Here is a 126,315-nt window from a genome sequence, read left to right as displayed (position 1 = left end):
ATGGACTCCATATTTATAGCATTTAAAAATCATACATTTTTATATAGTTTTTTTTAAAGAACAAGGTGGAGGGTTTTTTTGTAATATTATAACTATTAATAATTATGCTTATTGATCTTTTTAGAACAGACTTTCAATATGTATATCCTATTATAAAAATGCACGTTTAAGAGTATAAGAATAAAATCATTATAGGGTTTTTATAGTGTATATATTTTTCAGTTTTCTGCATCAGTTACACAATTACTGTTAGAAATCAACAATGTGCAACAAGGAAAAACATATTTACTTTTATTTAGAATAGTACAACTGCAGATAGGTTATACATGCTATGAATAATTGATCACCTCTTTTTTAACACGAGTGTTTTTATTATACTGAATCTGAATAAAGCTGCTTGCTGGGATATGCTAGTAAAAACTCGCTCCATGTACTGTAGTGGGAGATTTCTTCTCTCGTTCCTATTCTCTATCCATTCTTGTGGGATAGGATGTGCTGGTGTTGAGTTGAATAAGCACCATGCGCTGACGTCATTTTCGAGTCCACTTTCTTTTATCAACTGGGAGTCAAAGAAAATGGCCGCGCCATAAATAGCCGGGCTATCCTGACACAGTGAGGTAACTATTTGTTCACCTTGGAGGCAAGTTGTGCCTGGAGTCAGCAATGGGTGACTGATCACCAACTGTGACTTTCCTCCCACTTCACTGAGAGTCGAGAATACAACTTCTGTATTCTTGAATATCTTCGTGTTTGCGAGAAAATTTGATATTGTGACGAGGAACATAACATTGAATCCCGTCTGTGGAGGATAAGCTGGAAAGTCTACCTCAGTGATGTTGTTATAAAAGGCAAATCATTAAAAATGCTTCAGACAGTATCTAACAAACTAAGTTCCTAAAAATTTTGAATAAATTTACTATTGAAACGATGAATGATATAGATACTAAAGATTTTAGATTATGTTTTGAACGTATGTATGAAAATAGAGCAACATTATGGGCATAATATTACCGAAAAGGACTGGGAATATATTGCAATATGTATTTAGAGTCAATGCATAAAACAATAAATACCACTATTTAAATGGATGTAAACTTAGGAGATTGGATATTAGTATTGTGAGATTCACACAGGATAAAAAGGTGAGAAGAATGATAAGGCTAAATTAAATATAAGAATAAAAAAAGTAATTAAGACACATCAACAATATTTAACCTAACTTAAAAATTACCTTAATAGAAAAAGGTAACTGGAATGTAGATAATCAACAGACACTGGGCATATCTTATACTGTAAAAAAAAATAATAATGAATTATGTTGTGTAATAGTTTGTAATGCATGTAAAATATGCATTCATACAGTTGAATCCACTTGTTTAGATTAAACTATTAAATTAATTAATTGTAAGCACATTCATAATATTGCATTTAATCAAGAAAATTATATAACAGAGATTATATCAAGAACAAATATTATTAATAAAATATTTACAAGTGATACAAAAGAAATATAAATACACGAAGTCTCTTAAAAACAAAAATTAAAATCATAATTTTATTACATTTTTAAAACAAAAACCATGAGTACAATAAATAAAATTAATTTGATTAAAGATGAAAAACATCTTAAAGAAGCTATAAAAAAGATAGATGCTCTTAATGCATTTAAAGATGCAATATCAAAGTAATCCACACAAAATAAGTTTATTGAAATATATCCACTTAGTTTACCCAATAAAAAAATCTGTAAACAAAATAACTTCCTCAAGAAAATCTAAGCGACAAAAACCAAAAAATGACTTGTTAAATAAACTTTCTTCGCTTAAAACGCGAGTTACAGTAAATTATTTTAAATAAAAATTTAAAATTTTTCACGAAAATTATGAAGAACACTCATATTGTTAGGAACAGTAATTTACGTCATTGTAATTTACTTTATCTAATAACTTTTTTCTCCAATAACAATTTTTTTTCGTATTGTATTATTTTTATTTGACAAATTTTTATTTTTAAATGTGAATTATTCAAGTTTTATAATATTTATTTCAATATTATAGCTATACGAAATAACTTTACTCAACCAAAAATTAAAAACAAAATGGATAAATTAAATATATAAGCGAGTATACTAACTACTAAGTATGATTAACTAAGTTCCTGTTCGTAGTTCGTATTTCTTTCATTTTCTGTACTCTTGACTCTTTAATTCTGAAATCGGAGACACGAGTTAAAAAAAGTGCGTATTTGGTTATCATGCTATCGCACACTGCACGTGCACCAAAATATTAATGATAATAACTCGCGCGTACGCAGTATCACCACGGTTCAATATTGATTTTAGACGCTATTTCACATGCGTAAGTGACTACTAATGATGGGAAATTTCGTTCTTTTTTGTGGATCGTTCTTTTCGCTCCAAGTCTACAAATTCCAAATGACTCGTTCCACCGATCATTTCGGTACTTTTTATCATTACTTATCGTGTACCGGCATCGGACCTAAAATGACTTTATACTCCTCTAGATAGCGCTACCTTCGCTGTCTCAACAATGGCTTTGTCGGCCTGGATAGTAGTTGTGTATGCGAGCGGTCGACATCTGTGAAATAAAGATGCATTACCGCAAACTATGCGATTAAACTTGCTTTTATTAGTTATTAGAATTTTATTCTATGATTATACACAAATTGTACAAAATACAAACGTAGGACAATTGGTCGGTAGGAATATTGCATCTAAAAAATTCGAGTAGAAATAATCGTTCAGATTCGCTCCTCTTTGGACTTGAACGAATAGCGCGTAATCGGTGCACGATACGAATTACGAATATGGAGCTATTTGATTTTGGATATATTGTTCCTAGAAGGAACGAGTCATGAATTAAGATATACACCATAATCAATGGAACTAGTAGGTGCAATCGTTCCGATTCTTTCCCCTCTGGACTCGTTTCAAAAGAATAATTCGTTCATGAACTACCCATCACTAGTGACTATTGGTCTTAGATAGCTGATATAAAGCAGTAGGGATGGGAATTCCAACTCATTCTGCTGATCTGAATCTTTCAACTCAGTTCAGTATATTGAGTTGAATCAAAGAGTCTACTCCCAACTCTTTGTTTGAATCAGATTACCACTACTCTAATCAACTCTTCAAGTCTCGATTCTTGATTTGACTCACAAGTTCACAGTCCATATTCATGAATAACTTATCGCATATGAAACTAATTATGACTAAAAGCGTTTGGATTCACAAACCGTTATCAAGGGAGTAGAGAGTCGTGTATCTACAGGGTAGTACAGTTGTGAGTTGTGAGTTTAACTGAGTTATTGAGTCGCCAACTCTTGTAACACTGATTCGACTCAGCCAGTTCATTTTTAAGAATCGACTAATTCATGAACTACACATCCCTATAAAGCATTGGTTTCGATCTTCTCGCCTAAAATTTAGATTTTTATAACTTTTGGATGCTATGATAACATCGATTTCTGCTGACTATTCGTGCAACTAGTTTCCTACAAAGCTATAAAAATGTAAAATGTAAAAATGTGTACTCATACATGTACATTTCGTATGACATTTTATTTTGGTAACATGTAAGTACGGCTACGTATGGTAAGTCGCAAATAGCTTTGAAATCGTACTTTGCCATAGCAGAATATTGAATCCTTTGCCCGTGTCTCAGCTGCTGATCTTCCAAGACACGTGGATTTTGAAGAAACTCTGGTGATATTTAATTTTCAGCTCAGTTCGGTTTCAATACCGGTGATATCCGATTGAGCACGGTCGTTATGGGCCGTAGGCCGTTTTTACTGACTTGGGCCAATATTTGGCTTGATTTTGGGACGAATCTATAGGTTGAAATTCACTAAAAAAATAAACACTTTGGGTTTACTCAATGTTGATGTATTTATTTATTATTAAATACAGAAATATTATAAAAAAAAATAAATAAAAATATTTTAAACGGTAAAACATCTATATGTTGCTTACCATATCTGTATTATATACCTAATTTTAATGGATATTGCATAACGAAAGCAATGGGATTATGCTAAATTACAATCACAGAACAAAAATAAATCCATACAATGGTTCTCCAGAGTTTTCAACTCAATATCTGAGGGAGAGGACTAATGATTTTATTTAAACTAAATAATATAATGTTATTTTATAAAATATAAATATACATCTACTTTGTATGAGTAAAAAATATATAATGTATTTTGAAATTATCCTATTTATTCACAAAATAAAAATACAAGAAAAATTAATTACAATAATATTTCAATAACAATAATATTAAAAATGTAATATGATGAGATCGTGAACGAACAATCCCTGGATTATACAAAATATTTACAAAAAAAAATAATACATTTAGATCCCTAACAGTCTTGTCGTTGTGCTTATTAACCACCGAATAAGTCTAGTAGATTATTGTAAGATTGTTCGATAGATTCGTTTTGCATATCTCGACAAGACAACGAGATAACATCAAAAAGAGAGAACAATAAAAATTATAATAATAATAATAATAATAATTATAATAATAATAATAATGAAAATGATAATAATAATAATAATAATAATAATAATAATAATAATAATAATAAAATAATAATAATAATAATAATAAAAATAATAAAGATTGGTAGATACCATGACAATCATGGTATACAAATAATTGGTGGGGAGAAAATGGTATTCGATGACAATAATAGTAGTAAAAATAAAAATGTACATGAAAGCGATAAAAATATATAAATGCATATATTTATATATATATAGGTATATAAATAAAATCTGTAATTTTAAAATTTACGTATGTACACTAAGAGAAAGAAAGAGATTGGGTTTTGTACACAAAACATTCAAAAAATTAAAACAACAATAATATAATAATCATAGGCTAATGTGCTGGTGGTAATGCAAATGACGGTGGTCAGGCTAAAATTGTTAACAATGGCACCGTTGTTGCGAGTGAAAGAAAATAAAAATAAAATAAAACCGTGAAAAACGGTGTTTCATTTGGATTACGTTTGGAAGGCAACAGAGTCAAACGCATAACCGGCGGGCGGCGGCACAGCCGCTTTTTGTTATTATTATTATTACTATTATTATTATTATTCTAAATGTAGACGGCGTCAGACACTTTGTTCGGGTGTCCGTTATTGTTATTGTTGTTGTTGTTGTTGGGTGGTGACGATATGCCCTCGGACCAGTCGGAATTGGAGTTGGGCGACGACGAGGACCAGTGCCACGGCGAGTCGGGCGATGGCGTCGGGAAACTCTCCGGTGCCGCGTCCGACGGTGGCGTCAGATACTGCTGCGCGTGCTGCGACTGCGGCTGCTGTAGCGATTGCGGAGTTTGTTGGGCGCTGCCGTAGAAGTGGTGGAACTGACTGAACGGGTCGACGGCCTGCATGGTGGCGTGCCGGAGGGCCTGCATATGCGTGGGCGACGTGGGCAGTGACGGTCGCGTCTTGCCCGGCGACGGTGACATGACCACGCTGTGCGGCGGCGACGGTTCCTGGAACGACGGCTGCATGCTCAACAGCTGCTGATGGATGGCCCGGTAGTCGGATTGCTGCTGCTGCTGCTGTTGCTGATGCTGCTGCTGCTGTTGCTGATGTTGCTGCTGTTGGTGGTGCATGGCCGCCCCGTAGTTTGCCATCGGCCTTTGGGAACCGGCGGGCAATTGCGACAGACATTCCTCGTAGGCGGGTGGTTGCTGCGGAAGACCGGCGCCGCCGTACAGTCTGGACACATCCAACGCCATCAGATCCATGTTGCTGGCACCGCCGGCGCACGTCACGTCCAACCCGAACGGTTTCTTGTTGCTCGGCGCGGCTGCGGTGGACGACATGGCCGCGGACGGCGGCAGAGGAGGCGGCGGTTTCTTCACGCTGTTCTTCCGCTTCAGCGACACGTTCGAGTCGATGGAGTCGGCCGGGCTGGTTGGGTTCGACGGTTTTGGCCTCTTTTTACCCTTTATCGAGCCGCCGCTGCCGCCGCCGCCGTTCAACTTCAGACCGGGTATGTTGATGTTGGAGTGGGCGGACATAATGTTGTGCGGCGAGTCTGTGAACAAACACATCCCAAGGTCAATGTCCGCCGCCGCCGCCGTCGACTGCGTGTTCTTGGGCAGAGGTACCAACGGTCGGGCCACCCGACTTCTCTGCGACTTACTCATGAAGTTGTTGTTGACCGCCACCATGGCCTGCGCATTGGGGTGCGCCACGTGCGAGTCCAGCAGTCTCACGATATCGTGGTGCAACCGCTCACTGGCCACGTCTCGCGGTAACCGTTCCATGTGATCGGCGATCTCTCGGTTGGCGAAATTGTCCAACAGCGCTTTGCACGCTTCAAAACTGCCTTCTCTCGCGGCCAAGAACAACGGCGTTTCGTCCTGAGAACACGAATAATAAAGAACCGTTTAGATATAATCGACACGACCTGTGCACGCTTGATGCGATGGCGGCCACGCTATAGGCTTGGCTAACGTTTAGTGAAAATAAATTTGATATTTCGTTTACCTTGTCATCCTGGGCGTCTTTGTTGGCGTTATTGGCCAGCAATATGTTTACCGCGTCAACATTGTTTACCGATGCAGCCCAGTGTAACGCCGTCTTTCCGCTGTTATCGGGTATGTTGATATCAGCGTCAGCATGAATTAGATCCTCCACCATTCCTTCGATGGCCAGCCTAGCCGCTAGAATCAACGGTGTCGTCCCGTCGTGCATTCTTGCGTTTAGATTTGTTGATCGGTTTCTCAGTAAGATCTACAAGTATACAAATAAAATTAGCTCTCAATTAATCGGACAGTAAAAATATTAATCGATATTAATCAATGGAATCGAATTTCCAACTGGAATTAATTCGTTCCTCGTTATAAAACAAAAAAACACATACTTGGAATGCACCCATAGCATCAGCAGCTACCGCGGCATGTAGTGGCGTACGACCAGTGTTGTCTTGGAAATTAACATCAGCACCCATATCTAACAGACGTTTAGCTGCATCTGCTCTAGCGTATCTCGCAGCCAAATGCAACGAAGTTTCTCCAGTTTTTTCGAGTGTAGCGTTCAATTCAGCACCTTGTGAGACTAATTCTGATATCATATTGGTTGTTGCATCTTGTCCTTCTTCTTCTTCGTTATCAATACTCGTATCCAAACCAGCACCACCTGCGACTGTTACGTCCATCAGTCTAGTTAATCCACCAGGAAGTCTTTCATTCACTTCGGTTTCCTATAAATAAAATATAAGAATAAATACTTTGAATAAAATATAAGAAAAAAAATTTATTTGAGACTAACCCTTGATGGCGGTGTATACATAACAGTAGCTTTATTGTCATTAGAGTTGAGGTTACAATGACTCCAAACGTCATCGTACGGATTATCTAAAGGCTGTGATGATATCGGAGCTGGTCTATGTCTTTTTGCGGGTGGCATATCACCTTCGGCATCCTCATCTGACCAAGCGCCAGCACCTCTTCCTATTGTCATCACACCACTGCTCATATCCACACAGCTTAACGTCATATTATTCTGTTTCATCGTACGAAGTTCCTGGCCATCAGGCACTCGTCTTTGAGTACTGGTTCTACTGTTATTACTGCCAGTGCGTAAGAATCCTTCTGGGAACCATGTTATACCGGCAGCCTTTTTCCGATGGGTTGATATCAATACTCCAAGACTAAGACCAACCACTAATATCAAAAACATTCCAGTCAATACCAACGCTGTACTGCTTCTTGGTTGTTCTGTAGGTATTTGACTCCCGGGACCAACACCTTCAGCTCTGTAGATAGGGAATGAAGTAGAAAGAGCGTGACTAGCAGCAGAAGCAGCCAAAAATCCAGCAGCCTAAAATTATGGATACACAAAATAAATAAATATATTCGGTAAAAAAAAAAAATCGATGTCTTACCCCTGTTGCACTGGAAAAACATTCAACATCTCTAGTTATCTCACATTTTCTATTATCAATTTCTAAATAAATCACAACAGCTCCCGGTGGATTTTCAGCAGGGAATATCATTTGTTTGTTAGATAAATCATCTAATTTTACTCGTACAGTAGCTCGCAGCTCTCGGCCAACCTAATAATATTTTACATCATATAGTACAATATTTAATTAATTAAGATCAATATACATACATCTCGCAAAAATGAAGTTAAGTTAGATAATAGTTGATGATAGTCCATCCTAAGAATTATACGAATAGCACCTTCAGCCAATTTAGGTGGTTCTCTTTCACAATCCATACCGTCCCAATTACATTCAGCATTATTGCATCCATAATCACAGTATCCATTTGCATAATGACTTTGACAATATGCGTCATAAATTGGACTAAAATTAATTAAAATTATGAATAAAAATTTATAATTTACAAAATCTAGATAAAAACAAAACTATATTATACATACTTGCAAGGTAAAAGAGTTCTTTCACAATCTCTTCCATCATATAGACATTCAGGTGTATTACATTCCATGTCGCAACGTCCATCAGCGAAAACTTGCCAACAGTTTTTGGTTGCTGTACAATTTCTCCAAGGATTTAATCCGAGTGAACAATCACCTCCATCAAAGTCACATGCAGCTGTATTACATTCTTGGTGACACCTGTTGTCTTGGGATTTGGCAGCACATCCGTTTGTTACACAAGTAGCCAGCTCTCTTTCCCAGTCATAATCTTTTTTTGGCATGCCTTTAGATAAGAATTTTCCAAGACCGCCTTTGAATTTGGAATCATAAATGTTACAGTTCTTTCCGGACCAATATTGTGGACAGAAACATGCGTAATCTCCAAGTTTATTTTGACACGGACCATCGTGTTCACACGGATTACTTTCACATTCGTTGTAACTATCAATTTCACAATGAATACCTGCCGTACCTGGTGGACATTCACATTGATATCCACCATGTTCCAATGAATGACATAAACCGTCGCCTTGGCAAGGACTCGAGTCACAATCTACGCCGAAAAACTCGCAATTTCTACCAGAGTATTCTTTTGGACACACGCAAGTATGGCCACCTTCCACTTGAGAGCATACACCGCCGTTCTGGCACGGGCTGCTTTCGCAGAAGTTAACCTTTGTTTCACAATGTCTGCCCATATAACCAGCACGACAATTACAATGGAAATTGTTAACTAACTGTACACAGTCCAAAGTTCCATATGGATCGCATGGATTAGATAAACATTCATTAATGTCGCCTTCACACCTGTGTCCAACGAAACCAGCCGGACAACGACAGTCAAAACCTCCAACCCGATCAATACAAGTACCATTATTATGGCAAGCATCTGCTGAGCAGTCATCGATGTTAATATCGCAAATAATACCAAGTGTGCCAGGTGGGCACGAGCAACTAAAGCTATTGACTAAATCACGGCAAGTTCCACCGTTTTGGCAAGGATTGGGGTGACAATCGTCAACGTTCAATTCGCAGTTTTGTCCTTGGAAGCCACGCGGGCACTGACATGAGTATCCCGCAACTAAATCTCTGCATGTAGCTCCGTTTTGACAAGGCGCCGAATCGCATTCATTAATTTCTTTTGTGCAGTAGCTTCCAGAATAACCGTCAGCACAATGGCACCTATGACTGTTACCAATATCTTCACAAACACCACCATTATGGCATAGAGCGTCGCGTCGAACTCCTTTACGAAGAGCTGCATCATTACAAGACACCATTTCTACGTCACATACTTTGCCTGTCCAACCGGGTTGGCACAAACATTGGTACAAGTTTTGCATTTGTTTGCACGTCGCTCCGTTTTCACAGGGTTGTGGTATACCTCCACCACCATTACACCAGTCTACCAGCAATTCGCAGTTCTTACCAGTGTAGCCGTATGCACAGTGACATGTATAGTATTTGCCGTGATCGAGACAAGTACCACTGTTCTCGCAAGGTGACGAATCACATTCGTTTATTCTAGTCTGACAATTTAATCCGGTATACCTAGATCAACGATTAAAATGTTATTTATTTAAGTAGTAGAAAGCATTAAAATAAAATTGAGTTTACTTACCCAGCCGGGCATATGCAAGTGTAGTTGTTAATACCATCCACACAAGTAGCACCATTCATACAGGATGAATCAGTGCAGTCTTGATCATTAGTTTGACAGTGCATGCCAGAAAATCCAATAGGACACGTGCAAGTATACGAATTCACGTATTGTTTGCAAGTAGCTCCGTTTAAACAAGGTTGCGATACACACTCATCGACATCCACTTCACAGTGACGACCAGAAAAACCATCTGAACACATACAAGTATAATCACCGATGCCATCAAGGCATGTGGCTCCATTTTGGCAAGGTGCTAGAATTAAAAAATAACCCGTGGTCATGAGAAGAGAAAAAACATCATAAAAAAATGTGACAATGATGTACTTACAAGAAGCGCATTCGTCAGTATTAATTACACAATCACGGCCCTGGAATCCAGGAGCGCATGCGCATTTATAAGACCCATCGGTATTCTGACAAGTGGCACCGTTTCGACAAGGCGCAGTCAGTGCACACTCGTCCACGTCTTCGTTGCATAACCGACCTTTCCAACCGATCGAGCATTCACACGCAAAGTCTAAAAAGTTGCTAGACGGCGAACACTTTGCCCCGTTACGGCACCTGTTTGGCGTGCAAGGATCCAATCGGCTTTGGCATTCAGAACCAGTGAACGGGAGTTGACAGACACATTTGTAAGCGTTCACCAAGTCAATACAAGATCCTCCATTTTTGCATGGATTTATGGCACAATCATCAATGTTAACGTTACAGTTGTGTCCAGAATATCCGGGCTTGCATTGGCAAGTATAACCATTAACGCGGTCCGTACACACACCACCGTGTTGACACGGGTTCGAACTGCACTCGTCTATATCGATCTCACAACGTTTGCCGGTGTAACCCGGCCTGCAGTGACAAATGAATTGATTTAGGCCGTCTTCGCAGCGCAAAGCGTTCAAAGAGCAAGGGTTGCTGGCGCATTCATCGATATCGGACAAACAACGGGGTCCATAATAACCACGTGGGCATTCACACCGCCAACCGGCAACCAGATCCACACAGCTTCCGCCATTGGCGCAAGGGCTACTAGCACATTCGTCTACGTTCATCTCGCAGTGCAAGCCAGTGAACCCGGCAAGGCAATCGCACGAATACCTGTAAGAAACAGGAAAAATTAACGCCGTTGAAATGGAAACAAAATAATCGTAAATGAAAAATAAATATAAACGTTCGGCCGTACTTGTTGATTCCGTCGATACACTTTGCTCCGTTTCGACAAGGGTTGGACACACATTCATTAATGTTTATCTCGCAGTTCGAACCGGACGTGCCGGCTCGACAGCGGCACTGATATCCATTAATCAAATCCTCGCACGTCCCGCCGTGCTGGCAGGGTGCAGAAGCACACTCATCTAACTGGTCTTCACACAACAGTCCTGTGTAGCCAGGATGGCAGGAACAAGTGAACGAGTTCTGGCCGTCAATGCATTCGCCGTGCTTACACGGATTCGACAAGCAGTCGTTGATGTTGTGCTCGCAATTGAAACCCGTAAAGCCCGGGGAACACTCGCACTGGTAACCGGCGATCGAGTCGTGACATATGCCGCCATGATGGCACGGACTGCTCACGCAGTCATCAATGTTGGTCTGACACCGAGGTCCCGAGAACCCTGCCGGGCACGAGCATTTATATCCATTGATCATGTCCGTGCACACGCCGCCGTTCTCGCACGGGTCCGCTTCGCATTCGTCTACGTCGATTTCACATTGCGTACCCGCAAACCCTAAGAGTAAAAAGGGATAAAAACGTTGTTATTATTATTATTATTATTATTATTATTATTATTATTATTATTTATACCGCATATCGTGAATATTTATCATGGGAACGCGATAAAAAAATAAATAAATAAATGAATAATAGCAAACGACGTGTGTTCTAGATTACAGATGCAGGTCACATATCATCATCGTATCGTATATAGAGAGCGCGCGTAAAACAGGTGTGCGAACGATTGCATGTGTGTGGGAAATGAATAATTCCAAGGAATCGACAGGATCCAGTTCCACGTTTGGTAATTAAAGGTTGACAATCTGGTTTTTAATCGCGCAGGAAAAAAATTAATTATCCGACAACAAAATCGTCGCTCAACTACCAGACCATCCGTCTCCGAGTTTGGTAGGCAAGGACTATTTGTGTTTCATGCACGTTCGTGGATCACAATTCAATTGAGATTAAAACAATACCAAATCAAATGACCAGCAAAATTATTACAACGTTCCTTTACGATATACTACACATATTATTCAATCGACCACGTGAAAGAAATAACTGATCCGTCTATACTCGACATGGTTACTATATTTACTAGATGCCCAATGACTATTTTTAATAATACGGTACTCATAAAAAAAAAAAATGTTCACACGCAAAATAATCACTCATGTAATATGAAGTTTTTATGGGGTTTTAACGAGGAATGATTAAATATTGTTTAACATGATTTTGGACTAATGCCAAAGTCTAAAATAACATTCAAAAATATTTAATTTTGAACCGCATAAAAATACATAATTCAATAAATTTTACTTTAGAAATTATAAACTTTATCCCATGGCGAATATTGTGTTACATACTAAGGTCGATTAAAACATATTGAACGGATCAAAATGTTGATAAACTATTATATATTTACTGTTTTATATTTATTTTGGTTTAGCATATTACATGATTTATAACTGCCAATTAAAATTACTCGTAAATTATAAAAAAAACTCCCGCCAAAGTGCTGTCGCTGAAATACTTCAACTCAAACATTATCCATGTACAATAATATCAGTATCATTTATATGAGCAGGAACTATTTTTAATTGCTTATAATTATTTATTACTGGTTAAATTGTTTATATTTATATTTTATTCGCTTTTTCTTAATGTGCCATACTAACACAGATGTATAATTTTCAATAATGAAAAAAAAAAATTTATTTTGTTAATTTATACGGAAATGAAGAATTCAAACGAAACTTGCCGATTGATTATTTAGTTATGTAAACGTTATAATGTATCAAGCTAATAAAATATTTGATATTAAAATAATTGGAAATTTATATACAATCGTAACTAGTTAAATTTTTAAATATCAAAGAATATATTATATTTATGATATTTTAATTTATGATTTGTTTAGTTGAGGCAGGGGCGTATTAAGATTTTTTTTTTTTTGAAGGCTGGGAAATTTCCTCAAAATAAAATTTCGTAATTCAACCAATTAAAAACAAAAACTAGAATTATAGTAAATAATTTTAATTTTTTTTTTTTTGTATAATCAGAAATATTTTTTACAAAATTAATGAAATAACTAATAAGTACACTAAATAACAAGAAAAATTTGAAACTAATAATTCATAAAACAATGATATTATGAGCTTCTACAATTTTCATTTTACGAGGAAACAGCAAACTTAAATTTATTTCTCTAAAGTTTCGGGAGTCCTCTTAGCCTCCCCGTTAATATACTCCTGGTCGTAAGCCTTTACTATAATCATATACACATTAAGTTACGTGAATGTTTTTATTTGAAAATTGCGTAAACCCTATTGCTGTTAATTTAAAATAACTTTGAAACCATGTGTTATAAAAATTAATGTCTTAGTTTTTTTCCTTTTCCGCCATGCTTACGCTACGGTAAAAAAAAAAAATGAGTTAAAGAGGAAACTGTCTTTGCTACCGAACCAAATGTGATGCCATCTGTTCGTTTAATGGGTTCAATTTGAAAAAACTGGGTTATATATTATTTATTTATTTATTTTTTTTTAATGGCTACGTAAGTGTTAAAAAAATGTATATGGGTGTAATCCTTCCATGCACAGTTTTAGCTAAACACAAGACAATATGTGGGAACTAACTATCCCCCAGTTCTGCTATTTGTTTCGTCAGCATCTATTAGTCAAATTTACGAAGTACGAATTACGAACTGGGACAATAACAAGAAATAGTTTCTTTCCCACAATAACACAATCACAACAACACATCGTAGCCATCACAATAATAATTCGTATTGTTCCACAACACGGTTCGTTCGCGTTATTTGTTGACGGTAAACAATACGGTCGATGTTTACGTCTCGTTCGGTCCGAGTTGTAAACAATGTTCGCACTGGTGGTGCGGTACAGACGACGAACGATCGGTACGCAAGGATCTCGCACGGATGGGTTGCGCAGCCCACGGGAGCGGTACGCGAGCAAACATTTTACATCGCGCGCAAGCCGATCATAACCGGTGACCGGTGACCATCGTTACAACCGTAGCGAAACGCAACGCGGAATAATACGAGGCGGGGGCGGCGGCGACGCGGCGCGTTGGCGAATAACTCGAGTGAACCGATGTAACGCGTCTTATCCTCGGCGGGACGTGTACGTATTACACACGTAACACGTTGTCGCGTGCACTATCGGTGCAACAGTAATAGCGTGTACAACGGCAAAACCGAGTTGTGCACACGCACGATCGTGCCCGGGCGCACCGGAAAACATTTGTCGTACACCTCTAGCCGGTGCGCCGAGCGCCGCTATCGTCCGCAGAGTCCCGCGGCGCGGCAAACGCTCTCGCGCGCTTTCCTTTTATTTTCTTTCGCCGGTGTCTCGTGGGGTACGCGCGCGAGGACACGACCAACGGGTCGGGTGGTGTAAATAACGCGTGTTCCGTGCTGCCGCGGACGGGGCGCGTTAAAATTTATGAACAGTTATACGCCGACCACTCGGAACAATAAATTTACGCACGGAACGTGTACACGCACGCACGTGCATTCATCCCGATACGCGCACATATGAAAATGTTCGATAATGTGCGCGCGCGTTCCGTACGGTGTTGGTGCGCGCACGTCGCAGCGCAGTCGGACCTGGGCACGACCCGCGCGCGTACCGGTTCGCCACCACCGTCCGGTACTTCCCGTCAATCACACGGGCGCGCGCGCGTGCGTTGTAAAAGGTAACGCGCAACCGTTGTCGTCCTCGTGTCTGTCGATTTATCCGCCCGTTGATTTGTAGAACTTACTTATTGACTAACTGGAAACAGGAATACGCCGTACGTGCCGAGCAACGGACGACGGAGACGGGAAAGGAAAAATAAATAAATAAATGATAATAATAAAAATCGTTTGGAATCCGGTTGGATCGGTAATAGGTAATGGGTAATTTTTTTATTTTTATTTTCTCGCATCGTTTTCCATCCAGTCGTATTCTTTCCGTCGCCGTCACCGCCGTCATTACAACCCTTTTAGGAATTGTATCCACTCGGGCCGTGTTCGTCCCGGGACCGGACCAGTTTACTTTCCGCCGCGGCTTATGACGACCACCGCATACCGAGAAGACTTTGTACGCACGCACACGCACACTTGTGCGCCGGACAACACGGCTAATCGTTAGCGCCGCGCGTATCGTGAAAACTCAATAATCATATTCCGTTCGCGGTGCACACATGCACGTCACTCACCGTTCTCATCGGATAACCAGCTATCTCGGTGGCCCGCACGGGAGAGTGGTTGGGAAGGATCAAACGTCGACAAAAAATACGGTCTCGTACGCGGACAACGGACGTCGGCGCGATGTACAACAAATGGTTCATGATTTACCGTAAAGTTTCAGGAACGTTGTAATTAGAGAAATTGAAAACGTCAAATCGGTACAAAACGGCTCATGATGATGATTATTATTATACTCCTCGGCGAAATGACGAGCAAAATATTTTATACACGAAAACAATGCTATCGTCTCACGAGAGAAACATAAATCCTTTTTATATAATGTTATACAGCAATTGAAATACGAACACCTCGCGCGCCATTAGGCGGATTACACAAGTCTGCGTCCAAACTCGTTTTAACGTTGCGCTCGAAACAAATGTGAAGAAGCTCCGATCCCCGAATACTTGTTTATGTGATGTTAACGATCAAATATTTACGGCCCGACTAACTGCGCGCGGGCTACAGCGACAAACCGTATAATTTAACGAACGTATTTTTATTTTTATTTTTAATTTTTATTATTTTTTCATTTCGTTACTTTTGTGAAAACGGAAACCAATCGGACGAGTCACGTCGGTCCGATGGCACCTTCTTTATATTATATTATACTTTATTTAATCAAACGACTATAAAAAAATAAAAATAAACTCCATGTCAACGATTCCAAACTTTCTACACATGTACATTATTATTATTTTTATGATCAAGAGGTGTTCCATAGTTACATTACTATACAAGAGATCCAAGAGAATTTCGTGTTCGTAAAAATTTGCTAACGGTTTCCGGTCGGGTCAATCGGGTCCGTTTAATAATTATTGTACGCGTACGCGTACGCGGTGCAATAACATTCAATAAACAGTAACGAGCGCGTTCGTTAGTTGCGGGCGCGCGCGCTCGCTTGTTCGCGTACAACAATTCCACGGCGTGGGCGTGATGGTTTTGTAGACGACAACAACAAAGCGATAATAGATTAGGGTCAACGCGAAACATGGGGTATATATGCTGAGCATTCGGGAAAAACGAAGAGTAGAGAAGGTATATAAAAAAAAAAAATGATAATAATAATAATAAAATAACTACGTAGCAATATAAATACGTAACGAACGGTGATGGTTTTCCCGGAACAATGGTGCATTGTGTATGTACTCTCGCGGTGCAGAGATAAATATTTGTATGCGGTACATTCCGGGCGGCGAGCGTGTGGTTTTATTCTTTTTTTATTTTTTATTTTTATTTTCGTTGTCCGATTTCGCAAGGTGCTTTCGTCGTCATCATCTAGTTACGCACCATCGACTAGTGCACAGCAACGACAACAAAGCTGCTCTTCCGTACGGGGTCCCTCCGGGGGACGGTAAAAGAGAGTACAGGACGATATTATCCAGTTAATTAGGTGCACCCGGTTTTACGCCAATAAAGGAGCAGAACTTTACTACCCATTAGCGATTGCAATCTTCACAAGGCGAAGACGACGACTGCGTATAGTAGAAAACCGCATGTACGAGACTCGTCTGCCTCGAGGAGCCGACCTCTTATCAGCGTGCCGCGCCGCCTTTTCGATTTAAAACGCGCTTACACACAATGTACAATGGACCGTAAATCTTAAACGAATACACTCACCGTATGACAACGGCCGGTGTGCGGCTTATTTATTTAATACGCCCGTTTTTCGAATTAATAATAATAATAATAATAATAATAATAATAATAGTATCGATTGTCCTCGTCACGTACACCACTAAATATGTTTGGCAAATACTCGTATCTCGTGTACTGCGCAAATTCGCATTATAACCACCACTTAGCTATATATATATTACACGTGTTGAAAAAAAAAATGGGAATATATGCGGGAGAAAAATACGACCGCGCGATATAATCGATGTACCTATATTTCTTCAGTCGGGACAGAGGAGGAGTGCGCTTTAAAAATTATAAAACGGCCACAGTGGGGCGAACGACCGTTCGGATGTGTTTATCGGGTCGGTCGGATCTGCCGAGCATGTACCTATACATACACGAGATCACGCGAGATGTAAAAGATAAATAGAGAGAGAAATAGAGAGAGAGAGAGAGAGAGAGAGAGAGAGAGAGAACGCCGACGACGGAGCTTTTGTGTGCGTACCGGTTGTTCTGTTTGCCGTAGCCGTCGCCGACAAACGCGCGCCAACCGAGCACACGGGGATGTCGGCACGACCCGTGTGACGGACGTGTACAGAGCTATTCGACCGAAACGGAGAATTACGTGTGTTATAGTATCTGAAGCCACGCGAGCGACTCGGCCCAGCCGCTGCATACTTCACTCTCGGACACACGCGCGTCTGTACCGCCGCGAAGACACCGTTTTCACCGTTAGAACCAAAAACCAAAAGTCTAATCTATGACGATCGACCGCGTGGATCCGTCTAATATAATCCGTCAGCCGAAATATCGTTTTCACATATTATATGCTTATCCACAATACTTCCCTGCGGTCCACTTTTATACACTCTATATATATATATATACATATGTAAATACACACACATACGCGCGCATAGATGGTGTCGACTAGACATGGGAACTTGGACAATTTACAGCCAAGCGGAATATAATTATTGCGCGCCTAGTATAGAGTAATAACGTGGCGGTTTTCCCGCACAACGTATTAAAAATTGTTTACTGCTGCGCGTATTACAATACACGTACAACGTCTAATTATTTTTTTAGCGAACGCCGAACGTCTCATTATAATTCCAACACGTAAATTCGCAAACAATGACCACTATATACTATATAGTACAAAGCATTGGATTCACTAAACACATTGTACGAGATAGATAAGGTAAGTACGTAGTACGTCCGAGATATTTTCAAAGTCGTTATTGTCCAAAATTAGTAAAAATTCTTTTAAAATATAGGTTCGTCATAATATGTATACGCCATCGCATCAATTGTTCCTATGCGGTATCGCTGTTAAATTCATAACAATCGATTTCGATGCTATTGTGAAAAATATTGATAAATAAAATATTTCTCTTTTAAACCATTACATCATGTAAATGAGAAACGAAAAACGGTTAACACATTATTGAAAGAAAAAAATAATAATTCCGCGAAATCGTAAGTACTTACATTATCACCAAGATAGTTCAAAAATAAAATTTGTCACCTCATCAGATGTTAAAAAAAAATCTATAAACTCCGGTAACCATCACGGTGTTATTTATCCACTACGGAGGTCGGTTTCGTGCACTGTATGCAAATTAATTTAACAATACAAGATATACGATATTATGAACCACTATCATCTATCTCTTACATAACAAGTCAACGTCGACTAATTTTTAACCAGATTGTCAGTAAAACTATCATAGTCAAACAACTTTTTGCTATAGAGTTACAGTGCAAAGTAATCTGCAGAACTGTTTGATAAAGCGAAAATGCAGGGGTCAAATATGGAAAGCAAAGTACATGTAATGGTAAAATATTTCGCGATAAGTAAACGTTATTTATATATAATATACGAGTATATACCTGGCATGCACACGCATCGGAATGTTCCAGGGTCATCTAAACAGGACCCTTCGTTCTTGCACGGATGTGAGTCACACTCGTTCACGTTGGTCTCGCATCGAGGCCCCGTGAACCCCTGCGGGCAATTGCAAGCAAATGATCCGGGCGTGTTGACGCAAACTCCGTCGTGCTCGCACGGCGATCCTGTAAGAGAAAAAAATATAATTTCATTAACGAGTCGCAGAGGTGTACAACGCACAATGGTAACGTGTGAAAGCTATCCGTCGCCATCGCTGTACAGTCGTGGAGTATATAGGAGTTACATAATATTACAAGCAACACGACGAAAATGAAAAATCGCTCGCCAACCCACAGGCGGCGGCCGAAAATCTATTACGTTTTTTAATTGACTTGTTAACAGAGGCGTGCGCCGCTGTTTGTTAACTTGACAATTTAAAAAGATGACTACGTCTTAATTACAGCGTTTCACGAAATGTGATCCATCCACCGCGAAGTGCATTGTATCCCATTCCATCCCACTTTCTCACTCTCTCTCTTTCTCTCTTTCTCTAGTTCTATCTAATATGCATCATCTTAGTTATCGGCTGGCAGCACAACTCATGACCGTACGGTCAAACACCATTACCTCCCCCCCCCACGCATAAGCTAACTCGCTCTTCCTGTTTCCGGACATTACAGTGGCCCTGAGATGTCGAAGAAAACGCGGATCGTGTACACGAGCAAGTGCACAGATTGTACACAGAGATAAAGATCGCGACGATGTCCGCTCGGTCACCAATATTATCGGTCTGACCGGTGAAAATCGTGTTCACCATTTATAAACACACCGACACGCATTATGTACACGTGTCCGAGGAACATGTATATATATCTAAATACACTTCATTGGAAGGTACGTGTATGCAACGCAATGTCAACAGTGTCAACCGTAAAGCTGGAAACCGCTGGCGTTACGCGATAGCCGTACGTAACCATTTTAATTACCGGTTTCTTATCCAAGATAATCTTTCCTCTTATCCCCCACAATCAAATAACATGCACGCCATGGGAACAGGAAGCCGGTAGACCATTGTTCGGTGGCCCGGATAATGAAGAGAGAGGTTAAGAAATATAAGGAGAGGTAAAGAAAAAAAAGAGAGAGAAAGGAAGCAAAAAGCAAAAGAGCCCTGCGACGATGGTGTGGATTACAAGAATAGGACGAGAAGCAGTAGAAAAAGAAGAAGAAGAGGTAATGGTATTCACCTCCACCCACCCTCATCTCAATTTGCGGCGTGTGGTTTTATGTAGTGGAAACGCGATAGTGTGGGAACCTGTTGTGATTTCGGCGGAGGATTCGTATTATACGTGTACTACATTATATTGTACGCAGTATTTTTATCATACCTTGTTCACATTCGTTGATGTCTTCGGAACAATCGACTCCTTTGTAGCCAGACGCACACGAGCAAGTGTACGACCCGTTGATCGGACTTGTGTCGCATATAGCGTCGGCGTGGCACGGATTAGACGTGCACGCGTCGTCCAGATGACACAGCAAACCTGCAAAAAACACGAGTATTTCTCGATTAGACCAACGGTCGATAAAAAAAAATATCCCAAGCAAATGGCGTTTACTCAATTCGTCTGTACACGGAGACAGGACACGAAAAAATTTTGTTTTTACCCCCGTGGGGTGTGTACTAAATGTAACATGAAATAGTAAAAACGGGAAAAAGAACTCACCGGTCTTGCCGTGCGTGCACTGACAATGGAAGCTGCCCACCCGATCGATGCACGTGGCCCCGTTGAAACAAGCGGCCCCGGCGCAATCGTCGATGTTTACCGAACAATCCTGCCCAGTCCAGCCATTCACGCAAATGCAATTGTACGAGCCCAGCGAGTTGGTGCACGTCGCGCCGTTGTGACAAACGCTCGGCCGCATGGCGCACTCGTCCACGTCCATCTCGCACGACTCGCCCGTCCACTGGGGCGGACAAGAGCACGTGTAACTGTTCACGCCGTCCACGCACGCGCCGCCGTTAAGACAAGCATGCGGTATGCAGTCGTCGATGTTCTCCTCGCAGTTTTTGCCGCGGAAACCTGTGGTTGGAAAAACAGGAGAAATATTTTATTAATAACGCCACTATACATTTGTACTCGTTAATTCCTCCTACTATAAATTCCAGTGCCTGGTCGACCGTGTAACCCTTTCAACTAAAGGTTCTCAAATACCACCTGACAACCCCCGTGTCTGCCTACTCGTCGTTTGCGCTCATAAGATGAACACATGCCAATATAGTTCACTCTACGGAATTGATAAAAACGTGGTTCGCTCGAGGTGCAAGGAACTGGTTGGGGGCGCGTGATGTCCAAGACGCTCCCCGCACGTATTGACGTAACTGCGAAAACGTGAAACGTTCCCCGGGGCTACAGCTGTACAGCGCAGTGCAGTGCAACGATGTACGTCGTTTGTTTCCTGCGCATGAATTGTCGGCCAACCACCCACTCACGCGTTAATCAGCGATACAGAGATATCACGTATTTACGTATGTACGACGCGTAATGGATGGCTAAATAACAAGGGGCGCGGTATAATGTTATTCGTAACATAATTTATTATGTTATGGATAACCGATCGACAACTCGAAACGTCGACACGCGAACATCGGTCGGTGTCAGTTCGAAGGCGCGTAGGTGGGCGCGCGCGCGCTCGCGAAACCGGTGCGCTTGTCCGGTACGCGTAATAATAATAATAATATATTATATGGAATGATGAAGTCGACGCTCTGTAGCCCGGGACGAGCGATACCGTAAACTGGGTATTTTAATCGATTCATCCACGCCGACGACGGTGTGATCTGTGCAAATTCGTCCGACAACCGTTTGTTTCGTCGGTTTTTTTTTTCACATGCGCAAATTACATTCTAGCGCTCATACGCGTCCGTCATCGCTGAGAACGGCGATTATACGTTCTTTTAAATGCTTTATATTCACAGTAGATTATGCACGACACGAGCTCCATAATAGTGTACGGGTACAGTGGACAAGTGCGGCAGCGTAAATGCGATGGAAAAAAAAATGAAAATAAATCGCGATTCATACGGTTGCAGCGGCGAATGGACGTCTATGATCCGTTAGACGGGTGTCGGACGAAGAGTGAAAAATAAAATAAATATAAATGCGTTTATGTATTATATTATACAGACGACTCACTACAGATATATTATATATTATTCTCTGGTCACGATTGTTGCAATAAAAACTCGATGGATCTGCGACGAGTCGGATCGGATATTATAATATTACGCACGCATGCGAGAAACATATAGAAGGTGCGTGTACGTTTGTGCGTGTACGTTTGTGTGTGTGTGTGTGTGTATGTATGTGTGTACGTGCATAGAGACCAAAACGATCCGTTAGTGACTGATACGACGGACAAAAGGGGCGGTAGCGGCGGGATGGTAGGAACGAACGGCTTAATAACGCCGTCGACAGATATGAGATGATATGCAAACATTTCGTGAGATGCTGTGCGCGCACATAATAGGAACGTGTTGCTGAAAGGTACGACCGGCCGACCGTCAGCGTTCCGGACCGACGCGATGACGCGAAGACGGCAACCGATCGTCTAACGCGTACGAACGGAATCATGTGTGATCGATCGTAAAGTAAGAAAAAATAAACACACACACATACACTCGTATGTAATAACCTACGTTTAATACAATAATAATAATAATGATAATGATAATATGTATTAAAATCCGATCGACATCGCGTGCACCAGTTGAACAAATACCGCCACCACCGCCGCCGACGACTTTGCGCACGACCGGGCGAACGCACTATTTTTACGCTCGAATACCATTAATCTTGTGCCGCAGTATTGTATGTAGTCAAAACACGGACCGACCGGCCGTGACGGACGTTCCGAGACAGACGCGATGTGGTAGGATAGACGCACGGCCTTACGGGTAACACCCCGCCGACAGGGGCCTTCTTTGTGCGCGAGAAAACAAATTTAATTTAATTTTTCTTTTTCTTTTTTCTCGCTTGTATAATGAATGACGGCGACAACGCGTATTGTGCAGCACAATGCTATGCTTTAGTTTAGGTCTTCTCTCTGGGAAATTTTCGGTTTGAAAAACGCCCACATGAGCGATTTTTCATCACGCTCGCAGTACTGATTTATTAACGACGACGCGGACGATATCGCGTTAATCGAGCTCCGCTGTCATCACCAGTTACCTGCCCCACTGGCGGTTATCAGATGAGCACAGGTGTCAAAAACCGGTCACCAGCTACCGAGCGAATATTTAAACATTGCGGTCCGTTTTAAATATTTATCTCTCGGACACACGCCACTTACTACTACGACGACCACGCTCTTGGTATTAGAAAGTAATTGATATTTTAATCATCATGTTATGTGAATAAATTCTAATGACCTACCAAAAATGTCGAATACATATTAATTCCCATGAAATGTCGCCAGATAGCCACCAGTCTTTCCCACGAAACCGTTCGCGCCGCACAGATAACGCTTAACCGCATACAACTTCCGACAAATATCAATATTGCTGGCGATTAAAAAAATATTCACAACGGTTGTACCGGAAACTATTCGGATAACAAATAATATAATATCAAGCTTTTTTTTTTTATGGAGCGCTCCTCATGGGAAACTTCAAAGGTACAGCCGACGACATTTCGACAAGTGTCGATAAATCAACGGACGCAGAGCCGTCACGTTATGGTCAGTCGACATTGTTTTTTCTCTCTCTTCTTTCGTTATTGTCATCACCTCCTATCTACCCTTTCCCCCATCGGTGCGTGTAGCCATATCGTATTTTTATTATTAATAATATGATTTTCTCGTGTACTGCGCGCGGCCATGTGATGTCTGTGTACATTATTTACATTGTCCCCCTGTACGCCGGACGTGAGACACCGCGCAAGCACAACAGCACACACGCACGCACAATACTGCTTCGTGTACCCAAAGCGCGCGTTTGTCTCGTCGTACCCCCGGGGATACCTGCTGGCCGGGGGTCATTGAGCGTCATACGTACCCGTACGCGTGTGCACGTGTGGACGATCTCCGCGTACACGAGAGTAATATAGGAGAACCCCCGCGGTCGACCGGCACACAACATGGTAAATAACATTTGTGAGTGCACCGAAATAATGTCCGGTCGTTTTCAGATGGTCTCGGACAAAACTAGTACATTAATACTATTAATATATATATTCTGTGACCGGTCGCATCACAAATGCATCGCATACAGCTATAACTACATAGATATATACGAATACACGACCATACCTGACTTGCACTTGCACTCGTAATTGAGATTGTCGATCTGCATACACCTGCCGTTGTTCATGCACGGCGACGGATGGCACGGGACGTACACCATCCCGCAATTTTTGCCCGTGTAACCGGGTTCGCAAATGCACCTATAACCAGAAATACGAGTTAAAGTTGTGTGTTTAATACATACATTACACTATCCACACATATATTAAATCATGTATCATACCATATTATATATGGTATATATATATATATTATACGGTGCAATGATAATTCATTTCACACGGACTATACTCCATTTATCACTTTATAACATGATTGTATCATTCGCGACTTGAAATCAAGTGTTGGGTTTATATTGATACAATATTACACGTGTAGTAACAACACCGTCTGAGTGAACTTATAGTTGGTATTTCTTAACGGAGAAAAATGTATGAAATAATAACATTTGATTTTTCTTTTTAATTTTTAAAAAAATATTTTGCAATCCAAAATCATAATAGGTCAATATGATAATTAAAATAATAAATAAATAAATTAACGAGGAGAAAAAAATAATTTATTTCTAATACTTTGCTTAGGATTTTGGTTAATTTTTGAAATCAGATTATAAGGTATATTTACATTATAATTAATTTCAAAATAATTACAGTAACAATAGACCATAAAAACGAAAAACTCTTAATAGTGTGTAGGTTTTCTCAACCAAAATTACAAGCAATTAATAGAATAATATATAATAGTGTTATGTTCATTTTTTTAACGCTATCGCAGAAGTCAGTATTTATAAGATATTTTTTACTACTCAGAGACCGATTTCATTGTTAATAAACGATTTTTTTTTCATACTATATAATAAAACAACATGGACTTGAAACAATGGGCCAATTGTGTATAGTCGTCCCGAATGGTTGTTTCTAAGCTTCTAGCTAAAAAATGGTGCGAACCAAAATACAAAATAGTATAAAAAAAATGATCGCTTTAACATACAAACTATAGTTGTGCCGTATTATATTATAAAAAATTAGCGTGGGCGACCATTTCTTATCTTTTCATATGAAAAACAAAATAAAAACACACACTTATACAATAATCGACTTATTGTCCCACGACGATTGTTTTTTTTGGTATTTCACTAAATTTTTCAAAACGGTACAGACGTTCACCTCTGACCCGATTCGGCAAAACCTAAGAAAAGCATACACTTACAAAAAAAAAACATTCATGCCAACAAAAATGCGTATTTATTTTGCAAGAACCGCGAGCATACACATATATTATATTATTTATATGCGTGCAAGCATAGGTAAACTCGATGGACCGGAACTCGTGTGCGTGTAAAAGATTAGATTACCGTAGTCTAGACAATATCGCGTGCTCTATCGTTTTTATTATATTATATATTATAATATTATTGGTTGAAATATATTTAACTCTCTGATTTCCTGCGGGAGATTTGCGTACGCACGTCAGTGACGCAGTTGTGTATGCTACTTTAAACGTGGTAAAATATGATATTTTTCTTTATGTTTAAATGTATGTAATTTATAATATATATATATATGTATACAGTTTTCTCAGTAGGGAAAAATAAAATAAAAACTCGCTCGAATGGATCATTATGCAGTTATATGGCTAAGAACGCCTACGGAAAAGAAATAATTACACGTCCGCGGACGATTTAAAAATTATGGTCCATCGGTTTGCGTGCATCGAATTTTTTTATAAGAACGTGCGCTCATACTCATACGCAGACACATGCACACACTCTTACATTAATTTATACATAGATATACGCATAAGAGTTTTTTTGTCTACATATTTTTCCCTGAGTTTTTATTTGAATACTAAAACTCGAAGACACATCTATTCAGAATGCTCATAATCCGGTTTTTCTATTTGCAAGAGGTTTTCAACTCTAATTAACGTTATCCACCGAAATATATTATACCGGACGTTAGAGGTTATCGTCTTATCTTGTACAGCCATCGATTCAATATTAGGTACAGCGACAATATTTACGACGTACGCAATACGTAGTAAGTATGCCCAAATGGTTCTGTTTTATTCAAGTCCAACAATACTTCGTTTTTAGCGGCGCACACGAGTGTGCGTGTACATCACAACGCGAAATCCCGATGATAAATGATAACAAGTTTTCGAGAACAATAATACATAACACTTACGCGTACGATCCATGTGTGTTGATGCATTGCCCGTGTACGCAGGGCGCGGTGGTCGAACATTCCTCGATGTCTTCGGAGCACGTGGGCCCCGTGAATCCAGGAGCACAAGTGCATTCGTACGAATCATCTTTGGAAGTGCATTCGGCTCCGTTCTTGCACGGTCCCGAAGCACAATGATCCTCCAATTCGCAATTAGGTCCTATAAACGATACAAACATAATATATAGGTCGATGCGTGAAATTATTAGTTGTTCAAATTTAAATATAACAAGTTAGATGAAACTATAATCAGTACATCTTAGTATTGAGCAAAAATATTTATAAGGTACTACATTAAATCGAACGGTATGGACTCATGTCGTGTATATATCACATGCCCACAGTGATATCACCCATTGTGACGGAAAATATATAATCTTGACTAGCCGAGACGTTTGAATCGAAAATGCGTCCAAAGAGACAGGAAGTCAATAGAATAATATAGAGCAGTGTTTTATTTTATTTTTTTTATACAACCAGGAAAATCATTCGTTGACACAATATTTATATGTCCTCGAAAACATTACGTAATTGAGAGCCGGTAAGCCTACAGATGCGCGATATACTTATGTATCCGGTTATGTGCCAGATTAACAGCGAGAGATCAGTTTTCATAACGCGCTACGAACGCATTGAGAAATATGTGTATGGTATAATAATGTGCATATATGTACGTTTACATCGGAGAGAAAGTCTGCAGGTTTTATTACAATATTTCGTTAAACTGTAAACGCATTTCGACGAGACAAAGAGGATGGGCTCGTGCGATTGAAACAATTAACATATATATTTTATTGGGTGTAAGAAATATTTCTGTACGCCAAATGGTGGTACACATGTCGTATTTAACTGTTCACGCGAATCGCACAGGCAATGACCCTACTAATCGCGGAGGATAAAGCGCGCGTTTGTCAGACGGGAAATGTTTTTTTTTTCGGCATTTACAATTATATTATACTGCGCGCAGTATATTACAGCGTGCGCAGCATACACGACCGTTCGGTGTAATCGATTACGTCCGGAACTTCCGAGATCACGATTATTAACCACATAAAATAAGCGAGTTGTGCGAGGGAAAAAAAAACCTCAGAAGACGACCGAACAGTATAACACGGTGACGTCGGTCGGAGGCGTAACAACAACGTTATACAATTTGTTAGCTCGTCGCCACCGCTACGCGATAAAACGCGTAAACTGCCACGACATTCTACCGCCGCCACACGGTGCGAGCCGTATCGGCGGAAAAACCGCGTTCGACGTGCCTACCGTCTACGGAACGCTATTTCTCTCGGCTGTTTACAGATGCTCGTTTTTTTATTTTCCTACACAAGTAACTCCTACAGACATACAGATCGTCGACAGTGATCGTCCGACCGGTTCGACGATTTACGTTCCCGGTGTATAGGTTGTACGCGCGATGACCGTGTGACGACGAGGGATCGAGCGAGTCGTACGACGTGTGACCCGTCGGATTTCCAACACGCGTGCGCTACCATCGCGTACGTCTACGCAATAATTGCCGTTTTCCTTTCCCGCGAACAAGTACCTGTGAATCCGGGGGCGCAGTTACAGCGATGTTCTTTGATGTTGTGCAGCCAACACGTGCCACCGTTCTGACACGGTTTCGCGTCGCACGCGTTCGATATGGGTATCTCGCACAGGGACGCGGTGAATCCCAGCGGACAGTGGCACGAGAAGCCTGGCTGAGAGTGCGGTGACTGTTCAGTGACCGCGCAAGTCCCTCCATTTTGGCACCTGGGCACGGGTCCGGTATGGCACGGGTTCTTCCATTGGCAGTACGGTCCGACGAATAATCCGGTACAGCTAAGGGAAAACAATCGTAGAAAACATATGTTAGTTGCAGTATTTCATTTTATTTTCCAGTTTATTTTACACGATAAGAGACGTATAACACACGTAAACAGAAGAGGACACATACACAGAGAGAGAAAGAGAGAGAGAGATGGTGAGAAATGGATAGGGAGGTATATTATAAGAACAATATATAATAGTATATTAAGTGTGTGTGTGTGTGTGTGTGGAGATAGGATAGAATATCCTCTCGCGCGCGCGCATACACACTACACACGTGTGTACGTGTACAAATATGTATATATCGGCCGCCTGAAGCACGTTCTTACGTGTACGTGTGTGCGTATGCGTATGCGCGCGCGAGCGTTGTGGACAAGGAGCGGTCACGAGATGCCGAGATAAATAAAATATTATATACGCGGCGCGCGCGGTGCAGGGCGAGGCGGCGAAGAGACCACTGGAAATATTGTTTAGAACAAAAAACCAGATCGTATCTCCGACCATAATATTCGGATTCGGTCGACCGGTTCCACGGCCGCCACCGCCGCCGAGAACCTTACAACCGCGTGTACCTACATACAGACACGCGGTGGATCACCTGCGGGCGACTCGCGCATTCTCCTCCTTTCTATCTCTCTCTCTCTCTCTCTTTCTTTTTCCATCTTATTATTATTTTTATTTTTTTATTATTATTATTATAATCGCGACGCATCGTTATGGGTTCGTGAGGGTTTGCGCAACTACTACGCGAGCACATATTCGCTCGTCTAACATACATATATATCTTTCACACACACACAAACGCGCACATACACACACAACCCTGTCGCTGTATTCAACGACCTACCGACGTTTTTAATATTTCACGTTCCCTGCATACAAGCGTACGCGTTTAGCCAAAGATTAAACGAACAAAATGCACTATTGGTCGTCGTTCCGGGTCAGTGTCTGATTTCGAAACTGTTAAGTTTATTACGGTACGTGTATTACACACGCGTGAGTCCTACGGTAGACGGTGACGACGGAGAAGAGTAAACGGGAAATAAAACCATACAGAGGTATTTATTGCGGAGAAGAAAAAATTATAGAATTAAAGTGCATAACATAATGTATGGTACTCGTTTCAACGGTAATTAAATCATTATCATATAAAACCATACAACAACGATACGATGTACGTATTAAGAAAATTATACTCGAGAACACATATCTCTGGATCGCCACCGCTGCCGTTTCCGCTGTAGGTAGTACCCAACTACATCACGGTAATACAGTAATTGTTGTTACGCACAAAATCCACATAAAACACACTGGCTTTCGTCCGTTAGCCTTCGGCGGTCGTAGGTAATTTTTTTCTCTGAATTCTCATTCTCGTTTTGTCGTCAAATCGGGACCTCGGGTCGGATTACCGTACAGTGGTGACTCGCCCGTTAATGGATTGTTTTGCCGACCGTGAAAGAAAATATGGAAGAGACGGCGGCAGTCGCGTGATGGAATGAAACAGCCTAATGATCCCGAGTCTAATATTTTAACAACAACGAACGATATATATGTATACTTTTTTTTTATATATATATTTCTCTTCCTCCACCTCCTATTACCACACGCGCGCGTCCACCTCGCGTGCTGTCCCGTGGTAGAGGAAAATTATTGTGGGTCGGTTTTGAACTCGTTTCGACGACGGTCGGAGACTTAAACGCGCATACTCATCGTCGTCGGCAGTCGGCACGATATCAAAACACAATCTATCTGTGTACAGTTTTTTCTTTTCTTTTTTTTTTCATCGCACCTCACCCGAGCACCACCTAGTTTATTACACTGCAGCAGCTATGACACACAGCGACGAGCGACGATAGTGCCGAAGCACGGGTTAAACGTATACGGTTAATGCACGGAGCGCCATTTAAGACGAGAGAAACATTCCAATAATAATAATAATAATGACAATTATATGATTATATATTGTACATATATTGTGCGTAGTGGTACGTATAGATACCACCGCCTGCCCCGATTTCAATCGACAATATTGAACACAGACGCGCATATGTGGAAGACAACAGAAGAGCTGGTAAATATTACACGCGTACACACAGGCCATACGAGATTATCGATATGCCCCGTACGGCAATAATTAGTTCCAGATCGGCGGCTTCGTGGCCGACCATGACTGCTATAATGGAATAACACTGCGGCGGCAACACGACATGCGCCCGACCGAATGAAGTGAACACGCCGACAAGAGTTTGCATTTTTCGATAATCAATTCCGACACGTCTTAGTGTAAGCGTACACGCATACACAAGCACTATAAACTATAGAAACACACGCACACACACACACACATAGACATAATATATGTACAAGTATATAGAATACTTGATCGCGCATCAACATAAATACGGACACGGACAAACGCGCACTGGTGGCTCGGCTCCGTCTCGACGACAACCGGACGCCTTTTGAATACGAAATTACGTGCGCATACCCGTAGGTGCCGGGCGCGATAAACGTACATACGCGATATATACGACGACGATGACGACGTACGAGCAACGAACGTGTGTACACCGCCAATTTGTTACAAGAACACAAGCGCACGCTTATAGAGAGTGCGAGTAATGTACAAGGGCATTAAATCATCCCCGAATGGACTGCAGAAACACCGCGAATCCCGTAGAGCTCGGTGTATGCGCGCATTATGCAAAACATACACACATATGGGTACGCATCCGCATGGTACTGTGTACACGAGTGCAATAACGTCCGTACAGTGTTACGAGAACCGGAATCTCTCCGATCCCTTAAAACACGATACCGTACGCGGTCTCGTCGCCATTCCGTGCGAGTTAAAGCCGGGGTGTTCGAATACAATATATTACAACGATCACGTTACCCGTTCAACAGTCTTTGTAGTACTTTACGCGCATTCGAAACATGCTGCAATCGGCCGGTTGTATACACACGGGCCGACAACCGAGTCTCGCGCATGTTTCGCATAATACGCTCAGAGGAGACGCTCGTTTTCATTACAATAAAACGTTACTATATCCATCACGCACGAATGGGCACGTTGTACCTACTACAGCACTGGGTAGACGTACCTACGTATCCACCTAACTAAGTATTAATCCTTCGTGTTTCAAATGAATAAAAATTCTATTACGTGAATATTGCGCATCGTGAATTTCAATAAACATGCCGTCCGTCATACACACAATATCATACGCTGGTACAGTCGTATCGTAACCATATTACGTTTTTTTCGTTTAACAGTTCGCGTTCGGAAAGTGACATCGCAGCGCGCGAGTCACTAAACTCGAAAAAGAAAACATCAAAACAATACTGCTGCAACGGTTCCGTTTGACGCCGATATACTTCTGAAACTTCCTGTGAAATGTACACAGCCGTCGCGGTCTCGCGGTCAGCCGTCGGCGAGCGAAGCGCATACGGCCAAATTATACGGGACTCGGGGCGAGGCGAACGCGTGCTGCACAGCCGTTACAACGAGCTGGGCGCACATCAAAACAAAGAACAACTGTCGCACCGCGGATCCATGTATTAAGGACGCACGACCGGTCGCAATCAGATAATACCAGATAACAGTTCGGTAACTTTTCGACCGTGCGTGTGCAACACATGACGCACATGATGCGTACGACCGTCAAACGACGACAAAAATAATATATACGTGAATACACGTTTATTTTTTATTTATTTTTTTAATTCCGAAACACGTTTTACGTGACAATTAAAGACGTCGTCCGGGTACGCGTTCAAACACAAACAACGTGTATACGTGTACATATAAACACACTGGAACCCGAAACGTTAAACCGTCGATCTTTTCGAAAAAAAAACGGGGAAAAAAAAAAAGACTTGGACCACCGATTAATAGTGTTGGAGGGGCGGCAACGGTTAGCGAAAAAATTACGGACGATGGGCGTGGCCCCGCGGTAGATCTAGCGCGAGCCATTCGTGAAATAGAAATATAAGAAACCGTGCGCGCCGCGTACACTACATTACGTATTATACGCCGGCACGCTAGGTCAAAGTACCCGGACGGCGGCGGCGGCGGCGGCGACGACGGTCCGAGAGAGACCTTCGGGCTCCCGGTATTGTACCGCTTCCACTATTACTATTATTATTATTATTATTTTTATTATTATTATTATTAGCATTCTTCTGCTATGGATACACGCCTCCGGTTCGTTGACGTCTTTTATACACGTTTATACACACGCACATACACGCACAATTTATACGTATGTCCACCGGGCACTGCCGTCGCCGCGTACACTACCTTTTTACATAGCACCAACGAATTACCTATAAGCATATCACGCGGCATAGGTTTATTATTTATTTTTCCGCGTGCAACAACAACGTTCCACTGCGTAGCACGTACCACCGGTGGTGACCAGGGGGCGGATTGGCATGAGCGACAGATCGGAAAACTTCCCGGTGCGCCGGTCAGGTCTTCTTCTACGTGCGAGCTACTTATGTATTGTTCGCACATACGTTTGAACATTTTTTCCGGTGTAATACCGTGACTTTTTTTTATAACAATATAAACGAGGTTCACCGTAAGCCGCTCATATTTCGAACGATATCACCGATCTGTCGTCGTCCCTGAATTCACTACTAACTGCTTCGTAGGAGTGTACCAACCTACATAGTTCCACTACGGGTATCGGTATCGCACAAATATAGTATCATGCTTCGGAGGCGGTGGCGGCGGCGGAAACGCATTGTCTAGATGTCGTCGCCGTGCTGGCTCATTAGGCAAACAATCAGCCACCGCGTGTGTAATTGCATTTACATGGGCAATTAATTAATTAACCAGCGGCGATGGGCTCGGCTGTTACGGACCGCGGTTGCGCGGTGTCGTGACAAATGCTCTCGCGTGACAGATGCTCGCCGACCGATAAGCGCCAACAATAATATAATACGGTTGCGAGTGCCTTCATGAATACGCGTTTCCGGAGTTTTGCAGGAGCGGCATCGGGTTTGCGCGAGGAGAGCGCGCGCGTTCCGACGGAACGGTCGTGAGGTGCTCGTCGTCACCGCGGTGCGTTTACCGCGCGGAACGATAATAACAGAGATCGCGAGAGCAGGAGGGAAGGATGAAACAAGGAGAGAGAAAAAAGGACCGCCGCCGGTCGAACGTGCGCCCAGAGGAAACTACCTCATCCTCTCTTTGTCCGCGGTCGTGTGTTATTATTACGAACGTCGGCTAACCGATCATTTTCGTACCCTGCATTTTTGTAATCGTATCTTACTCCTGCCCTCCCACTCCCACACGCCACTACTATTCCGCCTTCGCAATGCCGCCGATCACCGACTTTTTCTTCGATCTTCTACATTATACACAGTATTACTTTTATTATTATTATTATTAGTGGTAATAAATGCGTTGCGCACTTATTATATTATCATGTACATCATGTATGCGTACAATACCCTCTTCCTCATCTGAAAACGATACGAATTTGTTCACGAAATAGATTACATGCGATGCATATACATAAAAGCAGCATTGTTTTCTCGTCGATGGGTTGCACGGTCGCAGCACACATAGTTCTACCACGTCGCCTTGCAGGAAACATGAATGGTAGGAGGACTTTTGTCACCGTTGCCGCCACCGCCGCGCGTGTAGTATATAATAATGATAAAAATATTCGTAATGGGATCGAATTATTATGGGTAGACAGCGGCGGTGGCGGATTTCGAACTGTTACAATAGAAGACCCTCGTTATTCGATCGATATAAAAAAAACCTGCAGGGAGATCTGTGCAACATAAAGAAGTGAAACACGTTTCGTACCCAAACATCTGTCATCTTCTTCCACCGTGTGACCCATTGACGTTGTTTTTTCCTTCGTTTTTAAATAACATCAAACCTTTTATCTATAAGGTAGACACTGGGCATGACCGTTTTCGACCAAAAACAAATCCTTCTATTTTCGGCCAATTCACTTTTCGACCAAATTTAAAATAGGCCGATTCCCGTTTCGACCAAAACAAAAATGTATATAATAAATTTAAAATAATAAAATAATGATATACAATTTTTGTCAATACCTAATTATTAAAATATTCATATAAAAGAGAACGATATTTTGTACCTAGTTTTGATCTCTTATCGTAATGAAAATTGTTTACATTTTTTTTTTCGAAAAATCGGAACTTTAATTTTAAAAATTTTAGGACTTGGCTCATTACGCCTGCAGGCTCAACTCATAAACTCGAGTGCCACTGCGTGGCACTTTTCAAGGGGATGGGGCTTCGCTCCAAGGGGAATTATAGTCTAAGCCTAACCTAGTTTTTATACGAACGTTGATACTGTTACAAATGGGATTATGCTCTGTATGTGAACCTAAAACTTCGCCACGCGAGTAAAACCCTATCATCATTAATATATTATAGTAAGTTCCATCATAATCAAACATTGTAAATCATTATTTTATTTTTTGTTTTGGTCGAAAAGGGAATCGGCCGAAAAGGGAAGGGTAACAGTTTTGGTCGAAAACGGACTCGCCTTAGATACTGTACCAATTTACAGTTGTTATACCCTTTAAAAAATTCGCTGAATACAAAATGTTATACAAATATGTATTCCTAAATCTCTAATGAAACTATATGACCATGATCATTAATAATTTGTAAATCAGATAAATTAGTTAAACATAAAGAAACAAAAATAACAAACATTTGTTAGGTGATTTTTTTTTATCAGTTTGTTTGGAAACTGTTGGCTGGTTTGAAGATAAATTAAGTCTATATCAACAAAAAAATATTTTCAAGCCATATATATTCAAAATGATGTAATATAAAAGTATTTTTAAACTAAGCATAACACTTTAATTAAAATACACATATCTTCAACTAAATGATAGCACTTTATACACAATGTTTCAAAATCCAGTACAGAAAAATATTGTTTAGTAATCGTTCGAAAGATTGAAATTCCTGGACAACTGCCCGGCGAGTTGATTTCTTTTTTATCAGACTGCCGGTTTGAAAAAAAAATGGAATGCGAGATGATAATTATTGTCTGCGAACAGTGGTTAATGGATATTGTGGAAGAAGAGAAAAATCGGGTTTTTTCTTATTTTGAAACGATCTCCGACAAAGACCGGAGTCATGTCAGCCCGAAGGCAAATGCTCGACATCTGAAAATGTGCAGAAAACTATGAGTAACCGATAGGTATGCATTTTTTTCATCAGTGGCAAACAATAGACCGTCCGAAATACGAATAATAATCCCGGAGTAAAACGTATGTATTTACAAAAATACATGATAATTAGAATTTTCATTATCATTATTGTTACTATGAAGCCCTACCCTTACATATAATATGCAAAATCAAACATTGATATACGATATTCAAAATATTATGAACTGGAGTGCTTGGTAAAAGACATGAACGAAAAAACAAAAACGTTACAAAGGAATAATGCCGGCGGGAGACAATAAAAAAAAAAACGTAAGGTTCGTATTTATTCGACTAGAAGATATCGAATTCGAAAGGACAACCTTCGTTTAACATTCAGGTAGATACGTCGTTGGTAACACGAGAAGATGAAAACCCGTTGTTACCTAACACCATCGGCAACACGATAATTACCAAACTGTAATATTACTAGATCAACAAGTGGCGACACTGACTAAAGTTTATGTAGACAAGTGATTTATTTTTTTGGAACAGGTTTTTCTTTTTGCAATGCATACATCTTTAAAACATTTTCCATGTTATATTTTAAACCTATTCCTTACTGTAAAATTGTATTTGAACAAAAAAATAGTCAAATATGGCTTGCATACGTTCTATTACATATAATACTTACATACTTATTAAAACGATAACACATTTAAAACAATTAAAACTTATTCCATATGCGTGTCTAAAATATTAATTATTTTGTTTAATTAGAATAGAGTTCTGGCACTGATATATTACAATTAGAGTAACATTAACTTATTCGATCATAGAATAATAATTTTTAATAATTTTTTAGTACACACTTATTCTAAAAATACCAAACATTATTTATTCAAAACATTGATGAGTATTCATAAATAAATTAATTTTATTGAATAATAATCTTAATATTAACAAAACAATGCCCCGGAGATAAATATGATAAATACCACAGTTAACAAATTCATTATTTTTATTTTTAATCAATTAATAATACTTTTATTCAGTTTTTTAGTTTTACTTGTGTGTGTATATATATATATATATAGGATTATCTTCGAGTATCTTCTTTCATTTTAGATAAATCATTTAAATCCTATAACTATCATACAATTGTATACTACACCATATATAATTCTAGGAAATGTGTTTATTGTGCAGTATTTCATAAGTTTACAGCCAACACTCGAATCAAATACGTGCGAAATCTCGATGATAACACACTTAGATACAGTTTTGAAATGAAGGAAGAACCGCAGTCCCAATAGCAATACTTTCTCTTTTTTTCTATAGCACACGACAGATACAGAAGAATATATAATATCACGGGTAAATCAACGAATCGTGATGATCGATATAGATCATGGGTCTCGACTTCTCATAATAGTGTCATTACATATGAGCAGATACGCGAAGTGGTTGGCCGAACACTGAAAATCGACTATTTCGCGAGCCTCTATGGTCTTCTTCAATTTCCGTTAAAATTCTAAACAGCTGCCGTCTCTACAGCTTACCCCTCTGATCCCCAAAGCCTCCCGTCGAGAGTTTTTACTCAAGGGTTGTACAACGTACATATGCTCGCTAGTCGAAAAAGGGTGAAGATAGACCGGTTACTTTTCTACATCCCCTGCACAAAGTCTCCGAATAAATGATCATAGACTGAAGCGGCGGCGGCGATCGATCGGACATGACAATGATGACGCAACAGAATTCCAATGTCAAGACGATCACAATGTAAACACAGTATGTGTTGGACGATCAAGTCTTATATACTTAACGGAGAAAAAACGGTCACGGTTCGAGTGTTATACGGGCAGTAAAATAGAATAATATATTATTATATCCTATCGAATTGGTATAAACGCGTCGTGTGTAGTAGAACAACGCTTCGCAGAGGTTAGAAGACGGACAGTGTACATCATAATTCTTGGACGTGTATGGTAGCTTGTACACAATGGACGTCTACTTGGGACGTGAAAGCAGCAGTTATCGCCCAGACGGATTAGATATTGTAATAATAATAGAACGGACTTTTGAAATACGAGTCATTGTTTTCTCATCGACTTTACTATTATTATAATTATTATTTAACTCTTCCCATGTAATAAAAAAAAAAAAATGTAATCCTAAAACATTTAAATGATCACATGTGCTAAACACATGCAGTCGTTTACCAGAAGTAAAAAAGGGTAAAAAAAACCCGTGTGAATGTACAAATCTTGTAATGAATGTTAATGAAAAATCAACACACAAATATCTACATGAAATAGTTAGGCTTATGTTAATAATAATTGTGGTCGTTTAGAGAAGAATTTTTTGTGCCAAAATCAGGCACGGTCATCAATGTTCATTTCTGCCCACACACAAAACGATGTCCCTATGTTCTGAGAGCATCATATAAATAATGTGATATGGTAGTTGATAAAATCGGTTATTTCGTGGATGGACATGTTTTTTTTTCTTTACCTTTGAACACAATTACGCATTCATAAATATTATGAATTTATTATTGTTGTCCCGAAAATCCGCACGATTTATTAACCCGTCTGAGTGACTTACCGGTGGTGACAAAACGAGATAATTTTTATTCTCAAACATCCCATCCGAAACTTAAATCATAAAAACCGGTTCGTCTCCCGCCGGGTTGTTGCCGTGTTATAGACGTTAGAGGCGCGCGCGCGTGCAACAGTCGATTTCAATAAACTTGTAATGACGACAACCGAATGATTAATGCCTCTAGATGGCCCCTGGGGGTGATGAATATAAAAATATAGATATAAAATACATTTTCGTTAATATCAATGCTTTTAAGCGCCACTACCAAAGCGGCCACACACAAGCATAATAATAATAATAATAAAAACAGTAAAAATCGTGGTTGTACGCTTTTCGGACAAAAGACGGCGGTAGTTAAAGTCGACGATGAAAATTAATGACTAGAGAAATAACCCAATATCAAACCCCTTCTGTTTAATTCATCCAATTTACTCAAACGATGTACCCCAAAAAGTCTACACAATCTTGGTTTCTATGACCTCACTGCTATAATAATATAAAACGTGTCTTGAGAGGTTTTCTCTTAATCAGATGCTGTAGCTTTCTTTAGACTAATATTTTTAAACTATAATTTTTACGAATATAATTAACCATAATATTTTCATTGTAATTACAATGAAGAAGAAGAATTACACATAAAATACTTATTTATTAAACACAAATAAAACCATGTAACATAAAAAATATGAATTAAATAAATTATAAAAACCATTAAATACAATGTCAAATAGAGTTTCATTATCTACGAGAGACTTATTTAAACTCATGGAACTCAAACCTTTGCTTTGTTCATAAATATTTAGTAATTTTTAATTATACGATGAGCAATCAATACCCCAAACAATATCTACATTATTATACATAATAACATTTTATTAGAAACAAATATAATCGTTATTTTTTAACTCAACATGATGCTCCTTTGGAATTCGGGCATCACAAAACGCGTTCATTTAAAACAATGGGTCAATGTATAAATTATCCTCCCCTCTTCTTGATTCAATATATTCTGCCTAACACAGCATAATAGTAAAAGATCGATGTTATGCATAATTCGATTTTGTTGCTGATCATGGCGGTCTTATGGAAATCTTAGAACGTGATGATGGGCACAAAACGAAATAAATACAAATCAACGTAAGTATTTCAGGACGCGTCTTACGCAAAAATCCTTTGTCCAGTGATACCCAAAAAGAATTAAAAAAAAGTATTGAAAATGAAACGCACTTTGTGCATACAAAATATCGTCGTACGTGCAACTATTGGTACCCGGGTCACTAAACATACCACGTGTAGTGACTGTGTGCGGAATTCAGATGAGCAGTTTGCGTTCCACACCCGATGAACACGGCCGAAATTAAAAAAAAAAAAACACTGCACATATTCAAAAGAATGCCAATGTTTCATAATTCGATGAAAACCGCCACCATGTATATTAACGAAGTTTTTTTACGCGTGTTTCAAGCTAATTTACTATATGCTTCCGAATTAATAATAACCCCTGAAAGAATAGGGCATAATCTCCTACGCGTATCACAAAACCAGCTCGGCAGCAAATTCGGTATGTTACAGGTTGGCCTTCCACCACGTTCGTGTCGGCCAGTCTGGGACATAAAAAGTAATAACTTAAAATAAAAAAAAATAAATAAAAATAAACAGTAATAATAACAACGAGTGCTTGTTTCCTTGTAATCTGGTGAGAGGTCATAAGCGCTCTTGTATGTTATGTCTCACTACGGATTTATTACGACTATAACATACATTTTTTAAACGTGAAAAAACAACAAACTCCACTTATCATCCGGCCAAGAGTGTCGTTAGAAGTCACTTAACACAAGACTATTTTCCTTGTATGTATATATATATATATATGTATATGTATGTATATATCATGTATATATCATATATACATATGTGTGTGTGAGTGTGTTATGTGTATATCTAAAATGTCACATGTCTCCGTAGCAATAGTGTTTTCGTATGGATACGAATTTCGCCATCTGTTGGGCCAACCGTGAGAAGAAGCTCACCGACAAATCTAGATGTATCGCATATGGAGACTTAATGTTATGAATTAAGCTGAATCATACATATTAAATAATTATTCAAAAAAATATAAAAATAATTAATAATCATATTTACTCGTGTATAACAAACACGAGAAGAGAATTGTAGTTCAATTGTAGTTCATATAATTGATAAAACATTGAATTTAAAATGTTATTTCAACTTTTATGGTATAACATTTACACTGTAATTTGTAGTTATGTTTTTAAACAACAAATTAACGATGTACAACTTTGGGGCATAATGTTACAAATTAATTATAACAGTTGATGTTCGCGTGCGCAAGATAGACAAAATTATTATTTGAGATGGTTTAGTTTCAATGTACTACAATAAATTAAACATTTTTATCGTATTTCATCACGTAAAAATTGTACACAGTCATTGTGTGTCATATAGTTAACGTGGGACGGACAAATGTCTGTCGGGTCAATATGCACTTACAGGTTTTGGAAAGTTAAAAGATTTTGGTACCTTTAGTAGTCCGTGTGTTAAATCCTCAGCTATTACGAAGACAAACAAAAGTTATCCGTAATGTCACGTCTCAGTGATTTTACCAGACAAATACAACGGGGATGAGTACGGACAACCACATAAAAAGACGCATACGGACCACTCCGCACGGGTAATGGCCACGCAGCACCGACCAAATTGCCGGGTCGGCTCGATTTTCGCCCGAAGCTACGACCGCTCTTAAGTGGTTTCTATTTTTTCCTTCTACTTCTTCTTGGTTATCGGCTCCTCCTACCAAGCTTCTTTTAAGTGGCACGTTGTGCTTCGGACCCGGAGTAGGAGTAGGCGGTGCCAGGATGACAGGACCTCTAACGAATACATATACAATCATAATTCTTCTGGCGAAATGGACTACCTTCCGAAATTATAGGGGGCCGCCGGAATCTCTTCGTAATGGTTTTTGTTCTACCAACGTTTATACAGTATCACTCCTATACGCCAGCCCGAAACATTCTTATTTCAATAATGCATACTCTACACCGTATCATACAACCGACACAGTTTGAATATTTATTAAAAAATATGTACTTGCGTTTTAGAATATGTCACCTCATGATGTACTGCAACACAATACCCGGCTTAATTACTCTCAAACGTATATATACTCGGTTAACCGTGACCAGATGGTTTGCATTCGAGGGCGTCCGCCACGTTAAACCGTACACCCTTTCGTGGGTGGGGGTGGGGGCAAATGCCGAAAATCTCGTTTATGTTGTATGTGACAATAAATTAATATTACACGTACACGCACGCACTCGCATGAAGTCTCTTCGGTGGTTGCATATTATACGAACAACGATTATTGTTGCGTTATAAAATAAAATATCAAAATACTACGAGTCCCGAATATGTGAAATAGTGAAGTAAAAGAATAAATTAATTATAACAATAAAAACCAGTCATTCTTATTGTCCAAAAAACAACGCCTCTTACACTCACACACACACACACACACACACACACACCACGCACACGCACACGTATATTATTATCTAATTAAACAGTAACATTAATTATGAATGTTAATATATTTCAAAATGTAGAAATCTAATGTTCTTTCGTCAGTTCTTGAAAAATACACAGCCTGCTTCCGTCTAGCCGTCCGGTTGCCATGTTGTGAACGTGAGGATTCGCCAGTACATAACTATAATTACATGAGTCATTATGTATGTATGGGGCTCAATAATACCACCGCAATGTACGATGTACTGTAACAACACGCAACTCGCGCAGAGATACAGGTTTTTTTTCCTTAAAGTTAGCCTCCACCTAATCGCGCGGGAATCGCGACCAATTCTGCGAGCAAGCAATAGTAATCCACATACATATAAACTGTAACATAACCTATACTATACTTATAATATATGAACTATTACCTAGCACAAACTTATAATTGTAATTAATAACTTTTTTTATGATTGCTCTCGTAGAAAATGCGTAAAAAAACTGGTTTTTTCCATAGGGTTTGAGTGCCAAATGGTGTTTATGGTAGACGAGGGCGGTGATTATTATTATTATTATTTTTTATCGTTGAATTAGCCCTAGGGAGTTTATGGGAGGGGAACAATGGTACGGATCAGAGAACTCAATTGTTCCAAAACCCTCGCATATATTTCTGTGTACGCGCAAGCGCGTGGAATCTATATTATAGTTGCCCCTTTATATTTTCATACCGAATGCTAACCGATATCCGAAGGCCCAATGAGTTGGCGTGTATTATCCGTTACAAAATGCTGGGATCAATTAAAAAAAAAAACTTTCGAATTTTAGTTTTAACTGTAATTTGAAATTCCATTCAATCACCGAATATATTATTATTTATCTCCTAATTAAGGACGAACACATATTATATTTTTAAATATAACTGAGCATTACGAAAAGTAAACATTAATAATCTGTTGACTTGTTGGTGCAGTCGTTTATCTTTATATATTCATGTAATCGATTTGAGTAAAAACCAGTTTTATATCGAAAAATTTAAATGTATTTTTTTAATATCCAAAAACCGCTTTAAGCGCGTAGTAGTAACGTTTTATTGCACCAAAACGAGTGGACAGATATCAGCAAAATGTCACTGATTTTTTTTCAATCTTAATTATTCGAGATTGCATATGAAACAATACGAATGGCAACGCCGCCGCGTGTACAGTCATTCCTGAAGAGTCCCCGGAAGGCTGCGCGGCGCGCGCGCGTATAGTTGCTGCTGTTCACCTGACCAGGTACTATGGCCGACTGCTCTCCGTGGGAACCGCACGGACCGTGCCCTTTCTCTTCATGAAAAGCCCCGCAGCAAAATTAAAAAAATAATAATAATAATAATAATAACATAATATATCCAATCGTTGCTATTTTCTTTTTATCTTATTATTACTTATAATATTTGCCAGCAATTAAAAAAAAAAGGTATAAAACATAGCCGAAAAATTAGAAGACAGACATTTATTATGATTTTCAGAACACTATATGACATTATGCGTTTACGTGTAGTCGTTTCAATACTAGTCGTTAACGAGCCAACAAAAGGCACGGGCTGCAATTAAGGCCCGACCCTATATGTTGTAAGACGCCACTGTTCGGATTACACCAGATTGATTTCGAGGACAATAACACACACCAACTTGAAGAACGTAGAAAAGCCTATACGAATTATTATTATTATTATTATTATTATTATTACTATCTTGTGAGAGAATATTTTTAATAAAATTTACCATGGTGGCTATATGCATATGAGTTTTTGTCATTACCGATTTGACTCGCACACACTACGCATCCCAAAATGTAAATCGTGTTGTTGTTGGCGCTGTTATTAGTAGTAAAAATGTGACGTTTTTTTCTTTCTTTCTTTTTTGTTAGAGTTACCTATTAGCTCCCACAATACACCGTGCATAATGTAATTTCCATCTCCCACGAAAGAATGCCAATCATAAAACTCCTGAAGTCGCCTCTGGTCGGGCTCGATATTTATCACATGACGTCATTTTGTTTCCCATTGGTAATATTCGATAAAATATTGATAACATTTGTGAACATTGTAAGTATATTCTACATTTAACACCATATATTTGTTGTTCGAGTCCCACCGACGGTAAGTTATTTATTTTTCCAATCATCAGGTATAAGAAAATTATTATTTTTCCCATGGCGACCAAGTTGTAAAAGGGTTATAAAATATTCGATTAACTTCAAATGATCCAAACGCGCGCGCGCATATACACACATAATCAATAATCGATAATCGATTAAAATTTCCACCCGGTATTTCTTTTTATCCTAAGCCACAGGCCGGCAATGTAAACAAGAGCGTTATGTGTATTTTACTTAGCGACGCCCGTGACAAATTGTATTATCTTTGGTCAACGATCTCTTCCGTAGATGATTACTGATCATCACGTTTTACGACCAAAAATATTCAAGGTTGCTCGCCCACGCCGCCGCCGTTGCCGAGATGATTTACCGATCTTGGTAGGACTTTGGACACGGTACACGGTATTATTATACGTTGTGTGTACATAGGTATAGGATGTTGATAATCATTATCCAAAAGAAAAGTAAATGATCTACAAAACGAATTCATTTTTTTTTTAATTTCTGATTCGAACCCAAATAATAAAATGAAAATACCGGCACAATAGACAAAGACGTAATCGCATTTTTTTAAAAAAAAAAATATAAATTCAAATTTATATTGGTACGCTCAAATTGTAATATATACTACACAAATTATGTTCACTAATCATACATATAGACTACTAAAATATTTCAGTAATGATTAAAATTAACTTGTTCTATAACGTAAAACTTACTTACGGACTACTACTACACGCATTGGTCTCGCATAAGAATATTATTACGAATGCAATAACCGTTGCATTCTTAAAATGAAATGATTACATAGAGAATAATATTATTATCATTCGATTTATTCGGTCTTACGAAAATTAATGAAATCTTTTAACATGGTATTTTGAATCGTTTTGAATGGATAATATCGAATTATACAAACTAGATATTATTTCTTTCGGAAATCACAAATCTATTTGAAAACAATTTTACAGTAAGCTATGTATAGTTAGAGTTCTTCATTAATAGTTAAACAATAAACAGTTGAAATTAAATATTAACTTAACCGAATCATCAGACTTGAGACATTACATAATAATTGTTTGAATTAATGACAGACTGAAAAATAAATAATAAAATTGTTATTTATTAACTACTAAAATAAGATAAGACGTATTATTTTAACTTAATACGTTAGAGTTTATACGATTGAACTAGTGTGCGTTGTTTTATCCAAAAAATATTAATAATAATTATCAGGAGTGTTATGAATACACAAATCATTAATTTGAAAAATCGAATAAAAATACTTACAGCAGCATTATTACATGAAATACGTTTGAAAAACTATATTCACATTTTAACAGTACTACGACAGTAAACAATTTACAATTATCAGATGACGTTTTAAAAACATAAAATATGTTATATTTACATGTGTAAGCATAAAATGTATCAGTCAGTTATTTGGTCAATAAATATTAATTTAAAGACATGTTATTAAATCAATGTTATTTTAAATCAAATTTTAAAATGTCAACTGTAACAAAGCAATTTAATATCAGAATTTATTTATTCAAACTATGCCCATACATTTAAATGGTTTAAGATTTATGTACATTTTTTATTGTTCATCACTACAAGTAGGTTTTTTTTATTTCAAAAACACGTTCGGTCAACGACTTTTTTTCCCTCTAATTTGTATTGTTTTTACAATTGATAATCAACCGTGAAACGATTTTCGTATACTTCAGGTAAAATTGACCAATCTCGCATTCGTGCACGGACATTGAGTAAACACACATAACAATGAGGACTCAACGTTTAAAAACTAATTATTGTCTATTTTGTACTCACTTGCAAGCGTATTCTCCGGTCTTTTTCATGTAGCAAGAACCTCCATGGAGACATGGATTAGGCGAGCATGACACGATCCCGGTGGACCCTACAAATAATTAAAATAAATATTATACATTGTTAGTGATTTTTTTATTTTTTTTATTTAAACAACTATAATAATATATGTATAAATGTATAGTACTAATAATATAAATATATATTACGAATTAGCATAACTCTCTAAATGAGTATATTGCGTTTTGCTTGTTCAGCGTTAAAAAACGAAGACATTCCAAGACACACCTATCTGTGGTCAAATAACACCTTCATTATTATTTTAAGTATAAATATTAAGAAATACACAAACACAATACCTATACGGTTTTTAAAAATTCCTGTTTGACCAATGTTCTTCTTTTTTTTTCAAATGAACACAAACTTAGGTTCAACAGGTAAGAGAAAAGGGTCATAAAACGTCAAGCTACGAACGCGTGAAAATATATTTTAAGAGAGCTAAGAATTTACGATGGGTTGTACTGGAACGAATTTGGTACGCTTGAGTGTATGTGAGTATGTATTAAGAAAGGGTTAAGAATAACGTGAGAAACTTAATCCCAGGGTATCTCTGCATATTGTGGTATGTATAGGTCATAAATATGACAATCGACGCTTTTTGACCTACATACACCGTAAACGCAGGATTATACACAGAGAATTTATTGGGCGTTTTGATGCGAGCACGAGCTCTTAATGAAAATGAAAAAAAAAAATTACATAAAACGAAATAGGAAGAAAATTCAATTGTATCGCGCGCGATCCCTTCGTGTGCTTACTCCCGGCAACATGATGAACTCATCCGGTCCAGGCCCGAGCAGGAAGTATTCCATTAAGCGGTCATTAATTCGCCAACAGATAGCTAGGCGACTGCACAGTCCATGATATCATCAAGGCGACGGCGACGGTGGCGGCAGCGCGGTGGCTTAACATAATGAAATAAAAACGAGTTGCGCTGCTAATATATCTATCTCTGTGTACATAATATATATACATATATACACGGATACAGACGAATGCAAAGACAAAGAATCATGGCCCGGTCGCAATTCAATTCACTCGAGTCCAAACAATGCGCCCAAACACTATAATCATTACATATGATAGCTTGCTTTTTTTTTTTTTGTACCGTTATTAGTTATTGCACCGTGTTGATGAACCGTCATCGAGTAGTACACACGCACATACATAATGCAGTTTTATAGTCATTAATAGTGTATAAAAACAAGAAATTAAAAAATAGAAAATCAGAGGCTACATTCACTTACGCGCGGGCACACACACACACACACACACACACAGTGCATCTTTATAATATTATGTAGTATTGTTGTGTTGTTGAAAACACGGTGACGTCGTCGTGCAATAAGCGACCGGATTGAATTGAACCCGTGTGCGTTGGCTAGCATACGCACGAGGAGTGTACGATGTGACCGCATAATACAATACGATATTATTATTATTATATACATATATATATATATATACGTACACATATATACACACGCGCGCGGGACTGGCAACATGGCGGATGGAAGACGCGCGTGTACACGACTACAAGAAGACCACCGAAAACCTTGGTTGTTACTACCTGTTGCTGCTGCCCGTCGACGACACATCAGACTACAACGCATCACACGTGCTATCCGCCGCCGCCGCTCTTTATCGACCACACATCTATCTATCTATATACCGTTAGTATATAATATTAGGTAGGTATTACTTCAACGATTGGTTTTTGTTCCTCAGCGACATAACAAGCGGATGTTCATTGATGATCGTTAGGGGTGCATGTATGTTTTTGAAATTCATCGAAACATTTCCATTTTTTTTTTTTTTTTCATTCGTTCCGTACAGAAACACAATATTTTATAGTACCAAGTCATATACGTACAACGTTTTAACGGACATAATCATTTCACTCCGTGTGGAGACAATTAATTTTATACCGATTTGTACATAAAATACAAACAACAATGAACGTTATAAGCGCGGCGTAGACGCTGGGATATTTACAATGTAACATTAATCGGAATCAGCCAATAATGACACTTATTATTCACGTGCAGACGTCTCGTTTGGATAGTGGACACATTTCGTTTGAAAATCTAAAAACCAAACCTCTATCGTTGTCGTCAATTTGCTTAATGACACATTAACTAAAATAAATGCGACTTATTGTGTAGAGAAATAAAAATTAATCCAACGGCAATTATTAGTATTATTAGTATTCAATATACTATCACAATTTTATTGATGTCTAGGTGGTTGTTTTTACGTCACCGTGAAATACTTTAGTACAACAAAATAATTAACAATGGTTTAAGATTCTAAATAAAACGATAAGGATTAAGTTATGAACAAATAATTAATAATAACATAAGTAAAGTCTACGAGAGAATACACACATCGAGTATTTTTAAAATAATATTAAAATGCATCATTATTCAATTTCTTTTTTATTCTTAATCCTAATTAAAGTAACGAAACAAAATTATATTAAGTATATAAACTTGTTCTTTGTTGTACTTATATAATTAATTATCTTCCATCATAATAATAATCAATCATCATTGTTAACACGGATTGTTATAGGTACATAGAATAAGGAATATACGTATAACAATATAATTCATCTATTGAGCAACAATAATTAGACCCAAGATTTTTTATACACTATGAGGATATTGAAATTTCAAAATTACAAGTAGATGAAATAAAAAACTTTTTTTTAGAAAGAACTATAGTGCAATTAAGTTTTAACATATGGGACAGTTATTAACAAATAGCAAGCAATCGTTATAGATAAAACAACTAAATGCAATATATGTGCTTATAAAATATAGGTTTTTAGTAAAATAATAAATGCTATACGATTGCGGGCAAAAAAAAAAAAAATGATATCCGTAGACCATTCTTTCCCCACTACCACGTGCCAAGGTATACGTGAAAATATGAGTAGCCAACAACGAAGCCGTTGCGTATCTGCGATATTTTATGGAAACATAAAATAATAAACCGTTTTTGAAACGTTATGATAAGGGCCCGGATTTCAATGCAAAGTGCTTATTTTTTTGTTGATCATACACAATGCTCTCTAAAAACATAATTCGTTTCATGTAAAGAGGGTTTCAAAACTACAAATTTTATTTTGCAATTTGTTGCATATTTCGAGGTTTTTTCATTAATAGAGCATTTTTAGTATTAATGAGTCATTTTGTTGGTTTTTAATGCATATTTGTTCGACATACTTAACAAATTTAGTCTATTCAAAATAAAATCAAAAGACAAATTATTTTTTTGATATTTAAGCAAGTTTATCGGGTTTTTCCATACACATTTTGTCAATCTTTATTTTTCAATTCAGTTATTATCTTATTTTAATTTATTATAGACTATGGAACGTTACCAATATTCGGTCGAATAACAAATAATCAATCAGTTCTTATTACATCGCAGACGTTGCTTGGATTACGTATGAATGTGATTTTAATGTATTAAATAATGCCCAAAATAAAAAAAATTATGTCATTTTTAAGGTTATTTTTGTGGTGAAATACATTTTTGGCTATTTTTTAGAGCATATTTGTATGATTTTAAGTATATTTAAATCCGGGCCCTAGTTATGATTGTGTACTTTACGCGCAGTTCTCGTTAACGAATTTCAAAACGTCGACATCGCGTGTAACAACGGAACGGAGATATTTAAGTTGAGAAAACACCACATCACGGTGTGCTCACGCGCGCCGGCAAAGTTGAAATACCTTCTGTTGTTTACGCAACTGAACCACGAACTGATCTTAGGTCTCGAGCGAATGCGTAATAATTGTTTGACGACTTGTTGTTCGGGGTACGGGCGCAGCGCGCCGAAATCGGGAGTACTTCAAAACGTATCGTGCGCTCCGATGACGGAATCGCTCGCAACGGGTCCAACGGGATTTGGCGCGCGCACGACTGCGGGAGACGATGAATGAACGGTTCATTCGGCGCGTGCGGTAAACCGACGGATGCTCGTGCGACAAGCGGACGGGACGCGTGCTGTTCGCAGGAAAACCCTGTCAAGAACACGGGGTCCAGCTACCGTGTCCGGAGCAACGCCGAGTAAATGGTCGCGAGTCTTAAATGTTATCCTCTTCACCCCCCCCCCCCCGCACCACCTCTATGACCTTTTGGCACGCTCGCGAAATATCTGAACCCGCGTGTCGCGGATACGACCCTTGGACCGCGGTGATTTCAATTGATATCATCCGGCAATCACGTGATAGTGGTGGCGCAAGCGTTTTGTTTTCCATACGACTAAATATCGTTTCTTATTTATATCACAATTGGAAGACGGAAGACGCTCTTCTATGGATCCTCCATCACTAACTCACGACCGTTTTTAAACCACAATAACCATTCAAAAATCTTGCTAAGACTTAAACATCACCATACGCAGTTTTCGTTATTTGAAATGTTTTGGGTTAGCACATTTATATAATTAAAAACAAACAAAATGCAATCACAGCTCTTTGACTCATTGTAAAAGTCGTGACATATCGTACATTTCAAATCAGTGCAGGTGATTACTGAACCAATTTATCGTTATTGGACTTTTACAGTCCTTATCGATGCATATTATACAATGTAATGTCATCAGTGGATTATAGATAACGGTATATATAGATATTGAAAAATTATTTGTCCCGGAACTTTTTGAATATAATGTTTATATATATTATTCTGTAAGCCTTGAAATCGCCGACTTGCTCCGCTCCACCGGTCCATCTCTCTCTCTCTCTGTACGTTAAATGTTCGTTGTTTTTGCGACGCTCTACGGGAAGCCACTTGTTTGGCGACGAACGCGTGTTAGGCGGACGCCAGAAAAATTCACTGTATACATAATATAATATAATATTATACATAAACAGCTGCAGACGAGACATACCGGACGGAGAAATGAAAAACGGTGAGGTTAGAGCGACGAATAGTATTAGAGTTACGAGGGTACAATTCGGGAAAAGAGAAAGAGAGAGAGCAAGAGAGAGAGAGAGAGAGAGAGAGAGAGAGAGAGAGAGAACCCGTCATAGTCGCGCAGATGTTCCGGTGGATGGGCGACGAAGACGGCGGCGGTAGCAGTGGGTAGGGGTTGTTTTTGTGTGTACGCGGCGCGTGAGGGTTTTCGGGCGTCCCGACCGACCGTGACGACAATATTCACCCGACCCCCGAGCGGCGAACGCACAGGGATGCCCAAAGCACTGCTGGGGGAGAGGTGCACCCGTGGGAGAGAGGGACGAGGAAAAAACCGTTACGACTTGCCGTAGCAGAACGCAAATGCGGGCGCAAATCGACACGCGCATGTTATAATTTTATAATACTATACGTTGAAACGCAGTATGTTCATAATATACGCATTGTAGTAATATCGTACCGAGAACACGCAAAAACAGTAAGTGGCTCTGATGAAAATTAGCTGGAATCGAAATAATATCGACGTGTTTTTCTACACTCTTGCGAGTCCACATTTTAATAACGATAATGCTGATACGAGTTTAGAACGAATTAGAATTTATGAAACTCCCTGTGTTCGAAAACACGGTGATTCGCATTTTATTAGAACTCAACAATTGAAGTTCAAACCGATCTTTTCATTCAATGAAATCAAGATATGTTTTCAGAAACGATATAATCGCGTAATAGTCCGCCCTAATGCCTGTACACGCCAAAATCCTCCGCGGATGTCTGAAACTGATACGATATACCGTCGGCGAGAGAACTTTTAATGCTCAGCACATGCGATCGCATCTGTATGTGTTTTGCACAAAATGTGCACTGCTTACGGATCCGGAAAATTAACTCTTAACCGACACGCACGATAACAAACAACGTACTTATTCGGACGACACGGACTGTGCGTGTGTTTGGTGTGGCGTGCAATTCACCGCGCGCACTAATTCAAAGTCAATAAACCAAATTCAATATTATAAGCAATATTATTGCCAATGTTCCGGTTACAACGCCGCACGGTCATGGTTGATCGTGTGCATATCATCATCAACACGTCGTCCGTCCGTTAATCGCATAGGCAACACAGCCGTAGACGAAATTAACTGAGAACGATATTGCGGCATGCCGTCGATCGCGCGCTCCGTCATAATGATACGAGAACGCTTATACGACGGCAACGGACGGTCCGACGTTGGGAACACCTGAGAGAGACGCGAGAGTATTATATTATTTTCGGTTACAATGTGGTCCAGCTGTGTGATTAAAGGTGCACACGTCTGCTAGTCGATCCGCATTGTGCCGACAAGGCACGGGAGTATAGGTATACGGGCACACGCGCGCGCGCACACACACATGCACATGCACTCGCCGAGGCTGATGTCACACAAGCGACTTGTTGATCGACGGCGAATAATCATCATCGCTTTGGGTCACATTTAACATAGATTTATTGTTTCATCGTCTTTAACGGTCGTTATTGCTTACAACGTCCCGCGACACATATTGCTACGCTAATAAACGACGACGACGTCCGCGATACGGTTTACGAGGCAGATAACGGCGCAATCAAAATTTCGGCCTGATAGGCCGTTTAAAAGTCGGTGTTTCGCAAAGTTCTTAAGGTTCCGACGTATTTTTTGGAGAAACCCTCTGCCGAAAACTTCAATATCGAAGCCCCAGCGTTTAAATCTCTAAGGTCATAAGTCGCCGGGTTGCACAACGCGTTCGACAACAATAACCGTTCCAGAACTATCGCACATTGCGGCATCAATGCGAAAACACTCAAAAAATAAAAATTTATTTTCTACATATTTCTATAGTAAAATATTTATTTTCCAAATGACTGTATACATAAAATGTTGCTCCTTTAAATTTTAGAATTTTTATTATTATGTAGGTAAGTCAGAAAATAAAAATAAATGACATAATAAATCAAAATCGAACATTATAAAGGTCCGATATTATACACCACTATTCCTACGGACGATCGATGACAATAGAGCCTTATCGACCAGGTAGTGGTTCTTGTAATATGTCTTAACGATTTATCAATCGCATTGCACGCGTTAACATTCAGTGTGCGAATTGTCATGATATGAAAAGAACGAGAGTAAGAATAAATTTTCCTATGATTAATATCGATTATTATGATTTATTATAAGTTACCTGACGCTCCATCGGGTCTCGCGACTAGCGTCCAGAACGCTAACAAAATGCACGTACTGACAAAAATCCGACATGGGTTTCTTCTCTTCATGATTCGTCGTATTACTTAGTCAAATAACGTCGTAATCGGCGCACCAATACGAGAAAAATAATTAATATTAATAAGTATAAAAAAAAAAAAATAATAATCCGATGATATTTAACCAAACTCGACGCAGCACGTCATGATGACCGTCTCTCGCGCGCACTTATTTCATTCCGTATATGAATAATTAAAATAGACACAATCGATCGACGACGGAACGGAAATATTAATTTTACGGTAAACACGAGTAAACACACACGCGCGAACGCGCACACCACACACGGAGTCGGTCGCGGAAAAAAAATAATTATTTATATTTTATTCTATTACTAATATAATATACTTATCAATAATGAAATGTAAATGCGGCTCGGACGACGGCACGAAGCTCGCGACGCGACGGATTATTTGGAACTGGCCGACGGTCGGACTTCCATGAAAAATACCGATGCCGTATTCGTACGCCGCAGGATGGAGCAAAGGACGCTACACCGATCGGCGGATGTTTTCATCGGATTTCGGTCTGGTTTTCGACGGGATCGATCTCCGGACGGATTTTAGCTCGTTCGTGGTGAAAAATCGCTGGAAAAGTGTCCGGAAACCGTCGAAAACATGCGAAAACAGACGGTACTGCTCTCGTCGGGCCCGTGGACTGGTTCCTTTCTTCCCCTGGGCGTCGTACACCGCGCTGCCTGGCGGACGGCGTGCCTAACGACAACCACCTGCTCTTTTCGAATCCATTGGTAACCAAAATGTTCTTATGCGCTTTAATGTTGTGTTTCTACGTTGTCGCCGCCGCCGCTGCCGTCACACGTGGATTATTCGAAAAGCTGAAAAATAATAATTCTAAATATGTTAGACACAAATGCGTATATGTTTTCATATACTGTATGCCGTATATTGCTGAACAAAAGTTTTTATTTGAAAATTAACAACATTATATTACGCACATCACGCCTAATTAAATAGTTCATAATTTGTATGATACGTTTTTTTTTTTTTTTTTTAAATAAACACGAAAAGTATAATATTTAGTATTTATTTAAAAATTAATTTCTTAATTTATTCCGGCGGCCCTTTCTTAACAAATAATTATTTTAAAATAGTGTTATATTACGAAAAAAAAATTTCGAATAAAATGCAATATCAGAACTGAATTAATATATATATATATTTACAAATGGTTTCACCGAGTATTTTCTAGCTGCTACATTATGTTAATAGTTCGAATCGAAGGTAATAAACATATGTATAAGTATAGGAAATCCGTTTTTTATAAAAAATGTAATAAGAGACTATAAACGTGAAAAAGAAAATATTTTTAAAGGATTATCATTAACATTTATTTTTAAAACTACTGATAATACAATTACCTAATTTTATAAATATTTTAATTAGGCAAAAATGTCTATAAGGTGTAACAAGTTAAAATGTATTTGTCCGTGAATAACTGAAATATTTTTGATGTTTTGTATATTTATTAATCCAAAGCCACGGACGTGGTGCGAGCTCGGTGAAGAAAAAAAATATTAGGAGTCGGAACGGTTAGTAATTTCTGGAAACGGATTATTTCCATTTAAAACGTGTTTAAATGTTTGTTGTTCACAGCGCAGTGTTGTCTGACACACCATTGAGTCGACTAGTATCAAACACCTATGTACATGTATTTCAGAAATATTGTGTAGATTTAACTTAAATCTGTTTGAATATAATTGTCAGCAATTAACGCAAGGGCGTATTTGAAGGGGGGCGAAGGGGGCATTCGCCCCCAGGGTTCGTATTTTTTTTGAATATAATATTGATATATTTCAAAAATTTAATGTATATATAATTAAGAATATAAATGACTAGTCTATCATTATAATATAATAATAACTTCAATAATTTGTCAATTTGATCACGGGTATCAATTTTTGTTTATCTTCAATCATAACATTTTTGGTTGTAGAACGAATAGTGGTATTATCTTCCACAGATATTGCTACGATTATAGACATTTACAACCATAAACGAGGTATTTATCAGATAATATAAAGTAATTTAAAGTAACACTTTTTTTACCACATATTTACTAGTTAGTCATTTTTTTGATGCATTTATGCATATTGTATATTTTTTTATTTATTAGAACTATAAAAGTCCTTAATAATTTTACTCGCCTATTTTTTTATTTACAACATAATATCTGATACCTACTTTTTGTTGTGCATAGGTATTTAGTCATTTTTTGTGCACAAATGCATGCATATTTGTGTATTTTATAGAGCTAGAAACCCCTAAACCAAATAATAATCATAATAACAGACAATATCTGTTTCCATATTCTTTAACTTATAAATATTGACCAAAAATATATTTTTGTAAATTGAAAATATGGTTAAGATCAAGAACATTCCAGCATAGGCTAACAGGTTTGGCTTTGCTGCATGTGCTTAAAAATATTATTGTATCCATTAATAAAACAATCAACAAATTTGTCAAAATGAAAAAAAGAAATTTGGAATTTATTATCTGACTACTTACCAACCTTATGTTTTCTACTTCGATATTTGTTAAATTAAGTTACCTATCTTAATTGTTTTTTAAAGTTTTTAAAAAATAATTAATAGGTACTATTAACACTATGATTATTTGTTGTTTATTTTATACAGGTTCAGACTGAAAGTACAATTTCAAAATAAGGAATAATTGTGTTGTTATTATTAATACTTATTTTATATGCTGTAGGTTTTAAATATGTTTATTAAATAAATATTAAATTCAATTTAGTAAGTATATTTTTATTTATACACTCAAATGAGGAACAGGAACATGAGCTGTAGATAATGAACCAGTGGCGTACCCAAACATTTTTTAGAGGGGGGGTCCAACATTTTTATTTTATCTGTTCTCTAATTATAATTATAGTTTAATTCAATATCAAAAAATTACTGTTAATAACTATAGTAATAGTCACAATAGTTATACACACATCACACATATTCTGCACGAAGGTTTACTATAATAAGTAGGTACTATCATTTGAAATCAATTTTTATTTGGTAGTAAAATTTTATAAAAAAATACATTATTTAATTAACAATAATAAATAATATTAAAGAAGCAGTATAAATTAAATATGGTTTATACATAATTGGTATATTTTATAATCTATAAACTTTGTATATTGAAAATAATGGGAAATTAAAATACACTATTTACTATTTACTATTAAACTATTGAGTTTATAGAAATTTCAATTGGGGGGTCCGGACCCCCTTAGGTATGCCTCTGTAATAAGCTGTAAATTATTTTTAGGTTTTTATTAAAGAAAAATTAGTTTCGCCCCCCCCCCCCCCATGACCTTAACTCAAATACGTCCTTGAATTAACGGAAAGTCTTCTCGAGGAGAGTTCTTTAGTAGATCTCCTAGATTTCATTTTTCAAATATAACAACAATTTATTTTACATAATAATACAAAAAACAATCACATACCTACCTAATACTTTAGTTATTATTATTAGCTATTACTTTAGTTATTATTTAGTTATTATTATTATTACGTTACCATGTAGCAATCTCTATAACTTAATTAAATATTTAAGGAAAATCTAAAACCTCATTATCAAGGGCGTACCCAAGGGTGGGTTCGGGTCCGAACTCTCCATTGAAATTTCTACATAGGTACTCAACGATTTAATAGTAAATAGTATAATAACAGTATATAGTGTATTTTAATTTCTCATTATCAGAGAAAATAAAAAATTTGGACTTTCCCCATAAAAAATTCCTGGGTACGCTCCTGCTCATTATTGTCAAAATTGGATCATCAAAATATTTAAGCGTAAACTTTGATTTTTTATATTTGTATTTAATCAAAATAAATAAACTATAACTAATGTAAATGCATAAATATAAGCTATAAAAAAAAAAAATTTAACTCAAAAAATTGTTTAAAATATTTTTAGATAATCAACTTAAACAATACAATTTTTTTTAGAGAGCAATGAAATATAAGTGTATTAGTGGAGTGGATTGCAAATATAACTGAATTATAAATATTAATACTAATAAAAATCGAGAACTTCCCGTATAATTAAATTAATTTGAACATTTTAAAAATAAATATATATTTAAAGAAAAATATACTGTTAATAATAAATAGTTCTCATATGATGTCTATAAATGTATGTTTGTATGTATGTATGTATGTATGTGTCGAAATTAAGTGTTTAATTATTAAAAAAAAAAAAATATATATATATGAATTAAATTTATCTAGTATCTCGAGTGATAACCAGAACATATTTAAAAATCAACTAGTCATTCTCATCTGGACCAGTCTGACTAGGTTTATTTATTATTATGCTTTAAATATTTATAACATCATTGCAGCACGATCTGAAGTGTTAGCAAAGTTTATGTTAGTAGAAAAAATTCCCATGACACAAGATTAGACTATAATATTATACACCTTTTTAAAAGCCAATCAATTGTGTAGCACACTGTAGTATTTGAGTGGACGTGTCAATATATTATGTTAGACGGCCTTTGTGTTATTTATATGTCTGAAACACTTGTGAATGAGTGTGTCTAAATATTTCTCGACGTGAAAAATACTTGTATCGAGTAGAACTGAGAACCAAGAACACGATCTAAATTCAACATACTTTGTTAATATTCATTGTCATATTTCACTACCAACAATATATAGTATTATTAAAGTATTAAGTTATGCATTTATCGTGATCACGTTTTCACTGATAAGGATTTTGAGGACAGATTCCCCTTTGAATTTCATTATTAATTTATTATGGATATATTTTATGGACCTTACACATATTCACATCAACGTGGTATATAAGAAATAACTTCAACTCACTCCATAAGAAAATCATGAGAATCACACTGAGATCTACTATATTATGAAAACACTGATTGTAGCAACTATTTTTCTCTAAGCGTAGCTACTCTAAGTATCGCAATATTATACATTAATTATCATACTGACATACTCGTATAGTGATAGTTACATTAATAGATAAACAAAGAACGCGGATTATACAGTAATAATTATTTTATTTTGCCAGAATACAGTTAAAATATATAATATAGCATGTATAACAAATTATTATAGTAATAATTAACATTAACGATAATGTTTTCACCCAATTTACCACTGAGGTAAATTGTATTGATGAAATTGCAGAATGTAATAAATTATTTATTTTTTATTATTAAATGTTAAATAATTATACATTATGAATGACTAATATTTTAATTTACACGAAGAAATCAAGTTATATTAAATATATTTATTTTATTTAATTATTTTAAAGTGCATGGCCATCATCCTTAATTACTCCTCAACCCCAACTATTTAATCTAGCATTTAAATGCATTATTTTTTATAAAGGACAATTTAATCTTCATATTTAAAAAAAATGTACATTTCAAATAGAACGTCCAACTTTGATAACTTACTCGAAGTCACGTACATTATAAAGCGATGTAATTTTAAGTTATTATCGCGATTCATGTTGCCCGAACATAAAGTATTCCCATAAACTTGAAATATAAACACAATATACCCATAACCACGAACAACTTAAGTCATTTACTTAACTGATATTTACGTACGGACGGGATAATAATAGTTTATAAACATGGAATGGAATGGTAAAAATTTTTTGCACGGCTATGGCATATGCCTCTTACACATTGCAGAATAACCGAGATCGGTAAAAATGTGGAGACGATTTTGTGAAAATAATAACACATATAGACTGCAGGTCCGCTTACCAATTGTACGGTCATTAAAAAAAAACCACGTGATAGTCATAAAATTGACATCCCGGACCAACCAAAAACAACATAATAACCTCGGGAGACGTTTTTTAGCACTCGCACTTATTTACAAATTTATTTTCAGACCATGTGATATTCATTATTTATGGTTTTAAATAGTATATCTTTGACTGTTTTCATTGGGATAGCATGACACTTGTTTGTCTTTTTTGTGTACAAACAGTGCTCACGTTGTTCTTGAAATTACCGATTCAACTGGTGTACTCGTTAAAAAACTTTTCACTCCGTGTACGGTCGATCGCAACGTTTATCGCAGACCGTTGTGTTTCACCTTGACGTGCACGTAATGCATTTTATACCGGTAAAATACTACGGTCCAGTGATGTAGTCGTAATTTTTGTAGTGAGTATACGCTTAAATACGATCGATAATTAAATGTTGGGGCCTCCCCCCCTTATATAGTTATATATACGTTGTTAAAAATTTCATATTTATACATACACTAACCTGTCACAATTAAACCCATGGGCGTATTTTAGGGGGGGGTCGAAGGGGCGATCGCCCTCCCCCCGAAATCCGTATTTAAGGAATTAATTATATGTGAGATACACATTTCAAATTTTTTTAATGTCGATCATTTTATAACGAAATAAAATTACGCGTGACTATGAATACAGAATTAGGCTTTTTGTCGAGTCCATACTTATACAAATAGATTTGTTACAAAATAAGCGTAACTTTCAAAACACAACCAGGTGTAAAAAAAAGTCGATATGTCCATGTGGATCCGATGGATTAGATTAAAAAAAAAAAAACTACAAATATTAAGGATTCACCTGATTTAAATATTACCAAAAATTTGACATTTAAATTTTGAGCCTGAATTTAAGAAAAAATTTGAGTCACCCCCCCCCCCCTAGAAGTAAGTCTAAATACACTCCTGATTAAACCTCGTATAATATGTTTTCAGAAGTTTATTTATCCAATTCCACTAAATCCAGAAAAATAAATATTGGATCTTCTTGAGAAATCGACGCTTTAATGAATATAGTCATACATGATTTTGAGCAAACTGTTGTTGATTCATCAATTAAAACAGAAATCTTAGACTCAGAATCGATTATTTTTTTTATAACAATTTCTCTCATTTTGCATGCAATATGAATTATAAAAGAAGTACACGAATACCTAGAATGCAAAATTGAACCTAAGTGCACACCGTTACATTTTTGCAATTTTACAAGCTTTGAATGGTCGTCAAAAGGCCTATTGTGCTTTGGTATTTAGTATGCAGTGCGAAAAACACATTCATTTGAATCTTCATTTCTATTGAGTTGATCTCCAAAGCTCTTGGTTATCGCTTCTGACTCTTTATCTTTTTTAATACTACAGGCAAAAGTATGAGCACTAGATTCAACATGTCTCTTAATCTTATTTCGAAGACTGGCTAATCGTGTTTTCTTATTTAGATGATAACCACTATCAACCAAACAAGACATCCATTTTTTTGAAAGTTCTGCACCTTGTTTTTTATAAGTTATCAAATAACCAGCTTCTTAACAAAAAATACAACCTAACTTTTCTCTCGAACAAATTAAACAGGGAAGTTTTGTTTTTCTTTCAAGCCATTGCTCAAGTGACCACACAGAAGGCCATTGTACTTTTTTTCTAAAATTATAAATGAAATTATTATATGTGGCGTATTGGCGTGGTCAATAAAAATAATATTTTGATTTTAGAGTTCAGTAGTTTATTTTTGTTCACTATTGTTGTATTTCTCTTGTCATCGTTTGTATCCGAATATTTAAATTAATTTAGGATGGGAAAAGAAAAATTATCTACGTAAGCTACTCTAAAAATATACGATTTGTATGATGTATTCAAGCTCTTTTTTAAGCGCTTATTTTGATGATTTTAAAGGCTATAAGTCCCGAGTTCTGATTATTACTATCTAATACTTACCTAAACGGCTATACATTAAATTTAAAAAAAATATAATTTTCATTATTTTATAACTAATAGCAGTCCCTAAAATTGTGTGAGTATGAAATTTAAAAGTGTGCTATTCAAATTAAACCTTTATAATAATATTATTTATAATTTTATAGCTTGACATGTTTTTAATGTTTTAATGGATTTTTTCAAAACTACATTTTAATTATTATCTACATTCTACATAAACACACAGTAAATAATATTTTGTGTTATTACGTATTGCACTCTTATTATAGTTATTATTATTCACTTTTATTGAGAGTAGATATTTTTATTTTTATCAGTTTGATATTTTAGGGACTGACTTATAGCTACTATTTAAATTGTCGGCACCTACAACAAAGGTTGTTTTTCAAAAGTCAGTGCAATAATCAGTAATATTATTTTAACTAAAATGTACATAACGCCATTATGAATATTTGTCATCATAAAAATGGCAAATTTGATAATTAATTGAAATATTGTCTTGAATATTTAAAAAATGCTAATTTTATTTATCATATTAAATTTTATTGATTCCAAATAAATATACTACCACTTTTACATTTCCTAATAATTTATCAAAAAAAAAGTAGTAAGCTTTTTTTGTCTCCCAAAAAATTGTAAATTTGGATGTAACTGGCTTTTGTACTGGTGTCTAGTGCCTTTATACTTAAATATTAAAACACAAATTTAGAATAAACAAATATGTTAAGTTATAACCAATAAAATAGATACTTACAAAGTTCATATAGAATTATTATTAATTTGTTAAGTACCTACTAAGATTGTGTAAAATACAATGTACATACTTGATCAGCATTTATTTCCATAAAACTATTTAAACTCGAGTTTGGATCATCAACACATTATTCATTTAAAATATTGACAGTATCATTTGGAAAAATCTAGCATTTATACGATGTAAATATGTATAATAATCATAATAATGTAATATTAATTGTATAGGTATATTAATTAAATACAATTATTGTAAATATTTATCGTTTGTAAATATATATCATATTACATATATTTATTTATTAAGAATAATAAATTTACAATAAAATACAATTTCGATTATCAAAATGTTAAGATGAACTTTACTATTGTTTTTTAACGGTAAAATAACGTTTACAATTCTTTAATATTATATAATCAATTTTATCAGCGATTTTAAAAATTATCATACATCCTTCAAAACGAATTCATCTATCAAAACGATCTTTTACTTTTAATAACAATAAAATAAAATTCTTCAAACTCCAATTAAATATTTAAATCTTTTAATTATTATTATTATTAAATTGTATAATAGTACACATACCCCCCCTTTAAGTCCGCACCAGCGGTATCGGTATATTATAATATATAATATAAAATTAAATAAATAATTATGTAGATAGTAACAACTCATGTAAACAACATTACTCATATTTTCTTTTTTTGTAGGTGGACTGTCTACGGACGATTTGTCTGAATCCATATCAATGGGTTTAAAAACCTTTAAAATTTAACTCATTTTTGATTTTATTCAATATATGACAATTAAAATTTAAGTGAATAGTGTACAAGCGTACAGATATAAATGTCGTGTATTCGTTGGCACAGGGTTGTTTTATATTAACAATGAACTCCAAAATGATCTATAATTATAGATGTTAGATAAAATGGGTCGTTGGGAATTCCGTAATATGTCGGTGGCCACGACAATAAATTACACTCTTCGTCAACATTATCATCGAATTGGTGGCGACCGGTGTCGAACAGTGTTTTTTAACATATTCACTGTATTATCAACAATATTATCAATTTAATGATCATTTTATTGTATACGTCTATTTATTAATTATTATATATTTAATAAAAAAAATTATTAATATGTAACAGAATAACAGAGAAGTGCGTATACGCCGTATACCCGCGTATCAGATAGCATCCTATAAGTATACGCACCAACAGAGAAACAAAGAAGTGGGTAACGCCCCACTACACCACTGCTACGGTCTAATAATATGAGATGGGATACAAATTCAGGTGAGGGGTTTTATGGTCCACCCCCACGTAAATTTTCCCTATACGTTTTCCCCTATAAATTCAGTAACCTTTATAGATACATTGTAAACAAAATGCTCTCAATTATCTGTGAAACGTAATAGAAGCTAAAAATTAAAAATGATTTTATCACCGTAAAAGTTTCTCATTTTGGATGGAACGAATGATACATATAGTTTTTTTAGAACGCCCTTCTGCCGCGTTTCAAATAAAACACCGTTCGCGATAGTAGGACCTAATACGTCTTCTGGGATTAAAATAACAGTAATAAGTACGGCTGACGACGTTCACTAGACGACATCGCATTACCGCGAACGCACCCTAATTAACATATTGCAGTGGTATAATACAATCTGCATCGTCGTTTCGCAACGAATATTTCGTTGAACGTGGCAGATTTTATTTCACGTGTGCGATAACGATCAAATGGTTCAATTACGGCGTATAATTATTAATTATGCGTTTTGCGCAGTTTTTCCGAAAAATGTTATATCGCCACCGCGGCCGCCGCTTATCGGTTTATATCGTTATCATAATATTATTATTGTGTAAATAATGTACTCACACAGAATTTATTATTATTATTATTATTGAGTAGACAATAGGTACACATTTTACCGTGTACACGCGACGTTGTGCGGTCAGCATTACGATCTGGGGTTAATTTTTTTTTTTTTGGAAATCTAATATCGCCTGCTCTATTCGACGCGCGCTGTTGCATAACTTCCTACGCGCGTTCGTTGATATCTGTTAGTGCATTGTGCTCGGGAGAGTAGGTTCTTTATTGCGGAATATAATTATATTAACATAGCTATAAAACACGTGATAGCCATCAAAATTGTTTATAGATTTCATGACTCTAATGATGTGCCGAAGAGTGTTGACATCACCGTTTTATTCTACGCGTAGATCGAGAATGGAGATTATGAATTACGAAAAATCCCAACGACATGATATTATTCGTACTGTAAATGTCATGTAGGTACTAAGGTCTAAAATCCGTTCGAATCAGTACGCTATAAAACGGCATAATAAATCATTTATAACAATATACATTTGATAGGCGCTACACTAGTATGGATTATAGAATTTATTGTTCTATAATCAACGGTTATAATGGCATAGTAGCTGTCAGCTGACGTATTACATTATATTGTACACGCGGTCCTGCTCAGTTCTCGTACAAATATCTAGGTATACAAATGGATCGATTTTATATTTGATCAATTTTTTATACACAGTAACTTATTATTAACAAGCATAAGTAGAATAATGTTTATAATGACGTAGCGCGTAGTAAAATATTGCTGATGTACAGATAGTTCATTAATACATATGTAGCTGATCGCAGACCAATGTTAGGTAAGATTTTTCCGAGTTATCTGTTACTATAAACTCGCTTGCTCTCTAACCGTACAAACGTGTCCTTTCATATTCCCCGATTCAAAAGCAATTCCATAAAAAAAACGACCCGATGAGACGCTAAATGTCTACCCAAAATGTTGATTCCTTTTATCTTGTTTAATCAATTTTATTCTTATTACTTATACAGGTGTTACTAATTTTATTTTTATAATAATGTATTTATATAACATTATTAATAATTTATATACTTGAATTTAAAACGTATTTACCTATTTCGTACATTCAAAGGATACGGGGAGGTGCCCTTGAATTTTAATTTTTTAGTTGGGTTTCTTTTTTAATAATAACATTTGAACCAGCTTCGATGAGTTTAAAATATAATACATTAAATTAATAGAGATCTATATTTAATAAATATTAATATTAATAAATAAATATATAAATATTATTTATATATTTATTTAATATTAACGGGGGTTAAAATGGTTCAAATATTATTATTAAAAAAGTAACCCAACTAAAAAATTAAAATTCATGCGAATATCTTTTTATTACATTTTTATAATAATAATAGATCATGATTATAAACTGAAATCATAAAATATAATGTTCCTAAACAGATTTTCATTTTTCGTGACTTTATAGTTATAATCACTTTTGCAGCATGCCCTTGACTTCACTTGTTTCCAAGTCTTAGATTTTTATCGAGTATGGACTATTATTAACTGTATATAAGTTAGTTGATAACCAATACCTATTATTATAAAATAATAACAGTATAATAAATTAAGTTATAAGCTTACACGTTTTTTTTTTATCAATGAGGTTAATCAACAACATTTCTAAGCCAAATTAAAATATTAAAATACTCTAAAAAGTAAATTGAAAAATGAAATAATAATGATTACAAAATATGATTCATAAATTATTTTTAAATCAACCAATTATTAAATTAATCCAAACGGATGGTTCAATGTATTGTCCATAGTTTTATAATATTATTATTCATTATAAATTCTCAACTTCAACTCTTCTCCCAAAATCGATCGATTGAAACTTACCAATAACAACCGTTCTTTGTATCATCAGCCGTGGCATAATAAAATAACCAAATACAATTTTTTTTTAAAAAATGTTCAGTATATGGGTGAACTGGATTCATGTTTACACTATATTCCTAAAGTTATTTCTACTCTACCATATACAAATATTACACTAAGTAAGTGGTAAATCGATGAAGTAGGTGATTGTCTGTGTGTTAAAATATGTATGCGCGTTCACTATTTATTACACAATACAAAACTAAATATTAAATTAAATATTATACATAGGTGTACGGCATATTTGCCATTTACTATTTAGGACACCAACCGTAAAATTGATTTGAAAAGAAAAGAAAATTTTCTATTTTAAACACAATAATAGCAATATAAAAATTCTACCGAGTTATAAGATACTTTTGAACTTTTCCAACTATTATTGTATTCATATTATGATTTGTAGTTGTTTAATATATTCAACAATACTCCACGACGCACATGAAACATAGCTACCAATTACGCGGTTAATATAATGATATATATATTGTTTTCCTGACAACGATTTGTACATCGTTCTGTCGGTAAACCTATGTCGATTTTCATCTTGTTAGGTATTTCAATAGATCGTTCGATGCAGATAATCGTCAGTGTTATCTACAGCGAGATCAAGTTGAAATCCTTATGCACAACGGTAATAATGATTGATTTGCGCGCAGAAAATAAATTACCGAAAAAAAAAACAAAATAAAAACGATGAACATTTGTATACGAATATGTTTGTTTTGCGCAGATAACTGATAAGACTTCGATATACATTTTTACTTTATCTGATAAACATCGATTGTTGTTGGGCTTCGGAGGTAGTGTTTATCAATATTGATTGATGCGCAAATAGAATGTGCTGGTCATCCGATTAATGAGAAACGACGACTTGAAATGCATGTTGGATCAAAACGACTGTCATCGGAATAAATGTCATTAGGCTAGAATGGTTAATTGAAAATCATTGCAGATCCGCTTTGTTCGATATAGACGTTCAGTGTTGTGATGTGCATCACGACTGCGAGCTGAACATTTAATGCGCATGGTCACAGTTTCCATTTTTCTTCCGCTTTCCTTTTAAAACCATGTTCTTTTTACATTGGTACTATCCCAACAAAGTACCTACTGGCTGGAAAGTTTCTTTTTTGGTATGTTTTTCTTATTTTTATACTATTATTCACTGAAATACCCGCGGCTTCGCCTGGGAGATATTTCACTGATTAGAGTAATATTACTATTTCAATTAAGTATACATTTTAGGCAGAAAAATGTGCATCGTAAACTGTATTAATTTTTTTTATTTATCTTTTATTAAATGACATACTCGTACACCGCAATCGGTAATTATTAAGACCAACATAATTAATAAAACAAAAATATTTCCTATGTAATCGAAAAGTGAAAAAGTATACACATCTAGCTCAGAGTTCAAAACTGTTTTGACCCTTAAAAATGAAATTTTAGAAAAATAATTTCTTAGTGTGCTTATTGGTTACGTACATTCCTTCAACATGTCCAATGAATCGGTGTGGGAGTTTTGACTCTATAGTGATCAGTCAATAAATATATTGTATTTTAATTTTATGTACTTGGATTATTTATCAATTAAATTCATTATTCCAAACAGATTTCCAAAATAAAACAATTTAAAAAATAAAATGTTATTTTTATTGATTGGAATCGAAATTTAATTGTATTCAACCAACGGAAAAATATAATTTTTATCATACCTGATAATAATAAATTCATTACACAAATATTTACTAATGGATTGATGTATTATTCAATGGACCTAATCAGTTGATGGAGAATATTGAAGTTACTTTTCGAGTAACTGATATTTAAGTATTTGTGAAAAAAAATTTACTTGTTCTTTAAAATAATTAATATTAATGGATGTGTATGATTATTTAATAAATTATTGGCACAACATTTCCTGTATAAAATGTTGTTTTTTGAAAAAAAAAAAATAATCAGAAATTTTAATTTAACCGCCTTTTTGAGATCACGTGTACTGACCTGAACTTGTGGTCTCGAAATTATCTTTGATAAATTACTCATTGAAATCGTATGCAATCACGTATGTAGTAAATAAAACCAGCAATGTTTTCGTATTACTCCGAATCTAATAGCAGCTATCATAACCAACTCAGCAATAATAATCCAAATACAAGTTACGACCAATTTAAATTTGTAATTTCGCATCCAGATATTCGACGGCTGTTACTTTTAAAGTCTCACGTAGTATCGTATTTTTCACAATCATATAGATTTATATGTCTGCGGAATGGAGCCCAGGAATTTGATTGTTCAAAAACCAACGCAATTAACATAATATCATTTTCATTGTTTACCATGGGTGAATTTTGTTTAAAATAAACAAGCAAACAGTGACGATATCAAGGTGTCATGTCGTATCGATTAAAAAAAAGCAACATAGGATCCGCCGCGATTCGGAAAACGCTGTTCACGGGCAAATACAATCGTGTGCAAACGACTTTTGCACTGCTAACAGTGTAAATATCGCGATATAGATAGTAGGCATGTACAGTAAGTACTTGAACAGTAGACATGTAGATCAGTGTACCGCCTATTAAACTACCGTGTAAGTAAACCGACTTTTAGCACATGGCTACACGGTACACAAACGTCGGTGGCCGAATATCAACAGATCGGTGGTTCGACAATAATACTACTGCATGGTTTCCACATCGAACACCACTTGTTATTTGATTCGACTTTGAAAAGCACATTGAACTCATCCCCATGTTAATAGTGTATCCGCCGAGTCTTCGAACGATAACTCAAAGCAAGCAAATTAACCCTGGAGAGGTGTTGTGTTGAAATCTTTAATGAGAGATGTTGTTGGTATTTTTGACCGACGTAATATAAATTGTTTTCAATTGCTGAATAATTAGTTTATTCACGCATTTGGGTATGTTATATATACTACATACATTATAATATACACTATACAAAAGGGAGATCATTTTCCTCGACATATCAGAAATCAAAATCAATTTCAATATCAGAAACATCGGATACAGAAAAAACGTAATCTTCAGTTTCCTGAACTTCTCAAATATTCAGTTTGTTTCTCCATAACACAATAAATTACAGGGGTAAACTGTGCATAAGTCGTGAACAAATTGGATTTCATTTTATTGCAGTCGTTTGACGAAATAAATATACTATATAAATCGAATTCGAAATATTATATATTGTTGAATTGTTATTGAACGTCATAACACACATTTTCATATCGTACCATTCGTCGTACGGGTACATTTACGGCAGGGCTATACATAATTTTATTTAAAAAAAATATACATATAAATACACTCACACTCACACACCTATACTACATTATCGTTTTAAAAACACCTACGGCCATAAAGTGTATTTCTGTTTAGAAAATAATGAAGATCAAAGTATTTACATATTATACAACTTATGGTGATGATTAGAGAACACTTTACGAAATAGAACGGCGAAGAAAAATATGAAATGACCACGATAAATAACATTTAACATTATCATCATTACAATATGCGCAGTGATTTTAATTTTATACATAATTGTTACCATTCCCGTTTGCTTACAAATACACACGCGTACCATTCCATATTACGTTTTTATTGCGTTCATTTCACGATTAACTTGACAAATCTTTTATTTGTCGCGTACCGTACGGTTCTTATTCCGTTAAAACCGTGGACATTAATTATTACCGTTCTAAAAGCTAATTTTCCGCGTATCACGACGCATCATATAATAACAATAATTGTTTGCTCAATAATTAAATTATAATTTCGCCGGTCGAGCATTGGACATCAGAGGTACGTACGGCACAAGATTTTATTTAATTTCGTTCGCATTATTATACGTGTATCGTTAAAACCGGTCTCGTTCGGATCGTTCCGATTATCGGCTACATGACTCATATCGAATTACGGCAATTACATACGTGCGAATGGTGTAGGTACCCGTGTACGCCGGAGAGTTGATACAATATAATGCGTTACACGCTATTATGTGTGCCATATTATTGGTATGCCAAATAACGGCGTAGCAGTGCGGACCTGAAGTTTTCGATTGCTTCAATCAACGAGGTCGACGATGTCCGCCGTATTAAGGGTTTCCTATCATCTGCAATTATTGACTGTACACATTAGTAAATGATTCGTGTTTTTCCCGAGGTCTTGATTACTATTGGATCGGTTATTACAAATACAACACAAATATCATTGTCTTTTTTTTACAAAACGAAATCGAAAAAGTTTTATATTAATTCAATGATTTACAGTCTAATGTAGACCATTTAAAATCATATAACTAAATAACTACTGAACAGACACTGAAAACAGGGACGTCCGTCGAAATGTAGTGTTTGGAGGGAGGAGATGGAACAAAAAAAGTTGTAAGCAAATATTAGCCATGGGAAGATTTAACACAGATCTTTCATAACAATCATTAATAATATTATAAAAATTAAAACTTCTATAAGTAAATAGGTATAAAATGTCACTATTTGTTCAAATATGTATAAGCATAAAACAACTTTATTTGATCAAATATACACGATACGAATTGGAAACGGCTTTATATAAAAAGAAACTTCTCATATTGTAATTGACATAAAAAAATTTCAGGGTAGCAATGGCCCTCGCTGGCCCCCTGCAGACGTCCCTGCCTGTAAATAAATCTGTAAATAGGAGGGGGAAAGAAAATAATTAAAATTTCTGAGATTATTAAATTATTTACGTCTGTTTCAATTTCATGACTTATGTTGTTTTTGAATTCAATTATCGTAATCACGTATATTTTCTGTACTTGGAACCTATCATTTTTCCTAAAACATATATGTATCTCGTTGAGTTGGTATTATTACAATTATGAATATTATATTCTAATTAATATAATTATATATATATAAATATATAATTTATAATTAATAGCAATTTTAGTACTATGTTATACGAGTACATACCATGGATTGGCAAGTAATGTTTTTTTGGAATCCGAAAGATTAAATAAAAAATAAAAGAAGTGTCGAAAAAAAATGTATTTTATAACATTATTTATTATGTGGATTTTATTTATTACTGTATTGTTTTAAAATAATTATTAATAAATTAATTATAAAAAAAACTAAAATCAGAGTTTCATAAATAAAAAAAAAAAAATCATTTTAAATTTTAATATTATAAAAATTATTAATAAAGTAAGATTTATCGTATTAACGATCCAGTGTCAACTTTTAAAGATTAACCAGTTTCCGACCGCTGCTCTAATATATACGTATTAGTTTTATCCAAATATTTAAACAATTTACATAATTTTTTTTTTAAACATTTCAATATTTTGTTTTTAAAAATGTAAACGGACAATGTCCAATTTATAATATACTAATATAATTAACAATGATACTAAGTAATTCAAATTAATAAAATATAAATATAATAATATATAATATGTATTATGCCATAATATTATTACTAATTTATAATTGTTATAGATTAAATTGATTCGGTTATATATTAAATAATAATCAATCTCTTTTCAATTCATACTACTAACTACTTGTATACTACATTTGGTCAATATAACCCACTTGATATGGGTTTTAAATTTTGTAAAATTATTGAAACTTAATTATATAAAAAGTTTAAATCATTTAAACAACTTAACACTCATCTTTTTTATTTTACAACTATTTAATATAAAATAACCATTATATAACAACAAATTTTGTTTCAATTTAATTTTGTATACATTTTTCGTTCTTGCTTTCTTATTATTAATAAAATATTAATTTTAATGGTATTGCTTCTATTTATCTTTTTGGTATGGTCAATCAGTGATGACTATTCACTTTTATCATAATATATAATGAACTCTTCTATCTTTCTTAGCCGAGCTTTTAGAGAATCAATTAAAAACATAAAAATAATATATACATAAATTGAAGATGTACTATATTATTTTTACCAACAATTAAAATTGTATGGTTTTATAACTGAAACATGTATACCAATTAATATTTATTAGAAAAAAAAATGTTTTAATTATTCATTTCGAATTTAATATTAAAACGATTTCACGAGTTGTTTAATATTTTTTTTAGCAGATGTTATTATTATTATTCACATACATAGACGTGTCTTCGAGTAAAATCACCAAATTAGTATTACTATGATGAGTTATTCCATTTAGAGAGTAAAAATTACATCTACTCGTCCTTACACATGATGTACACGTGCGCGTGGAGACAAAGTTGTATCTACACGTGTTTCTAATATAACAAAAAAACATTACTTCAGACCATAATACAATAGATATTAATTAAATCATTTTGTATTCATATAATATTATGTACTATGGGAGAATGTAATTTTTTAAGTTGTATGCTAACCGTTAAGGTCCTAAATATATATTTATTTACCTGTGACGTTTTTGTTTCAAGGAATAACGAACTCGTTTTTCGTTTCAATACACAGTGTTCAGATAGGTATGCATTGTCGATTTATCTGAACCTCTTCTTTTTTTCTCTTGTGTTCTAAACAAAAATTCATTATTGTACTTGTCCCCGGCAGCGCCTCGATCAGTTAGTTGAAAGACGTGTTGCGTATTAATATTTATGAACCTAGAACATCAAGCAACAAATAAGAATGCCCAATGGCTCTACATGCGCTACTGTTCATGGCAATACACTGCAACGGTATAACCATTACATTTTGGTATTATATTCCATATCATTGCCATATGGTTCACATTGCATTACAATCTGTTCTATAGCGACTGAGTGCACTATAATATTCAAAACCTATCAATGATTTCATGATTCATAGGTCTCAGCACAATTTATGAAAATAAAAATTATTTTGTAACACTAGGTTTTAATTATTTTAACACTAATGTGTTTTAATTATAATAATTTATATCACTATACGTGAAATATAAACCAGTTAAGGACTAAGTAAAAGAACGGACTAATTAAGTTCTCATTTGAGTACCATTTACTTTTCGGATTGTATAACATTTTAACATTTCTCGTATATGCAAATGTATTTACTACTTTAAAATATTTCTCTAGCGTACTGATTTTTAAATTATACTTAATTTAAAACCAGTTTTATAATATCTCTATCTGTTTTTTTTTTTTTTTTTAATATATTTATGTAAATACGATTTTTATAAAATATAGTACAATGATAATAATAAATTAACGAAAAAAAACTGCAGTAAACGAATAGCCACCATCTGGAGTTAAACATTCACTATAACATGGCTATTTTATAAATATATAATCACGTTTGTTAAGTAATGGGCGTTATGTTTTTGATACATATATATAATTGACCACATCACGTATAATATTCAATACACATCATCCTTGTATTTCAATAATACATCAACTCTATTGTATTATTTTTAGGAATTGCAATTCTTCCCTATTATAAACTATACCTACTTATATTAATGTATTGTATATATTTCTTTACCTATTTATTTGATTAATAAATCGATGGTAATTTAAGAGACAAATCATTTCGTGCCAAAAATAAAATATCGAACAATATAAATTAGTGGAACTGTACTTACCCTGAAAAAATACTGTAGGCAATGAAAATATCAGGAAAGGGTAATTCTTCACGGTTCTGTTATTGATCAAACTACTTGCTATACACCAATTGCAAACGAGTGCGAATAAAAAATAATTTTATTTAAGCGTTTAGATCGCACAGTCACCAGTGAATAATAGACCATAGTTGTATAGTTATTATTATAATAAAAGTTAAAAAAAAAAAATTAGCAAATAAAAAAACATTATAATTATGCCGAGTAAACGTTATAAATCTTCAGTACCTACTGAAGAGCTAAATAAAAATATAAATGAGTTTAAAAAAAAAATTCAACTTTCTGGTAAGTACTCGTAAATATATAATATTATAATATATGTAATGTAGTATTTCTTAAATATTAGCAAAAACAATTTTAAAAATCACTAATAGTATATATAAACGAAAATTATAACATACACTAATTACACTGTAATATACAGATCATAATAAATAAATAATATAATATAATTTTCAAAATGCATATAATTATTTATTATTATGAATTCTTGTATACTATTTACAAAATTAGAATAAAATAAAATGTTATAGTAATATAAGTTTCGGTGAATATTGATTCACAATTTACTAATGACTTATTATTTTTATTTGTTTAGTTTATTCTAAATTAAAGTAACAGTTTTGTTACCAAAATTTAACAAAAATATATTTATGTTTTATTTATACTTGTACAATTATTTTTTTCACATAGCTCACAGAAACTATTGGCCATAAAATAGTGTTATAATACAAATCGAACAGCACTAGTTATATGTGGTTAACCACCAACAGAACATTTCTTGATTTCAAACTCAAGTGTTTTATTGATAGTATAGAACTACACATAATACTTATTTGATATAATACATTATTTCATCAACTATAAATAATAATTTCAATGTTTTCCTTGTTATTTTTTATTTAAACCAAATTTAATTCAAAATGAATAATTGATTTATTTTACAACTAAGGTTAAATTCTGTTATCCAATTGATATAGTAAATTTAAAACTGTATTTCACACGCATGAATTAATATTATTATTTTTATTCATGTACCTTAGAGGGTCAAAAAAAAGCGCAATATGAAGAATGTGAAGAAGAAAGGAAGAAAAACAACGAAAAGATTCAAGTATTAAAAAACGATATCAGAGAATTGTATCGAATAAAAAGACAAGAATCGACGGTAAGCCGATAAAAATATTTTGATATGATTATATAAGACGGAGAAAAAATAAATAAATAAAAATCCAGTAACATATTATTATAGTGCGTAGACGCGTTACCAGATACGAAAAAGGATGAAAAAATCGCGGTTTTAAAGAGGAAAAAATATCGCGAAGCGTTAGATATTTTGGATATGAAACTGATCGACACGAAGAAAAAAACAGATCTAATTAGACATGATATCAAACAGGTAATAGTGCAAGTAATATAATAACTAGTTGTGCCCTAGATTAATTTTATGAGTTTCTTGACTGCGGTTTTATAGAAAAGGATCAAGTTGAACGACTTGTTCAGCAAATGGAGTGACATGCGATCAATGATCACATCTACTCTAGACAAGGATTTGAATACGGCAAAAGTATATAATAATATTTATTATTATTTTTATTTTTTACATCTAAATTTCAATATTGTATTTAACGGTAACAAACACATGCCCTGTAATTATACAGACGCTTTCGGTGCTTGAAAATCGATCGCATCAAATAGAGATGAGCCGAATGGAAGCATCGCATGTGACGCGCAAATATAGATCAATCAGGAATCGGCTGTTGGAAGATTCGGTAGTATTCGAGTCTACGCTGAATAAATTAGAAAAAACAATTAAGATACAGCAATGTGAAATCCAACGGCTAGAAGTATAATTTATCATTAATGATTTAGTCCGTGTATACATACATGTTGATTTACACATTTGTAATTTAATTTCGCAAAGAAAATCAACGAAGAAGCAATTAAGTCGAGAGACAAAACTCGATTAGTTTTACAGAAAAAAAAAACGAATGCGGCTAATATAGCCAAATTTCGTATAAGACAAGTAGAACAAATCAGGCGAGTATAAAAATCGCATTGACGATAATGTATAATTATTGTAATTAAAAGAATAAAATATATTGTTTGAAATTATATTTTGTATAGAGCTCAAGTGGAAGAAAGAAAAACGGAACTGGAAAAATTGGAACGAAAAATATTTCCTCCGGGACAGCGACCTATACATCAAGATTCGATTCCGAGTTCTTCGGAAGAACAGCGATTGGGAGATAACGGATCATCGGACAGTCAAGAAATTTCTGACACACCATACTTCAAACTAAAACAAGTCACTGGTATAATGATTTACGTCAGTAAGACACTGACATAAAATAGACACTCAGTGTTTAACGAAGGATGATTCTTATGTCGATTACGCTTTAATCCATTCCATAATGACGAATTAATGTATTATTATTTTACACTTGGTCATTTGGATGGAATTGGTCATTTGGATGGAATAAATAGGATGCAGCGATCATCCCATTCGAAAATCATTTTGAATTGAGATTAATCTAAATATAAAATGTGTCTTAAAAATTGTAAATTTACAATTTTTTTGTTTATTTTATTTTTAGGCGATACTTGAAAATGAAAGAAAAATTAAATATAAAGAAATTCGAATACATTTATTTTTAAAGTACAATATACGAGTACTTTTCAATATATAAAAACTATTATATGAAAAACTGATAGTATTTGTAACTATAAGAAGTAATGGCATAATTAAGATTTTGCTTTTTAAAAGAGAAGGAATTAAAATTTTGTAGTAAAATCTATTAATTTAAATTCGAAAAAAACCTTATGCTTTATAAAGAACATAATTATTTATATAATAGCTATATTAATATTAAATTATATTTATAACTATTATAAATGATATACATAGATATTTTCAGAATTTTATAAAATTAAATTTAAATTCCTACATTTTTTTTTAAAAAATGTATGTTATAGGTAATGTTAACGTTTGGCTAATTTCGACATTATCCATGCATGTTGACTTATGTGTAATTTTTGAAATATCAAAATATCAATTAAAAGAAAATCAAATAGAGGAAGACACAATTAGTAAATAGTTATTATAGATTATTTTTAATAAATAAACATATCACATCTAACGAGAAAATTTTTTGCTACCTTTCAATTAATTTATTATATTTTTAATTTAATTTCTTAAAATAAATTATCTTCTAATTTATCAGAACACAATTTTTCAAATAAATGATAAAATTATGTTTTTTTTTCCATTTTAATTAAATAAAAAAAAATTAAAATAAAATATTACACTCATGAATACCACATGTGAAAACCGACTAACTACACATCGGCATTTTGTATTGTATTTGTTAACATATAAAGTTATAATAAAAACATCGTCCAATTAAGACATTATATAAGATTTATAATTGTCACACTGAACTGAATGTTAATAAAAACTTTTTTTTTACATTATCCGGATAGCATTGTATTTCAAGATCATATACGAAAAATTACACATTAACCAACATGCACGGATAATGCCGACATTAACCAAATGTTAAACATTTGTACATGTAAATGTAATAACATTACCAGTAACATATAGGTACACGATGACACAAACAATGCAATAATAAAATATAGAATATTCCAAAACATTAGAAACATTAAGCTCTAAGTTGGAATATATCCTCTCAACACCCCTTAATTATGTCATTGAAACGAATGAAACTAAAAAGAAAAAAAAATATTGTAAATCTATTAATTTATTGAAAAATTAAAACAAATGTTATTGAAAAAAGACTATTTTTCATTAAATTTTTCAAAATCTTATTAACATTCGTTTTTAAAAAATATATTAATTATTGTTAACTGTAGTGAGTAAAATCATTTTTGTGTTACGAGTAAAATTGATAATTTCTAGGTAATTTTTTTACATCTTTAAAACTTTATATTCTTATGAAGTTATTTTTTCATGTTCACTGATACAACTAGACACTTTATAACAAAATAATGGTTTATTAATATTATTATTAAACTAAGTTATTTATTTTTTAAAAATCTTGGCATACTAGCGCTAACTAACTCAAAACTATAAGTAAATATATTTTGACTTTAAATAAAATTTATAACATAAAATATAGCAATACAATGACTCTATTTAAAATCATAATTCGATTCTATTACGACTATTGTTCTCATATTTAAACATAACCAATATCATTCATCTAATAAATACCAATTTTTTCTTTCATGAATATTTTTATTTTAACAATATTTTCACGTCTTCTATTCAGGCTCCATTGACAGTGAAGACGTACGAAAAAAGTTTGTATCGCAGAAAGAGACTAAAGATAGACTTACTACTTTAAAAACCACTACAGAAACACAAAAAAAAGAACTACAACTCAAATGCCAACAGCTTAATGAAGAATTTGAACAATGTCGGTTTTCTGACGCTCAAGACAAAGAACAGTACGTTAAGTTATATATATATACTCGTATATACTTGAGTTTTTTGAAAAAGTAAAAAAAAAAATCGAATTTTCCAATTTATTATTTATTAAGTAAAATTAAGTGTTACTTAAACAACTTCTATAGCAATTTATTTTCTTTCAAAGTATCGAGAATTTCGAATTAACGAGGTTTGAGTTACAGGAAATCCACTATAAAATAATTATTCATTTAAAAATAAATCTTACTGTTCTGTAAATAGTATGTATAGTATTATATTAATACATATATATATATACGTATAGGCATACTGACTAGAAATAAAATTTAAATGTTCAACATATTAATCAGTTAAACATTTATGTGAATATTAATCAAATAAAAAAATCAAGAGTGTATAATAATAAATATATAAATAATAATACAACAATAATTCACTCAGTTAAGAATATACTTATTTTGTACAAATAATAATTCTTTCTAAATAAGTTTTAAAGTCATAATGTAAATGAACAAAAACATATTTTAAAATATCAAAATCTTGCTGAAGTATCTGAAAATCCTTTTAAAAAAAAGTTATAATTTCCTAACATACAATAACAATATTATCATGTGCTACCGATTTTCTACTATTTCTATCGAGTTATGAGTTATAACGCAATAATGTACCGCATGTTAAATATTTTTATTTATTTTTTATTATTATTTTACGATTGTATAGAAACGACGAAGAAATTGAAACTCTCAAACAAAAAATAATCGAGGATACGGAAAAACTTACACGTTTACAAAAAGATAGGACTGAATTGTCCGGTCAGATTAACTTGACCTTATCCAGACTATATGATTTGTGCATTAAATTAAAAGAAGCGGATAACGCTCCGGTGCCGGACAAATGTCCAAGTATCGAAAAAGCTGACTGGTTGATATGCCTTTTACAAACCAAATACGAAAAAGTGATTAGAAATGCCGGAGTAGTTGATAAAAACCAACGTAATTCAAATGAAAAGGTTAAAAACAATGTACCTATTAATTATTCGTATAGCTACTTTTAGTAGTTTTATTTACCTATGCATAAATTAAACTGCGTGTATTGTTTAAGGATGTGGCGACGCTGTGGTCATTGGAAGACAGTGTTGTGGAATCGGCGAATAAGGACGAAGAAGAAAAACCCGTTCCAAATAGATATTTGATCAAAAAACAAGCGCAAATAATGGTCGACTCTAAAAGTAAGAAAAAAGGGATGAAATCACCAAGAGGTGCAACACAAAGAGTTTGATCGACGACCAATGTTAGACAAATTAATAACTTAGATTATTCTCGTACAGTCGAATATATTTTAGATTCTTAGAAAAATATATTTCGGTACCTATGGTTTTTTTTTACGTATAACATAACATTTTATAAAAAAATAATAAATAGACGCAAGAGTTTTATATTGCTGATCACTAATATTTGTACATTATTATGAACTTTTTTTTTTAATTTATGAGTTCCATAATAAAAAACGACATTTTATAAACATGCCTTGCTATTAATGTTATTGGTTTAATTTTTCTGAAATAAAATATTTAATTTGTCCACGTAAAAAATAAATATTTTATTTAATGATTTAACTAATGAACATTAATATAACTAATATTTTTACATACATCAATATTTATGTACGCAATATTTAAACGAAACATAAACTTAATATTATTATAATTACGTTTTTGTTACCAGTTTCGAAAAAATTGGTAAAATAACAGAATAATGTCCATCAGAAGTAAAACAAAAATAAACACAGGTAAACCGTTTTTCTTTATAGATGGATAAATATTAATACACATTGATTATGAATAGGTATTATATAAATATACGATAAATTTAAGATTGTAATGAAAAAATAGTATAATAATTAAAAAAACAAAAAATGGTTATAAAGAATTTTAAGTAAATATATAAATCAGACGATTCGCTTGGTGAACCAGAAAAATATTGAACACACCATTGCAGGAAATAACTAATTTAACGCTAATGACTATTTTCTATAGAAATTAACCGGCCATTTTAACAGACAAATTATTTAAATTTATTATGATATTGATATGTCATTGAATTCATTAAACAATCAAAGTGTTTATTGAATGCTGAAAAATTAATTTAATAGCAATATTAATGGTTGGATTCATTTAAACGAACCAAGAACACATTAAGGGTGAAGCAATTCAAATAATTTCGGTGATTCTCAAATAAAAAATTGTATTTGAAACATATTTAGGTGTAATTATTTTTAATTGGGAATCGTCACCTAAAAATGATAGAATTTAATGGTTTGTTTTAATTTGCTTTTAATCCGGCCGATATTCACTAGGTATATTACATTTAAATACATAACAACTTTAATAAAAATTTAAACTACTGAAAACTATTAAGTCTTAGCTTATTAAAACACATGGATCAAGTTATAACCACAAGTAGTCGCGCAAAAAATAAAGTAATTGAAACATACCTACCTAATAATGAAAAATCACACCAATTAATGAGAAACATACGGAATGTTGTTTTCATTAAGAACCACAGGGCTTCTCAAACATATGTCTATAAAAGATTTGTTAGTGGTCGAAGTATAATATATTATTAATATAATTTAATACCATTAAAAACTAGATTATTGATAATTTTTCTACAACCGTTCTGCGATCGGAGAACTGTTTGAAAAAATTATTACAAGAAAAAAAACATTACTTGTACGCAATTATGCATAGTGCATCTTACTCGTGAGAAGAGAAACATACGTAATACAGATTTGTGATATATATCACCAAAAGACAAGCAAACGCTATTACTTTTGCTTCACGACGACGGCATTGTACATGCATTTAATTACTAATTAGTATTATTATTTATACCGAACACGGTTAAAACGGTTTGATAGCAAATTAATCAATTTTTCGATCGCGAAACAACCAGTGAAATAATCCATACCCATGAAGTATGTTACAAGAATAGTATCACAACAAAATTAAATTAGGTGACCTGCTGTATCGATTCTTGTCACTATCGATGTTGATGTTCTTACAAAATATAATGGCCATTTTCACAAGTCGACACGCGATGATCTTCAAAACCGATGAACTGTGACTGTATTTTTCAGCAGTATCTCCTACGAATGTTTCGAAAAAAATAAAAACGAAATTATCAATTTGTTCTGAAAATTGTCTTATTAATATTTCTGTGATGTGAACGTGAGGTTCTGTTGATTGTTTGTAATTTGCGATTCTGTCACTTTTGTTTCACGTACCCTCCAAATTAAATCACCATAACCGCTCGTATTTTAATAGCCTTAACTTACTAACGTAGTGCTTGAATCTGGTTACTAACTGATATTAAACACTTAATGGAGTTAATTATAACAAAATTAAAGTTCAATACACGACACGTTAATACCGGTCGTACATAGCCGATCTACGTTATCACCTAACTCATCAGGCTGTAGCGAATTCGCTGCCAAACACTATTGCTGATGTATTACAGCCGATTTCTGTGTGCGTGTAAAAAATTGTACGGGAATAGAACCCAGGGGTTTGCTTCAAACGTGCAAGCTTGCTGATCACAAATACGTGCCAACTATTTTCAACCCCTGAACTAGTATTCGTATTCAGAATGTAAATTCATGCATCCGGGCACAGATCTTCGAAACATTTAAGGTTTTTCTTAGAAATATTGTATACGATCCGTTCTTAAATTATAATATGGTTATTGCATGAATTGAAATCGTCGGAAAATAATCCAAAACCGAATGTTCCTTGGTCTCATACCAGGAGCGTACCCAGGAATTTTTTATGGGGGGGGGTCCAAAATTTTTATTTTATCTGTTCTCTAATTATAATTATAGTTTAACTCAACACCAAAAAATTACTATACTATACTATAGTATGGTTTATACATTATAGATAGTCTCGTGCAGTTCCGTCTTGTCGACAGTGCTCGACGTTTACGTAGACGTAGGTTCAACGACGGTGGTGCACTATACGTTTTACGTGACGCATTGCTGGCGTATCAAAGGGGACGCAACCACAAAATAATAAAAACCAAATTCAAGCATATCGCGCGCACACCGATAATAAAGTATCAGTATGTTGTTTAACCACGTCGCGTTGATAATTTTCACATGAAAATTGTGCACAAATTCCCATACGAACTGCCGGAAACATAACCAAAACTAAATTAATGTCGGTTTCAAAGTTGAACATACATTGGTGTACGATAAGAAAATCGTGCGGTCCGGCGCGATCGACTACGAATGAATTACCATAGCCTTAGATTAATGTTGTGCTTTACGAGTATCGATAAAACCTCGGAGTCACTGTACACATCCGAGTCCATCACTTATTTGAACCGGAGGAGAGTGGGTAAGAGAAAATTGTGGTCGTGTAATTGTTTTAAAGATAATATGTTTTATTCCTTGGGCAAAATGAATAAATAAAATATCCCAATACTAAAATCTAAAAATAACATGCACCCATGTGTGTGATGGACATATTATGAAATAACTTCGTAATTTTAATACGAACAATTTTACGCACCAACAGTTGATGTGTGGATGTTGGTTTGATCAGTTGGTGGTAGTGGTACCTACTCCTAGGGTTTCGGCTATAGGATTCCGATGCAGGACTGATTGACAGCGAAACATTGAAAGCTATGATTTTACACTATAAAAATATATAAAGATTAGCGTGTACAATTTAGGTGGTGGTGTTCGAATTCCAGTACGTTGTATATTTGTTTAGTGAATTAATATGAAATGCAAATAACCACTTTACGCCAACACGTAAATTATCAACAAAAAAAAACCTACTATAATATTCCGAAACCAAGATTTTCAAGTAAACAAATGTTTTTCTAGAGTAGTATTTAAAGCCGTATAAATCAAAAATTATAAAATGTAATTTGTATTGTGTATAAACAAAGTTCTAGTAGAAAAGTGTATATGAAAGTACAGTGGCGTAGGAGCTTTTTATGGAGGGGGGGTTCAGCAAATTTATACATATTTAATCTTATCACAATCATTTTGACTACTATTTGTATTGATATCGGTATTTTTAAGTCTGGTTGACATTAGTTTTTATAACTTAGGTAAAAAAAAATAATTAATTTTTCTAGTCTGCTTATTTGTTAGAAAATTTGCCTATAATAATAATAACAATTTAGGACCTAGGAATTAATATAGAAACATAAGTATTAGATATTAGAATATTTTCAGTCCAATCACTTTAGGTATACTAAAAATTAAATTTTAAAAATATCTTACCATCATAGAATGTTTAAACGTCCTAGAATTATGTCAAATTAAAATAAAATAAATGTAATGGAATACAAATGTCAAATATAAACGAATAAATAAATAAATAATGCCAAATATAAACGAGTAGTAAGTAAAACAGTGAAACACCAACGGGCAACGACCAACTATTAATTATAACTATATAATAACTATTAGTTTTACCATTGATTATAGAATAGATCTATTCTATAATCAATGGTTTTACACAATAAGGTGCTTGTATTATTAAATGATAAGCGAGCCGCGAATGCAATAGGTATACCCAAAATAAACATTTAATAGAGACAATGATATCGCTTTTATCTCAACTATCGGGACCAGACGACCGATTTAGAATCAACCGTTGTAGAAAACCTAAATAATATGTTCCCAAGCAAAAATTATCAAAGTAGTAGCAAAGTATCTAAATATTATGACTTGTGTGTGTGTGCAGCGTGTGTATAATACGTTTATAGTGTTTATACAAACTATTAATATGATTTCCAAGTCAAAATTCTAAAATATAAAAATGTTAAAGAAAAAAACCGTGTCTCATGTAAGAGTTAATTTACTATCTTAGGTTTCATGGGAGGGTTCTGACCCCCCAAACCCCCCCCATGGATACGCCACTGTGAAGGTATATTATAATTGTTGTACCTATAGCTATAATGTCTTGCTTCCCACGGGTGATCGGAAAAAAAACCACGTGAACGATAATATCGTTGTCGGTCTAAAAAACAAATAGTAAGGCAGCTCAAAAAAAATAAAACATAGAATACGCCACTGGTGTTAGTGGTACGCAACCGAACTGCTGTTTGTTTATTTATTCTGTTAAATATTTTTTTGAATTTGAGTGATGGTATGTAATTAATTATGTGTTGGACACGAAATTGACGTACGATGGTAATACTCAATACTGTACATTATTTACTCTTTTAACTTAAATTGTACGTTTCTATGACTTCCTTCGGACCACGGATAGAAATATACTTATGTGCATGTCATTGGTGTGCGCATGGTGGGTGCCGAGTGTGCCCGGGCATTTTAATAATGTTTTGTATGGAGCCCTACAATTTAATTCTCATAGTTAGGGGGCCGTATTTTAACTGATGTTGCTCAAATTAAACTAAATTTATTCTAAAATATTTAATAGTAAATAAATGATGTTTTGTACTAAGAAAAATGAAAAACAAAATGTTCTAAATTTTGGTGCGAAAACTTATTATGATAATATAACAGTTATAATTTACTCCAAAAGTACAAATTATAAATAATTTGAGTTACCTAAAAAAAAACATACAAGATTCAAGGAAAACATATTCATCGGGACTCATATAACACAGTATTAAACAAAAATTAGTTATATTTATTAAATTATTTATACGTTATAATCTTTTAAATATACCTTTTACACGTTTTGTTAAGATAAGGCCCAAAATTATTGAAGGCACCCCTCGAAATACAAGTCTGTGCACGCCTATGTGCGTGTAATAACTAGTCCAATAAAGCTTTTTACACTAAACTATATAAAATGGTTGTATCCGTTAAAATTACCGCAGGATAAGTACAACGGAAATGTTGAATGTTATTATGTCTAATCGACTAGTATTTGGAATTATAAGCTGGCACAAACGAACGTAAAATTCTCTGATCGGAAAGAGTAAAACAATACCAATGATTAATATGAATTATTAGTTGTATACATATAGAAATTGTACACACCGAGCCGAGACATTAAACACCGATGACAACAGTTTTAAATTGATAATTGTAATTATAAGAAAAATTAATTATTTCTTCTATGATACTTTAAAGAGTATAAAACATTCATACAAAAATAAAATAATAAAATTGTAATTAGAAATACTTGTAAAAAAAAAAAAAAAAAAGCTCAAAAAGAATAAAAATACGTCACTGCCTAGAGTATACAAAATTATTTACAATTTAAAATACCGATTAAAAATCAGTAGAATCATTTCTGTTCACCTGTACGTACGTAAAACATCCAGAGAATATTTTCCTTTAAAATTTTTCATACCACTGGTTTTCTGGAACTAAATAAATATTTAGTTGCTTTGTATACTATATAATATAATATATTTTTATATTATACGTATAAATAAATAATATACTCGTATAATTGTTTGTACGCGTGTAGACATCTTTGTGCGAATAAATTATATATTGTCGTAGGTACTTACTCGTATGTAGGAAGATAATGTAAATTTCACAGAATACACTCATACATAAATGATAAATATTAATAATATATTACTCGATAAAAGTAATAAACTATATAGGTACACAACGAATTCTCAATTAAATTTAAAACATACGCCTCGAGAATTCACTAAACTATTCAGTAATTTCCAAAGCTTGTCGTATACCGCAATGGATACCTACATAGGTCTACATATTTTATGTTGAGCCCATAAAAAACGAATAATCATGCAACTTTCATCGTGAACGTTCAAGTATATTATGTAGCGGTACCTGTAGTATTTCGCAAAGTCAATTTTTTTTTTTTTTAACAAGATTACATTATCGCTAACTATAGTCATTGAACTAACTATTTACTACAGTCTTTTATAAATTTAAACTTTGGATAGTAATATGCACACTGTAATCAGAAAGTTTTACGATGATATTTAAACATATCAAAGGTTTTAAAGTATTTGATTACCTGTATTGTTTGCAAGTTGTAGCAATTGGATCCTGATCGAAAATTTCATGGTAGTGGATAAATAATAGTGTTTTTTTTGTTGAAATTTTTGGCAAAAAATTAATAGTAGTTTACCGAATAATTTTTATGTTTTGTACACATTTTTTGCTTATAATCACCCCCTTATGTTCATAAAAGAAGTTGAAAGACTTGCACCAAGAGGCATAATTATATCATGTAATTTATGCATTGGTTTACGTTTAATTCGTATGTCTTAAGATAAATAATAAAATACATATAATATATTCACATAGAAAGTAATGTATGCTCTAATAAACTGTAGTGTATCTATGTTACTCAATTATATCATTTGGGTACCGAGTTTACACACAAGATTATTTAAGAATAATTACTCGGGATTTGATAAATAAATATAAAATATATCAACTTACTATAAACAGGGTAATAAAAAGATAATATTTTTACTTTATTTTTTTTTTTTTTAACTGTAATCGACCATACTTATATCAAGGTGAATATATATAAATAATATATGATCGTAAGTAATGACTATAACATTAATTCCGTCAAATTTTGACACGATTAACGTTAAATTACAACACCAATGGAATCATACATACTGACAGTCATCATAACATACTACTCGACTAATTTTACTTCATTTCCGATTACCGTGTTTTTACTTGTAAATAAAAAAAAATATCAACTACAGTTCGCATATTTCGATAAAATGGTATTTTTTTTTAATTTGCGAACCACTGAACCCTAAAATGACGTTGGATATTTAATACACAACCAAAATCCTAATATTGATGTCTTTGTTGTTGCACACGCATAGAAACTTACTATCACGCATACATCTTAATTAGGTATATAAACGTTATAAAACAAAAATAAACTAGTCTAGTAACATCAAGGTGTTTGCTATTTAAGTATCTAGGTATATTTTTATGTATCGACACGAATCTCAAAACATAACGTTATTTCAAATAATAAAAATAAAATGTTTGTAAAATCGCATAAAATTATTTTCAATATACCTAGTAAGTATAATATATACAAATATAATAAGTAGTTCTAACGGATATAAACCGTGAGTCATTTTAAAACGTATTAACATTTATTATAACAAAACTTCTTATATAAGCGTTTATTTATGTCAACTAAGTATTATTTTTAAATTTAATTTAATACTAAAAAACATTTATACTGATCTTGAAAGAATCAACATAATTATCTTTGTTCGCATATTTTTATGGATTGTAATTAAACTAAAAAATTTAAATCATTTAACATCAATATAATATGAAGGCAGTACAATTGCAATCCAACACAAACGAAAACAATTAACAGTTTGTACATTTTTTACATGCGTTAAATAGTGAGCAATTATTTTAGTTCCCACCGGGTGTATTTAATGCAATACAGGTAAACGTACCTTCGACGTGAAATCGCCAAAAACGGATATACCTACCTACATACCTGTATTGGTTGTGACACTAGCATTAGAGAAGACAGCTGAAGGTGACATACGTCAAAATCATAGACATCTGTAATGGAAATGCATTAAAACATGAACTTCCGGTCTTGAACTCGATTCCGTCGGACGACGGAAATTTAAACTTAGATCACTAGATCACTACGCAGTCAATAATAATTGTCGACGCATGAGGATACATTTTTCAAGATGAATTTCAGATAAAAATGTCATTTATTTTTTCTTCTAGTTACAGTTTGGCAAATCGGGTGTAACAATGGTAGGCAGGGAGTCAAAGTAGGCTGACTTTTCACGGGTTCCGGTTACCGGGTAAAATCAGGTTTCATGTTTACTGGGGTTTCGGTTAATGGGTTAAAACCGTGTTTAATGTTTTCTTAGATTTCGGTCAACTGGTTAAAACCGGATTTTATTTTTTCTTATTTGCATGATAAGGTATATCATAATTTTGTTAGGTACATGGGAAGGGTTTCAAGTTTTCTCTGAAGCTTCAAAAACTACTCCTTTTACAGAAAATACAAGTACCAACAATTGTATTTAACCAAATTAATCGAATTATATAAGTAATATATATTACATAAATATAAAAAAATATAAAATAATAATAATAATATAAACATTACAAAAATAAAGTATTACTTATTACATCATTTTTAATTTTAATTTTCTAGTCATAAACTCTCAAAAGTAATTGTGTTAATAAAAAATTTATACAAAACCATTAGATAGTTTTATTTATGTAATGAAATAAATTCCTACCTACTGATTTATGATATGATAAACTAAATTTTACTGCTAAAACTAGAAGATAGCTTAAAAAAAGTATTTCATATACCTAATGAATTATTGAAAAATATAAAAAATAACTAATTATTCATATGTGGCATGCACATTAATAGGTCTATTATTTTAAAATATTTTGGTAAGTGGAATTAAATATGCAGTTAAATAATTATAGAAATCTTAGGCACCGGAAAACACATAGATACAAATGAAATATAAATAATATCGCACACTATAAATTTTATGTACCTATGAAGAAATAGTGAAACAGTGTAATAATAAAATTTTTATTTATTTATTATATTTGATTAACATAAAACTTTCTAGAATGATTGAAGAAAGATTTCCGTGTAGATAATTTAATAATGAACTGACGATTTTCTAAGTTTATAGTTTATAGGTTTATAAGGTTTATAGTCAGGGGCGCAATTTCAATGAAAAAACTAGGGGTGCTGAAGCCCTTCTATCTTTTTTATGATTGTTAATGGTTATAAATACCCGCAACCCATACAATTCAATAGTTACTAAAATATTTGGTAAATATATGAATATTTCTAAATTTAAATTGTTCACTTTGATTTTATATTTTTATTGCGCATATAACTAATTACCTGTTTAAAAACACAAATGTTTCCTCGTATGATCACTTTTAGATTCTGATTGAAGCGAAGGATATAATGGTTTTATAATGTTTGTATTTTATTTTTTTAACACTTTCGGATAAAAATGCTGGTCCAAAAGTTTTTTCTAGGACCTTTTTTAGATTTTAAATCGGCATGTGGTAGTACTTTAAATAGGTAATTTTTTAAATTTTAAGTTTTCTCAGGCATGAAAAAAAAACTAAAAAAAAATTTATATATTTATACAATAAAAACTGTTTTTCTATACATAATGAGTAATGAGTATTTAAATGTAAATTAACATAAACATATTTGAGGGTGCTAAGCACACCCAAGCCCCTCCCAAATTGCACCTATGTAAATAGTATATTTTATCAATGGTATTACTACCTACCAGCATCGTCGGTATTAATGGATAGAAATTAAAAACACACATTTAATTTCCCATTTACGTTCGCCGAAAATAAAGCTTTAGTTTTTTATATCAAGTTAGTTCATGGTTTTACATTTTAAATTACATTTCAATATTAATTTGAACTCCGGTGTTTGAGTTGAAAATGGGTTTAATTTTTCTCCGGGTTTGAGTTACGGGTAAAAATCGAGTCACATATTCGTCGGGTTTCGATTCATACCAAGTTTCAAATTTTTCCCGAGTACCCCGAGTATCAAAACCGGTATGTAATACATTTTGACTTCTTGATGGTAGATATGAAAGTTCACAGTTTTCCATACCTTCTAACCACAAAACGGGAATAGATTGAAATCAAACGCGTACGTTTTGGTGGGTGTTATTACACGTATACCTAATCATCGACGTTTCACATGAAAACGATTGCTACTTTTGACAGTACCGAAGAGATCATGGAATATAGGATGACGACGGAAGTTCTGAGTCCTTTCGTAGGTTTGTTTTAGACTGAAAAATACTTTTATTACATATGTTAAAATGCGTTTTTTATTGTTATTAGCTTCACGAATTCCATCATAAATAAATAACTATGATTTCCACAAATGTGCTTCTATCGTTCATCATATTTAAGGCGTAAAGTATAGGTATGGATCTCAAAAAACACATTTAAATATCCACATAACATGCATATACGCTTAACTAGATTTATTTCAAAATGTGCTTGGATACGATTAATTCTTTATGATAATTTACATTCTCGCCTTAAATTATATGGATAAAAATAAATAAAATATACAATAATCAATATTATTCAACAAAAAATTAATAATGATTACAATAGCCAAGCATCTACATATAAATAAAATTGTGTTTATACTTTTTATGTAAACAAAAGAAATTTCAATAAATTAAGGAGCATATTTTTTCCATAAGTTATGAATAAAACAAAAGATTAACTATCTAAACATAAAGTAATTCCAACCGACAATAACCATTATTTGATGATATGCACATAATTTACAATTATTATTAATAAGTGTATAAACTTCAATTCACAGAATAGGGTATAAAGTAAAAACATATTTTTTAAATGCCTTTTTATAAATTATATTAATACATACAATCACAATATAATAATTTATGTTTATACATATAATATAATATGTATAAATATATACATATTTATCTACTAAAAAAAAATTTTTTTTTTTTAATTCAAATTAAGTAATTATTTTTAAACAAAATTCTTTCAAAAACCATTATCAAAAAGTATTTTTAATATTACAGATATTAAATAAACAAATGTCAACACACATTAAGATTTATTGGAGTCCAAAAGACATATCTTTTCTACTATAAGCTACATAAACCACAGTTAAAAATTTTAATTTCTGTAAGTATTTAGATGTAACTACATTTTGAATTGTTCTAAAATATAAATCTGAACTGCTCACTTAATTAAACATACATACTTTAAATACAGTATACATTATTTAAGTATATATTAAGTTTGAGTTACTTCATACAAAGTATGATTTGGAATACTTAATTAATATTTTAAATGAAAATAAATAATTATAGGAACATGCATCTTTATATTGAAGGAAATTAAAAGAAGGTTTAAAAATATAATTCCAGGTAGTCAAACTGAAATTTAAAGCCTACTATGTTATAATTAACAGTCATCTTAATGGCAGTGATAATTTACATGAAATCATTGATAATTATATATATATATATATATATATATATATATATAAAAAAAAAATAAAATAAATAGTAATTGCTCCAGTAAAAGAGATTTTGAATAATCACTCTATTTGTACTTAAAAAACTGTCATATAAAAAAATATTTTTTCATAAAAAAAATATATGTATATGTCAATATATATGTATTATAAATAATAATAGAATGAGCTTAATACGTATGGCAAAAATTGTACTCGTTTTATGCAATTATTATCAAGATTATTTTAAGGTAAATTATTAAATCAACATTATCTATATAAATAATTCAAAATTTTAATTAAGAATACTTATTAAAAACGGAAATTCTGTCTTTAATGTTTCCAAAAATGTAGAAATATCAATGTTATGGAAAATAAAATCCATAAAAGTACAATTAATAACAATAAAAAAAAAAAGCACTAAAACAAATTTTTCGAGATCTACAACACATTTTGAAACCCATAAAATGCAAGAACAAAACACTAGCAAAACATTTTAGAATACCCATAGAAAAATTGAAATTATTTTTGTTTTCAAATGCCATGACCTAAAAACCACTACCAGAAATAATCATTTTTCCATTTTGGATACATTTTTTCAGTCTTAATGTAGACAATTTTTATCTTTGAATAAAATTAAAAATAATATAGGTAAAAATTACACAAAATTTATCTATTTGATACAAGAAATCCCATTATTATAGGTACAATTTAATTACACATCTAAATAATTATAAATAATTTTTTCTAATACCATAATTTATATTAAATATATATATACTTATAATTAGATAATATATGCACAAGAACATATATTAACCAATTAATAAATATTCAATAAAGTTAACTTTGATAAGAAACATTTTAGAGCAAATTAAAAAAAATGAAAAATCAATAAAATGTATTATTATGGGATAGGTTGAGAATTGGTAAAACATAATTAGAGTATTTCACCCAAAAGATTACCAAACAGCTAATGCATTAAAATAACACTAGACTAAAAATATGAACACAATTTACGATAAAAAAAAAAAAAAAAAATATACACTTGTTCTTATTTTACACACGTTTGATTTACATTCAACATAACGCAAACACTTAAAACTTTGTGCGATCATAAACATTTACTAATTTATGAAAGTAATTACTAAGTAGTAGGAAATTAATATAGGTGTTTATTTTGTGACATATCATAAAATGTTTATAAAACCCACATTTCTTAATTAAAATATCCAATCATAATTATGCAAGAATTTACTATTCAGGAATAGGTTTGAATAAAGTATCTAGTCAATAACTGAGCCAAATTAAATATATCATTTAACAAATTTAAATAAATAGGAAACATTTTTTAATCAACTGATTATATTTTATCATCATTCTATCAGAAGATAATATAAGATAATATTAGTTAACTGTTGGAAATGAGATATAACTCACAATACCTATCAATAGGAATACAATAATCAAAATAGAAATGTTGATAATAAAAAATCAATAGACCTAGTTCAATCATAGAAATATAATTTTCATTTTTTCTCTTTTCATGGAATTTTGGCATAATATTAAGATAAAAAATAGTTAAGTTTAGAAATGGATACAATATTCTAGTCCCATCGAATTAAAAATTCTTCCGACCCATCTGGATTAATTCTTTTACATAATATTGTATATTCTTCTCCATTGGCAATTCTATTACTAGCCCCAAAATAAGAATGTACAAGAGTTTTAAGGTCTGCTGATGAATTTATAGCATTTTCAGGAGAACATGGCCTATTTACCGATTGGCCATGATTAGCAAAGAAATCCGAATAAGATTTGTAAATTGGACGGCCATTACAGCTGTTCTTAGACTGTCTTTTTGTTGAAGTTAAACTACTATTTGATAATCCACTTCGACGCAGTCTTTTAGGTTTCACTAAATATTGTCCATTACGGTCAACACGCAAATCTTTTTCACTTAACCGTCGTTTAGTAGTACGAACTTGTGGTTGTGAAATTACAGGAGCTAAAGATAATGGCAAAGTAATCGATGAAGCAGATCGAGTCTCGCGTGGGAGAGATGATCTAGCCATTGGTCGTCCATTTAATAAACGATTAACACTAAGTCTTTGACTACGACGGCTTTGAAGATCAGCTGTTTGTAATGAATCAGCATCATCTTCATCATCTAGATCTTCATCATCATCTGCATCATCTTCACTGCTCAGTTCGTCTTCGGTTGGAGATACATATTTTTCTGGGGTACTTTCAGTTGAACGTGACGGTGATCGACTTTCAGGAACTTTTTCTTTTTTTGTTGATTTCTAAAATTAAAATTAAATTGGGTTATGCTGTAAAATAGAATTTTTAAAAAATTACTTTAATTTTATTGGCAATGACACTTGAACTCCGAGAACTTCGTTTATTTGTTTCTATTTGCTGTAGCCTAATCCGCCGTTCAATTACAGATCTTGGTGCTGGTACAATTGGGCTGGCGCTTTTGATACAAACCTTTTAAATAAATATGGAAATTATAGTAAATTAAATAGATCACATATTGTATAAATTAAAAAAAAAAGTTTTTAAAAATATAATCTATAACTAGTCTATTGTAATATTATGTAGTATATAATACAGAACAACCACAACTGGAACCTTAATAATTAAAAATTCTTTAGCTCAATTTAATGGGTTTCAATTTAAAGGTGTTATACTATACTAAAAATGAAAGGAAAATATTAACATTTTGAATTCAACATAAAATCTTTGTAATAATAAAATTAAAAAATAATTGTTTTAATTAAAATAACTTAAAAAAATTTATGACATCAAAAAAATTGTTTTTTATACCAAAAATTATACGAATATCATAAATATATATATACATATATATAGAATATTATAATATATTAAATTTCTTAAGATATATCAATAAATAAATTATTTCATAAATGATCATTTTCTTATCATAGGTCAAGGATATTACCATAACTAAAAATTAAAACAAATTATTTTTAAAATATAATAATTTAAATTGTATCCACCAATATAAAATTATTTTTAATTTCTTAAAAGCTGATAACCTTTGAACATAACACAGTTAACTTTAAGAATTTATTCAAAACATACAGTAACAATTATTCAATAACTTAAATACTTTTGCATTCAGTTTTTATTCAGAATCTAATAGTAAGAAGTGATTTTCTCAAAATAATTTAATGATAAACATATTAATACAATTAATTTATTAAAATATCTATATTAATAAGAACAAATAAGGAGTTCAATTTAAATGATATAAGATTAATAAGTTAACTGCTATGTGTACTATTTTTGGTACATGGTTCATTTGCCATTCGAGCTAATCCAAATAGTAGCGAACATGCCTTATTTGCTACAAGCTAAAACTTTATGAAAAACTTTGATATTTTTATTTTAATTTATTATGTAATTATAAAATGTGATTTTGTATCGAAATTAATGATTTTCTATCGTGTACCAAAATATGATACATGTTAGCTCCCTAGGAATGTCAGATATAAATATAATTTGATGATTAATAATAATTTTGTTAGTTAAGTAATATTGTTTAATAGTAACTGTAAATAATACTATTTATGACCACTCTTTAAGTGCAGTTTCATTACTGATAATGATTTTGTATTATTAATTGTAAAATATGATGAATTAAATGTGAAATAAGTGTACAATATTATTGTCTATAATACTTTTCATTGAACCATAATATTAAAGTAGAATAATCTTTAGTAACATTTCTTTAATAATTCCATTATATTTATAATATTTATTATAATAATGATATAAATAAATACATTATTTAAAATTATTATGGTGTTTTAAAAATTTTTTTACCTAAAAAATTAAGTTTATAAGATATCAAAATGCTGATTGAAAATGTATTTGCCTGTGTTTAAATCGTATTTACGTGTACTATAGTAGGTACACTGACACTTTTTAGCAAAGACTTTAGTGTACCAAAAATAGTATAAGTAGCTCTTCAGGCAATGTACCAAAAAATAATGTAGGGTTTAATCTGTTAATACATAAGAATTCATGGAATAATTAAAGCTATTTGCACCTATGACAATGAGTAACTTTTAAAAGAATAGCAAAAAATCAAAAGTAATTAAACATCTGAAATAATGTAATTATTTCTATAATTACTCATTTAATTTGATAATAAATCAACATATTGAACATAATATTGATTGGCATTTAAATACAAATATTTAATAAATACATACATTATGACCTATTGATGGGAGGCCTTTTGGTAACATAACTACATGTGAATCTTGATGTAAGAATTTTAATCCTTCCACTGAATACATGGACTCAGTAAGTCGTTGATTTATAACAGGATCAGTCCTAAAATAGTTTTCATATAATTTATTAAAAACACTAAAATATCAACATGCATTGACTTCTTCCATTTTATATTTTTAACCATACACACAAAAAATATGTAATTCTACAATACATAAATAATTTCAATTTTAGTTTATAACAGTGAATGATATGTATTAATTCATTGAAAAGTGTAATTTAAAGGAAATTAAAAAATTAAAAAATGATTAAGTCATGTAAATCTTTTTAAAAACAACGAATAAAAAAATCTAACAAAAAATAATATTGTTAATATTTTTATGTATATGAAAATCAAAAGAAAATGTATTATAAAAACAAATTCAAAATGTTGTTTTAAAAATTAAATTTTATATTAGAATTTGTTGAATATGTTAATTATATAACTGCATCCAATATACCTATTAATTTCTGTTAAAACCTCTGCTTTTAATGGTACAAATAAATAATTGGAGTAAAAAAAAGTTAAAAGTCAAAAAGTATGAGACATAAATATAAATACTTTTTTGGAGGTGGTAGTATATTGAGATTAAGTTTATTGCGTAATTGATGGTGCAGGAGGTTCTCATTAATTGGAACTTGTGTAGGTAACGAAAAACGTGGGGGCTTTGGTGGCAACTTCAGTCGTAGTCCCCACATATTGGTGGGTTTTTTACCCTGATATTCAAACCTCCTGAAAAATAAATACAAACATGCAATAAGATTTAGTATAGCATAGTATGAATAATGATTTCAGTAATAATTTTATTTTAACTATAACGCTTGACAATTTATTCTAGGATAAATAAAATACTAACTGATTGGTGTCTTTGAGCAGGGCATTGACAACATATACTTTCCTGTCGTCAACAGGAACATTAAGAATCTGTAAATGAATATAACACAAATATAAATAAAATAGCAATCCATTGATTAAACTATACAATTTTATTTATTTTAAAATACATTATAATTATTGGTAAAATGACGTGATGAATTTATACAATTTATTTTAAATATAACAATTACAATTAATTTAAAAAAAAACAGTGACGTTAAGGTAAAATTATACATGAAATGAGTTTCATTAATTTTCAATTATTTCTATATAATACTACCATGATTATCAAAAGATATAGGAATATTAAGAGCAGGATTTACAAAAATAATAGATACATGGTGTAAAAAAATGACACACATTATCTTTGAGTGATTTCCTGTAAGTGAGAGAAATCAATAACCTACTTAGTCTATGACTTAATTTACTTAAAATGTAATTGCTTAATCTAATAATTTGTAGATGGTTTAATAAAATAATTCTTTCAATTGCTATAGTAAAATATATGTTTTCTATGAGATGTATTTCAAAACTCCTGAATATAAAATGTTAAATTGGTTTTTAAAGGATTTTAAGAATCTGGGAGTCTCAATTTTACAATACATTAAAAATTAAATAAAAAATCTACTGCAAGTATTCCCAGAAATTTTATACTTTTAAAATGCAATATAGGTTTTTTATTCTACTTATTAACATATTGCTCAAATTAGAATGTATCATTTTTTATCACCCTATACAAAATAGGAATTTAGCAATGAAAATTGATTAGATGAAATTATACAATGTTAACATTAATAATTAATAAATATTATGTGTGTTTAGCTTTAATAATAAATAAAGTGGATACAAAATAAAATTATATAAAAGAAAAAAAAGTAATAAATAAATTTTAACATAGAATAAAAACTAATTGTTATACAAATTATTTAAAAATAATAATAACATACTTTAGGAGGTAGATACATTGAATTCCAATGGTTATCTAAGTATGGAAGTATATTCATATCCACATCATAATATTTCTGTGGTTTATAAGCAGTCATATTAAATAAGGCTAAATGAACTAAGTCAGACCAATTCATTTCAATTCGACGAACGAACTCTGTACCTTCATTGCACACAGAACACAAATAAACATAAAATCTAAAAACAAATAAATAATTTAATTGAAATAAAATTATAACCCTAATATAGTTTGTTTAAAATATTTATCATATTACTAAAATCAAAATTTATAAAAAGTAGCCTATATACTTTGGATCATATAAATACATAATAAATTATACTAAAAATTATTATTATTATTTTTTATTAAATAAATAAAATTATTAAAAATCGGTTTTTGACACTGACTTGGCGCCAATGACAATTGATACAATTAGTTGTATTATTAAACAAGTCATAACTGAAAAACCATTAAACTAGACTTATTAATGCAAATAAACATAAAATTGTTTGTATTAATATGATAAACATTATTAGTCAATTTTTAAATTAAATAGTTTTTTTAGTTGATCACTATAAATAGCTATGTGCAAACAATGAAATAAACTTTTGTTAAATAAATTTAATTTTACATACCTGTCACCAAGATATAGAGGATATACTAATGATTTAACACATTTTTCATGAAACCATTGTAAACATTTACAACATTGCAACATGTTGATAAACCAATCACCTGATCCTCCACAATAGCAATAAATTCCTAAATTGTTAATACGATGATGTATGTCCCATTGTAAAGAATTTAACTAAAAAAAATACAATTACATTAAACAATTTATTTAATATAAGTAAAAATATCTAAAAACTTACATCATAAGGTAGTTTTATAATTTTTGGAACAACAGTGCTCGATACAGAGTTTACAGCTTGCAGTCTATTAATCCGTTGTTTTTCCTTGCACAAGGAACATGCCCAAACAGTAGTATCTACTACTGAAACTTCAGGCTGAAAAAAAGATAGAATAAATATACAATTTTAATATTAACGAATACAAATTATTTTTGATTTTGGTTTAATTTGCATAAAAATAACTATCTAAATAATTAATTTAAAAATAAACAGCATTTAACTTGGCATTAGTCATGCTATGATCAAAATGACTGCATTTTATTATTTCGTCTTTAATAAAACATACATTTTATATATCAATCATTGATACTCAATATACTTTTTAATAATGTTATTAAAAATAATATAATATTCTAAGTAAATTTACATATAGATTAAACTAAGGACATAATAAAAACAAGCATGCCTTATACTAGATTAATAATGTAATCAGTATCCTCACACATATATATTATCTTGAGCATAACTTTATTATTAGAATCAAATTTTTCATTATATTTAAATAAAACATGAACTTTATAAATATGAATATTTTACAAAATCTATAATAGTATGAAGCATATAATTTCTAGAACTACAATTTATAGCTAAAATACTTAAAATTATAAAACAATTTTCACTTCCACACAAATTAATTTAAATAAAAATTACACCAAAAAAAGTGAGAAAATTAAAGATGTGAAAGGATTTATTGAATAATATAAGTTTGAATAAGAACAAACAAGCAGTAACTTATTTATAATGCCAACTTCGTGGTATTCCCTTGAGAAATTATACTTTAAGATCAGAAATATCACAAATATATTATATTTACCTTGTGACATTTTCGATGATATGCATTAGCACAGATATCACAAACACAAATATCTTCTGGCATAGTATCGATATTGCACACATGGCAAAATTGAGTAGTTGTACTCGTACATGTCATCCGCGTGACATTTTTTAAAGCTACCCATTTTACTGTATTATCACCAAACTTAACTAAACATTTAGACTCTTTAAACCTCAGCTAAAAACAAAGAAAATTTGATTAATAATGAATACTTATTTTAAACATAAGTATTATGTAATATTTACTTTAGCTAAAAATCCTAAATAAAATCGTTCGTCATTTAGGTGAACCAATACTTCTTCTCCACAAACATAACTCTTACTTTCAACAGTTGTGCTGTCAGGAGTAGGGGCCTCAGGGCTCTCCCTTTTTACCTAAAAAATGATACAAATTATGATATAAACATAATTAAATTTTCTTAAAAAGTTAAAAATTGATAAATAATTTAAGCATAGCTCTAAATTCTTCAGAATTTAGCTTCTTAAATTATGAGTTTAAAGATATTTAAATATACATAAGCCATAAGAGTTGATTTAGTTTTCAAATAAAATGGAGTTGAAACCTCAAATTATAAATTCAAATATTGAATGAAATGTAAAAATGTAAAATTTTTGAATTTTATGCTGAATAAATAAAAAAAATTATACTTCATATATTATTTATGTAAATAACTATCATATAATCAAGTTCACTAATAAATAAGGAAAAATAACTAAATATGGAAGTTAATGGAAGCAACTGTTAACATGATTTTCAATATAAATTTAAATAGCTTCATCCTAATGATTACTAAATAAATTTTACATATTTATTATAATTTTTTTATATTATTTTAAATTTGAATGTTAGACCTATAATAAATCCGAATTTAATATTTTTTTGAAAAAAAAATGATAATCCTTACTAGTAAAAATTATTTATGAAGTTTATATGATTATATTCAAGAATAAAGGAAAATAAATGATCATGATATAACTATGAAACTAAATCTAAATGGCATCTAATACAAATATAAAATAAATTACTTACCGATTCTTTTTTTATCTGCAACATTTTGTCAGCTATTCATTTTCAAGTTATTCTACAAATAAAACAATAAATATTTTTATTGATAATGACACAGATAAAACATTATATTAATAATAACATTCAAATACAAGATCAAATGAAATTCATAAATTTAAAATAGATAGATAACTGAAGGAGTTTGGAGTAAGTGTTCAGCACTTAACATGGACTGAGTGAACACTAAGTTTTGTCTACAGCAAACTATAAACATGATACGGTAATCTAACGAGTAAAGCCTCTACCATGAAATATGAACCTATGAGAGCTAGCATTGCAAGTGACCATAATGCAAACTAGACGCAGGAATTGAACAGAAACTAATGTCTCGTCAACTGTTCTAGTTCGTAAAAAAAACGACAAATTTTCCGCAGACCCTTGATCTGCCCGATTTGGAAGATCACCCACTAACAATCACAATGTACTCGACTCGATTGAACTGTGAGCGACTGCACCCACCCGTGTTTCGAGCTGCGAGTGCGATATTCGCGATCACCTTAGCCTCGCAAAACGATAGCGTTCACCGGACGATCAGTACGAGTCGGATTAACCATATCTTCTCACAATACACCTGGACATTAGCGTGCTCCGTGTAAACGGGAAACAGGAAACGCGTCCGGCGCTCGTGCAAAGCATCAAAGACGCGCGCTTCGACTTGGCCCAAACGGCTGCTCGACTTACCGAAAAAGTGAACTTACGACGACGACGACGACGACCACGACAATCGCAAAAGCGACAGTAATCCTATTCCTATACAACTTGCCGTCAGCCTTTTGATTACATTGTTGACCGGACCGCTGGGCTCGACGTCTATACCTATGTTCATGGCCCTCGTCGGATCAGTGAACTGCGCTGTCCCGGGTGGCACCACTGCGCCGCCGCCGCCGTCACCGCCACCTGCCGACTAGTGTTATCAGTGTCTCGGGTGGGTCGCACGTCGCCTCGCGGGGATTTTCGTTAAAGTATTATAATTTATTTTTAAATTATAATTATTAATTGGCTAACAATACTAATATGATGGTTCGCGCGTCGCGCATATTTTAATTGACCGATGATTGGTTCGGCATTCGGCAGTAAAGACGAGCTCCATTTTGCGCCGCAGTGTCGCACGCACTCCCGATGGACTAGACAATACTATTCTAGGGGCCTCTATATCAATAATTTTTGTTGCGACCTATATGTATTAAAATATAATATTTATCATAAAAACTCGAATATTAAAATGTGTTTCGAATTCAATTTGGACCGATGAAAATCATTGCAGTTTTTTTCCCCATAATCTGATTTCGCTTTCAAATCCGGATGTCTTATCCCTTTTGAGGTTAGCCCTTGAATGGACCTACTCGTATGGGGCTCTTGTTGTATGGTAATCGTAATATTGGAATTGGAAATGAAAGCTATAACAAGACCAATAATAATATACGTCTTCAATTCACGGCAATGTCGTGCCTACACAAGATCACGGAAGTACAAGTTATTTATTACCTACAATATTAGTAGTGTACCTAATCTATACTTTAATGAATGTATGTAAGTGATATACCTACAGTCAAGTCGTGATAATAACGACAATAACGAATTCTTGAAGGCTAGAAAAAAAATATCAGATCTTTGGAAAAATGTGTAGATTTAATAATTATTCAGATATGTATATACATACATGAATATTTTATCTCGGCCATAAATAAATAATATGCTGACGTGAGATACTATACTATGTTTTACACAGTGTATGCAGTTCTAAATTTAAATAATGCAAATTTGTGGAGTTCCTCGAAAAATAATAGTTAACATTTTGAGTCATGAAATATATCACTTGATTTTTAAATGGTTATTAAAGATAATGTAAACTATCAAGTATCTAGTAATGATGAAATGTTAAACAATTTAAATAAAACAATTTGATCCCACATATTATTTAAATTGTTTTCACCTATAAATTGTAAGTTAAATGTTCAGAAAAACTATTATACTAATAATGTGTTAACATTCCAACCAATGTGTTTTGGTTTATTATGTCAGTTATAAGTACTATTTATAAATACAATCAAAATTAAATTCAGATAGTAAATCTAAATCGATAATAAAATAACGTGCACTTAAGTATGTTAGGCCCATTATGCTCTGCTCAGAACAGTTTTCAAATGTTAAGATACACTCTGTGTATCAGTGGTCAAACCCACTTACCACACTTCAACCAAATTTCGTCTAGTGACTGCTGGTCTTAATTTGTATATCAATAATAATAATTACATACATTCCATGTTTTCAAATATGTTATACGTAACGGAGAACATAGATAAGTTAAAATAAATGCGAACTTTAAATATCATTGTTAACTAACCATCCAGTGATTTTATTAACCAACAAAATGTTACTTTAATACGATATGTGATCTTGTATGCTTGCAAAATGCCAACAAGCCGAAATTCTTACCCACTGCGTAATTTAAATAAAACCTTATCGTGCGTTTGTGACTCCTTGTGAACTCAAAAATTGAGATGTTTTTGCTACATCTATTTTTACATATGGCGCTGATATAGCATTTATTTTTTATTTTTTATTTTTTAAATCAATTTTTCAAAGACTAATGGTCTATTTTGCCTGAAATATTTTCTTCACTGTGTGGGCTGTCGTAGTGGATACATGTAGTCAATTATTTTTTTCCCGCAGCCTCGTTTGCAGAAATATTTAAAATAGTGAACAAAACTTCAGTTATTACTAGAACACAAATTTATATACATTTGCATATTTATTCTGGTTGATCGCATGATATGCTCAGTTAGCACAACATTTGTTTCATGACATTTATAATGATTTAACCAATTAAACTTTTTTAAAGCATATTTTTGCATATTTCAACATTTATCAATTTATTTTTATTTTAATGGCTTATTTTACGATTTTAATTGCATATTATTAACTAGGTATTGTAATTTAAGTGGTAAATCTATTTATGAAAAATGTAGAAAAGTATTAAAAAATTAAGGCACGACACATACCTAAACTAAAATATTAAAAAATTTAAATGGTGAAAGTCAATCAATTCAAATCTACAAAGATTTATTTCTAAATTAAATGATATTTTTTAAATACATAACTATTATTTCTGAAGACTAAGAAAATTAATTTGCAAGATATAAACATTGGTGACTGGTAAACACTAATCAATAGTTTTTGAAAATTAGCTAAAATGAGTGTCATACAATGCAATTTACATTGAGGTCGGTACACATGAACGATTATTTATCGGACGATATTTTTATCGTATTAAAATGTTATCGTACGATATTTAAAATTACATGGTTATAAATAGAGTTGTTCATATAATAACAATAAAATATCGTACGATAAAAATATAGCACGATACCACGAAAACTGTCGTATGCATTTTCAACTTCTATACGATAACAATATCGTACGATAAAAATATGTCAATAAAAATGTACAAAAATAAACGGATTAGTACACACGAACGATAATTATCGTTCTAAACATTAAGTTTATACATGGTTTATCCACTTCGGAGGAGGATGATAGTGACAGCTCTACTGGAGCCAAATCACCATTAAAATCAATGGAATTGGCGGATGAGGATTTACAAATCGATATTGATATTCTCATTAGTGAAATCCAAGCAAGAACCCACATTTTTCGACTGTTCTCTCTTTTTTTTCTATAATAATAAATAAAATTATAATATCATTCATTGTTATTTGTTTATAAACTTAAAAATCTATATCCAATAAATTAATGTGCACGAGAAACTGTACACGCACAATATACAATAAAACATACAATGCACAGTTCAATACTGACTTTAAAATCTATAAATTAATTTATAAACTTTTAGTTCGTCCTACAAAAAGTCGGTCGTATGTCATAACTAGGGCTCGGAGGTTGATGATTTTAAAAACATTTAAAAATGACCTAAAAAAAGATGCAAATATGACATAAAAATGACAAAAAATTTTCTTAAAAAATAACCTAAATAATTACAAATATTTGTTTTAAATTAATGAAAATAAATTTTTTTTAAATATTTTATTCTATTTTACTATAACATTCTATATAAATTTATCAAAACTTACAAATTTCTCAAATTATGACATAAAAATGACAACAAATGTCCTTAAAATATGAACAAAAAAAAAATGACAAACATTTGTTTTATAAATTTATCAAAGCTTACAAATTAAGTAATACTCACCCACAATCACCTCTCTGAAATAAACAATGATCATGTACAATTCTTGTACGTACTCCTCAAAGCTTGTTTCCCAAGAAAGTAGTAAATCACCGAAAAACTAAATTCTTTAGCGAATACGACATTTTGAAAAATAAACAAAAAGAATCCGAAATGGGTTGAGAATTTTAAACTGTTCTTCTCTATACCATATTGTGGAATTAGAATAAGCTATTATGTATATACCTAGATGTGCCTATTATTTCAAAGCCCTATGCATACCAATACGTTATAACGACACCGATATTTATTATATCCCAAAGCATTATTGAGTGCAGCTTGTGATTAAACTTAACAGTCAACACCATATCCACACGATGACAACGATATATGTTATTGTATTGCCTATTATGGAATTTAAAATGGTTGACATCGAATAATGAGATCACATATGTTCTATTACGATTCAAGGCCAGGTTTATACGGTACTACCTTTTACCTATGTATTCAAATATAATGTTGAACAAATCGGTTGATTTTCTAAAAATAATTAATACTTATACCGAAAATATGAAATTAACATCTTAAAAAAAATATGTAACACTCAATAATTTGCTTTGAAAAACCACAATATTTACAGTATCAATATTTTTTTATTTTTATAGCATTTTCATGAATTTTTAAGACCACCTAATAAAGAACAACTGACATGTTGTAAATCACAATATAGCTAGTCCCAATAAAGTTTAAATGTCTAATTTAATACTTATATTTTTTTCTTAAAATTAAACGATATCTAAAATCTAAAAAAGGTAAACAACTAAAACTAGAAGGCAAATATTATTGTTTTTAATACGGTGAATTCGCAAGAACAAATGTTTTATACTTACAAATCGTATAGTGGAATACACTGGTGAAACAACTATACGTTTATCAATCAAGTAATAGTAAAAATAAGTAATTGGCAACCATTCCAGTAATTCACTATACAATATAAAAACTTAAATATCTACTCATTTAAAACGTTAGTTAAATTTTAACGGGTCTCCCTTTTTTTTTATTTTCCATAAACAAATTAAACAATTTCAAAAGTGTAAATTTGAAGAAAAAAAAATAATTTGACTTTGAAATGTCTTAACATTTTAATTAAATTAAACAATTTTTCAGCAAGTTTATAAATGTCATATAATAATTTAAAATTGTATTCGTTCTACTTGCAGCTATACTTTTTAATATGTATGTATATATATTTACATATAATTAGTATTATAACTGTATATATTAAAGTAAATCTATTTTCAATACATGGTTTTAATTTCAGGTGCTATATACCTGTACATTATCTTTGTATAGGTATGTATTATAAAAGTATTTAAGTAATAAGTAATAGTTATATATAAGTGTAAATTATAATTTAATTTTCGAGCTTTTATTAATTATAGAATATAATTAAAGGTATTTAAGATATTTATTCTACAAGATCATAAAAATATAAAAAATTTAAAACTCCAATACTGGACATGGCTGATCCTAAAAGAACTCATTAACAACCTATATTTTTATGTACGATAATTTAACTTGGATGGATTCATAAAAAACATTTAGTTTAATAAGTATATAATACATAGAGACATATAGTTATTATATTGGTATACATATTTAATATCACTACATTATATAGTATGTACATTTGTTATCTGTAAAATATGTATGTATTATTAAGTGAACAATAGAAAAATTTTATTGACAATATCGTACAGAAATAGAAATACTGTTTTTTTTTTATGTTATAAATAATATGGTTTACACAAAAATAAAAATTTAATTAATATAATGATCACGAATCATCATTATGACGCTTTATATCCATTGTCAAAATAAGTTTTGAAGTAAAGAATACCTTTCTAATATTATTCTAAATACTATAATTTATTTTTTTATTTACCCAAGGTTTTTTTGTCCTTTTTAGGTGCAGTAATAAGTATACACTATTATTGAAAAATACATACCTTCACGGATATACCTGATACAAAAACTTGCCTCTTGGTGTTCACTCACCGCAACGCGCGGGGTAATGGTGAATTCATCGCTATTACATTCAACTTAAACATTAAAAATAATTCTGAAGAAACTGAAAAATGAAAAATATATTCATTGCTTTAATACTTTTACAGGATAAATAAGATACATTTTACTATTTCTCTACTTAGTCAACATTTAAATTTATGCATTTTGCTCAATGATTGAGTAACTTGATAATGCCATACATTTTACATCGAAGTATTGGGTAACTACATTCAAGACGTATCATCAAATTTTTAATGTCATCATTTTTTTTGCATCAAAAAATGAAACAATAAATTCTGACCGATAGTGCTCGTCTTGAAGGGCGACACAGGGGGTTGAAGTACCCCAATTTTCAGAAATGTTAGCGTCCCTTTACTATTATTACGTTATAATTATAACGTTTAACAAGTTTGGGAGACGCTCTTTTTGTAAAGTAAACAGAATCCCCCTTCTTTAATTTTGCCAAGTCGAGCACTGCTGACCAATACGTCTGATACTGAAACGTTAGAAAAATTAATTTCAAGATAAGAGGGCTATTACGCTCAGGAAATTTGAAACTGCTGTATGATAATGCAATCCCATATTCAGCGGCAAAAAATAAAGTTTGGCTGAAAAAATCTGTATAGATATTTTGATTTCTCTGAGTTTGGTTTATTGCCTCAACATATGGGATTGTCATTATGTTTGAATTACGTTAAGTTTTTAATTTAAGTTTTGATGTCTAGATATATTAGGACGTCGAGAAACTACATGTGATTGTTTGGTTATGCATCTTCTTTTGCTGTTTTATCTGCCTTTTCATTACCTTCTATTATAAGTAATTTTTTTATTACCTGCTATATGTAGCTAATTTAGTTTCATACCTAATAAATGGCCTCTTGAAATGGCTTGACCCACAGTTCCCCAACTCTGGATCCACCCCTGTGACTGATAAAATATAATCTGTTTCATATTTATTAAATGGGAGTAAAAAATTGTAACTAAATCCTAGTTTGATTATTGATTTTATAAAAATTAAATCGACTTGAACACAAATTTTTATTTCCAGATCTGACAATACTACGTTTTACAATTCAATAGTTTACAGCTAATTTTTTCTTTTTCAAAAATTTAAGCAATTAAACAACTTCTTAATTATTAACTCTTACATTTTTCTTACCTGATAATTTTTTATATGTTGGATTTCATTAGATCCAATCGCTTAAATGAATTACGAGTATATCAATTGACAAAAATGTAATGTATCCAGATGGTAAATATAAAAACTACACGATAATAAGCTTATTTGAATTATTTTCTTTCGGATTTATTTTAAAGTATATCATAAAGACTATCCATGAACTTTGTACGCATAAAATCATTTTAAGTAACAACAGTTTTATACAGTTAATTTTAGATACTGATTAACCGTAATAAAATCGACAAAAACATAATCGCTATCGTTAATCGGTTATAGAAATTAATGGCCTTATAGCCTATATAGTGTTAATTTATAATGAAAAAAATTATGTGCGAGGATTCTAAGATATTATTATTTTATGTATTTTAGGCATTTTATATAATTTATTTGTTAGAATTAGATTAAACATATAAGTATACAATATTATAAAGGATTATAGACAGTATACAAGTATACTACCTGCAGTATTAGGAATAAAAAGTAATAATACTTAAACGTGTTTTCATATACTCAGTCTATTAACCATGTTTAGTGTTCTTAAGTGTTTGACCATTGATCGGAACAATTGAGTTGTTTAATATTAATTATTTACAAACTATTCAAACATAACAAAAAAAATTATAAAGATATTAGATGTAGGGTTACCAACTTAAAATAACTAGCTGCTTTAATATTCAGTCAGCTGTTCCGCATTACCCGTGTATATTTTGAAAAGATCTATAGATAATGCAACTTCTTCTAACCAAAGATGAACACGATTCACTTGAAAAAACCAAGTGGAAACCTAATCATATTTAAAGAACAGAATAATATTGATATATTATTGATTTCAAAAGAAAATAACAGTTTCAATTATCTTCAATGGTTAATTAATCATTATCACAACACCCATCATTTAATGTGTTTTTTAATCAAGCTTCCTGTTTGTTATTAACTGTATCATCACATTCACTTATTGTACAAAAACGTTATAATAAATTATATGATAATTATAAAAGAAAAAATATAATTATATTTCAACAACACATAAAATATTTTAAACCGGATATTTCTATGAATATGATTTAGCAATAATTGTATATGATATATTTTATACAAAATATAATAGGTATGGAAAATCCCATAGGGGGAAACTCTTCCTTTTTACGTTTTACTTATTAATTCAATAATAATAATGTTTCTGGAATCGATGCATAATATTTATATTTATATATTAATATATTTTCATTAAAAGTTCTTAACTTCACACAATAAATAAATAAAAATAACTATAATCAATAACAAAATTTAAATTTATATTTACTTTCTATTAACATTGAAAATAATAAATCATCACAATTTTTTAGTTCTAAGTCATCATGTTGATTTATGTCAATAAGGTGCACACAATAATATTCAATTGAGTGATATAAACAGAAGGAAATTTATTCCGAAACGGAAGAAAAATATAATTTAAATTTAAGAGACAAAAATCAAAAATTTTATTTATTGTTAAAATAATTATTTTGTTCAATATATTTTTTTTTTAAAAAAAATGTTTGATATTATTAATTATTTTACGAAATTAAATTAATAAAGAAAAGTTAATTTGTAGTACTTTTATTAGAAATAAGTTGTGGTAATATGGCATTGACTGAGATTTGACATTATTTTAATTTTTTTTTTTTTGTATTGTTATACAATATAAATTATTTCTATTTGACATAATACAATAATTTTCTGATTAGTATATTATTTGTTTATAATACATTTTCAATTTATATTTTTTATTGAAATTTAATCAGTCATATGGTTGAATTGTTCGGTCATAATGACTGACGGAGAAATTCTGGGATGTTGTGTTTGATTCTGGTCACTTCTGTTTCTTTGCAATTGATAAGGATATGCAGTGCTGCAACTACCGCCGGTGCAGCGGTGCAACTTTCTTTGTTTGATATGTTGATTTTAATAATTACTGTTTGATTTTTATGTAAATCGAATAAATAATTTATAGGCTAAATATATATATATCAAGCGCGGATACAAGGAGGAACTATAGGAGTGAAGCCCCCCAAAATGTCACAAAAAAAAACGAAAAAAAAATTAAAATATTATAAGTCAACAAAATTGGCAAAATTAAAGAAGCAGGACTTTATTTACTTAAAAAAAGAGCGTCCCCAAAACTTGTTAATCGTTATAATTTTAACGTAATAATAGTAAAAGGACTCTAACATTTCTGAAAATCAGTTGAAGTACTCCGTTCCCCTGCGTCCCCCTCAAATCGAACATTGTATGTCAAACAATGATAAAAATTATTTTTTTTTTATATCAACTATTTATTGATATGTTTTCAAAAACCAAAAGAAAATAAGATTCTGATCTATAATTTTTAATTTAATTTTATATTTAATATTTTTTTTTATTGTTCTTAAATACAAAATTTTCTTTTCAATGTACCTATCTAATTTTTTTTAAACTTTTAGTTGAAAGTTTATTACTGTACAGTGTTAAGAAATATTTATGGTAAATGGTAATACTTATAATATTATAGATTTATTGAATTTTATATATTATATTATGTCCACAATCATAGGCGTGCGCACAGGGCGTGCCCAGGCACGCCCTGTGATTTTTCATGGGCCGAAGAGCCCTATGCCTCTGATCTACCTAAATTACAAAATTCAATTTTAAAGAGAATTTGAAAAAAATTTTAAAATTCACTATGTGCACTCTGTAGATGAAAGTTTGTATATATTATTGTATATAGACATATTTTGGCTAAACATTTTGGCATAAATATTCTTAGGCCCGGATAAGACTAGCGTTTTATCGGCGAAACCACAACCCTTTGTGATCGTTTCAAACCGATTTCCGACGGTTCGGAGAATCGGTTTAGTATGGTCGCGATAACGCGTTATATAAACCGCGGTTTATATGTTATTTATAGATGTTGCGGTTGTTAAGCATATGGTTATAGTTTGATCATAAATGTATATATAATCTAATATAATATAGTAAAGATATATAAGATATATAAAGATATCTTGTAATCGGAATTATTAAATATGAGTCAATATGGTATACATGTTAACATTTCAATAAATTTATTTTTTTTTATTTTTACAAGTAATATACAATCTGTATCATTAATACACAATACAATAAGAATATATGCTAAGAGTAATATGACAGGAAAATAATTTGATGAAAGGAGCCACCCATTGATGACACTTTCTGTGAATTCTTAATTATTTACTTTTTTTTTTTTTTTTATTTATTACTATAACAAATCACGACACCACTTGTGCTTTAGGCGTCTTGGGGGATTACCTGGTATAGTATCGGAGGCCAATTTTTTAATAAGTGGATTCGGATGTGTGCTTAGGTGGTTGTGGAATCTTTTATTCAATAAATTTAAAAAATAAATATAAGAGCTTACGTAGGGTTTTCCATTTATAATGACATACAATTCTGAACTCATGCATCATCGAGTAATCTACCCGTTTAGTGGTGTATATCATATTAATATGTTATTTTTATTTACTCGGGTACACGTACTGTGGATTGACGCAAGATTTAATTACTGAACTGAAACTTATGAAAAATTATCAAAATGCTATGCAACTAAATGGTGCTACTATTGAATCTGTTTATGAATGAATTGATTGGTTGAAAACTTCTGGAAATTCCACTGTATATACTTGTGTTTTTAAAACTTAAAAATGTTTACAATCATACCTGTAACCAACTGTACATGTGAACGCGTTTTTTCAAAATTAACTGCTGTAAAAAACAAATTACACAGTACAATGGGTCAAGAACGTTTGGAGTCATTATTACTACTTTTTACGGAACAAGAAATGGTATCAAAGGTAGATTTAAATGCAGTAATAGATGAGTTCAATAGTATGGGTAATAGACAAATGTCTCTCTAAGTACATAAAATGCTTATATAACTTCTATCTATGTCATTCATAATTATTATATTCGTTATCCTTTATTTTAATTAACTTGTACCTGTATGATATAAAGTATTGAAAAAAAAAACTTATTATATTATATTATACTATATTATATTATAATTTATAATTATTATTATTATTATTACTATTATTATATTATAAACTATGTAAGATAATATAGGATGTGTGTTGATATTAAATAGGTATATATAATTTAGATGTATTGTATTTATAAAATGGTTGACTAAAGGGCCGATGATAATATATGGGAACTGCCGGCTTTTAGAGTCTGCACACGCCTATGTCCACAATATAAAATGCGCCATCCCTAATAATTACTTTGGATCCGTGCCTGATGTATACTATACATATTTATAGCGGAGCATCCGAGTTGGATCCCGAGTACTAGGGGCTAATCAATAAAAATTCAAAAATAAGTTACTTTCATTTTCTATGGATTCAAAAATACAACCTATTTAGATACTCTCTTTAAATTGTATCAATATTAAGTGTGTTAGTTCCATCATAGTCTTAAAATTATGTTCGAATTACGATAGTCCTATATAAAAGTGTGTTCATGTCACATGTGTAAAAGACAACGATGTACAGTAGCATTTTATTTTAATGGACACCGTTGACACCATTCAACTGTTTGAGTCTTACCATACGACCGTACTTTTGTCTTTCACGTAAATAAAGTCCTTATTCCATACGACTAACTTAAACATTGCTAAATATATATAAACTATTCATTTTATTGCGTTATATGATAATTGTGTGGTTATTTTAAAATTCATATTTTGTAAGTTCATGCGACTTGATTTTTTTTACAGATAAAAACACTTATATAAATCTATATAAGATACTTAAAAACATAAACAAAAGTAAATTCGTTATTGACAAATTATAAAAAAATTATCATAAATCTAATAATATTTTTAACTAGCCAATATTAGGAACCCAATATTTGTAAAAAATATTGGTCAAAACACAAAATTCAATTTATAATTTAATTAATCTTAATACAATATAAAAAATATACATGGTAGAGGTATAGAATCTATAGTTTATTCTATAAATTACAGAACTATATAAAAATGTATTCAGTTAAAATTAAAAAATTAAAATTATATCGTGAATAAAAGATACAGATATGAAAATATCACATAATTTACTCTACCGTTTGTTTATTATATTATTTCTGTTATTTCAGTTATCCATATACTCTTCAACACCCTATAAAGTGGTTCGGAGAATGGAATTTTTTTTAAAATCTTTAAATAAATTATCTATTTACTGCACCATAGATCGGTACATTTTTATTCGCAAGTATTAATTAATGTATTAAAGGCAATTTTAATTAAATTTGACCACCTAGTCATACAGTAAAATATAAGACAAATTATTACATGTACTCGTATATCACCATAAATAAACGCATTAAAAATTCATCGGAAACTGTTTATTTTGTAATTTATTTATACACAATGAACGTCTTCTGTTTAAAGCGAATGTGTTCTTTATGAAAACCATGTGCTGAAAATATTTCATATTTGTGCTTTATCCATTTAATTCATGCTGCAAATGTTTTGAAGTAATAGCTGTCTGTTGTACTACTGCTGTTTGATTACAGATACATGTTACATTCAAATATTTAGTGTTTTAGTGGCCCTGTATATAATTGTACAGTTGTAGATAGTTAATCAGAAACTTGTAATTAAGAACAATAAAACTGACGCCGTTTGAACAGATTTGTGTACCAAATATATTAAGACACACAGCTTCATACAACAAACATTAATCACGTTTGATTATTTTTGAATTGATTTCATCCGAAAATGATTCATATAGCATTATAATCAACATAAATTTTTATCCGGGCGAGGTAATAACAGCTTAAAATAACGGCTATTGAAGTTGGTATTCTAAAAAAATTATAATTTCAAAAAAACTTTACCCTGACACGTTCACATCAGACATGAATATTTTTAAGATCATCGGACTATAATAGTTTAGCTATATAATGTATACATTCATCGTTATAAGTAGTTATGACGATGTTGGTCATATTGCATATGTCGATTGTACCATATGTCATTGACAATTCGAAAATAACATTTCAATGTAATCATAATAACAAAATGCATGGAAATTAAAATTACAAAAAAAGTTAATAAATTTAAAAAACGGAAAACGTAACTTTAATGATTATACGAGTAGTTACGTCGATTTTATACCATGATTAATTTTATTTAATTAAACGAAATAAAAGGGATTCGGGTTAAATTTCAATATATATTTAAATTAAATATTATTATTTATTATTATTATTAATTATTGACCGGTTACTAGTAAAACCATAATGCCGTATTGCATTTATGATACAAACGTTTCTTTAACGTTTTTAGTCACATAATTTATTTAGTGTTCTTAAATCGGCTGCAGATGTTTTTGAAAAAATTGGCTATGTTACAGATATTTGTAATCCGTTTCTTTTCATTTATTTGTCATAGATATAATATGTTAACAATTTTCAAATAATAAGTGTTTTTTTTAATACATACATATATATATATGTATAATTTAAATATAACTCATTCATCACTGTTCAGGGTACAGCCAAAACTACCAAGTAATTAATTTGAAATACTGTGGGAGTATACTTATTACTATACATATAAATAAGAAAGGATTTTTCGAAAAACCAATTTTTAAGGGGCCTCACCTCTCTTTTTAACAAAAACTATTGTTTCTAATTCCAACGCTGCATGTCGACAATTATCACGATTTTCATTCTGAAAAAATATACGGATTCTCTATAATATGTACAAGGGAACGATCAAGCCACATTTTTAATTTTTGTAATTTGAATTTCAATAAATATTGTTGAAAATTCAAAAAAATACAAAATTTCAAACTTAAATATTTAATTAAATAAATACAATTTTTAAAATGTACCTCGATTGATCCCTCGTACATATAGTGGAAAAAAATAGTGTTTCTTCAGAATGCAAATCGAAATAATCGTAGCGACGTATTGTTTGAAGTAGAATTGTATGTTAGAGTGAAAAATAAACATTTTTTCGCGATCACAATATTACGATCTGACATGTGCGTACGAGTAAGTGCGAGAGCCGTCCGTACCGCTACCTCGCCGCGTCAAGATAATGAACCTATACAGTGTAATATAATTAGATACGTTATTTCGTGGTATCTTATAATAATGTTAGCAAATAGTTATATTTAAAATTAATTTAATAATTAATTAATATTTAAAAATAAATATATGAGATTTTGTTAGAGTATTTTAAGTTAATATGAGGCAAAAAATCGAGCTATCAAAAAACTTCATCTAAAATTAAAAGGAAACGACTAAAAAAATTATATTAATCAAAAAAAATCACACAAACGCTTTTAAATAATGCGATGAACGCCTTTGGGGACCCACCGATCGTCCAACACTGCGAACCGCTAAAGTGCGGCGGGTATACGTCCCAGACGAGTTGCTAGTTTGTGAACTAGTCAAACCCGCCTGCAGAACGCTGGGACATCCCGGAATCAAATGCACCACCCTCACATAACCATTAAACCATTGTAACAATAATAATAAATAATATGAAACGGGGTGGATGGTCTGGTACACGTAGATTTCAATAAAATGTAACAAAAAGAATGCCACAATAAGAATAATAATAAAGAATAATAATAATTAACTTGGCTCATACATAATAATTAAAACAATAATACGTTACCAGCCCCGGAGGGCTATAGAAACTGCGGCCCGGTTTGGCCGACGTCATAAAAAAAATCACATTTTTCACTGATGTACAATATATAAACCAAAAAAAAAAACACTGTGGTTGCTTCGCACACAAGCGACAACAAAAACGGAGTCTCGCTTCAACTGTCGACGTTATCGTATCACGCAGAGCCTCGCTAGTATTATAGAAAATACCAGAATAACAAAAAAAAAAACCATCTAATTAAATATTTATAATTCGGCTATATGATGTACAGTACAATCCGGCGTGCAAGAGACAGAATGGGTAACGGGGTGAGTGCACACACCGTCCGTCGACCAAGTTCACGATGTAGCGACACAAATGAAAACTCGCACGCGCAATAAAAATAGCCGGAATACATATATCGCCCAAATACACCGCCGATTTATTTAATAAATAGGCCATCCCCGTGTGATATAATTGGAAACATTAGCGAATATTTGATTGGTATAACATTTTGTCACGTTACACACTGTTTATCTTGAAGTGTTCGTATACGAATCGATGTGTCGCACGACTTTTTTTTTAGTCGGCGACTCGAGCGTAAAAAACGCGTGACAAGCCCAAAAACAGTGTGACGTTTTGATTTGTATGACAATTTTGCAAAAAATACAACTAAAGTGTTTATTTTTACATTTAAAGTAATGTCCTAAAAATAAATTGAATAAACCAAGATTTTGAAAATTTAAAAAAAATTTTAATAAAATCTACTTTGAGCCATCACAACGAGTACGCGTATACTAGTGTCCTCATCCATTCCAGAAACACTCTGTATATTGTGAGCGATATGATATATTATATTATAATTTTTTTTTAATAATATATCGTATTAATTGTATACTACTACTTGATTTTCTTCACTGGCGGAGTTTACTTGAACTCAATTTTACCTGATTTTTTTCAGTGGTGAAGTTTACATGAAACCAATTTTATCTGTTTTTTTTTTGTGGCGGAGTATGCAATAAAAAAAGGTACTTGTGGCGGAGCTTACATGCGCCCAATATTATATACCTATTACTCGAGGTTTATAGATTATAATCGATAAACCTTGCCTATTACCTACATTGGATGTTATTATATTTTACTAACGTTCTGTATTTTAAATTTGAATTTATTATTCAGTCACTATTCAGCTTTGTTTCCAGTACTCGAAATGGAAAATTTTCCGAACCGGAACTCTTTTTTTTTTTATGTACATACCATAGAATTAAGGGCTTTAACCCATCAAAATTATATTTTCCCCTTCCTGAAATACTAAGCCTTTTTTATTACATAAGTTGTACCTACTATTTTATACTGTTTTAGTTAAAATTATATTTTGGTTAATCATTCTTTTTCACCTCTGATTCTATGTAAAGTGCTAAAAAGAGTGCTAAATCTACAGACGTTTTATTAGAGTGTAAAATGTTTCCCATATCCATACCATTTAAAACTTGTTAATTTATTATCTATTTCATTCGGTATATCAACAAAAGGTCTTTGAGTTTTTACACTTTTATAAATAATTCTAAAAACTAAAACAAGGTTTGGAAAATTGAAGAGTAATGTCAACAATAGATAATCCAAAATTTGTTATATTATTATATGTATCATAGATACAATATTTGACGATTTTCTTTCAGACATGAAAACATTTTTAGTATAAGGTATTTTATAAAAATAATACTTGTATAATATTTGTATATCCCTTTCAGAACTGATAATAATAATAATAATAATAATAATAATAAAGATGAAAATAATACGGAAATTAAATACTATTATTGGTAGATTTGGATAGATCACGCACTACTTGATAACAAATTTGGTAGATCGCGTACGATATCACTACCTTTTTTTACTAATCAAAGTTATGTAAGACAAAGCTTTAAGTACACCACTAAATCTTTCTTTAAAGGTATAAACCATATCTATCTGTATCTACCTGCCCAACGTGTAGGATTGAGTGTTTTCAAAGTGATATCTGACATAGATTCTGAGAAAACATTCAATTTTTCCTATCGTACAAGGCTCAATCCACAAAACAATTGTAGATATTTTGCACATTTTTAAAAAAACTGAGATATTTCTCGTCGTTCTTGCTCGGTTTCCTATAGGATATAATGTATACAGAGAATCCTGTCGCTATCTGCCGTCACGTTTTTATTTTTAAAGAATACATGGCGACCCGTTATCGTATGTTACTCGGCGGCATAGACGTAAATAGAGTGGGAGGGGGCTTGGGTGGACTTAGCTCACCCTTCAGACTCTCGAGCCCACCTAAATGAAATATGAATGTGTTAAATAAAAAAATAATAAATTGTCAATTCCTATTAGTTCTGCTTCGTGTGAACGATCGTTCTTCTCAATGAGAAGAATTAATACTTATTTAAGGTCAAATATGGCAAAAAACCGGTTTACAAATTTAAGTATTATTAACATTGAGCGAGAATTATTAAGCACAATTAAAAATGAAGATATTCTTAACCAATTTGCAGAAAAAGATAGGAAAATGGAATTATCTGTATAACAAAAAATACAATTTTATAATAAATGTACTTTGCTGATGGATATTTAAAATTGTATTTCTTTATTGAAAATGTTGGTATTCATAATTTTATTATATTTTCTTGTTTATTAAGGGTAAAGGACAAGGGTATAGTCCTACAACACCTTCCCTCTGGTAAATATTTTAACTATGGGCTCAAGCCAACTCAATTGAATGGCTCTAGTTACGTTTATGCTCGGTGGTGAACGGGTAAAATATTATTATGTAACTTTTATACACAGACTTCTATACTAACTTGATAAACTATTCTTCAAATTTATCATCGAGAATAATGAAATCTGGTAGAATATTATTATTATGTATAATATTATTATGTAACTTTTATACATAGACTTCTATAAAAACTTGATAAACTATTCTCCAAATTTATCATCGAGAATAATGAAATCTGGTAGAAGTACTCTTATCATACATCTACCACGTTTTCGTTCAGCAAAAAAATATTAAATACTTTCTGGTTATTATTCTAACTATTCAATAAGTAAAATTTAAATAAATGAGAAGACATAAAAGTTAAATGTAATTAAGAGGAAAAAAAATACAGTATTTTTCACGACATAAACATTTTTAACATATTAGTTTAAAATTAAAACATACAGTACCTATCACATATTATAAAATACAACTAATTTGGTTAATTGATGTCGTTTATTAACAATATTTGAACTTTTGTTTTAATAACATGATTTAGTTGCATTTATAAATATTTTTACAGCTTACTATTATCTATTACTAAACATAATCTATGATTTTGTAAAATAAATTATTGGAACACGTCATATTTTGTAGAATATTGAAATTATAACAATCATTTTTGGCTGAGATTATTATTTTTACAGATAAACCAGATATAATAGAAGTAAAATAGTAGGTCAGTTTGATTAACAAATTCCCAATGTATTTAAGTCATTTAAAAACATTATTATAACTCTTAAATAATCCTCCTCTATTTTTTAACATGAATTGATATGAAATAAAAATATTTATGACTATAGTTTAGTTCACTTTATGTAATAAAGAATATTATCTTTTAGTAGCATAGCCAGGATTTTAAAATTGTAGGGGCCAAACCCAAAATACTAAAAAAACAATCAACAATTAACAATAAGTTTGTTAATGTAGTAATTTTTATATTAAGTTTATCATATTTAATATATTTTATTTCATTAAAATTACATTTCAATTTATTAATTTAATTATTTTGATTAATCCAACAATAAAAGACGTTGATGAGATTTTGAAAAAAAAAAAATTTTTCATTATTTATTTCTACCAAAAATCAAAACAAACAAGTGGTTATAGTTAATGCAAGCTTCTACTTTTGTTCATATCAGTTTCTTTTGAGTTAAGGGCCCCAAATCGCGAAGGCCTCTGTGCGTCGTCCTTACTGCACCACTGCTACACCACTGTGTAACACGATTATTGATTAATAATTTAACGATAAAACAATAAGTGTTAGTATATAATTTACCAAGTCAATAATAATATTATCGATTTCATTTTTGACTTTTTCAACATAATCCTTGTGGTCTTTAATCAAAACTTAACTAGAATTGGAATTAACTTGTGGAAATGTAACAGTAACTCCATTATGTTTCCCACTTATCTGGTTTATTACTTCAGCGTGGTGGGCACCAAAATGATGATGAAATTTTTCATTGATTTCTACATGTTCTTCGATGACATTATCAATATCGGTAATCATAACTTCAAATTTTCCTTTTGCTTTATTAACATTCTCTTTTTTACGAACAATAGTTATATTTTCGTTAGTGGAATCAGTTTTAGGCGGGAAAATTATTCTTGTGCTCGTTAAATATCTGATCTGGAATCCAAGTATAAAACCATAAATTAACACATTGTACCTTTATACTAAATTATTTTAACAACCTACCTTTTTAACATTGACTCCATTTGTTCCAATTAAATATTTGTGAAACTTCGGATTTACTTTCAAATCAAACACATATTTATGAACTTCATTAACCATTGTCTGAATTTGTATAATAACATTTTTAACATCATCTTCAGGTCCTTTGATAACTATAGTTTATGAATTAAATTTTAGCTTTAAAATAACTGTTTACTATTTTTTTAATAGATTTTAGCAAGTGGGAAATTTTTTTGAAAATTTACTTACTGTACTAAGGGAGGGGAAGCAGTTTCTTCTCTTGAGACAATCTTCCCCTGCTCAAAGAGAGAAACTGCTAGAGGCCAGGTTCGAATCGATGTCTGAACGTATATCACGCATATAATAACTTATAAAATTGGTTAAATTGTCATTTTAATTTATAAGTTGAATAAATAAGTATATTCTTACATTATCTTCTTTAACAGTTGGTAAATTCAATGTCACATTATCCCCACAATCTTCTTTTATAGATTGAATGAATTTATTCCCAAGATTTACAATGGCATTTCTAACTTTAACATTTCCCAACACCATTTCCTTTGTTATTATGTCTCCCTAAAAATATATGATTGATAAATTAAAAATAAAATTGAAAAATAAATAATCTTTATAAAAAACCAACAATTTCATTTTGTATTTCTTTAATCATATCATAAGCGATTAAAACTTTTCTTTTATTTCCCATGACTTTAATAACATCCTTTTTGTCTCCTTCGCGTGGTAAAAAAATTCTCGTATCAGTTTCTTCTCTAATCTAGAATATAAAATTATGTAAATAACAATATTTCTAAAGGTCGAATCACAAAAGTTAATAAATATTAATTACCTTTTTAATAAATACTGCTCTCTTCCCAACACTAAGTTTGTGAAATTGTTTAAAAATAGGAATTTCCAACACATAGTTGGTTTCATCCAATACTTTAGTCAATTCAGCTAATGATTTAAATGCTTTATTTACATCATCGTTGAAACCTCGTATTTTAACTAAATTATTTCTAGCCTCAACTAAAATATCGAACCGAATATTATTTATTAACGGTCAAAATCCAAAAAAAAAACAAACATATTAATACTATAAATTACCTGGACTGGGGAATATAATTTGAACATTAAATATTTTTTGAAGTTCTCAAACTTTTTCACCTTCAACTCCAATTATCGCTCCGTGGTGACGTTAATTAATTGTTATTTCTTTTTCAATTTTACTTTTCAACTTAAATATAATTTCCTCCAATTCCTAACAAAAATTTTAATTATAACAAAATTACGAAAAGAAACTATTTGATAGAAATTTATTAAAATACCCGATTTCGTTAATACATAATACTTGTAAATTTTTTTCTAAAAAAAACGTATCAGAAATCTTTTAAAAACTTTTAAGCCTATAAGTAATATTAAAATTAAAAGTTCATTGTATTTGTATAGAGTTATATCAAAATTCAATATTAAAATCTTCATTAATTTAATTTTTACTATAAAAGTATAATAAAAATTATCGGCATTTTAATTTAGAAATCGTGAAATTTTCAAATATTTATTAAAAGATTTAATTTTAATTTAATTAATAAAATTAATAAACTAGTACGGTCACAATTAACCACTTTAAAAATAGGCATTATCTATTTTGTCAATTTTTCTCCAATTATTCATTCTAGTCATTCTTTTCGAAAATGAATTTACTTTAATGTGTTAAACTTTAATTCCGATTCATTAAAACATATTTTTGATACATACTTGAACTACTTTTTTTGTGGAATCCTTTGTTCCAGTTATATAAATTATGTCAGACGAATTTTTCATACACGGTATTTGAACACGTGCTCTTGTACGTTTTTCAATACTTTTAAGATTAAGTCCTTGTTTGCCCAATAACTTACTTTGATGTTCTTTTGGAAACTGTGTAGTAGTAGTTTTAATCTGAAATTTTAATGTTTTAGTTAAATTTGCTAAAAAAAAAAAAATATTTTTTTATTTATTTATCCGTAAAAAATCTATAAAATAACAAATGATTTATCAAACATCTTACATTATTATGCACATTTATATATTATAATATTAAAAAATAATAATAATAATAATTATAATAATAAATAATTCATAATTTGTAAACAACAATATAATTTATATATAATAAATATTATTTTTATTAGTTTATCTTATTAATTCCAACTTAATTAAAACTTATTTACTTGAGTTTGGTCGTTTTCGATAATCTTTTGTTTTGCTTGTTCAACATTAACTCTATTGCCATTGATAAGTAGTCAGGTCCATGGTTTTCGAAGTACAAATCTCCATTCCTACATTATATTTTTTCCCAATTTTTATATATACTTCCTTACATTTTTTTTGCTCTAATTGACTATTCCTGTCCCAATTTCGGTCTTAGGCAGGTATTGTAATTATCTACAAATTTTACAAAATAAAAATTAAGATATTATTTTATTTATTTTCTAGATATAAATCAACAAAAACTTAACTAACTAAACTCTAAACTATTACTATTCATACAGAAAATTATCATTCTATATTTTTTATATTATTTTTTATTTTTTATTCAACTTTTAACACAAAGTTATTATAGCTCAACAATTAAATCATGTAAATAAGATAACTAACTATGGATTTTAACATTAATATATAATAATCATTATCATAAAATAATATTAGTAAAATATAATAATTTGAGATAATTATAAAATAAGAGTTAATTTTGATTGACCAATTAAAATTTACGAGTAACGGGTAACATATCAAGTGGTTAAAGACGTGATCATTTATATGAATAAGGTAGAAAAGAATTTGGGCTTAGGAGTAAGGTGATTGCGTAAAAGAGCTGTAATAATAAAAGAAGGGAAAATATTAGATTTATTAATGCCAGAAGACCTGAGATAAATTGGGAAAACGGTATATCATCCATAGGGCTATTAGGTTAGAGTGACCATACGTCCTGTTTTTTACAGGATTGTCCTTTATTTCAGTATTGTGTCCTATTGTCCTGACAAACTTCTTTCAGGACACTTTTTGTCCTGTTTTTTTGATCAAACGAAATTAATTTGAAAACGAAACTTACGAAAGTAATGAATAATGATTATAATTATAATATTGTGATTGTTTGAATTTATCAGTATGAGAAGAATGTTTACGAGTTATCGGAACTTATCTGAGTTATCGAAATGACCATTTTGGAAAAATGGGGATATCAATTTGAACCACTAAAAGTTTTTCGTTGGATTCAAGTACTAGATTTTCCAATTTGGATTGACATTTAAGAGAGTTTGAAATATATTATTAAGAATAATCCAACATTGAAATTCGATGAAGATGAACTTTTTGACGAATTTAATCATGTGATAAATATAATGAAGGTTAATTTTAAAAACTAGTAATGGTTTAAAAGCCGAAGATAGGTGTTGTGAAATATTTAAAATTCTAGAAAAAAATTACATTCCAATTAAATATTTTACGGTTATTTTAGAGCATTCAATGGCTATTCCCGGAACTAACGCGTCGGTAGAAAGAGTATTTTAAATTACAAATGTTTTATGGACAGATGAGAAAAGTCGATTTCTCGTGGACACAATTAGATCGATAATGATCGTAAAACAACATTTTAAAAAATGTTTCTTGTACAGAATTTCATATATTTCTTTAAGAAAATCCACAATTATTAAAGCTAATTACTTCTTCAGAAAAATATGAAAGATCAAATAGTGAAAACATGTCTGAACAATCGTCATCAAAATGAATTAAGAAGTTTTATAAAAAAGTAAAGTACATGAATTTAATGTTATACAGTGTTATTAAAACTTGTGTTTTTTCACAATTAAAAATTAATAAATATATATATATATATATATATGTCCTGTATTTTTTTTTTTTACATATGGTCACCCTATATTAGGTAATAGGATATTATTAGAACTTGAGGTGGAGGCGCAAGAAGCTTTGGAAAGAGGTTTGATAAGAGGAGACGTGAGTACAATATTTTTATTTTGATGATTACAAGTGGGTTGTTTACCAATTATTACAATTATTTACAATTACAATTGTTTACAATTATTACAATACAAAAACATGGAGAATAAAATACACGGCTAATGCGGGTGAACGAGTATTTACAAATACACGTGTATTTTAATTACACGGATCTTAATCCCGTTTCAGATAAGAACACGTGTACCCGTGTAATTCATTACACGTGTAATGGCGAGCATTAATTTGGATAACCACGTATTTCACGTATACACTTGAATTCCGTGACGCGTTTTAAGAGATTTATTCACATATATGCTTGTATATTTTTAGTCTTGTATGTATTTTAATATTGTTTAGTTTCAAAAGTGATCTGATCGCGAGTAGAAGTGCTATTTTTTTTAAATTTATAATGAGACTGTTAAATGGATCAATTATAATAGGAGTACTTATTGTTTGCGATATGCTTCGTAAAGAAATCTTAAAAAGAAGCAAGAAGCTTTTAAAAAAAAGATAATGGGTTCGACAATTGATTAGTAAAAGAAATGGTGTTGGCGCATCAGTTTGAATTAAGAAATCACATTGATCACGTGGTTCACTATTCATGTTCGGGAATAAACTTGCCTAAAATTACCTAATTGCATTCAACTTCTGTCCAACGTGTTGAACTGCATGCAAGTTCGAGCATGCAAGAGCTTGCATTACGTATTATAAATGTTCACATTTGTTCAATTTTGTTCTTGCACGAATAAAAATAATCATGCGGGAAAAAGCATACAAGAAATTTCAATAGTTAGAATCCGGTATAATGATTTCTTTTCAACTTATAAAATTCACATACATATTGTGTAAATAAAGCTAAAATATACTATTGAAGGACGGCGATTATCGTATAGATAAGCAATAAATTTACTTATGCATGACGGCCGTTTGACGTATATTAAATATTTTACAATGAACAATTCTGCAAAATGTTTAAATTTTACCAAAATATGGTAGGTAGTAGGGGTCACGTTTTTGTACGTGAATATGAATGTACGTGTTCACGTATACCATGATCACGTGAATGAATCAAAATAAATCACGTATGGTTAATACACGGCAATCAACGAAAGCTTAATCCCGTGAGCACGTATCTGAATCATATTCACGTGATCACGTGAATTAATATATTCACGTGAACTGGCATTAATCAAAAATTTGATTGTATAAAAAATAATTATTTATAAAATATAAAGAGTTTGTTAATTTTGTTAATGATACCTACATGGTGGTCATATATTGCATTACAAAAACCGATTTTAGGTACTATTTATTTTGTTTATTTTATTTGAAAATGTATTTATAAGTTTATTGATTAGCTTCATGATCTTTTATTGAACTCTGTAGTGCCCGTCGCATGTGACTTATCTAGTTGTTGGATAAGTAGTTGTGTGCCGGGAAATCTTTATGTGCTCGTGGTAATTTACGGCGTCCGGTTGTGAAAATAGAACTCACACACTGATACCATCATTTTGATTGAACGTTACAAGTTACAATTGTACAATATAAAATCGTAAACAATTATCATAAATACGAATAAAAATTCCTATATGTATGTAATGAAATCCCCTTTTCATGACTTTATTGATTTTTATACCAAAATCGAAAATTGTTGCGCTAAATATATTTTTGAGTGTAGATGGGCATCACGTGGATGCAAGATCACTATTATATTATAAAAAAATAATTAAAAATTATAAATAAGATGTTTTTTTCGTTCATTACTTTGTTTATCTATTTATTATAATTTCTTAGATTAATATTTATTTATACATAATTTATTATTACATAATCTATTTATTATAATATTTTAGATTATTATTTATTTATACATTATTTGTTATAATATTATCTTTTGCTTAAATTTGTTTCATGAAGTTTTATGTATATTAATTAGTATTAAATTATTTACGTCATAATTTAAAACATAAGTTATTAATATTATTTACTATACGTAGGTACCTAGACAGTTGTACTTAATATCAGGCCTAGTTTATCCATAGTCATTATATACGAGGACCGATGGCGACAAACATGATTATGTAAATTCACGTATTCACGTGATTATATAAATTCACAGATTCACGTGAATAAAATTATAAATACACGTGAAATTTTAAGCAACGGGTTTTATAAATTAAACCTTAATTTTACGTGAGCACGTGAAAACGTATACACGTGAAATAGGAAGCTCTAGTAGGTACACTAAAACTTTGTTTGAACCGTAACGATAAACGTTATTTTATTTTACGAACCGGAACGCTAAAAAAATTTTTAGAGCCATTTCGAGCCCTGTTCGTTTCTGCAAAGACTATTTAGTTATTTTAATTAGAAAAATGAATTCCAAATATAAAATGAAAACTAAAATTCCTTTATTGAAAAGAAAAAAACACAAAGGTTTCATAAAGGGAATAAGAGACCACAATGAACACAAATAATATAAATAATAGTACAAATTACATTGCCCTGCAAACTATATGCACCTATTTTTTTTTTTTTTATTAATTACTGTTGTACATCAAAACGTGGGTACCTAATTTTCGATAACTACAATTCATCAAATATGGTATACTGTGATAACGATTTCAATTAACCACTACCTGGATGATGGTGCGGAAAGAAGTGGTAATCGCATTAACGCCACACACACACTAATAATAATTTACAACTAACATATAGATCTCGGGTGGCGACGATGTGATTAGAAATTTCTTAAATGTTGCTCCTTAAATAAATGCTGTACCGAGGCCTCTTAAGAATCCAAACAATTTTCCACTCTGGGCTGGATGTTTAAATTTTTTAATTTTTAGTTCCCTAGGAAATTTTTTTTAAATATTGATTTTAATAATGATCGATAGTAGTATGTATAAATTAATATAGTATACATAAATAAAAATGTATATAGTAGAATGATACACTTTTTTTAATCTAAATTTTTTTATTCCATCAAAATAGTAATTCCTCTCGTACAAAATAGTAAAATATGTCTCGTGAGAGGCCGAATATTTCATTCAATTCGTATTATACGCAAGTATTATAAATTCAATTTTCCAACTTTAAAAGTGATTTTTATAAGACTATCAAATTAATATTAATTTAATACATTATATTACAATAGATTGTAAATTCAAGTAGCATTATAAAACCATTATAGGTGAAGTTGCTACAATATTGTCGGGGAAAGTTAAAACCATTCACGTCACTTGTCGATCATACGCATTAGAGTTAATAAATTATTAAGTAACGTAAAATTAAAAATACTTTTTAAGGGCCCAGTAACTTCAAGTTCACCATTTCTATTTTTATTTACATTAATATTTTTATTTTTAATAACGCGTCATAATGTATCTGTAATCCATATCTGTAACAATTGATTTAATATTTAATTAAAGTATGAATAAAATAAATAAA

General features: G+C 32.2%; 4 protein-coding genes across 6 annotated transcripts; 1 reads left to right on the top strand and 3 right to left on the bottom strand.

The window, feature by feature from the left end:
- Nucleotides 1–343: 343 nt before the first annotated feature.
- LOC112685710 lies at nt 344–784 on the bottom strand. The gene has a single exon (XM_025557666.1). The coding sequence runs from the start codon at nt 782–784 to the stop codon at nt 344–346; it is 441 nt and encodes a 146-aa protein (XP_025413451.1).
- Nucleotides 785–4,636: 3,852 nt separating this feature from the next.
- On the bottom strand, nt 4,637–53,553 carry LOC112685706 (neurogenic locus Notch protein). Of its 2 annotated transcripts, XM_025557661.1 has the most exons (19): nt 52,866–53,553; nt 45,678–45,765; nt 28,151–28,428; nt 26,566–26,764; nt 24,386–24,519; nt 20,803–21,159; nt 20,464–20,619; nt 19,081–19,263; nt 11,283–11,826; nt 10,431–11,197; nt 10,061–10,355; nt 8,440–9,990; nt 8,167–8,362; nt 7,937–8,107; nt 7,321–7,872; nt 6,914–7,252; nt 6,538–6,783; nt 6,191–6,410; nt 4,637–6,082 (listed from the first exon to the last, which is right to left on the bottom strand). In XM_025557661.1, the coding sequence occupies exons 1-19, from the start codon at nt 52,954–52,956 to the stop codon at nt 5,130–5,132; spliced, it is 7,320 nt and encodes a 2,439-aa protein (XP_025413446.1). In that variant the 5' UTR covers nt 52,957–53,553; the 3' UTR covers nt 4,637–5,129. The 2 variants fall into 2 exon arrangements, with proteins under 2 accessions (XP_025413446.1, XP_025413445.1); XM_025557660.1 differs by having other exon boundaries at nt 4,638–6,410.
- A 19,386-nt stretch (nt 53,554–72,939) lies between these two features.
- Nucleotides 72,940–78,747, top strand: LOC112685707 (coiled-coil domain-containing protein 186). Its single transcript, XM_025557662.1, has 10 exons — nt 72,940–73,140; nt 73,899–74,020; nt 74,105–74,251; nt 74,327–74,419; nt 74,514–74,699; nt 74,777–74,892; nt 74,980–75,167; nt 77,151–77,328; nt 78,029–78,317; nt 78,410–78,747. Exons 1-10 carry the CDS (start codon nt 73,053–73,055, stop codon nt 78,584–78,586), a joined length of 1,584 nt encoding a protein of 527 aa, XP_025413447.1. The 5' UTR covers nt 72,940–73,052; the 3' UTR covers nt 78,587–78,747.
- Nucleotides 78,748–91,194: 12,447 nt separating this feature from the next.
- LOC112685708 (metal-response element-binding transcription factor 2) lies at nt 91,195–100,131 on the bottom strand. 2 transcript variants are annotated; one of them, XM_025557663.1, is made up of 12 exons: nt 99,956–100,131; nt 99,239–99,290; nt 98,455–98,583; nt 98,189–98,386; nt 97,336–97,470; nt 97,099–97,271; nt 96,465–96,660; nt 95,498–95,565; nt 95,203–95,373; nt 94,580–94,703; nt 92,694–92,825; nt 91,195–92,638 (listed from the first exon to the last, which is right to left on the bottom strand). In XM_025557663.1, exons 2-12 carry the CDS (start codon nt 99,260–99,262, stop codon nt 91,940–91,942), a joined length of 2,049 nt encoding a protein of 682 aa, XP_025413448.1. In that variant the 5' UTR covers nt 99,263–99,290; nt 99,956–100,131; the 3' UTR covers nt 91,195–91,939. The 2 variants fall into 2 exon arrangements, with proteins under 2 accessions (XP_025413448.1, XP_025413449.1); XM_025557664.1 differs by lacking the exon at nt 99,956–100,131 and adding an exon at nt 99,734–99,912.
- Between the last annotated feature and the right edge of the window lie 26,184 nt (nt 100,132–126,315).

This window comes from Sipha flava, unplaced genomic scaffold (genome assembly GCF_003268045.1).
Source record: "Sipha flava isolate LNK unplaced genomic scaffold, YSA_version1 288_pilon_pilon, whole genome shotgun sequence".
In the NCBI taxonomy this organism is placed as follows: domain Eukaryota; kingdom Metazoa; phylum Arthropoda; class Insecta; order Hemiptera; family Aphididae; genus Sipha; species Sipha flava.
Note: the sequence above shows the minus strand (reverse complement) of the source record. Positions and strands in the feature narration are given on the sequence as shown.

What these genes read in the sequence shown, in the direction of transcription:
- LOC112685710 (XM_025557666.1), bottom strand. Translation starts at nt 784, where the DNA reads ATGTTCCTCGTCACAATATCAAATTTTCTCGCAAACACGAAGATATTC.
- LOC112685706 (XM_025557660.1), bottom strand. Translation starts at nt 52,956, where the DNA reads ATGAAGAGAAGAAACCCATGTCGGATTTTTGTCAGTACGTGCATTTTG. An exon ending in ACCGGAGAATACGCTTGCAA is followed by an intron (nt 28,429 to 45,677) that starts GTGAGTACAAAA and finishes GTTTTCCCTTAG; the next exon opens with CTGTACCGGATTATTCGTCG. An exon ending in GTTTTTCCAGTGCAACAGGG is followed by an intron (nt 7,873 to 7,936) that starts GTAAGACATCGA and finishes CCATAATTTTAG; the next exon opens with GCTGCTGGATTTTTGGCTGC.
- LOC112685707 (XM_025557662.1), top strand. Translation starts at nt 73,053, where the DNA reads ATGCCGAGTAAACGTTATAAATCTTCAGTACCTACTGAAGAGCTAAAT. An exon ending in CAAACTAAAACAAGTCACTG is followed by an intron (nt 75,168 to 77,150) that starts GTATAATGATTT and finishes TCTTCTATTCAG; the next exon opens with GCTCCATTGACAGTGAAGAC. An exon ending in AACGTAATTCAAATGAAAAG is followed by an intron (nt 78,318 to 78,409) that starts GTTAAAAACAAT and finishes GTATTGTTTAAG; the next exon opens with GATGTGGCGACGCTGTGGTC.
- LOC112685708 (XM_025557663.1), bottom strand. Translation starts at nt 99,262, where the DNA reads ATGTTGCAGATAAAAAAAGAATCG. An exon ending in CCTCTATATCTTGGTGACAG is followed by an intron (nt 96,661 to 97,098) that starts GTATGTAAAATT and finishes ATTTGTTTTTAG; the next exon opens with ATTTTATGTTTATTTGTGTT. An exon ending in TCATTGCCAATAAAATTAAA is followed by an intron (nt 92,639 to 92,693) that starts GTAATTTTTTAA and finishes TTTTAATTTTAG; the next exon opens with AAATCAACAAAAAAAGAAAA.